The sequence below is a fragment of the Barbus barbus genome (genome assembly GCF_936440315.1).
Source record: "Barbus barbus genome assembly, chromosome: 36".
NCBI classification, from domain to species: Eukaryota; Metazoa; Chordata; class Actinopteri; order Cypriniformes; family Cyprinidae; genus Barbus; species Barbus barbus.
The window spans coordinates 28,072,360-28,216,538 of record NC_136714.1 but is presented as its reverse complement, the minus strand read 5'-3'; the positions used below and the strand labels follow the sequence as shown (position 1 = coordinate 28,216,538).

General features: G+C 37.6%; 3 protein-coding genes across 6 annotated transcripts; 1 reads left to right on the top strand and 2 right to left on the bottom strand.

Annotated features, from left to right (window-relative positions):
• The first annotated feature begins 31,789 nt into the window (after positions 1 to 31,789).
• On the top strand, positions 31,790 to 38,367 carry LOC306856162 (Krueppel-like factor 4). Its single transcript, XM_079395214.1, has 5 exons — positions 31,790 to 31,995; positions 33,355 to 34,159; positions 35,901 to 36,065; positions 36,448 to 36,852; positions 37,627 to 38,367. The coding sequence occupies exons 1-4, from the start codon at positions 31,897 to 31,899 to the stop codon at positions 36,621 to 36,623; spliced, it is 1,245 nt and encodes a 414-aa protein (XP_079251340.1). The 5' UTR covers positions 31,790 to 31,896; the 3' UTR covers positions 36,624 to 36,852; positions 37,627 to 38,367.
• Positions 38,368 to 41,429: 3,062 nt separating this feature from the next.
• On the bottom strand, positions 41,430 to 54,831 carry LOC306856163 (UV excision repair protein RAD23 homolog B-like). Its single transcript, XM_079395215.1, has 10 exons — positions 54,500 to 54,831; positions 51,415 to 51,496; positions 51,082 to 51,161; positions 49,126 to 49,316; positions 47,311 to 47,357; positions 47,091 to 47,218; positions 44,615 to 44,753; positions 44,406 to 44,533; positions 43,392 to 43,547; positions 41,430 to 42,696 (listed from the first exon to the last, which is right to left on the bottom strand). The coding sequence occupies exons 1-10, from the start codon at positions 54,563 to 54,565 to the stop codon at positions 42,583 to 42,585; spliced, it is 1,131 nt and encodes a 376-aa protein (XP_079251341.1). The 5' UTR covers positions 54,566 to 54,831; the 3' UTR covers positions 41,430 to 42,582.
• A 6,467-nt stretch (positions 54,832 to 61,298) lies between these two features.
• LOC306856389 (zinc finger protein 462-like) lies at positions 61,299 to 117,028 on the bottom strand (the record flags this gene model as incomplete). 4 transcript variants are annotated; one of them, XM_079395657.1, is made up of 13 exons in its annotated part: positions 116,495 to 117,028; positions 92,032 to 92,288; positions 86,548 to 91,922; positions 85,334 to 85,471; positions 80,777 to 81,129; positions 78,251 to 78,369; positions 76,841 to 77,050; positions 75,287 to 75,557; positions 73,591 to 73,727; positions 71,022 to 71,245; positions 67,848 to 68,064; positions 66,398 to 66,509; positions 61,299 to 63,868 (listed from the first exon to the last, which is right to left on the bottom strand). In XM_079395657.1, exons 2-13 carry the CDS (start codon positions 92,255 to 92,257, stop codon positions 63,679 to 63,681), a joined length of 7,572 nt encoding a protein of 2,523 aa, XP_079251783.1. In that variant the 5' UTR covers positions 92,258 to 92,288; positions 116,495 to 117,028. The 4 variants fall into 4 exon arrangements, with proteins under 4 accessions (XP_079251783.1, XP_079251785.1, XP_079251784.1 ...); XM_079395659.1 differs by having other exon boundaries at positions 80,777 to 81,126; XM_079395658.1 differs by having other exon boundaries at positions 92,032 to 92,270.
• Between the last annotated feature and the right edge of the window lie 27,151 nt (positions 117,029 to 144,179).

The window sequence follows — 144,179 nt, the reverse complement described above, 5'->3', positions numbered from 1 at the left end:
ACAGCTCAAGATTCAAGATTTTTTATTCGTCACATACACAATTATACAGAGTATAACCAGCAGTGAAATGTAAGTCAAGTCCGCTCCAAGGACAGTGCAATTGTATAGAATACAAATATTAAGAAAAATTAAAGTAGAAAAAAATTTAAAAATAAAATAAAAGATAAGATAAGATAAAAAAATATATAAATATAAATGTGCAGGTCAGTATGTTGTTGACATAAATAGTAATATAACAGGAATGTGCAAAAGAATGTGCAAAAAAGTTGTACAGGGTATTTAAATAGCAGCAATATGAGGTAGAGAAAAATTATGAATAGCTTATAGATATATTGATATTTACATAGAGTCAAGTGATGTTATGACACAGAGTTAAAGTTTAGGAGCCTGATGCTCCTAAGTTTAGGAGCCTCAGCTCGCAGTTATTCCCCACCCCTTCGAATACCTCTGAATGGTGGAGGTGTTGTAACAGGGCACGTCCTGTCATTTCAGTGTGTGCCCCAAACTACCGCTGTGATAGCGGACCCACATACAATAAAGAGCAAATTTCCTCTACTTGTACTCATACATGTCAGTTCTCCCCCTGTTGGCGGCGAACTGCCATCAGTAAAGCCTCTCGTACATGTCTGCTCTCCCCCTTCGGGCAGTCATTATTGAAGGAAAAAACACTCACGAAGGCCAGCTTCCCGCACGGCGAGCTGCCCTCGATGAAGATGTCCACAAATGCCAGTTCTCCCCCTGCGGGCGGCGATATGTCATTTATAAAAATAGAACCTCTCGCCTCCCGGCTGCCGGCTTGGAAAGTCATCCCAGGTGTGTAGAGTTCGGTTCCAAAAAGCATAGAACGAGGTTACTCGCTCTAGTTCGCTCGCAGGTCGCCTGCATTCAGAGGCATGGTGCAGACCTTCGTGAAGGACAACGAATCTCACGTTCTCTGAGCTGAAGTGCACACACTGCTTGCAAAGGGTGCTGTGGAAACGGTCCTCTTAGCGGACAGCGAGTCAGGCTTTTACAGCCGCTACTTTCTCGTTCCCAAAAAATACAGTGGGCTCAGACCGATTCTCGATCTCAGGCTTCTGAATCGAGCCCTCATGCGACGGCCATTCAGAATGTTACATTTTACATTTACATTTATTCATTTAGCTGACGCTTTTATCCAAAGCGACTTACAATTGCTATATATGTCAGAGGTCGCACGCCTCTGGAGCAACTAGGGGTTAAGTGTCTTGCTCAGGGACACATTGGTGTCTCACAGTGGATTCGAACCCGGGTCTCTCACACCAAAGGCATGCGTCTTATCCACTGCGCTATCACCACCCCCTGTGGTGTTAACATTGAAGCAGATCCTCGCGCAAATTCGGCCCGAGGACTGGTTCCTGTCTGTGGATCTGCAAGATGTTTACTTTCACATACAAATAGCACCCCGTCACAGACAGTTCATGAGATTCTTGTTTGAGGGAATGGCCTATCAGTATACATTCCTTCCGTTTGGACTGTCCCTGGCTCCCCACACTTTTAGGATATGCGTAGACGGTTGAAAATCAACCCATCCAAGAGTTTTCTTTTTCCCAGACAATGAGCGTCCTTTCTGGGAACAATCACAGACTCTGTACAAATGCGGGCTTGGGTTACGCCGGAACACTAACTGACTATCCAGCGAGCAGGGGCATCTTTCAAGTTGGGGACCTCGCGTCCCCTCAAAGCATTTCAGAGGATGCTCGGCTGCATGACCGCTGCCTCCTCAGTCATTCCTCCGGGCCTGCAGCATATGAGGCCCCTCTCCAATATTGGCTAAAAGCTAGCGTTCCGTCCCATCCCTGGCGCCTGGGCCGCGCTCATGTCAAGGCTGCCTCGAAGCCTCATGTCAACCCACTGCTGCCTCAATGCTGTGGCCCCTTGGACAACTTCTTGCCTGTTTCAGTTAGGCGTTCAGCTGGGGACGACCTCCAGGAGGAAGGTGGTCATGACAGATGCCTCCAGCTCAGGCTCCTGGACCACCCATGAGCGACGCCTGCATATCAACGGCCTCGAAATGATGGGTGTTTGTCTGGCCCTGAAGACGTTCCTGCCAGCCTTCATGTCCTAGTCCGGTCGGACAACACAACGGTGGTGGCCTACATCAACCACCAAGGCGGCCTCAGGTCACACCCCCTTCACAGGATGACTTGACGTATCCTGCTTTGGGCACAGAAAGAATTCCTCTCATTACGAGCGGTTCATGTGCCGGGCAGACTGAACCAAGGAGCGGATATGTTGTCAAGACACAATGTAGCTCCGGGGGAATGGAGGCTACATCACCAGACAGTTCAGATGATTTGGTCAGTTTTCGGCAAGGCAGAGGTCGACCTCTTCGCCTCTGAAGACAACTATCACTGCCCAACCTATTTCTCAAAGCAGCGGGATGCTCTGGCCCACGACTGGCCCAACACCCGGCTGTATGCATTCCCTCCGATCGCCCTGCTAACCCCAGGTTATCAGGCGGATCAGAGAAACAAAATGCTCTCTCCTTCTCGTGGCCCCCCTCTGGAGGAACCAAGTTTGGTTCCCAGAGATGAGCCAGTTGCTGTCTGCAGCACCGTGGTAAATACCACTGAGGGGAGAGATCTCTCGCAAGCGCAGGGCAAGAATTGGCATACCCAGCCGGAAATGTGGAGACTTCATGTCTGGCCGCTTGACGGGAGTCTGATCGACTCCCAACGAGAGTCACTAATACCATTTTAGAGGCTTGAGCTCCATCCACACGGCACCTCTATGCCCTTAAGTGGTTAGTCTGCTGTTCATCACATAATCAAGATCCGATTTCATGTGACGTGTCCCACGTGCTTATTTTTCTACAAGAGCTGCTGGACAAGGGGCGCACCCCTTCCACTCTCAAGGTCTATATGGCAGCCATTGCGGCGAATCACTCTCCCGAGGCTGGCCGGACTATTGGCAGAAATGAGTTGGTTGTTAAGTTCCTTAGAGGCGCTCAGCGGTTAAATCCTCCTCGCCCTAAGACTGTACTGACCTGGGACATATCTATAATCCTCGCGGCCCTCAAGGGCTCTCCCTTTGAGCCGCTTCAAACAGATGGCTTAAGGACCCTAGTGTCCGTCAAGTGAGTGGGTGACTTGCAAGCTCTGTCTGTCAGTGCTTCCTGTCTTGAGTTCGGACCCAACGACTGTAATGTCGTTCTTCAGCCACGCAGCAGCTATGTACTGAAGGTGCTCACAACTCCGTTCAGAGCCCAGGTAATCTCCCTTCTAGCCCTCCCAGCAATGGACGGTGAGCAGGGGCCTAACTTGCTATGCCCAGTCCGGGCAATGCGAGTGTACTTTGGGTGTTTTAAGTCATTTAGACAGTCAGAACAGCTCTTTGTGTGCTTTGGAGGCCGCTCTAAGGGGTTGCCGGTCACAAAGCAAAGACTACCTCATTGGATAGTAGAGGCTATCGCCCTAGCCTATGCCTTAGCGGGCTTACAGTGCCCTATAGGTGTAAAACAAATATTTTTTTCTTGTTTTAAGCAAAAATGAACAAAATGTTGATTTATTTAAAAAAAAAAAACAAGACATAATATCTTAAGTCATTTTACTTGTAAAGTAAATGCATCTTGATTCAAGAATTTTTAAATATTGATACTAGAAAAAAATACTAAGCAAAAATATTTTTTTTTTTTTGCAGTGTGAAGAATAGAAATGGTGGAGAAGAAGCTGTTTTTCTCTCTAATGAAAATATAATCGAATGCTAAGCTGGCACAGGGTGATTCAAAGAGCTCTCCTCATGCACGATGGGTTATTTGTGTAATGACGCATTGCACAATATTTTGGAGACGAGGTGTCGCAGAGTGCATATCACAGCATTTTTACAGGCTGTCATCATGTGTTCTGAGTTGTGTCAGCGAGCTCTCGTGTTCGTGGTCCTGTCTCCGAGCGTGACGTCTTTGAGCGGGCGGGACTTTGAGGTTACGCACTCTGGCATCTTTCTCTCTCGCTGCACTCAATCTCTCATGTTTTTCTATTCCTCCACCCCAGTCCCTCTCTCTCTGGGCCCTTCTCCAAAATGTAACACTTTGAAGGTTTCCAGCGCAACAGCTTAAACCCCAAATCTCCTGCTCTCACTCTCTCTTGGTGCCAGTGATATACAGTCTCTTTACAGCTACAATGCCAGAAAAGTTGGTTTGGATGAAGCCAAGACCAGTGAGGGCCAGAGGAACTGTGAACACGGGACCCCGAATACACTTCCATAAAACGTTCCTCCAAACCGCTGCGATGATGAGGGAAAATACCGAACATGTCGATGGATTTCATCTGATGCTTTCTTTGCATAGAGTGTTCATATTCCTCACTCGTATTAAACTGAACTCTCGGCCTGAATCATGAGTTCCTGTAAATCAGTCAGATTACATGGTTCTGCTCTGAGATCTGACACATTTGGGACTTGTTCATTTGTCTTGCCTCATCTGCTGGACAACAGAACATCTTGGGGAATGTTTAGCCCAGTTTGATGCCAGACTTCAGTTCATTTGGTTTGTGTTAAAGTAATTTCTTCAAACTCAAATAAAGATGCTGAGGATTGTTCCTGTAAGTGGTATGACCACACTGCAAAAAACTGATTTTCAAGTATCTTGTTTTCTTTTATGCCAAAAATGATTAGGATATTAAATAATGATCATGTTCAAGGAAGATATTTTGTAAATCTCCTACCATAAATGTATCAAAACGTAATTTTTGATTAGTAATATGCATTGCTAAGAACTTCATTTGAACAACTTTAAAGGCGATTTTCTCAATATTTAGATTTTTTTGCGCCCTCAGATTCCAGATTTCCAAATATTTATATCTCAGCCAAATATTGTCACACATCAAAGGAAAGCTTATTTATTCAGCTTTCAGATGATGTATAAATCTCAATTTAAAAAACCTGACCCTTATGACTGGTTTTGTGGTCCAGGGTCACATAAATTTAGTTAGTTTTTGCTTAAAACAAGTAAAAATATCTTCCAATGGGGTAAGAAAAATATTCTTGTTTAGCCTTTGAATTAAGATTATTTTTCTTACCCCACTGGCAGATAATTTAGCATGTTTTAGGCAAAAACGAACAAAATTAGGATATTTGCAGAAAACAAGATAAAATATCTTTAGTCATTTTACTTGTCAAGTAAATGCATTCTGATACAAGAATTCTTAGATATTTATACAAGAAAACAAGAAAATTTTTGCAGTGCAACGATTTACGTAGTCGACTACTAATCGTTCATTTAAACTATTAGTCAACTAGTTGCACATTTATGATGTGAATTGAATGTGTTGTCATATTTATCGCTCTGCACAGGACAGAGGCCATCTCGTGTCTAATATGTGTTCCCCTGACGTTCCAATCAACTAAAGCTAATTTTGATATTGCGTTGCAAGAGAAAGTGAAATTTACCGGCATGTGTGACATGCGTTATACAAATAAACTTGACATGCTTTCATTTCTAACAAGCAGAAACTGTTACATAGAATCTGATTTGCAAATAAAAGGGTATCTGTCCTACAGTGCTTTCTGCTTTACCACTGTAAGGTATGTGAAAATAGTAGTTAAAAGTAGGGTTGGGAATCGAAAATCAATTCCAGAATCGGATACTTGTTGTAAAATTACAATTTCAGTACACCTATCAATTCCTGTGTTTCATCTTTTAAATGTGTGTCTTTGAATCATTCATTCAAGAGATTCATTCAAAAACACTGATTCATCCAGTAATGAATCAAGTAAATCTTGAGAGAGTCATTGAATCATTCCATTCAGAAATTACATCAGATTTTGTTTAGCTGTCTAATATTTTTTCTTCAGAATTTTGAGAGAACTACAACCTCCATTAAAAAATAAAGACTCAATTTATTCAGAATCGTGCCGCTCTATTCTACACACAAACAGCTCTTAATCGAGTTTTATGTAGATGGCTGATTTTTATTCATTTTATTCATGGTATTCAGCAGCAATTAAATGTTTTTCCAAAAGAGACACAAAATAAATATGTTTGATATCTAAATATCTTTTTAACCACATTGGAATCGAAAATGGAAATCAATAAGAATCAGAATCGATAAGCAGAATCTGATTCAGAATTGATCAAATTTATACGATACCCAACCCCAGTGAAAAGTGAATGAAAAGAAGATTCCATGTCCAGTGGAATAACTCCTGGAATATTTATAAACTTATGGGAAGTAAGGTGATGGGATCACAAAACACATGGCTTAAATTTACAGGCTTATGTACCTCTCTACACGGTTTCCACGGTTGCAACATTTATTTGCTAACCTATTATTTATTTTCTAAACAAAGCTTTTTTCTACCAATTGATTCATTAAAATTTGGTTGATTAAGCCTCTTCTCGCTGACTGAAGGTTAGTTGACGAGTATGAACGCAATGCATTGGTTAAAAGTTATTCCTAAAAAATTGACTATTAAACTATTGCCATGACAAATTGAAAGTAGATATCCTATGATAACCTTCAGATGTCTTATCAATCAGCCGCGGCAGACAAACACGAATTGAGTTCTGTATGTGTCCAAATCCAAAGGGACAAACATGAAAACTCCTTCTTTCCCAAGTTGCTGTAGAATGATGATGCAAACATACCGCGGTTCAGAGCCAAATCATACTATAATAAATAATAGAATGTGAAAAGACCCGTGAGGAAAAGACGAGCCAAAGGGAGAACAGCTCGTCCTGAACAAACAGCACGAGTGTGTGTGGTTAGTTTCTGGCTGGCTTTAGTGTCGATGGCGAATGTTAGTGTAATCTCTGCTTTACTCCTGGGAAACTCATCGCTGATGCTGCTGATGGCGAAGCGAGGAGGGAAATTCCATCTCTTTCTCTCTCGCTTGCATTCCTCACAAATATCACTTCGGCCATGTTTCATCACTGACTGCAGGCCCGGATCCCAACATGAATCTGTCCAGGGAGACTATTACAAACAGAGCGCGGGGCCAAAAACAGCGCCACTCGTCGTGGCTCAGATTGTTTGAATTAGCGAGATTACGTCTGCTTTTGCTCGCCGAGTCCCGAGGATGCAGCTGCGCCAGAGTGATGTCACACCGGCATGCCTGCAGTGGTCTCCTGATGACATCACAGGGTGACATCATCAGCGCAGACGGGCGTGGTCTGCTGGAAGGGGTGTGGGCCGCTCATGAAAACACTGCAAGCCGTGGATTTTATTTCAATTAGAAATGTTAGTCAACGTTTCTCAGACTTGCCTTTGACGTCATGGTTCAGCATTGTCATGACATCATCTTCTCATCCTCATTAATTAGACTTTCCAGAGCGATCAAATCAATCACAGCTCAAAAACCAAATCCAGGATTGAAACGGCAGTGAGGTGAATGTGTATTCCAGGTATTATAGACCTCACACAGAATAAATCATACTGAACATAAGACGTTTTTATATCTTATTAAAAAAATGTATATCTTGCACAATGAACAATGAAAACCTTCTATGACATGTTCACACTGTAGATCATGGTGGTAGCAACGCCAAGGTCATGGGTTCAAATCCCAGGGAAAGCAATAACTAATAATTTACAGTTAAATGTACAGTTTTTAGGAAGTTAAAGTGTAAATTGCACTCCTGTAGCTCAAACAGTGGAGCACAGTGATAGCAACGCCAAAGTCATAGGTAAAGGTCAACGTCGATTCCCAGGCAAAGCAAGAACTGATCAAATGTGTAACTTGAATGCAATGTAAGTCCTTTTGGATACAAGCGTCAGCCAAATGCATAAATGTAAACTGACATTCCCAGAATTCCCTGTGTGGCACACTACATTTGATGGGTTTTCACTGAAATAATGGTTTCTTCTTAGACTTTTCTTTTCAGTTACGTACAGTAAAGTTTGTGTTACATCGTCTGTTGTTAAATTAATGTTTATTGCATTACTTCAGGGTGTGTATACACTCACAGGTTCTTTTGGTCTGGACTAAAAAAAGAAAATGATATATTTAGTCCTGATTCGCTTGGCGTTCACGCTGTAATTTTTAAACGCCAGCTTGTGGAAAAGCTACTTGTGATTAACTTTGATTCATCATGTGTTGATAAGATGGCTGTCAGTATATTAAAAAGGCAAAATACAGATTTTAGTCATTTGGTATTCACATTATTTAAAGCGGTCATCGGATGCCCATTTTCCACAAGTTAATATGATTCTTTAGGGTCTTAATGAAAAGTCTATAACTTACTTTGGTTAAAATTTCTCAATGAACAACTTTAAAGGAGATTTTCTCAATATTTAGATTTTTTTGCACCCTCAGATTCCAGATTTTCAAATATTGTCCAATCCTTTGGATATATGAATTATATTTAGGGATGGACCGCTCGCTAAACAAACGGCACACTAGAGCATTACAGCAGATCTGGCGTGACCTTCTCAATCTGCAGGTATGTCAGAGGCCAAATGACTTCCTTTGCTGCGATTTATTGCTTAGGACTTTGTTCAGGTGGAGCGGCTCCAAACTCCCACACAACAGCTGGACAGGTTTTATACAGGTGTATTGATGTGTTGCTTTTTCCCGTTGCCACAGCAACCCCACGGCACTTCTGTTAATCCACTGCTCAAAGCCCAAATATACAATGATTAACAGTCAAGACTTGCTGCTTAAAGGTGTCAGAGTTTTTGTATCCCGGACTGAATATGCACATCTTAAGTAAACCATTTGTTTGTTAAATGCCCAGAAAAGCATTAATCTTTTTAAAACATTAGTTTGATCTGACTCAATCAAAGCCTAACCTCAGATTCTCCGATTCTTCAAACCTGAAATGGACGGCAGGAGTGAGTCATGAGTAAACACTGAATGCAGGAGCGAGACTGATTTCTTCACACAATCGAGCGAACAATGCCGCTGCTGATGGAGGTTCAGAGAAACTGAGGCATGAATTCTGTTCTGTCATTCTTATTGCATCATTCAATAGCACTCCCACACGGAACGACTGGAAATGAGACGCAACGCAAGAGCGAGAAACACACAGCCAACAAATGATCTAATCAACACCGTTTAGTTCAGCGAAAACCATCAGACCGAGGAATGAATTTAAGCACACAGGTGTTACAGAAGTCATCAGATACACCATTTGTTTACCTGCTGGACAATGAAAAAGGTGGAAAAATCCCACAGATGAACACAGAGGAAGGGACTATTTTCACTAGAATCAGTAAAATCCCTGGCAACTACGTATCAACACGTACACGCTCACACTTTCCTCAGACATGTAAAAGTGTATGTTTATCTAACTTAGAATTCAAATTCTGTCATCATTTATTCTCCCTCATGTCATTCCATACCCATAAGAAATCATTTAAGTTGATTTCTGTCCCACTTTGGAAGTCTGTTCACCCAAAAACTTTCAACCTTAAAAACAGTCATAAAGACATTTTACAAATAATCCATGTGGCTCCAGTGGTTTAATCCCAGTTTTATGAAGCAATGCAAATGCATATGTACCAAAAAAAACAAAAACAAAAAATCTACATTTCCGCATAGATATCTGACGCACGTTCAAGAGAACCTCGATGCATGCGTGTCGTTGACCTTCAAGAGCAATAATGCAAATCCTCTTCCATCTCGAACTCTACAGAAACCTTTTTGGAAATAAGTTTGTCTCGGTTTGTGTAAAGTGTCTTGGTCTATTCTTGGAAACGCCATTAGATATCTAAGCTGAAGTGAATGTATTTTGTCAATAAAGACAGATTTTTGACACATACAATGCACATTTGAAACTGGGATTAAACCACTGGACTCATTTTGAAGTTTTGGGTGAACAGTTTTCAATGGAGGTACTGACATCTCTCAGATTTCATTAAAATATCTTCTTTTGTGGTCTGAAGATGAAGGAAAGCTTTACAGGTTTGGAGCAGCTTGAGGGAGAGACAACTTTCATTTTTTGGGTGAACTATCCCTGTAATACTAAGTCAAAATGTAAACTTAAGTAATGAAGGACAGAAACTGTACCTGTTGACCTCGATTTCCACCTGAATCATTATGTGACCATAAAAACTCCCAGTAAAGAGAGACAAACTGCTGACACACACACACACACACACACACACACACACGCTGCAGCTGGGAATATCTGTGAATGGTCCATTTTGCGTAACACGTCACTCACCGACTCGAAACGGCTTGTTTTTTAGGTACTGTGTACAATAAGAAATGAGTTCAATCTTTTTCTAATCTTGACACAAAGAAAAAAGTAAAAAGAAAAGATAACCAGGAACTAATTCCTCTGATGAAGGTTCATTATAACACACAGGGACCCAATGAGAGGCGCTCGGAGCCTGATGCGTGTGTTAAAATCAGAGCCGAGGCTGTTTTATAAATGCTGGGGGACTCAGATGGAGGCACACAGCCCTACAAACCCCTCAGCTTCTTTTATAGGGCTGTAATTTACATTTATGAGCCTGATTTGGTGGTTTTGCACAGTCAGAGAAGGACAGATGAAAAACAGGACTGAACTGAGAAAGACGCTGTTGGAACGAAAGATTTAAGAGAAAATCAAAGCATGTGAGAAGCATAATCTACAGAAACGAAGTCCACTTTAGCGCTGAAATAATGTGATGTTATCACATCCGTTTGTCATCAACATGCAGTAAATTAGTTGCTACATTACTGAATTATTCAGTATGACGCCAAGAGACGTTATTGCACAATCTGTTTGACATACAAAGTGCACGTTGCATGCAAATTGACAGAAAGCTACTTGAAATCAGATCAGACAGTTTCGGCTGAGATAAGACGTCCTGAAATTTAACGTTTAAAAATGTCAATGTTTAATCAAAATATTATAACGAGATCCTCCAGTGAAGATGGCAGACGCTACAGCAGTTTCATTGCCACTTCAATTACATTGATATATTTACACAACATAAATATATAATATATTTCCATATTGCCCAGCCCTAAAACCATTTGATGTTAAAGAATTTAGGCACTGGACATGGCAGTATGACTTTCTTTAAAGATGCTTTAAAGAGGGCTTTCCTTTCTCTTTGTGCATAGATAAGATCCCTGAAGTTGCAAAGACTAAAGTCTGAAAATCAAAGAGATGTTCTTTATAAAAGTTAAGACTATTTCCTGAACCTGAGAGAGTAGCCTACAATGCTGGCTGCTCAAAGACTGTTTCTATAAAGTGGGACAGTTACAACTTTGCAAGAACAGTCTGGCGCTTCTGACTCACATCCTGCAAGTGTTTTCATATTTAAAGAATTTGCCACTGACGATTCAAACGTGAGTTTTGAGCAGTGTGGAGTAGTGCTTGTCGTTTCTCCAATCACAAATGCAGACCTCGTAATGTTTAAGAGACAGTATAAGTCATTATAATCAGTAATTATGTCCCCACTGGATGCAACAAATGCCTCGTTTATAATGGGTTTTATTGTTTTTGTGTCGTCACGCCGGACACGACATCACAATACGGTGAGGGGCGTAACATTTCCGTCTCACGCTTGAGGTATTCAGCCAATCACAACGCACTGGATAGCTGGCCAATCAGAGCACGCCTCGCTTCTCAGAACGATGAGCTTTGTAAAAAAATTGGCACGTTTCAGAAAGTTGGAGCATAGAGGAGCAACAATAATGTACAGTATGTGGAAAATAATGTGTTTTTTAACCTTAAACCGCATAAACACATTGCATTACACCAAATAATGTTCTTTTTAGCAACATCATATGATCCCTTTAAAAACATGTGTATTGTGAATGGTGCTATATAATGACAGTATTATATATTACATTATAATAACACTAAAGTCTGACTTTAATCAGATTTCAAACCACATATAAATTTGATTTGGATCAGGTTTGTAAAAAACGTTTCTCTTTTTTTCTTAGACATCAAAATCCAACAACAACAACACAATCAGATTCTGCTGTCTGACCTTTGATGTCTAGAGCTCTAAACACTCGTAGAGTCGTGCAAACACCGCTGAGCTCTTGAATGAAACACTGTTCCCTGTTCTTATCAGCTCCACCTCACAAATACACATCATTTCATCAGCGATCAAATACAAACAGCCTAATAAGAGACACAGAAGAAACTGAGTCCTGTAGTCACAAAAAGACGAATGTTTCCTAGAAAACAATCAAGAAAAACAGGCAAACAATGGCTGAGGAAGGCAGAGACACTGGCCGTGTTGCTCTCTAGATCATCCAGCACTTCTAGATCTCTGAAACTTTAACAAACAAAAGAATTCAAAGAAGCATTTCTATAAATGTGCTTCAGAAATCTGCTCTGGTCATTATACATCCAGATTATTTATATAAATACAATTCAAAAGATAAAAGTTTAAACTGACCACCATAAACTTAATTCCCTGCAATAGCTGAATCAGTGTATTTAGGCTGCATGATAGGACCATGCACAGCAGGAGTGACCCATATAACACACAGGGTGTGTGCATCGCTGTATTAGATCAGTGTTAAAGGCCTCAGGTGTTCAGGACGGACAGCAGCTTCAGATCCGCTGTCACGGGCGTCAAACGCAACGCTCACTCTGTTTTTCTAGTGAAAGCCATTACAAGCAGCTTCCTAAACAGGGTGGAGGAGAAGTTCAGTGTTTGGGAGTGATTATGAGTGACTGGACAGACAGACAGAGGGAAAATGACAAAAATGACAAAGACAAAGCACAGCCAAAAATTATTTTCTTACTTAGTATTTTTGTTTTGTTTTCTAGTATAAATATCTAAAAATTCTTGAATCAAGATGCATTTACTTTACAAGTAAAATGACTTAATATATTCTCTTGTTTAAAAAAAAAAAAATTGTTCATTTTTGCTTAAAACAAGCAAAAAAAAAATCTGCCAATGGGGCAAGAAAAATATTCTTGTTTAGCCTTTGAATTGAGATTATTTTTCTAACCCCATTGGAAGATATTTTTGCTTGTTTTAAGAAAACAAGCAAATTTAATTCAAGAATATGTTTTAATATTTTTTAGAAAACAAGACTTAATAGCTTAAGTCATTTAATGCATCTTGCTTAAAGGGGTCATATGATGTTGCTAAAAAGAACCTTATTTTGTGTATTTGGTGTAATACAATGTGTTTATGCGGTTTAAGGTTAAAAAACACATTTTCCACATACCGTACATTACTGTTGCTCCTCTACGCTCCATCTTTCTGAAACACGCCGATTTTTACAAAGCTCATCGTTCTGAGAAGCGAGGTGTGCTCTGATTGGCCAGCTATCCAGTGCGTTGTGATTGGCTGAATACCTCAAGCGTGAGACAGAAATGTTACGCCCCTCACCGTATTGTGATGTCGTGTCCCGGTGCGACGACACAAAACCAATAAAGCCCATTATAAACGAGGCATTTGTTGTATCCAGTGGGGACATAATTACTGATTATAATGACTTTATAATCTCTTTATAATAGCTCTCTTTTTATTACCATGTCTGCATTTGTGATTGGAGAAATGAAAAACGACAAGCACTACTCTATACTGCTCAAAACACGTGTTTGAATACTCAGTAGCAGAAACAGGCTGTGAGTCAGAAGCGTCAGACTGTTCTTGCAAAGTTGGATTTGCCCCACTTTATAGAAACAGTCTTTGTGCAGCCAGCATTGTAGGCTACTCCTCCAGGTTCAGGAAACAGTCCTTCATAAACTGCGCTGCACATACTCTAATATTTGGGTTGAACTGTTCTGGAACAGTGTTGTAAATACAACTTAACCACTGATTTCTAGTTGTGTCCTCTTTTGGAAGCTCAAACAAAGTAGTTTCACAACGAAACACAGCGTCTCCAGGACATGACGCCGGCGGCAGCAACAGCATACAGCCAGAATAATAGCTCCGCCTTCTTTCATTGTGTATACATTTGGGTGGTGTTATGCAAATCTCCCCACACCGTGATGTAGACATGTGGGGCGTTTGAATGAGCCGTTTAGGAGGGTGTGGACAACTCTTAACTTTTATAAGGAACATCTCTTTGGTTTTGAGACTTTAGTCTTTGCAACTTCAGGGATCTTATCTATGCATGAACAGCTTGTATCACTCCAAAGAGAACAGAAAACTTGATCAATCATATGACCCCTTTAAAAAATTTAAAAACTAGAGAACAAGACAAAAATACTAAGCAAGAAACAATGTTTTTTGAAGTGAGGCTTTTGCAATTTCTTGTAGTGTCCTGACTAAGCATCACTTTTGGCGTACTTGCATAGATCAAGCTTTTGAGCCAAACAAGCTCAGCTTTATATAAAAAAAAAAATAAAATGACGTATGAGGCAAAAATGTTCACTATAGATGAATATTTACATTTTATATTTATGCATCAAATTTAAAATACATAAAGGAAATCTAGTATTGTTAAAAATACATGCATTTAATTAAAAATGTACTATTTTACACAATGTCATTTTTATCACGTCATCAGTCTTGCATGTTAATGCCAAAATCAAGTGTGAGTGGAGTTTCTCGAGTTTCCTTGTGAAGAGCTCTATTAATGCGGCAGGTGGAGCTGCTCTCAGTGGATGTAAATCAGTCGTTTAAAGGGTTATATGTAGGATGCGGTCTTAGAAGGCAGCTCGATAGGGTTTGGAGCAGATGACGGAGGGCTGAAGTCTTATCAATATATGGTTACTTTTGGAACTATTTCAATAATAAAAGGAAACCAGGTACATGATGATTTTGAGCGTGAAAGAAGATTGGAATGATTTCAATATTTTAATGCTTTTGAGAGAAGTCTCTTCTGCTCATCAATGCTGCATTTATTTGATCAAAAATACAATAAATTACAGTTGAACAATATTCACAGAAAACAGCTATTTTAATTTTTTTTAACTCTATATTCCCGTTATGTTGTATGGCAAAATCTATGGTTTGTCTTTTGTAAGTGAGATTGTTCTCGATGCTTCTGGAGCTGCAGGAGATCAGCGGCAGACAGACGGAGGAACTCCACCTCGGCAGCTTTCACAGAAAAGGCCAGGAGTTCGAGTGAAACAGCGCATTCAGGGCTCATATCTACCGCTTCATGTTCTGAGCCAGTTTCCTTCCTCCAGAAATCAGATCAGAGCCGCTTGGTCTCCACACCCAGCCTCTGGAGACCGGAGCGCTCTGTCCTGTTCTTACATAACGCTCCGGATGGACTCACCCATGCCAGCGCGTCCGGAGAGAGATACTGACATCATCAGCCTGCGCTCGATTCAGTCCGCTATAAAACACCACGGCGTGCTGTTCTCACACAGAACAAGATCTGCAGGAAAACTGCCTCTGCTTCTCAACATGCCGTGTTTATTCTGCTCTCTGTGTGTTTTACTGTTATAAAGCTGTTCTGTCCTACAGATCACAATATAGTGACAACACACACTTTTCCGGTGTCTGTCCCAAGATTTTTTAAAGACTGTAAAGAAAATTGAAGGAATAAATGGAAGGAAACACAATATGTGACCCTGCAGCACAAAACCAGTCATAATGGTCCATTTTTCTAAATTGAGATTTATACATCATCTGAAAGCTGAATAAATAAGCTTTCCATTGATGTATGGTTTGTTAGGATACTAGTAAATACACTAGAAACTACTTTACTACATAAAGGAGCCATAGAAGAACCATTTTTGGTTCTACAAAGAACCATTCAGTCAAAGAACCATCTCTTTCTTACCTTTTTATAATCTGAAGAACTTTCTTTAGCCACAAAGAACCTTTGTGAAACTAAACTTCAGATGTTAAAGGTTCTTTATGGAACCATTTAGACAAAAATGTTCTTCTAATCTATGGCACCATGAAGCAGCTTTAGTTTTAAGAGTGTAGGACGATATTTGAAAATCTAATGATTTTTGTCATAAAAGAGAAATGTATAATTTTGATCCATACAATGTATTGTTGGCTATTGCTACAGATATACCTGTGTTACTCATGACTGCTTTTGTGCCACATATGTCAATATGATCTCTTAATAGGGAGACACAATGAGTTGTTTTAGCGACTTCAACGTCTGAAAATAGAAACAGCTTCAAACTGATCTTTTCCGTGAGCATCTAACTGCCTCATGAAACAAATTCTATTCCTCACTTTTTCTGTTCTCTTACTATCCTTATTCCTTCTTGTCCTAGAAGAAGGAATAAGGATAGTAAGTCTATACTTGTCCTAAACCAATTTAGCTCAACCAATCACCAAGCAATGCTTCATTTTGTTCAGTCTGTGGTGGAAAAACGTCACATTAGCAATTAAAGAAAAACACTTCAGCAAAACATGCTTAGGTCAAAGTGTCTGAATAGTTTTTGATCCCAAATTTTACTTGTAGTCCACTGTATGAAGACTTTTTGTGTATAATACGTCACAGTTGACTTTATTTTGCTCTCCTCACTTATATAAATGAACTATAGTGTCCTGCACAAAAATATCAAAAATTATATCTGGTGTCTGAATATTTTTGGTTTGACTGTATGGCCTACTTCAGGTTCTCATAACCTTCAGAGTTTGTTCTGTGTTCGTTTTTTGGAGAGATATTTCAGACAGATAACAAAACTGAAAGGATTATTTTTTGCATTTCAGTTAGACTGAGTGCATTTTGTGCTTTAAATATGTGTGGTAATGAGGTTTTAATTATGATCTAATTATCTGCCAATAAACACACACGCTCCGCTATCCAGCGTAAACCGTCCTGAACGATAAACAGAGCACGGTAATGATGGAGGAAGATTACGGAGCGACACAGAGCGAGTCTTTGACTGCGACAGCACAGGTAGACTGTTCCTCCGTCACCGTATACTGCGCTCATTAACCATCGCTTATCTGATCATCTCCATTTCCTATTATGAAGACATTATACTCCAGTCCGGCTGGCGGGCAGAGAAACTCAGATAAGCATCAACATTACATTGGTGACAAAACATCTGTGTGTTTGTGTCGGCCTACATGCAGCCGGACTACAGGAAAAACCAGACGGAGGCCATGAGGAAAAAAGACAAATCTACACAAATGATTTCTGTCTCCTGATGGAGTTTGGGTTCCTTGCCACGGTCAACTTTCGGTTTGCTTAGTTGGGGTCTGAAAGACATTCAACTTTCAGAAATGTATTTATATGCATCAAACTGTTTTGGTAAAGTTACTCTAAAAAGTAACTAATTACTAGTTACTAATTACATCTTCAGCAGAGTAGTTATCTTCCTGTACAAATGAAAAGTATTTAATTACTTATTACTTTCTAAATCCTATATCAACCTCGACAAGTTAATGACACAAGGATAGATAGCCCGATCTCACAGCAATTCGTACATATTTTATGAGGTGACTAATTTATACAAATTCATATGATTTTTGCTAAATCGTACATATTTTACGAGTTGGCAATTAGAATGAATTTGTACGAACGACCTACACGTAACCCCGCCCCTAAGCCTACCCGTCACTGGGGTTTTGAGTTAGGTCGTACGGATTCGTATGAGTTAGCCACCTTGTAAAATACGTACGAATTGGTCATGAGATAGCGTTGGGATAGACATGAACGTTTCTTTTAATTCTTTCAAGTAACTACATAAATTATTCAGGTCACACTTTAGATTAGGGTCCAGTTCTCACTATTAGCTATAACTTTTGCCTCAATATACTTCTAATTACTGCTTATTCATTTAAGAATTGGGTAGGATTAAGGATTTAGAATAAGGTCTTGCAGAATGAGACATTAATATGTGCTTTTTAAGTAATAATAAACAGCCAATATAATATGCTAATAACCAACTAGTTAATATTGAGAATTGGACACTAAAGTGTTACTAATATTCTTATTAACTCAAAGTATTTAAAGTGAGAAGGGTACATAAAAAGCATGCATTTTAAGATTAGACTTTAAATTTTGATGTTAAAATCAATACACTGTCAAAAAAAAAAAAAGTTGAGCAAACTTACACGTTTATGACAACCGGCTTCGCCAGATTTTTGAGTTCTCAACTTATTTTTGTAGGAGATTTTTGAGTTCTCTCAACTTTTTGTTGTATAAACTTAAAACAACAAGTTGAGAAAACTCAAAAATCTGCTGAAGCTGGTTGCCTTAAAATTTTAAGCTTGCTCAACTTTTTATTATTATTTTACAGTGTATTGTATATACATGTTCTACAGTCTATACACAGTATTAAGTTCAATTACATAAGAAGTAACTGTAATTAAATTACAGAAAAAAATAAGAGTAATCCCTTACTTTAATTTTTCAAGGGAAATGTAATTAAATTACTTAATAATTAGTTGCACCCAACACTGCACCAAAACTTGATGATGTCTCTATTGTCTTCTGTAGAGCTGAATCTGAACTCCTCCATAGTTTGAGCTTCCAGAATTGATTCTTCCCTTTATCTCTGTGAAGCTGCTTTGAAACGATCTGTATTGTAAAGCATTTTAGAAATAAAGGTGACCTGATATGAAGACAGCAGGAAGACAAATGCACCCCACCGACTTGTAACTCCACTACTTCCAAATATATTTGAAATTAGGCAAAATGAAAGGAGTGCATCATGTTTGAAACAAATTATAAGCAAATCTGACAAAGGAAGAGATGCATGCTTTCATTTTGAACTTGCATCCACTGAGAGACTCAATCAGGTTTCATTTAATTCAACACAGCTTTATATAATATTGATCGTTTCAAAACTGGGATACACAAGAAAAAAAGCAGAATCAAACTCAATTATGAAGACAATTCATATTCTGCTGTAAGCAGCTGTTAAAAGTCAAGTCACCTTTAATTATATAGCACTTTTAACAATACAGATTGTGTCAAAGCAGCTTTACAGTATTAAAAACTGTGTAATAATGCAAAACATTAAACACCTCATTTTTAGTTAAAGTCAGTTCATCATTGATTCAGTGATGTCATCATCCAGCTCAGTTCAGTTCTAATAGTATCTGTGCAATCAAGTCGATAAAAAGTCAATATCTTTAAGTCAATGTTCAATGTTGTTTCAGTTCAATAACAATGTAAAGTTAATCTGTTTTAAAATGAGTTAAATTCAGCTATAAGCTCTCTTTATTCAGCTCATGTTAGTTCAATGTTGATTCAGTTTAGTTCAATATCAGTACTGATGTTGCAAAATGCGATTCAACCAGCGCTGGGGAAAGTTACTTTTAAAAGTTATGCATTACAATGTTGCGTTACTCCATGAAAAAGTAACTAATTTTGTTACTTAGTTACTTTTTATGGAAAGTAATGCATTGTTACTTTAAGTTGGGCTTGCTTATTTGTTGTTTAATAACTTTTTATTAAAATTTTAGCACCTGTAAGTGCTCTTTCACACGAAATGATTTAATTGAGTGAAACTGAAACTTTCCTTTGTACATCAGGATGAATAAGGTCGATGTAAAATGAAAACTCCAAGAATTGTGGATAAAAAAAATATTTACTGTGCCTATGTCTACTGTGAATTGTGTTTTGTCTGTTTGTAAAGAGTGTGCAACAAACATACTGTTCTGCAAGAAAGATTTCAGACTTAAAAGTATGACAATAAAGCTTATATCATATAATCATATCAACTCTCGTTGCTTGTAGTGCACTGTAATGCAGCTCTACAGAAGACAAAAGTGTAATTATTCAGATCAATTAACTTTGTTTGTACTCATCCAATGTTGCCAATGCAGTTAAATCAATAATGTTACTTGTAGGCCACAAACTCCATCAGGAATGAATTGGAGGAAGAGAAAACAATGCAGTGCATCAGTTTCTATAAAAAGTGAAAACTGCTGAATGTGCACAGCGCATTACGTACATAAGATAAACATTAATTTGCCAAATAGTTGGCCAGTAAAAGCAAGCCGTCATGCATTTTTTCTTTGTGCGTCTGTTGTTGTCACTGTGCGTACACACGTGTGTTTGGACACATACCTGCAAGTGTTTGCATACCTGCAGCATTTGAGAGGGAATCCGAGTGTGTACATACCTGTGTGTGTGTGTGTGTGTGTTTACCCTGTGGGTGTGTCAGTGTGTGTAATGACCTGAGCGCTGAGGTTTAGTGTGTCACTAGCAGAACAGGTGACGCAGTTAAAAGCCACAGACCTGAACGCTCTCAGCTGCTATTTTGCAAAAAAAAAAAAAATCTGCATTCATGACAAAGACTTATACAATAAGAGAGATGCTTCTGTGTGACCTTTGATTCATGTAAAGAAACTTTAGCAGTGTTAGTCAAGCATCACTATAGTGCTAGTCATTTTGTGGGCCGCTATAATCGGGAAAATATTCTATAAAATCCTGGTGGGACCCAATACACTGCAAATTTATTTAAAAATAAAATAAAGTATATCCCACAGTATTTTTGTTTTAAACATGCTTAAATCAAGATACATTTACTTGAAGAAGCAAGGTTATATAAGTAACACTTTAGAATAACATTAGTTATGCATTAACTAACATGACCTAACAATCAACAATGCAAACGTTTACAGCATTTATTAACCTTTGTTAATGTTAGTTATTAAAAATATTAATGTTAGTTTACAGTGCATTAACTAATGTTAGCATGCAACTTTTGGTTTTAATAATGTATTAGTAAATGCTTAACTTTTAACTAAGATTAATAAATGCTGTATAAGTATTGTTCATGTTAACTAACATTGGTAACTACTGTTAACAAACGAAACTTTATGGTAAAATGTATTAAACTAGTGCTGTCAAGCGATTACCCGCATCCAAAATAAGTTTTTTTTTACATAATATGTATATTGTGTATATTTATTATATAAATACACACACATGGATGTATACATTTAAGAACATTTTTATGTTTATATATTAAATATATTTATATAATGTATATGAATATAAATATATTAATGTAAATATTTTCAAAATATATATTGTATTTGTGTGTATTTGTATATACATAAATATATACAGTACACTCATATATATTATGTAAACGAAAACTTTTATTTTGGATGCGATTAATCATTTGACAGCACTAATTAAGATTCATTTAGAGATATTAAGACTTACTTAAAATAAAATAAAAAATTCTGGGCCAAAGAAAATAAATAAATAAATAAATTCAGCCAGAAAATTAATCTTGTTTTCCCTTTGAATTATGTTTATTCTTCTTGCCTCACTTAATTTAATTTTATTTTTATTTTTAGAATAAACTAAATTTTGTTTAGGAAACAACACTTAATATCCCAAGTCATTTCCCATCTCGATTAAATGTATGCAAAACAAGATTAAAAAGAAAGTTATTTTTCGCAGTGTTTCGCATTCGAAAATGCAAATACAATACAACAGTATTAATAATGTTAGATCGGAGAGAATAAACGTCCAGAGAAGCTCCTGTAATGGGCATTTGTCACTCGTTGGCTTGATTCGCGTCATCTCTCTGACCTTTGGATGGAAGTCATAAAGAAATGATGCATGAATGAGACGAGAGACTCAGGTAAAGGCATTCCGTGAGTATTGCTCAGGTCATTCCCCGCATGACAAAAACAAGGCTATAAAACGCTCTGCAAAATCCTGATCACTTCACACTGACAGCCATTAAAATCGCTTGAGATCTCCGAGCTCTTGGTCAATCATTCTCACAAATACATAGTTTCCGATTTGCCCAGGGCTTCTCTCTCCATTCACATTATTCCTAACAATGAAGTCCTGTTCTAGTATGAACACATCTATGGAACATTGACTCCATCATACCACAACAGCGTTGGCCAACCGCAGACATGGAAAAAGAAGTCAAAATACAACAACGTTCATTTAATGAGGATGACATTCAGCAAGATCTCATTACACATGTACCAGTCAAACATTTGGACACACGACTGAATTAGTTTCCCATCATCATAAAAATGTTTGATCTTGTTTCAAGGCATGTTATTTAGTGTTAGGGTTAATTCTCATGGAGATGAATATGGATACTGACGGAAAATCATCATCATTGTGCAGAGCTGGAATATAGACAAAGAAGCAGCTCAGAGAGTTTATTTTATGCCACTGCACAATTATCCCACACTTCCATTAGTGTTGCTTCATAATTTGGATGTTTATGATAAAACTTCTCTAAAATGTGGAAAATCATAATAAAAATGCCATAATCATGAATAAGTAGTTGTGTCCAAACATTTGACTGGCGCTGTATATCCCCCATAAATCTTGCAACGGCGTCACAAATACTATACAAGAAAAACATAAAAGACCAAGAAAAACTATGAAAACAAACAAGACACACATTTCTGATTTATGCCAAAAGCATAAATGTGACCCTGGACCACAAAACCAGTCATAAGCGTAATTTTTTATATATTGAGATTTATGCATCATCTAAAGCTGAATAAATAATCTTTCCATTGATGTATGGTTTGTTATGATAGGACAATATTAGAAAATCTGGAATCTGAGGGAGCAAAAAAATCTAAATATTGAGAAAATCTCCTTTAAAGTTGTTCAAATGAAGTTCTTAGCAATGCATATTACTAATCAAAAATGAAGTTTTGATATATTTATGGTAGGAAATTTACTAAATATCTTGATGGAACATGATCTTAATATCCTAATGATTTTTGTCATAAAAGAGAAATGTATAATTTTGATCCATACAATGTATTGTTGGTTATTGCTACAAATATACCTGTGTTACTCATGACTGCTTTTGTGCTGCAGGGACACATATGTCATCTATTGGGTTTTTCAATGGTCTCTGCGCATTATTGTCCCATTTAGTTCCACAGGAGAACAAACCAATGACCAAAAAACTGATGATGAAGCTCCTGAACATGGAGACTTCAAACCCAAGACAATAAACTCAATTGGGAATCTTCACCAATGGATCCGTGACCCATAGAAGGTCCATCACAGTACTGCTATCTCAAAAAGAAAATGTGTTAAATGACAACAAATAGATGTTCAATTAAAGTGTCTTGATTGGACTGCTCTGGAGACAAAAAAAAGGATATGACAAATTTGTTCTGTGCGACAGCGCAACATGCTCTCTCACAGCTGTTTTTATTGCTTGAACAGAGCAGTTCTTTCAGAAGTACTTTTCCCACAACTTTTCTCCACGTTCCTGCCAAACTCTCTTTCCATTCAGAGTTTCACTTAAACTCTTTGGACTGTATTACGGCTGGTTAAGCCAAACCGAAGTCAAGCCCTGCCTCACGTTACTGTCCGGGGTTTACAGGTGGTTCTTCACCGAGATCAGGGCAAATATTCTGTATAAGTTCTCATAGTAGAGTTGGTAAACGGTGATCCCGACAACTTTCTTTCACTGGCACTCAAAAAGCCAGTTCCCAAACCCAGCCTCAAAATGAATAACTAGAAAAAGACCACGTTTCTATTTTTCTCTGAGAGTGTCGGAGGAACACAAACCTACCAGCGCTCCAAAATCTGACAGTAATTATGGACTGGATTCCAGAGCATTAATGACAAACTCCATCTATGTAAATGCATTCTGAAGTTTTGTTCTGGGGTCCGGTACCGAAATATGAAGAGAAATGGTAAAGGCCTTCTTTTTGTAGCTTTTGAAGAGCCTCTCAATCAACTTGTGCAGAACACACTGGAATTAGTGTGTCCTCAATCGTAGTGTGTTAAAAATACATCCAAATATACATGGATGGTTTACTATACTAATTTGAAGTGCAGATCCATGCTAATATTGCTCACAACCCAGATTCAGTCTACAAATGTGAAATGTGAATATACAGTAAACATAGTGTGTAAAACTTTCCCTTATTGCTGCATGCTAAATATGAAGTTTATTCAACTGATGTGGGAATTTTTGACCAAGCTAAATGTGACTAAAAATCAAACTTGAACTAAACTCAGTTTAATATCAAAACACGTTTGAAAAAATACAAATACGAGTTTCATGATGTTATTTTTTAATATGCATTTTGAATTTACTATTATAATTATTATTAATAGTGTATTCAAAAAATAAGTCCTGAAATGTGACATAATTTCCCGTTGTTGTCCATATTCACGGTGAGGTCTTATTTTGCATGGTTAAAAATCTAGTGTGACTTCCCCTGGAAAACGTCTAAAATACACAAGCTGCTCATTTCCAACATACAAAACATCCCAGACACTACATCAAAACAACATGGTAGACATACTGACTGATGCAGAAGACAGTATGAAGAAGGCAATGAAAGCAAGAGCAGTACACAGAAGTGTGACAGAAACGTCTCAGTCACATCATGAACATCGGAAAGTTTGAAACACCCTTGAAAATACAGCATCTACAGCTGGCCAAGCATCATCATCCAACATAAACAGCAGTTTACCAAGCATTACATCATTTGAGTGCAAATAACAGACAATGTGTGGACGCAACGATCTACATCGACGTCAGATTCTAGCAGGGTAGAGTTGGGGGAATCCCAGAGAAAGCGCCTGTCTGAAGACGGGGAGGGGTTTACATTAAGAGCTTACATCTCAAATTCATTTCCAGAGACCCAGCGGTCCCTTAATACCCTGAAAGTTGCACTCGTTTGCACATTATTTCATCACTTTGCTTCTCAGCCATCTGGAGTGAATCCAGAATCAGCCTGCGCTTAGCCATTAGACTCTAATCAAACAGAGCCTCGTCACACGTGAAAACATACGCTCACACAAATCACGCCAAAACATCTCAGTGACTTTAGGAGCGATCACGGAGCAATAGTGTTGTTTATGCACTGTGAGAAAATAAATCTGCACTGTAAAAAAAATCTGTAAACTTTACGGTAAAAAACTGGCAGCTGTGCTTGCCAGAATTTGACCATAAAACAATACGGTAGCAACACTTTAGGGTTTACTTTAATTTTTCATTTACAATTAAAAACCGTATTCCATTAACTGATATAATGTTAATATACCAACCTGTTGAAGTTCTGAGATCTGTTTTGTACCTTTGTAATACACTGATAACCATCAAAATCAGGTGGTGATGAGAGTCACATGATGAACCAAAGACCATCACAAGCAGCTTTTCCACAAGCCGAGACTGCCAATACTAATATATATATTTATATGAAGAGTTAATTTGCAAAAACAGATAACTCTATCTCTAAAATCATGTTTTTTCACTGTGCATTCCAATTAATCTCAATCAAACAACAGTTGGGTTATTTTGATTAGGTTAAAAAAATAACTAAATAACTAAACAAATACAGCTAACTAACACCATGAAAACATGATCACATGATTTTTGAAAATGTTAAAAAACAGAGTTATCCGTTTTGCAAATAAACTCTTCATTTATATCTATATCTATATATGTAGAAGGTGCACAATGTCATTCACACAAACACCATCATGGTGCCACATATGAAACTGAAATATGCAATAAACTATAATTTAGCAACATTAGATGCAACATACAACCCTAATAAACATAACGGATAAGAAAAAACATAACGAAGGGAATTCTGGGAACGAATCAATTTACAGTTTTTCACTGTATTCTTTTTCACTTTCAAAAACTGTATTTTACGTAAAATTACGTGCAATGTCTATTACAGTTTTTCACCGTATTTAGTACGGGAACTTACCGTTAACCATTTAACAGGTTTTTACTGTAGCATTTTCACAGTTTTTCCCCGTTAAAATCACAATCATATTTTACCATTTGGATTTTTCAATAAAGTTCCTGTTTTATGTCAAATAAGACAACAAACACGGACAAATACAAGGTCTACTGAAATCTGGGCTGGAGTTAAACTTCACGGCAGTCCAGGACCCCAGCGACAGGAAACTAGGCCCTTCTCTCACCCAAAACCACAGAAATATTACGTTCACAAAGCACACTTCTCTCCGTCTGATTCACATTCCCTCGCTCTGCCCTGGTCAGCCAGCAGACTCAGACCAAAGCCATGACGTCTGCTCGAGAGTAAGTGTAATGTTTGCTAAAAGCAGAGGAGGAGCAATTTGGAGACTCTTGGACGCAAAAGGAGAAACCAAAATAACCAAATGTTGTTTCGGCCCACACAAAGGGGGATTTCTTTAACATAAACTATAAAAATGGCCAAATTAAATCTCCTCTTTGACTGCTCATCAAGAAGAGCTTAAACCTCCAACATCTGCCCTGAAACAAAAACCTCCAAATGCTTTATAAGCATTTCATCTCTGCTGCTGCTTCTCTTCAGAACTATCATTTGAAAAAATACACTCTTTCAGGTCTCAAGAGACTTAAATACTTCTCAATTATGTTATTTAAACTCAACTAGCTGGCTTGCAAGTTATTTGATAAACCTGCCATTGTTTACAGTGTTGGAGGAAACGCATTACGTGAATTATGTAATCGCATTACTTTTTCAAAGTTACAATAATCTGAGTTACTTTTTCAAATAAGTGAGGCAAGTTACTTTGTTTTCGGTCTGAGGGCGTTTCCTTCAGATCGAGGCTTATTCATTTCACTTTTGGTGTTAAAAGGCCCTTACAGTTGACAAAAATATAACTTTTGGGTTTTTTGTTATTAAAAACAAATAAGCAAGCCCAAAAGTAACAATGCATTACTTTCCATAAAAAGTAACTAAAATATTGTAACGCATTACTATTAAAAGTAACTTTCCCCAACACTGGCTGTATATTATGTATATTGTCGGCTCTTTTTGCTCCTCTTTTGTAAGTCTCTTTGGATAAAAGTGTCTGCTAAACACTTAAATGTACATGTAATGTAACTGTCTGAGATGTTGCCAGTCAAATTCTTTCGTTTTCTTTTAAGATAAATAAATAAAAATATACAGTGGTGGCCAAAATGATTAGAGCACTAGTATTATCAGCAGCTAAAAATGGTTTTAAGTCAGTTATTTCTATCTTTTGCTGTAGAAAATATCAGTTTGCATTTCCAAACATTCATTTAGCCATTAATTGTAATAATCCAGTGAGATGTTAGAGATCTGATCATCATCAGTCTGTCTGGAATGACATGAAGAAACAGAACAAACTGAGACTAAATCCAGAAGAATCTCACTGGATCATTACAATTAATGGCTAAATGAATGTTTGGAAATGTAAACTGATATTTTCTACAGCAAAAGATAGAAATAACTGACTTTTTAGCTGCTGATAATACTAGTGTTTTAATCATTTTGGCCACCAATGTACTGTATATACACAGATTAAATTATAGCAGCTGGGGTCTTTTCTGGGTAACGAGAGAAAATCTCAAATTTTATCTTTATCCTAGACAACGATTAAACAGAGAGAAAATTGTCTATACAGCACATGATAAAAGATCCACTGCATTTGTTTAAGTGTGAATATTATTATTCTCAAAAAACAAAAAGACAAGCATAAACAAGACCGTGACAGTGAATAGAACAGTATATACAGCAAAGGAAATTGTATTTAAATTTAAAACATTCATAAACCCGTGCTGTACCCTTTTTTACCCCAAAAGTACCTTAAAGAAGTACTTTTTGAAAGGGTACCACCTGAGTAACAACAGTTTTTCCTGAGAAGTGTATCTAAGAGAAATCGCCGTCACACACACGCAAGTGCTCAGGCTTATGCTTCGTGTGTGAATGTGTGGGGCAGTTCTGTTTTCCCAGCTTTTTAGAGGTTTCTAATCCTGGAGAAGCCCAGTGACATCACCCCGGTCCACAGTCTGCCCGCTCTCACTGCGTCGCACCCTAACCGTGCTGAAGGGGTTAAATCCACTCGCAGAGACCTGGGCTTCGAGCCTGGATCTCGCCCTCTGTCGTATTTCTGTGACTGGGCCACTGCGTCATGTGACCAGGAAGCGTGGCTCCTGTCCACTTCCTCTGCTGGCTGAAGGGAACATTGTTAGCGAGTGGGAGGCGCTGGGCCGCTCTTACACGCTGGGTTAAAAATAACCAGCATATTTAAGGCCGAGGAGGAATCCCTTCAAACTCAGAGGCGGCGCAGACTGCCTCGCGACAGGAGCTCGCCTGCTCCTTCCTAATTCATTTCCCTCTTTATTTGGCAGATCGGATGAGTTGATGCAACTGTCTAAACTCAGCGTAAACATGCTGTGGAATCTGTATCAAAGAACATGGCGTTTAGCCCACCCTTGCTATTATAATGGCAGAAATTCTGGACATGCATCTTGTTTACTTTTTCAAATATAAAATAAAAACACACACCGCTCTATACATACTGTACACACAGAGTCCATTGTGCTTTGCACTTAAGGAAACTCATCTAATGGCTCTGACTTCTTGTTCTGTTTCTCCTTAAACGGTGTTTATCTTGGCGGCTTTCTTTTAATCTACCATTAAATTGCACTATTCCCAACTCTCAAAGTGTTCACCCGTTTAAATCTCAGTTTGTACAGTTCAATGGCTTCTATAGAATTACACCTGACCTTCGGCTGTGAAGATCTTTATATACCCAAACATTAAACTGACTGAAGCTTTAACAATCCCATCAGCAAGTCAAATACACAAACTGAGAAACTGCCCAGTAAGCACCGAACAAAACCTGTTTAAGACCAGAATCAGATATATGGAAGCATGAGTTGTAGAATGAAAATGAAAGCATACAGTTGACAAAGAACAAATACAGAGCTGATGAATGAAGAGTTTAGACGTTCGAGGAAAAGTTCCTATCTGAAGCATAAATGCATAGAACTGATCCAGACCGAACGATGATTCGTGTAAAACTTATTTTGTTCTGGTAGCAACTGTTCATTCATTGATGATAATTTAACCCACTCACTATAGTATTGTGGAAATTAATCTTTACACTCCACCATATGCAAATTTACTGAAAGAGTCGAGATCACATGTTTATTTAAATATCTAATTTGCATTCTGATTCCTGGATATAGAGAGTCTTTTCCCACAGGTACACGGCAGTAAGACAATCAACGTTTGATTGTAACTCGTAAGTCATCATATCAGAAAGTTAACACACTATGTCAAAGAAATTAAACCTAAAAATTAGTTTTAGCAACAAAAAGTGATGGATATTCCAAACCATTCCTGTTGTTATTGACCCTGGAAAGTGTGGCGTTTGCATAAAAAGTCCTCATATAACCATCAATATGCCATTATAAAATATCAGCTAATTTCTAATTCCATTCTTTTTCGTCACGTTCTTATATTGGGCTTTCAAAAAAAAAGCTACTTAGTTTTACATACAGAAGCTGAGAGTGACATCGTATCTTTGCAAGGAAGGGAAAATAAACAAGATATCTAGATAAAACACACACCTGTTAAAACATCAAGAGTTTCTCTTTACAAAAATAGTTTTTTTTGTCATAAAAACAAAGAATCAAGTATATCTCTATGCTCAGACCGGATAATCAAGATGTCAGTTTTCACTAAATTAAAACATTCTGAACATTACACACAAAAGAATCGAGATGCACTGCAAGAAAACAGCAGCAGATCAACAGACTCATCTATCCAAGCTACATTAATCATCTAATTATAATATAGGAACAAGTAGTGTGGGACAGTCTGAGCGTGAGAATGTGTGTGTGCGTGCATCTGTGTGTTAAAGGGCTACGTTCAGTGTATTCTGTGGCTAAATGACGGCCTGCTGTTGACAGAGCCAAACGAACAAGATCCTGATGTACCAGGATGGTCCCAGAGCTGGTGTTTGCTCACCATACAAAGATGATTGTAGACACTGCGGAGGCAAATCCTCTGATACAGAAACGAGTTTATGCTCTTAATACACAGCACTAACCTAATGGCTCATCACAGCACTAAAAATGTTTTATTAAAACAAAATGATGACTTGATTCAAAATTTAGAGCTGTGAAAAATGATCCAACTTGAACTGTTCATATTGCTTATGAGGAAAAGAAGAGTTAATGGAGCGACAGAAACACACGTGAACACTCCATGAAACTAAATATCAGAATGGCTATGCTTTGTGGCTGTTTTACAAGAGTAAGATATGGAGGCCTGTTTCCGGAATGGAATAATACAAAATTTAAAAGTCAAGTCAGCTTTATTTATATAGCGCTTTTAACAATACAGATTGCGTCAAAGCACTTAACAGTATCAGATTGGAGGATAGAGTGTCAGTAATGTATAATTATAAGATTAAACACTCAGTTTTCAGTTAAAGGCATTTCATTATTGAATTCAGAGATGTCATTGTCCAGCTCAGTTTAGTTTAAATAGTATCTGTGAAATCAAATTGACGATAATCGCTAGAGATTAAGTGTCCCCAACTGAGCAAACCAGGTAATAGTGACTTCTTACTTTTTTCCCCTCCTCGCAATTCTGAGTTAATATCTCACAAGAAAAAAATCAGAGTTGTCAGGTAAGAAGCTGCAATGACCTTTATTGTTTATTCCAGGGCGGAAACAAAAAATAATTGTGAGATGCTAGAATTTTGAGAAAAGAGTTCGAATTTTAAGATGGAAACTTGAAATGGTGAGAAAAAAAGTCAGATTTCTGAGTTTGTATATACACCTATATATGCATGCATATGTACACACAGACATAATATATATACATACATACATGTGTGTGTATATATACACATATATTATATGCACACACATGTATGCATGTGTGCGTATATGTTTATATACACACATACACTATATTGCCAAAAGTATTGGCACCCCCTTCTAATGAACAGGTTTGACTACTTTAGTAATCTCTATGAGTATAAATCTTCATGTTTAAGCATATAATGATATTCTAGGGAATTGTGTGTTTTTAATGTTATAGCAACAGTTTGTACAGAACCCTTTTCTATTGTAACATGACAGTGTCTCTGTGTATAAGACACGGTTCAGAAAGACATGATTGATTGAGTCAGTGTGGAAGAACTGGACTGGTCTGCAGGAAGACAAGTCCTGATCCCAGCTGAACACCTCTGGTGTGACTTTATATGCAGACTTTGAGCCAAAAACTCATCACCAAACACCAATGACTTGTATATGCTTAGTTATTTTAGACACGTCCAAAACTGTTGCAACAGAGATGGAAATACAGTTTTTAAATACATGAAATATGCTTCCATCTTTGTTGCCACAGTTTTGAAAGTGTCTAAAATAACTAAGCATATTGCAAACTGAGAATGCAACGTTATTAAAATAACTCAAAAAACAACACAGAAGTGAACATGCTGACACACAAGTAACGCAGGTGTCTCCAGCAAAAGACTGTAGTAATACTTTTACACGTGATCAGGTGATGAACACCTACTGAATGAATGAATGAGAGGCAAGGCTTTTCATCACAAAGAAATCCTACACATTTCTGCCTGCCTTTGTCCTGTGCCTTAGGTATAAGAAATAATTAGCGTTAATTACAGACACGCCTCAGAGTCAGGACTGTGTGTGGGAGCAGCTCTCGGTTGCGAACACGGTGTTCAAACTCCTCAATAACAGGTGTCGCTGGAAGCACGCGCGCAATAATACTACTTTTGTGCCCCAATACTTCGTGTTCGATAGAAGAGAAAAACAAACCGTGACTTTTCACCCGTGGTTTTCTTACTCGAGCCTGTTGATCCCGGTTGCTAACATGCACATGTTTGTGTGGATACAAAATACCGGCCCGGTGCCAGATTTTTTTGATCCCTCCTCCCTCCTGATGACGTCACGACGAGTATTTTTTTTTTTTTTTTTTTGCGGTTGCCGTGCAACGAGAGGCGTGTCCGGGGTTTAAGAACTAGGCGAGGAAAGCCCTGCGCGCATCTGACGAATCGCTCCAGTCCAGACACCGGAGAGCTCGCGCGGAGATACAGGGAATCCCGAGAGTCGCCGTAACGAAACCGAGCCGAAGCTGGTTTTTATGGCCGGTTCCGTCAGCATGACACGGGGACGCGTTTGATGCGCTCTTTGCGCCGCGCTCGCAGTATTAACGACTATAATAAAGACTCCTATCAAGGATTGACTGGACGCGACTGGAACTCATGAGGTGCGTTTTGCACTTGGAGATTTTCATCACTTTTTATTTTGGCTTTGATGTGTCCGACAGGTTCCCCAGACCAGCGTGACTAAAGGATTATTATTTTATTTTTTTGTTGCGTTTTTTCAACTGCAGGCAGCCACCGAGTGAGTTTGATAGCATGGCACTGAGCGGGACGCTTTTGCCGTCTATTTCCACCTTTGCGAGCGACGCAGATGTGAAGCGCAAGGCAATGACGGGACCTGGAACTGCCAGTTTAGTGAGTATCAAACAGGTGATGATCGGTCACCGACCCGTTACCGCGCACATTCGCCGCTGTTTCAGATTATGTCATCGGCTCGTAGTTATTCCTCCAGCAGCGCTGCCGCGGCAGAGGCGTGAACCGTTCACTATTGTGACCCTGGACCACAAAACCAGTCATAATGGGTCAGTTTTAAATTGAGATTTACGCATCACCTGAAGCTGAATAGATCATCTTTCCATTGATGTATGGTATGTTATGATAGGACAATATTTGTCTGAGATACAAATATTGAAAATCTGGAATCTGAGGGTGCAAAAAAAAAAAAAAATCTAAATATTGAGAAAATCACCTTTAAAGTTGTTCAAGTGAAGTTCTTAGCAATGCATATTACTAATCAATAATGTACAAAAATTACAGAAATTTACTAAATATCTTCATGGAACATGATCTTAATATCCTAATGATTTTTGTCATAAAAGAGAAATGTATAATTTTGATCCATACAATGTATTGTTGTCTATTGCTACAAATATACCTGTGTTACTCATGACTGCTTTTGTGCTGCAGGGTCACATATATCTATCATTCTTTACCATGCACTGATTACAAAATACATCTAGCAGTGTGCACTCTCTTTCAGGCACTAGTTGGAAACATAAAAACAATGCAGCATGACAGGGTCTTTTAATAATTCATATTAGCATCAGAGGCCAAGTTGTATCTAGAAATAATTTGTGTTGAAGACAAGAGCAAGGTCGCATTTTAATTGTAAGTCAACAATAGAAACCACTACAGAAATTCTAATGGTTTCCACAAGAATACCAATACAAGCAATAAACTTTTAACCATTAAAACCATGAAAAAAAAAATGGTTTTCCATAGTGTGTTTTGGCACATATTCCATTAGGATTTAGTGGTTTTAACAAGCCACCAATAGAAGGTCAATAGTCCATTACAGTTTCCATTAAAACCAATACAAGTCCCATTATAACCGGTAAAACCATTACAATTTTTGTGATGTGTCTATTTGAAGAGTTCAGATGCAAAAGCCTCTAAGTGCCATCTGAAAAGTTCATAAAATATGCATTTTTATCAGGTTTAGGTTCCGTAATTTTACTCTAATGGCAATGTATACGTCCTTTTCTATGCAATTAAAGTGAAATAACTGAACCCAACCATAGGAGCCTAATAAAAATGCTCATTTTAGAATAAAATTTCAGACGGCACTTAGAAGCTTTTGCATCTGAACTCTTAATTAAAAAAAAAAAAATTCAGTAGATATTGATCTTGACACTTTTGATGATTATGTCTTTGAGAGACTTACCGTGTCTTGTTCCCTCTTCCCTCTATATGTCTCTGTGTGTTTGGAATAAGAGATGGAATGAGGAGATGTCTTACCTGAAACGCCCCTACATGTCTACAGGTGGGACCTGCATTGACCAGGACGTCCCTTACGCAATGACCAAGAGGGAGCCAGAAGAGCTGGACCAGTTGGACTATGATTTTATCCTGTCGAACAGCATGCTTCAACAACAACAACAACTACAACAACAACTACAACAACAACAACAACAACAGCAGCAGGAGGCTTCAGTGGCCAGCACCTCCAGAACTCTTCCGCCTTCCCCTACCTCTTACTCCTATTCGATGCCCTCTCCTCAGGGCCAAGAGTCCAGCATGTTGTACAACATCCCGGACATCAGCGACGTATCTCCCTCGGGAGGTTTTGTCGCTGAATTGATGAGGCCAGAGCTGGATCCAGCGTATCTTCAGCCCACGAGCCTCCACGGAAAGTTTGTGGTGAAGAGCACCATGGACATGACGGAGTACAGCCAAGGGCTTAGTAAGGGAGACTCAATCTCAGACTCTTCCTCCTTCCTCCTCTCATGTCCTATAAAGCAGGAGCATGAGCCTCCTAGGCCTTGCACCATCACCCGACCGATGGATCTCCATCTGGGGGTGAACTCACGGCCAGGAGTCGGCCAGAGACCTCACGGTTTCAGCACGGCCCGAGGGGCCATGGGGCCCAGTCGCTCTTCCACTTCCTCTCTGTCTCCGGATGAGCATCCTCAAGCTCAGGTCCTGGGGCCCCCTCCGATCTCCCTGGCCCCGGGATATCACCCCTCGCCGGGTTATTCTGGCTTTCCACAGCCTCCCACCCAGTCAATGCAGTACCAAGGTCAGTCACAATCCTTCATTTATGTTATAACTTGCCTTACGTTACCTTTACAGGGGTCATGAACTGCCCGTTTTTATTTTGTACTTTTCTCTGAGGTCCACTTATAATGTTATCAAGATTTTTACATCAAAAAACATAATTTAGAAGTAATAGGCTATTTTCTGTCCTGTTTTAACCCCCCTCATCAGAACGCTCTGTTTGAATAGGCGTGGCAGGTCGTAGACTCGGAAGTAAACGTCCACTGCTATGATTGGCTAATAGTTGTGTGTGTTTGACAGTGTACATTCCTCATAGATGGACACTGCTGTGATTTAGGTCAAAAACACACAAATAAGATTCAAGATTTTTTATTTGTCACATACACAATTATACAGAGTATAACCAGCAGTGAAATGTTTGAATCTTGAAAAGAAAAAAAAAAATCAATACATATCAAACGATGTGTAAGTAGAGACAAAGCAATAGTGATCACGCAATGAAAACAGTAATTCACACTTGTCAAGTCAATATTATTTGTATAGAGCTTTTAACAATGCAAATTGTGTCAAAGCAGCTTTACATCAGCTTGATATAGAGCTGGGTGGCTTTATATCAGCTTTACAGTATTTAGACGGGGAAATAGTTTGTTGAAATAGTGTCATTCTCCTCTGGCCAGCAGAATCAGCAGTTTAAATCTAGGCTAAAGCAGAATCAGAAGTTTAAATCTAGGCTAAAGCAGAATCAGAAGTTTAAATCTAGGCTAAAGCAGAATCAGAAGTTTAAATCTAGGCTAAAGCAGAATCAGAACTTGTATGTTGTGACATTACTGTCGGATCCAATATAGTACGCACAGCATCGTCTTTTAGTTTCAATCTTTCTGAAAATCCTGCGTCGAATTGTGCCCTGTATGTAAATTAATTTGTGGTAAAATGAAGTTAACAAAAGACAGAGTTCTTACTGGCGTGGTCTGGATCTTCATTAAACATTGGGATCAGAAAGGCGGCGACGCAAACACTGTTTTTCCACAACTTGGCACTGCACAGCATCTTGTTGTCTTCAGAGCATCTTTATCGTTTGGTTTCTGCGTTCAGCTGCATTCGCCTCTTTTGTTATTACACTACATGCGTGAATCGGTGGGCGGGGCTAAACAGGCAGTGATGTATAATCGGTGGGCGGGGCTAAACAGGCAGTGATATATAATCATGGATGGGGCTAAACAGGCAGTGATGTATAATCGGTGGGCGGGGCTAAACAGGCAGTGATATATAATCGTGGATGGGGCTAAACAGGCAGTGATATATAATCGTGGATGGGGCTAAACAGGCAGTGCTGTAGAATTGGTGGGCGGGGCTAATCAGGCTGTGATGTATAATCGTGGGCAGGGCTAAACAGGCAGCGATGTATAATCGGTGGGCGGGGCTAAACAGGCAGTGCTGTAGAAGCAGGTGTTGATCTTCTGTGGAGGCGGTGCTTATCCACGCTATTACATCATAGAGTCGTACATTCCACAAGCTGTCGTTTTGGCAGACTGCCTACAATATAAGCTGTCTTTAGACTAACGAGAGTTTTGAGTTCTGAAACTTACAGGATGTTTTTATTGTACAATGACCTCTTACATATCGAAAGATCAAGGGAATTTTAGTTTCTCAGTTTATGACCCCTTTAAAGATGACTTGTAGAGTCATTTGTTGAATTTGTGAACGTAAAGCATTAATTTCTGCCTCAGTGACACTAACGCTACGGGCTCTTTACTCTTCGGCAGAGCTGATTTCTCCAGCCGAGTGTTTGCCTGAAGAGTCCAAGCCCAAGCGGGGTCGGCGCTCCTGGCCGAGGAAGCGGATAGCGACGCACATGTGCGACTACGCAGGCTGTGGCAAAACGTACACCAAGAGCTCCCATCTCAAAGCCCACCACAGGACTCACACAGGTCAGTGTTTGTAGCATGCAATGGCATCTGAGCGGGCCCTTTTTCTGTAGTGTGCATGTGCTTTAATATCAATCTAACACGCCCTAACACAGCACTGCAACTGCCAAGCACATTGTTTGCGAGCGACTAGAGACGTATGAGAGTACAGTTGGCAGGTGGTTTGATCTGCTATTCAGACAGCAGGTTGATACTGATCCCTGTTGAAATAAAACCACAAGCCTGTCCGACTTCCCCTTCTATTCAATCAACGCAGGGATGAGCAACATTTGAATTGTTGTCTCCCTCTCTAACGGCTTTCTCTAATGTGACCAAAGTGTGCTTGATTGTTCTCGTTGGGTCCTCAGGCTGAATTGCTAACTGTTGCGTGTGTCTGCGTGTTTAGGAGAAAAGCCGTATCACTGTGACTGGGAGGGATGTGGCTGGAAATTCGCCCGTTCAGACGAGCTCACGAGGCATTATAGGAAGCACACGGGCCATCGGCCGTTTCAGTGCCAGAAATGCGACAGAGCCTTTTCCCGGTCGGATCATCTCGCGCTGCACATGAAACGGCATCTATAACCGAGACTGGAAGACCCCCCCAAAAAAGTGAAGATACTTGTGGACTAGCAAACCCCGTGTTGCCTTTGAACAAGAGTCAACGAAACTAGCGCTCCACGACAAGCTGTCTTTTCCACAGCATCAGGGTTGGGCCTTTTTTTTTTTGTTTGGTTTATTTTTTTTACGGTGGCCGAGAGAGCTCAAAACACATGCAAATTAAGAAAACATCTTCATCAATTTGACAACACAGGTGCTGCAAATACTCACAACACAAACAAAAACAGAAACGCGCTGCAAATATAAATATTAGTGCTGTCAAACGATTAATCAATGTAAACGCATGTTTACATAATGTGTGTACGGTGTATATTTATTATGTATATATAAATACAAACATATGCATGTATATATTTAAGATGTTATGTTTATATATTAAATATATTTATATTAGTGCTGTCAAATGATTAATCGTGATTAATCGCATCCAAAATAAAAGTTTGTTTTCATAATATATGTGTGCATACGGTGTATATATGAATACACACTCATTCAGTATATATTTTGAAAATATTTCCATGTATATATTTATATTCATATAATTGATATTATATAAAACTATTTTAAATGTATAAACAACATATTTTTCTTAAATATATACATGCATGTGTGTGTATTCATATGTACGAATAAATATACACAGTACACACACTTATATTAAGACTTTATTTTGGATGCGATTAATCGTTTGACAGCACTACAAATAAAATATACATTTATAAAAATGTATATACATGTAAATATTTTCTAAATATATTCTGTATGTGTGTGTATTTATATATACATAATAAATAAACACAGTACACATACATATATTATGTTAACAAAAACTTTTTTATTTTGGATGCGATTAATCATTTGACAGCACTAATAAATATAACATATTTAATTTAAATTTTGTTGAGGTAATTTTGTTGTGGTTTGTGTTGTTTGTGTGTTTTTTTGTTTGTGTTGCGAGTATTTGCAGCACATGTGCTGTCAAACTGATGAAGATGTTTTCTTAATTTGCTGGTGCTTTTTCTATTTGCATGTGCTTTCTGAAGTTGCAGCGCATTGAGCTCTCTCGGCCGCCGTCATTTTTCCCTTTTTGTCGTTGTCTTCCAACATGCTGGCGATTCCCTGTCCGTTTCATGCACACTGGGACAATACTGGAACGTGCGTCTACTTACCGACAAAACTTGGAGATGCCAAGTGCCAAACACAAGACTGGAAATATATGAATATCAGGGATAATAAATGGAAACATTAGAATATATGTATTAAAGAGGCCTTTAATCGACCTACATTCCATCATGCGATCCTCAACACTGATCTGTCTTATGGATGTTTTTTTTATTGCTCTCTCTCAAGCCATTAATTTCAGGTACAGAATAATTTATAAGTGTGTTACAAGATGGTGCTGAGTATAGCCAGGTGTATTCAGTTAGGTACCAAAGATAAAAGTGGATTTTAATTGAAGTCTGCGAGACTCGGGGGCGAACGCGTGACCTCTCCTTGGTGATGGCAATCTAAACTGCACCGTGGTTGCAAGGTGCAATAATTTTGATATGTAAGACGCTCATATTTTTGTATAAGAAACAAAAAATAACTCTGAACAAAGCTTTTTGTTTATAGTCAGATTTGTGTAATATAATCTTAAATTTTGTACATTTGTAAATACTTTTTCATTAAGGTTTTTTATGTATTTTATGTATGAATGCAATCCAGTAATAAAAATAAAAAATGAAATGTGAATCGACTCTTTTTATTCAGTAAACTATGCGTGAATAATGTGTGATTTCATCAATTGTTCTATTAGCTTGCGTGTTTTACAACATGTCCGAACATCTGCATGGATTAAGCTTCATTCAGGCAGGATCAGGTTTTTCTGCAGTCCTAATTTGCTAATTGCCATCTGTTTAGAAGCAGGTGTGATTAAAGACTGTACACTTTCTTATTCATTCCTCTATAGAATGAGTTTCAGTCTGATTTTCTTTCGCTACAAGTGACCTACCTTAATATTTGTCATTGTGCATCAGCGTTAAAAATAATAATACTGCTCAATTAAAAAGCTGATTCACTGGTAAATCATGGTATGAGATTTTAGACATGCTTTCCCAGGCTATAAGTATTTTTTTTTTTTATATAGATTTTTTATAAAAGAAAGTAGAGCAATTATGTTCTCTTAATTTCAACATTTGACTAATGTTTCAACAAGTCAATGGGAATCTCTATATCTAAGTTGTATACCAGTTTTCTGTGCAACAGAGACGTGTGTCCAAGTACAGTGGATATCATTCAAAATGATCTTTATTAGCATGCTTTCAGATTGTTGAAGACAAGCCAAATGTTCCTGTTATCAGTCCCTAACTTGCTGATGTGCTGTTTTTATGACTTAATTAGAGCCACTCTCTCATCAACATGTTGAAGGTTATGATCTGATTAATCAAGGCCAGCTTTAATTTATGAGCATGTGTGCACAGGTATTAAAAACACTATCAACAAAATATGTTTAAATTTACAATAAATGTTTTAATTATATTTTAAACACATTGCACATTCTTTTAATATCTGCCTAGCTGTGCATATATTTGTTGACCCCTGAATGCCGACAGGTAAATGTTATATGAGTGGTGTTATGAATAAATTAATGTATTGGTCTCAATATGCGGTCAACAGCGCCCACTGGAGGATAAACCTTAAACACACACCAATCAGGGCTGACAACTTAGCAATTTTGTTGCTAAATTTAGCAACTTTTCAGACTACCCTAGCAACATTATCTTCCAAAAGCACCTAGCAACAAGTTTAGCTATTTTTAAAATATATTTGGCAACTTTTAGCAGTTTTTGATAAGCGAATCAGATGATAAAAGGCACATTTTCCATCTAAATTACACAAAAAGAGGAAACCAAAGATGCAGTACACACATCACATGTATTACGTTTCATGTTATTTGCAATTGTCCAACTTAATAATAATAATTTAATAATTGTTAATTTATAATACACCTTGTTTGTAGCTTGTACCTGCGATTGTTGATCAGTTAGTAAACTAAGAAAAATATCTAGAAAAATGTTAAAGGTACTAGTAATTTTCCAGGACATATCCATTTTCCATTTTAACCCTGTGACCCAAAAGCACCAAATACAATGCAGCATTTAAAATCCAGGGGAAACAAACAAACAAACAAATCAATACAGAAAGTGGATTGTGCCCTATTCTTACAGATTTGTCTTAGAGTGTAGTATAGTAACTAACCACTTATACACTGCTTCAAACTATAATAGTTCAGAATGTGTAGTTTTTCTAGTTTACTAGCTAATAATAATAAAAAAAAAAAACTTAAATTATCCAAAAAATTTTTTATTCAATATTGTATTAAAAAATACACTTAGGCCTATCTACAGTTAAATATTATATTATGCATTTATTATTTTACTAACAAATCTAAATGAACATATATAAAACAGATTTTTGCTGAGATTTGATGCAGTGACAGAATGTGATTACGAAAAGATATGCATCACACCTGGAAAAAAACTTGAGAAGGCGGCTAAAGCCCGATTCGGAAGGTAATTGTTTCTCATATGGACGTCTGTAACAGTGATCAAACTCATGGATTCAGATGGAGACTCACATCTCCCTGATGGCACATGTTCATCTGTTAAAGATCTCTTGATCTGGAAAGCATCTGCTGTCTACAAACGTCTGGCAGATGTCAGTTTTACATACATTCTAAATCATAAACATCAAGACATCCACTAGACGTCTATTTGACATCTAAGGCAGTCGTGGCCTAATGGATGGAGAGTTGGACTTGTAACCTGAAGGTCGTGGGTTCGAGTCTCAGGTCCGGCAGGGATTGTAGGTGGGGGGAGTGAATAACCAACACTCTCTCCACCCTCAATACCACGACTGAGGTGAGACCCTTGAGCAAGACACCGAACCCACAACTACTCCCCGGGTGTATGTTCACTACTGAGTGTGTGTTCACTACTGAGTGTACACTTGGATGGGTTAAATGCACAAACTCAGAGTATGGGTCACACACCACTTCCCTTTTAAAAGGAAACGTTCTATAGATGTATTGCAGATTAGCAAGCACCCTAAAAATATGTCTTGCAGATGTAAATAGACATCAAATAGAGTCTCTGAGATGTGTGTGTGCTATCAGGACTGGGACAGCATTAAAATCACCAAAATGGTGAAAATCACTTGCATCCCTGAGAAACTAGCGTCTGAATAGAGCTTAATGTAAAGTATGATTTTGGAGAGGCGTTTAAAGTATGAGCTAAATGTATTGCAGACAGTGAATATTGAGAGATATCAAGAACTAGAGGTCTAAATGACCGAATATTTCTTAAATCAATTATTAGCTCGCTAGCGTTTTTCTAGGCCTAGCTAATCAGTAGCGCTCGGTCTGTTTTGGTCTAACATTTTGATTAGAAGTAATATATTTTGACATACCTGTACGTAACGCAAATCTTAACGTCGTTACCGATCACTTTATTTACCTTACCTTAGTAAAAAATGTCTTGATATAACGGATTTGTAGTGAAGGGTCATTTCGCGCCATTCCTGTCAGACTCCCGCGCGCGCGCTAATTTTGGTCATGCGCTGTTTGAACCAGACATTTGCGGGAAAATTTACATACGATTAGCCTAAAAACACAAAAAATCCACAAAATATTACACTCCTAATGCTTACCTGATTAAAGTGACATGGTACCAGTAGCTTTTTTTGTTGTTGTTGTGAAGAAACACATCTAAATGTTTTTTTTTTATTTTTGTCATTTTCTCCTTATAACTTTCTGAATATTGTATATTTGAGGATTTTAAGACATTAAGTGCCTAGCCAGGGTCTTTTAGGTCTGGTGTGAGAACATAACTTATAGCGTCTTTGAACCATACTATAGTAAAGTGTATTAGTATATTATAGTATTTACAACACTGTTAATGAATACTACAGCATACTGTAATATTAACTACAGTCAACTGATAAACTAATACTGTAAACTGTAGTGTATTGTAGTATAATATACCCTATAGTTGTAGAAAACTTACAGAATTGGGTAAAGTCATTTGTTTATATTACCACAGCAACTATAGAATTACCATAAATTAATTCAAGTACTTTACTATAGTATGGTTCAAAAACACTGTAGTATTTACTTTACAATAGTACTTTATCATGTGGTTGTAGATCTATCTCCTCAAGGTACAACAAAAGAACAGATAATCTGTATTTACGTTGAAAACGTTTATTTCCCTGTAAAAATGACATTATAGTGATATTAATGTCAAACTATGGAAGTCATATACATGCTTTTAATGGTTCTTAATGTATAAGGGCTGCATGTGTCAGTATCACTCAGAACACCCTCAGCAAGAGCTCATAAAGAGAGAAACCAATCTATCAGAACTCCATTTGCTTCTTTAAAATCTTTACTGTCATTTAAAACTGCAGTATTTGGGATCCCTATTAATGTCACCTTGAATGAGAGAAAGAGAGCGATAAGAAACAGAAGAAAAACACGGGCCTGAACAGGGACACTGATTAAACCAAATATCCCAATATCATGGAAAACTCATTTCACGACGAGCCCCCTGAACCTGCTAACATGTCCTAACGATGGAGAAAACAATGCTCTTTATTGGTCATAAAAAAAGAACGCATTAAAAACAAACAGGTATCACACAGGCAAGTGTTAGATGAAGCAAAGAGGTTTTTACTGATTTCTGCCCCTGGAAACGAACAATGCTCATCTCCAGACGGACGTGCTCATGTCATCCAGTGTGTAAAATTTAGACCGAATATGACAGCCTGTGTGTTTGTGTGAGAGTGTGTGTGTGTGTATTTGTATAGATTTTCTTCTCAAAAATGATCATTCAAAAAGAAAAAAAAAACAAGGGTGGAAAATGATCGGGGTGCCACTCCTCCTCTAATCATCATCAAAGTTCTGTTGTAAAAGGAAGTTTGCAGCCAAATTTTCATTCTTCTCACAAGCAAAGTAGGCCTGTATAACGAGTCCTTCTGGGAATCCAAGGGCTTTTAGCTGAGGAAGAAACACAGAAAGGTTAGATAAGACCACAGAAAGACTCCTGGTGTCCGTTTGGGGAGAAGACTCGCACACCTTTGATCATTCGCCAGACAGATCCTCCATCTGTATCTCTCTCTAATTAAAGGGCCTCGGTCTAATTAGTTAAACTTGAAATTCAGGCTTTAAAAAGTATCTCAAGGCTCAGACCTCAGAAGTTAGAAAAACTAGAGTTGAGGATGCAGCAGCCTTTCTGGGCTAGTAAGAGCAAATCAACAGCTTGTTGTGGCCATTAATTACTGTGAATAGTTACTGAAGCACACTGCAAGTATTTCTATGCACTCTCCCTGAAACACACACACACACACACACACTCATGTTTTCATGCATTACTTGAACACTCATTACAGTTTTCCCAGTTACAGAGTACTTAAGTCTTAAATTCAGTTTGATCAAATTTAAGCTCATAAACAGTATTAAATATCTTAAATGGTGCAACAAAGGTTATAAAATTGGGAACGGAAGACCAGGAAATGCAATAGAGTATGATTAAGAATGATTTAATTAACTAAATGGCAAAATATGGACATTATACACTATAGGACATAGTATTTAATTTTATATGTGCACGTATTTGATACAGTGAGTTGGCAAATAATATAGCGGCACCTATAATAACTGTTCTTAAACTGAAAATGTGTTAAGCGTTTTACCCTCTCAATAGCTTCTTTCTCCTGCGGTGTGACCTGGATGTAGTTCATTTGCCCGCCTCCTGCCTCGGCCACGCCTCCACCACCGCCTTCTTGCCCCGCCTCCTGCACCGGCTCATTAAGCATCTGGATGAACTGCTCCTGATGGCTGCTGATTTGCTGTGAATCACGAGACAAAGAATAAGAAAGAATAAGTTCTGATCTGCTGAGAGACAGTGAGGATGTCAACAGAAATCACTGCATCACACTTGAAGACGTTCAAGTCAAGAGCACCGTAGGGGTGTGTGATATATCATTGTTTTAACCATGTACAATTTGACAATATTTTTAGTATTTTGCAAAAACCATTCAAAACACCTACAGAGCGCATGCATACATTACATGAAGTCTAGACTAGTGCGTGTGTGCATTTAGAGTGTATTCTTACGCTGCATGATTCAGTCTATTAAAATTACATTTAAAGTATCTATACAACTTTTTATAATTAATATAAAATTATTATTTATGCATTTGTAATTGCAGGTTAAATGCATTCATGTCCTGCATTAAACAGTGTGTAAAAGCATCTAAATGCTACTTCAGATGCAGCTTCTGTGTTTCCTCTGCATTGCAAAGATTGTGTCGATAATGATTTCATTTGCTTGGTAACAGCCCAAATGTCTTATTCTAATTCACTTATTTAAAAATTTGACTCAAAAGATAAAGCACACTTTAAGAAAAAAAAAAAAAAAAAAAAAAAAAAGTTAAAAAATGCCCATAAAATGTAAAAAACAATTTAAACTTATTGGAAGAGATTAATTTCTATCTGACCCCCGCACAGAATATGAAGAATTTCAAAAACTTTAGGAATCAGCCGTCCACGGTAGATACCAGCACAATAACACTCAGCAAAATATCATCTAATTATTATCAAAATCGTCAAAAATATCAAGATATTATTTTTTGTCAATATCACACACCCCTATCAACATATAACGTTCAATGTATAATCGGCGCCACCCAGAAGTGTGTGTGTACCTGCAGGAGCTGCGGGTTCTCTCTGCCGATCTGCTGTAGTAGAGCTGGTAGGAGAGACGGGTTCTGCTGGATGATCTGTCTCATCTGCAGGAACTGCGGCTGGTTCCTCAGGAACTCCAGAGGATTGGCTGCACATACAGGACAGAGTCAGAGAAGTGTGCTGTCACTCAGAACCGTCTGATACATGCGGTATAGCGTGTGTCGCTCACCCCCTGATCCTGTGCTGGGCTGTGACGGGGCGGTGCTGGACAGTGAAGAGAGGCCTGTGGACACAGTAGGAGCGAGGCTTCCCACAGGAGCCACGGGGTCAGCACCTCCCACACTGCCCTCGCCCTCTGCAGGAATACCCTACAATACACACACAACCCTCAGAAGATGCATCCCTAAATCTGCCCTGCCCAAGCATTTGCACTAGGGATGCACCGAAATAAAATTCTTAGCCGAACCCGAACAAAATGAAACACTGGGCCGAACATGGTTTTTCATGTATTTTGACAATTTTTTTTAAAGGAGACATTTTTACAATATGTCTCAGGTGTCCCCAGAATGTGTCTGCTAAGTTTCAGCTCAAAACACCCCACAATTTTGAAAATGCCTATTTTGAGTGGAAGCAGAAACACGCTTTCGTGCATGTCTCTTTAAATTCAAATGAGCTGCTGCTCCCCACCTCTTTTCCAGAATAGAGCTGCGCCATTACAACTCATACCTGCTAAAAAACATCCGTTTTGGTTCTGATTATCACGCTGAAGTCTTGCATTTTAAACCATATTAGTTTAAACTTCTGATATACGCTTGCGAAATCAAAATGGATAGAAATATTAAAGTAAATTAAAGGGCGGTAATATTATAATGAGATGCCTTTGCTACGTCACTAGGAAAGCGAAATCAGACGCACTCGTTTTTTCAGACGCTTGCAGAAAAAGGCTTACCAAAACAAAGTTACTGGATTAATCTTTTTCACGTTTCCTTGGTTGGTAGATGCACCGGGGACCTGATTATAGCACTTAAAACCTGGAAAAGTGTTTTCAGATTTTTACTGTTTTGTCTTGCTTTTCAATGAAAAATCAATTACAAAACAACAATTTTAAAATATTTACTTATCACTGAACATTTTTTTTACATTCTAGCTGACATTATACCAAAGCAGCACAATTTTACTTAATTAATTTGGCCATTTTTGAGAATCAGGCATGTATGTTTTTTACTGGACAAATAAATGCAGTCTTGCTGCGCAGAAGAGACTTCTTTTAAAACATTAGAATGTATTACAGATCCCAATTATGTGTGAATGTTACAATAAATGTATTAGAGCTGTTGTAATTATTATTATCTTTATTATTTTATAGAACAGTAATTTTACAATACTAAAATTTCTGAATGTTTCAGTGAATTTTAAAGAATTATCTCAGTGCTTTTTGTTGACAGATTTATAAATGATGTTTGTCGCACGTATCGCATTGTCACATGCCTTTAAAAAAATCATACAAATGTTCCTGAGCAGCTGACGAGTAACACTGTTTCAGCGCAGATTTTCCTCGTGCTTTGGACTCTGAACCCTGGCTAAAGAGCAGATAGAGTCGCCAGCTCTGTCAGAATACATGCAAGTTGTCCGTGTATTAAAAAAATATAATATTCTGCAGTTTATTTACTAATTAAGGCCATTTCGTGACTTTAATCATCATACAATAACCAGCAACTACCACCCCTTCCTCTTCTCATCGGAGACATGAGATGCAGCGCTAAACAGTCTCTCGTTGTCGGTGCTGGTATATTTATCGATCTCTATTTGATCGCATCACGTCATTGTTAATGACAATTTATTTGGTCTTTTCGCTTCTTATAATTTTGGTTGCCGAACATTCGGTGCATCCCTAATTTGCAGCACAGAAGAACATGACATACTATAGTAAGAAATAAGAGAGTAAGTATAATGAAGCCTAAATAAGAGCACTAAACAATGGTTGCTTTCTGTGGAAGGATCATCACTATGACTGACATTCGTCGATTGATGCATTTTGCAAATTTATTGCAAGACACAACAGGCAAAAATATTGTTTTCTCATACACTGGTCAGTTTTGTCTATTTTGCTTTCATAACATGGTCTTTTTTCAGACTAGTGGAAAGAAAGCATGCAAAATACACACTTAAGCATTTATTTTATTACACTATCTTATTGAGTCTGTAGATTTCAACCCATATCTTGAGTTTTTTCTTTTACAAACACCATACTTTACAGTTTTATTCCTCTCAATATTCTGAAGGTTTGCTCATATTTCGTTCAAACTGATTTATACATGAAAAACATGGTGAAAATGTGCTTGTTTTCTGTCAGTTGACAGCATTGTCTGATTTTTCTGAACTCTAATGTCAACAATATTATTACTTTTGAACCTGGTTTTATTCAACGGCCAGATTTTTGTTCTGGAAATGTTTGTAACCAGATGTATAATTAGACAATACCTCATTTGCATATTTAAACAGCATTTCAGAAAATCTGCAATACAATTTTTAATATACGTTGTCTTAATATACTGTGATTAATCAATTGCTGAAAGTCTAATGATGTCTATTTAGCATTTTAACCTACTAACCTGAGGTGTTTTGCCTTAAATCAGTGTAATGCGCTGATTTAGATGTCAACACAGAAGATTTGTGGTGTTATATTCAGACGGTCAGTCTCTCACCGTGAGCAGGTACTCGACGGCGCGGTCAGGATTGTTGAAACTGGCTCTCAGTGCCGCCACCACTCTGTCTCTCTCGTATCCCATCAGCATGATCTCCATCACCATGTTCTCGTAGGACTGACCCGTCACTGCACACACAAAACACACACAAACTCACTTCATCCCGCAGACATTACTACTGAATTCATAAACTGGAGAATGTGCGAATATGCTAATTTACCCAACGCAGACGTCGCCTCTTCAAATATGTTTGCATTTGGCAAAGAACTGCAAACAGAAGAAAAAACAACAACAACAAGCTTAATATGCAATGGTGGTCACAATATCCTTCTGTGTGTTTATTTGACATACATTTGCCCTAGATTTATTTAGCTCCACTGAAACTAACTGTTTTAGAAGAGACACCAGACCCATCCAGCAACAGCACTCACATCTAATCAACAGTAATGGAGTTTATAGATGGACACTCATTTGTCTGGGTGTGTATTGTGTGTTTTAGAGATGCAACAATAGAGGTAAGCCCACGGTTAAATACATCCTTGCATTTTTTTAAACCAGTTTTCTGTTAGTTTTTGATGGCTTGGCCACATCAGTGTGTTTTTAGCCATTTAAAATGTGATTTAAAACAAATTAACAACAACAACAAAAAAGTGAGGTATTTTTCAACCAAAATAGGATGGATTGGCCATTATGGAGTGCTATAAACATGTAATGTGCGTTTCATTCATACTGGACACCGGAGGGCGCCCTTGCACAGAAACTGCACACATGCATCACAGAAGTAATAGAACTCATGACTCTCCAGTAAATCTCTAATATGGACAAAGGCATTGCTATCGCTTAAAAACAAATAAAACGATATAAATGTTTTGAATGATTAAACAATAAGACAAACACTCGACTGCAGCAATGTATGTGTTCTTCAATGCATCTCAGGTATATTTTATAATTAATTATATTTATAATTTATTGCTAATTGACATAGCCTTTATTACAGTATAGAATATATTTTCTGCCTCATTCTGTGAGTCACATCACAAAAGGAAGTTATTTCAAACACTCAAATGATGTTGTGAAGTAAAAACAAGTTATAATATTCTCTTTTGTTGGACAACAGGTTTAGAATGGCTTGTCATTGCATGTTATTAGAAAGGAAAAATGTTTGCCGTGTGTTGCTTTTTCAAATGCACGCTATAAGCAGGGAGGTGTCGGACACAGAGCACATTCTGAGAGAAATAATTATTTAAACAAAACTGAAAAAATAAAATTCACAAGCGTGTATTGAATAGTGCTGTCTGAGGACATAAATACATGAACAACATCTCCTGAACTGCTCCGAGTCATTCATCAGAATTCATCCTTTTACCGTTTCTTTTGAGTAAAACTAGCGTCATATCATACATACACAAATGTAAAGGTATTTACGAACACCCTTCAAAATAAAAGTTTGGTTTAACTTGAAGACATTGTGCCAGAAATAGATTACTATTGTTTGAATGTACATACTACTACTACTACTAATAAAAAAAACATATTTCTTCCATGTTCTAATTTTATGTTTGCCAAAAAAAAAAAACTTTAAATAATTAAAAGATATATAAATGCAATAGTCTTCATTTGATATCCAGTAAAATTTAAACAAAATAATTTCTGAGGAAAATAAAAACATTTTATAAGGCTATTGTAAAAATAAATTTAAATAAATTCAGCTGTTTTGATGCATTCAAATAATTAGACATGCTAAAATAGAATTTGGTAACAAAATATATGGAGAGAAAAATAAAATAGGGCCCCAAACATGTAATTTTTTAAAAACTTTTAATAAACTGATGTGAAGTTATTCAAGTTTCATGATGACATGCTTTTTGATTAATAAAATAAAATTTAACCATTAAAAAGGTGTCCAGAAATTTTAACTGAAAAAAATGAATTTGGTAAAAAATGAAATGGATTTCTAAGGGCCCTAACTGAACCGTGGATGTCAGACTGAAAGGTTTGGTATTATATTGAGAATTGTGACATCCCTAGAGTTTACCTGACGGGTGTAGAGGAGGGCTCAGCGGCATCGGAGGGTTTCTCCTCGGCGGGTTTGTCCTCTTCAGTCGCGCTCTCAGACGGGCTCTCTGCGGCCGGGGTGGAAGGGGTCGGGGTCGCTGTAGTGCTGGAGGACGCAGCGCTGGCCGCTGTGGCAGCAGATGAAGAGGCCGATGCAGGAGCCGCTTTCGGCTGCAGGAGAAACATCACATTACTCACAACTTCACACTGACATCACATCCACTAACATATCACCTTCTGCATGCACATAACATCTATCCAGAGTCACTGTCACACCAGCACGCAGAGTTAAGCTCATTTACTAGTTATGAATTCAATTGATCAGACATACTTTGATTACTAAAATGGAATTAAACCATTAAAACAGAACCCAGAAAAATACAACAGAAAACAAAGAGCTTGGGAAAATAAAACAGACTTAAGAAAAAAATAAAACTAATTTCACAGGGCCCTAATAATGTCATTTCTGTTGAAATTTGATGTAAAAACGCACAAGTTTAATTACACATTTTCCGATTATTAAAACGGAATTAAACCATTAAAGGTGCCATAGAATGCATTGATACAATATTTGAAATTGTTCTCTGATGTCTACATAGAAGGGATGTGGCTTAGGCAAGGGCAAAGATTCTCCAGAAACAGTTTTACATGGTCATTTACAACCCTAGGATTTCCCCGCAGAATGAAACGGTCTGTTATTGGCTTATGTGGAAGGGTCATAAATAATAATTTTGAGCTCTGCTCTGATTGGCTGTTGCACAGTGAGGCTCATTTCAGTAGTTCACAAGAAGGAAACACAGGGAGGAAAATATATATTTCAATACTTTCTCGCGCAGTTATATCATTGGGTAATTATACTGTAAATAAAATGCGGGCATCAGGGAGCCGCTATTAATATGCTGGGCATTGGAACTGCTTTTGAACGATCACTTTTCAGTTTCGAGATCGCATGTACTCTGTTTATACTACGAAGTGCCAGAACTCACCACACATTTCACAAGATCAGATGCTTGTCATGGTGCTCAGGATCTGTAAATCATTCGCCATCATCCTCAGGCATCTCTCCTTACTCTGTTTATATGGTAAGTGAAATCTTATGTACTGTAATGGAACAGGCTACCGCTAGCAACGAGCTAACCATGTCCCTTTAGTGGCTCGCGTTATTTTAGTAGGACGCGTTATTTGATTTCCGTGCCTTTCTGAATAAAGACACCAACCCATCCCTGCACAGCCTGGAACATTACATTTATTTCCATTATCTACCATTTTCCAACTTCTGATGGTTCGGCTGGCAGCAGACCTAGAACATGGGCGGGTTTATGCAAATGTTGGGGGCGTAACTATTAGTGATCCCGACTGTAACGTAACAGGCAGTGTTATGTTCTGATTCGCCTGTTTTTCAGTGGTCTTTTTTAATCACGAGATTTACACAAGGAGGCGGAAATAATGGTGTTTGAGGTTCACTGTATGTCATTTCCATGCACAGAACTCTTATTATTAAACTATGCCAAGGACCCAAGGTAAAGACAGTTTTCCATTCTATGGCACCTTTAAAACAGAATCCAGAAAAATAACATGCAAAACAAGAAATACATACTTTAGGAAAATATAAAAAACTATTTTATAGGGCCCTAAACATGTAGTTGTCATTATACATGGTTTTTGATTACTAAAATTGAATATAACCATTAAAACAGAACACAGAAAAAATTATTTCATACAACAAGCAATAGTGTATGATGCTTGATTTAGATGAAAAATGGTCTCAATCTCAAAGCAATGACACTTTTCTTTTCACTTTATCCATTTACATAAGTTTTCAAAATTCCTTTTGAATATATTTCAGAATTTTTTAGACGTCAAGAGTCACACGTATCAAACTCTGCAGCAGAGGAGCAATTGCACGCAGGCGGTGATAAGACAGATAATGCCTCACCTTTGCTACCATAACCACCACAAAGTTCTTCTCATCTATCTTGTACTCCTTGAGAGCAGAGTCATCGTTCAGGATTTTGCCTGCAGGGGACAAAATAATTAAAATAAAGGAGCCGTTATTCATCAGCCTGCAGCTCTCGCGTCTGAATCTGACAGCCGTCAGTCATTCATCAACACATGTCAGAATGATGCTCCGCATAACTGTACATTATCACTGCATTTCACATGATAACACAGAATAAGATGACAAATCATGTGCGTCACACAGGTCACATCCTTATCAGCTGGAAACAGATGCCATACAGTCACAGCTTATCGAACGCTGAGGACGAACCTGCATATATCAACTTCTGTCCCGCCACCGGAAAGTTATCTTTTCCCTTTTCATTCTCTATTTTTTCCTTTAAGGCCTTTACCTGTAAAAGACAGAGCAGGAGAAAACAAATCAAAGTCTGATCTGAGAGAGCAAACAAGCACACACACACTCTTCTGCGGTCCGGCTTAGCACTAAAACCAGCTCACGACTGCTGTATCAGATCATGTGACCCTGGAGCACAAAACCAGAAATAAGGGTCTTTTTTTATTGAGATTTATGCATTCATCTGGAAGCTGAATAAATAATCTTTCCCATTGATGTATGATTTGTTAGGATCGGACAATATTTGAAAATCTGGAATATGAGGGAGCAAAAAAATCTAAATATTGAGAAAATCTCCTTTAAAGTTGTTCAAATGAAGTTCTTAGCAATGCATATTACTAATCAAAAATGAAGTTTTGATATATTTATGGTAGGAAATTTACTAAATATCTTCATGGAACATGATCTTAATATCCTAATGATTTTTGTCATAAAAGAGAAATGTATAATTTTGATCCATACAATGTATTGTTGTCTATTTCTACAGATATACCTGTGCTACTGATGACTGCTTTTGTTCAGCGTGTAAATGAGTGTGTAGTAGGACATTAGTTGACATCCCAAACGACAAAACCACTCCAATATCTGATCTGACCATGTGGACCGAAACATTTACAAAACTTCAATATCAATCGGATCTCAAAGCAAATATGGAAGTGGTTTGGACCGGATCTGTTTGCACTCCAAGAAACTACGGACTGGAGCCAGAAATGGAAAGCTGGTCAAACTGTTTGCTGCTTTCCTGAGAAAGAGTATTTCTAAGAATAAACCGTTCCAAAAGGTCTGAAAAAACAGGAAGTGTGGACTAAACCCACCGAGTGTCTTCCTTCCTAAAGGTCTAGCTGACCTTTGACCCATCACTGCTGACACTTCACCTCATCCGAGGAGGATCACGTCTTATTTAACTTATTTATTTGCCCCAGATTATAGAGTTTTTTAATCTGGTTTTTAAGAGTTTTTAAAGTTTAAAGGAATAGTTCACCCAAAAACACACTTCTGTCATCATTTACTCTCCATGAAGTCGCTCCAAACCTGTACGAGTTTCTTTCTTCTGTTAAACACAAATGAAGATATACACTACCAGTCAAACGTTTTTGATTTTTAATGGGTTTTTAATAAAGAAATCTCTTCTACTCCCCAAGTCAGCATTTTTTGATCCAAAATACAGTAAAACTTTTAAATATTATTATAATTTAAAATATCTGTTTTCTATGTGAATATGTGTTAAACTGTAATTTATTTCTGTGATCTGCAGCTGTATTTTCAGCATCATTACTGCAGTCTTCAGTGTCACATGATCTTCAGAAATCATAATAATATACTGATTTACTGATCAACAAACATTTCTGATTATTATTATGTTGAACACAGCCAAGAAGAATTTTTTCAGGTTTCTTTGATGAATATAAAGTTCAGAAGAACAGCATTTATCTGAAATAGAAATATTTTGTAACATTATAAATGCCTTAATCATCACTTTTGATCAATTTAAAGCATCCTTGCTAAATAAAAGTATTAATTTCTATAATTTCTTTCATTAAAAAAAAAAAAAAAAAAAATATATATATATAAACTGACTCCAAGCTTTTGAATGGTGTAGTAGTGTAAAATATTACAAAAGCTTTTTTCAAATACATGCTGATCTTTGGATCATTCTATTCATCAAAGAATCCTGAAAAAAATTATTATTGATGATGATAATAATCAGAAATGTTTGTTGAGCAGTAAATCAGTATATTATTATGATTTCTGAAGATCATGTGACACTGAAGACTGCAGTAATGATGCTGGAAATACAGCTGCAGATCACAGAAATACATTACAGTTTAACACATATTTACATAGAAAACAGTTATTTTAAATAGTAAAAATATTTCACATTATTACTGATTTTGCTGTATTTTGGATCAAATAAATGCAAGCAGAAGAGACTTCTTTTAAAATCTTAGTTCAAAAACCCAGCTGGTAGTGTATGACAAATGTTGGTTTCCGGTCCCCATTGACTTTAATAGCAGGGGGGTAAAAATACTAATGTATGAAAGTCAATGGGGACCAGAAACTGAAAGTTAGGAAAATGCTGTCATTATTTGCTTTCATTTTTGGGTGAAAACCCCTATAATACCCAAAACATCCACCCTAATAGACTAACATGAGTATCATCAGTATCTTTACTAACTACCTGGGAGCAAACACAAAGACGAGCAGCAGATTGAGATAAAGACACATGACTGCAGACAGCAGAAGTAGCTTTGATAACACTCATGTCATTCAGCTGCAGATCTTTAACTGCACATCTAACAGAAAGTTCTCATCTAGAAGACACAGTCAAAGCAGCTCAACTGTCTGTAAACACTGAATTCATCAAAATAAACATCAATCCATCAGCGAAGCTCTTTTATGTGTTCAATTATACAGCTCGGTTATTTCAATCCACGTGTCTGGAAATCACATGAATCATGGAGCAGATACACAGACTCCTCTCTCTCTGTGTGTGTGTTCATATACACCTCTCACACACACACACACACACATATAACACACACACACACACACACACACATATAACACACACACACACACATAACACACGCGTTAAAACCTTTATAACGCCACAGCATGACTTGCTAAAACACATAATTACTCTTTAACTGTCCGTCTGACACGACTGCAAAGTCAGAATGATGGTTAAATGACTATTATGGTGATTTTGGAGTACCTGCGTTACTTTTATGTCTCATTTAGACAACTTTTATCCTGTTTCGGTGAAAGTAAAAACTCATTTTATGAGCAGCTAACATGCTAATGCTAAACCGCTCACAGAACTCCGTAAACAGCGCCAAGCGCAACCAGCAACTAGTCTTTAGAGTTAAGTTAAAGTTACAGCGTAATTACGGTGTATTTGGGTGATTTGACTGGAGTTTTCGTGTGTTTTATTGACATCGCTGACAGAAAGCTGTTAGCCGCTAGCATCGCGCGCTGCCCTCGAGCGCTCGTCTCTCACCGTCTCCTCCGCGTCGATGTCGATCTTAAACGTCTGCTGCTGGAGGGTTTTCAACGTGATCTGCATTTTCGCGTTCTTCCGTGTCGCCGCTGTGGAAACTGACCGAGGGCTGGATCGCTGGCTGCGTTTTTTTCGCCGTGGCTCATCACAGCCTGTCCGCCGCCATTACGCGCATAAACACTCGACGGCAAGTCTCCCTTTTACGCCGCACTGCGCATGCGCCGCGCACCGACGCGTTTGCGTCACTGCAAGCGTGAGCGAGAGGGCTGATGGGAAATTGTGTTTTTGTTGCTATTCCGCGTGTTCCGACCTCTGTATTTATCTATCTGTCTGTCTGTCTGTCTGTCTTATCTTCTTTTTTCTTTATAATGTCATCTAATGTTGCATTTAATTTCATAAGTTTATTGTTTATACTTCCATAAAAAAAAAAGAAAAAGGAAAAAAAAATAATAATCTAACCTGACTAAGGGTTTATACCACATTTCAAAAGCAAATTGTTTAGTAATTTGGTTAAATCATTTGCAAAGTATAGGTAAAATAAATAAATCAATTAAAATACAATTTTCTTTGTACATGCCTTTAAATGGCATTTTTCTGGAACAAACACTAAAAATATAGTTAAAAATACTGGTTCTTTTAACATCCATGGGATCTTTTCATTGGATAAAAGGTTATTAATACTGTAAAATGTTATTAAAATGTGTGTTTTTAAGAACTGTTCATTAAAATGTTTTTTTGGGGAACCAAGAATAGTTTTTCTTTGGCATCACAGCGATAAAAACCTGAATCTGGAAGCTTTATTTTAAAGTGGATGCATGGTCTCATTGGAATGGAACTGGTTCACTGGAATCAACGCTGCATGGGTTAACCTTGTTAACCTCCCAGCTCTTCTCCAAGCAACAGAAACTACATATAAACCGTGAATGATCCGGTGTAGTTGGCACATTCGGTCATCACAACAGGAGTGTTTTGCTGGTTTGAAAGCCTTGCTCTGCAGAGAGTGGAAACACAACAGATGCAGAATCACTGGGAGCCGCAGACGTCATCCGAGCCCAACCCGAGACACCAGCTGCCATCAGACAACACAGACTTAGTTTATTTGGATTTATTTATCCTTTATTTCACCAGGATAGTCCCATCAGTGCTGCCAACTCAGTTTCAGGGGAAGTTGCTAAAGGAAGGTTGATTTGGAGCTAAGGGTTGCTAAATAACATTGTGATGTCATTGCGTAATCACAGTGCAACATTGTGTCACTGCATCGATATATATGTTCATTTAGATTTGCTAGGAAAATATTAAATGCATAATACAATATTAAAATATAGATAGGCCTAAGTATATATTTTTAACATAATATTGAATAAACACATTTTTTAACAACTCAAGTTTTTTTATTAGCTAGTAAACTAGTAAAACTCTGAACTATTATAGTTTGAAGCAGTGTATAAGTGGTTAGTTACTATACTACACTCTAAGACAAACCTGTAAATATAGGGTTATGTTAACATGAAGAAGTTTTCTGTATTTATTGTTTCCCCTGGATTTTAAATGCCGCATTGTATTTTGTGCTTTTGGGTCACAGGGTTAAAATGGAAAATGGATATGTCCTGGAAAATTACTAGTACCTTTAACATTTTTCTAGATATTTTTCTTAGTTTACTAACTGATCAACAATCACAGGTACAAGCTACAAACAAGGTGTATCATAAATGAACAATTATTAAATTATTATTATTAAGTTGGACAATTGCAAATAACAGGAAACGTAATACATGTGATGTGTGTACTGCATCTTTGGTTTCCTCTTTTTGTGTAATTTAGATGGAAAATGTGCCTTTTATCATCTGATTCGCTTATCAAAAACTGCTAAAAGTTGCCAAATATATTTTAAAAATTGCTAAACTTGTTGCTAGGTGCTTTTGGAAGATAATGTTGCTAGGGTAGTCTGAAAAGTTGCTAAATTTAGCAACAAAATTGCTAAGTTGGCAGCACTTAGTCCCATTCAGATGCAAAATCTCTTCTTCCAGGGAGTCCTGGCCAAAAAGGGGGCACAGAAAGTTTCACAATTAAACAAGTTATAAAACTAACAACGTTTAGTTCTGTACTCATGCAATAACAAATCAGACAATTAAAGCAAGTGCATTTCCATTTAAAACATTTTTAAAGAAGGGAGAGATCCTGATATTATAATACTCTGCAGCTCGTTCCATAACGATGCAACAAAAAAAGAGAACGCAGTTTTTCCAAGCTAAAATAATAAAATAAGTTTAACAGTGATCTAGTGTTATAATTGCAGGTATAAAAAGATAAAAGATCACAGATATAATTTGGCATCACTGTGTGGTATGGCGCTTGCAACGCATCCTGCCGCAAGTCAGTTCAGCGAATAGTGAGAGCAGCTGAGAAGATCATTGGTGTCTCTCTCCCCTCCCTTCAGGACATCTACAGCACCCGTCTCACCCGCAAATACAGGTGCCATCAGTTATCTTCTTATGAAGGACTTGCTTGTCATTGAGTCAGTGTTGCTGATGCAAAGTAAGCCCTTCGTTACCAAACACCAAGAAACTAAATTAAGATGCAATTATGAATCATTCGCAAGCTGTTAAACATTAAACTGATGGTTACTTTAAAACTAACCTTCATCTGGGAGATCACAGAGATATGTGAATATTTGATCTGTTAACTGGTTGCATGTCAGATTTATTGCATGACTCGGGCAGAGTAAAGCTTTTGCCATCAAACATGGTTTACTTAATCAATGGAGTCAGTGTAATGGTGAAAGAATAGATCAAATGAGCCAATTCATGGAAGGTTTGCAAAGAAATCTCATGCTCCCTTGTAAAAGTATTTTTAAAATACAAAAATACAGTAGTTTATTTTGATACATGGTGTGGCTGCTGTAATTTGTAGTTTATTTTGATACACTTAAAATGAAGGTATTTGGTATTTTATTTTAAAATACATTTTGATGTATCTTTGCCCAACCCTGTACATTTCAATAAGTTCAATGTATATATATTTTCATATCTGCATGCAATTATAACATGCATAATGATTTTTCATATTGGACACATACGTGTACGCACATATGCATGCATGCTACACATTGACATACACACGATATACATTTTTCACAACATGGTAACACATTGAACTAAATGTGAAATTCTGAAGTAGAAAGACTGAGATTGTATTTTCTTGTAAAATGTACTACAATAGTCTTTGAATAGGAATAGCCTCTCCCTGTACTGTATATTAACTGTATTTTTGTTTTTGTTTTCATTGTATTTGTTTTATATTGTATAAATAAATCCAACTAAACACTGAAGCTTGACATGTTCTGGTGTGTTCATGCATGCTGTTAAATATCCATCTGTCTGTCTGTCTGTCTCTCATCAGACATGTCTTTGCTGTTTAAAGCCGAGCTCTTCTTGGGTCTCGAGGGTCTCCTCCTGCAGAAATACTCGTGTGAAGTTCTGATCCGCTGATCCCTCATGTCTCGCAGATATTTTTTAAAAGATGATGTTATGGCTGTGAAATCAAGCGCTTATAAAAGCAGCTCTGAAACACAAACTCTTCTGTTGGGTCAGACGTGACCTCCTTATTACAGCTCAAACAGACAGTAACAATATTTTCTTGTGTGTATATATATATATATATATATATATATATATATTACACAAAGATAACCCAAGTAAATGCAAAATGCTGTTTTGAAATTTATTAAGTGAAAAAAGCTGTCCAAACCTGCCAGGCACTATGTGAAAAAGTAATTGCCCCCTATTTCTAATAACTGGTTGTGGCAATCAAGTATTTGCGATCACTGGCAACAAGTCTTTCACATCGCTGTGGAGGAATTTTGTCCCACTCTTCTTTGCATAATTGTTTTAATTCAGCCACATTGTAGGGTTATCGAGCATGAATGGACTGTTTAAGGTCATGCCACAGCAACTGAATCGGATGTAAGTCCAAACTTTGACTTGGCCACTCCAAAACCTTAATTTAGTTTTTCTTGAGCCATTCAGAGGTGGACTTGCTGGTGTGTTTGGGATCATTGTCCTGCTGCATAACCCAAGTGTGCTTGAGCTTGAGGACAAACTGATGTCTGGACATTCTCCTTCAGGATTTTCTGATAGAGTGCAGAATTCATGGTTCCATCAATTATGGAAGTCATCCAGGTCCTGAAGCAGCACAGACCATCACACTACCACCACCATGTTTGAATGTTGGTATGATGTTCTTTTTATGAAATGCTGTGTTGGTTTTACACCAGATGTAACGGGACACACACCTTTTAAAAAGTTAAACTTTTGTCTCATTAGTCCACAGGATATTTGCCCAAAAGTCTTGGGGATAATCAGGATATTTTTTGGAAAATGTGAGACGAGTCTGTGTGTTGTTTTTGGTCAGCAGTGGCTTCTGCCTCGGAACTCTCCCATGGATGCCGTTTTGCCCAGTCTCTTTCTTATTGCTGAATCATGAACACTGACCTTAATTGAGGCAAGTGAGGCCTGCAGTTCTTTAGATGTTGTTCTGGGTTCTTTTATGACCTCCTGGATGAGTCGCCGCTGCGCTCTTGGAGTAATTTTGGTAGGCCAGCCACTCCTGGGAAGGTTCACTTACAAGTTTTCTCTATTTGTGGATAATGGCTCTCACAGTGGTTCGCTGGAGTCCCAAAGCCTTAGAAATGGCTTTATAACCCTTTCCAGACTGGTACATGTCAACTATTTTGTTTCTCATCTGTTCTTGGATTTCTTTAGATCGCGGTGTGATGTGTTGCTCTTTAAGCTTGCTTCACTTTGTCAGACAGGTTCTGTTTCTTGATTCAACAGGTCTGGCGGTAATCAGGCCTGGGTTTGACTTGTGAAATATAACACAGCTTTCTAAAATAATGTGTTTAATCACAGCTCTTTCATGATTTAACAGGAGGGGGCAATTAATTTTTCAGCTAGGGCCAGGCAGGTTTGGACAGCTTCTTTCCCTTAATAAATGAAATCACCATTTAAAAAACGGCATTTTGCATTTACTTGGGTTATCATTGTGTAATATTAAAATTTGCTTGATGATCTGAATCTTTTAAGTGTGACAAATATGCAAAACAAAACAGGAAGGGGCAAAAACCTTCATGGCACTGTATATATGTTTAATTCAATTAACAGTGTATATATGTATATACATATATACACACAGTATATACATATGCATGCATGTATGTGTCCAACATCTTCTGCATATCTGAACCCTTTCCAGCATTGACTGTATGATTTTGAAATCCATCTTTTAACACTGAGGGCACAGCTATTACAAAAGGTGAAAACGTACTGATGCTCAAAAACGCAACACAATGCATTAAGAGACGGGGGTTGTAAACTTTTTGAATTGGATTATCAGGGTAAATTTTACTTATTTTGTCTTCTGGGAAACATTTAAGTATTTATGTAGCTTCTTAAGTGCAGTACCAAATGAAAAAAAAAAGATCTTTAAACAAAATAAGAAAAATTGACACATCATCATGTTCAAAAGTTTTCAATATATATATATATATGTATATATACACACACACACACACACACACACAGAGTTAAATTGACACTGTTAAATTATTAATAATAATTAAGGTTATTAATAATTTAACAGTGTTATTAATATTAATATTAGGCCCTAATTATTGTGTGTATATATATATATATATATATATATATATATATATATAATCTATACATTCAGGTCAACATGACTCAAAAGCTCCTGAAAATTCAAAGACATCGCCAAGAAACACAAAATCTTGATGTTATCATACACTCACGAGGAGAAGGACCCATTAAAAGCAGCTCTGAAGGTCAGATGTGTTTCTGACTGCAGGCCACTGCCTCGTGGATTTCATCATCAGCTTGTCATCTTCTTCAGACTGATGGACTGCAGGGAAATGATGTTTCTGGCTTTGTCCTTCACGACCCTGAAGAGCATCTCTAAAGAAGCGTTCGATCAAAACCGCATCAGCCTGAATAAAGCCGAGCCACCCCAGACAGCGGCGGGAGATTTCTGTGCTTTCCGCCGGTCTGCTCTCTGGGTTTATTCCTCTGACCTCACACAGATGGACAACTCATGGAAATGCATTGGTTCAAACTCTGGTATTTCCACACTATTTTCAGCTCATCACACTCTGTCTTTGAACACAAGCGTTTATTTTCTCCAGAACAGCTTCACCGTCGTGAGACGCATTACAAGAACAGCCAGGAGATCTCCTCAGGGATTAGAGATAAAGATGAATGTCAAACGGAGAACTCAATGAAAATATGGCTTAAATCTTTGGGTTTTGGGTACATTTGTTCTCTGTTCTAAGAAATCATCTGGTTGAAAATGTTTCGAAATATCCAGTTTAAATATATGCATCAAGATCTAGGGCATGAAAACAATCTACACTGAAATAAAATGATTTATTGAATTTACTAATTTTTTTTAAGGTAAGTGGTTGCAAACAATTTATTTTACGTGTTTTCTTGTTTGAAAGCAAATCTGCAAAGCAAAGTTTTAAGTCTTAATATATCAATGTGAATAGTGAAAATATGGTTAAATATATATATGTATTTAAAAACCCTGCTTCACTACATAATATTATTAAAAAAAATAATAATAATTTCAATTGTTTTCTTGATGAGCATTTCAGAACAGAGACACCTTCTTAATATTTCTGAGCACAAAGCAATGATTTTAACTCAGAAATGTAAACCATCTCATCACAGACGAGGTGAACTCGAGCCCTAAACAGAAAACAACACAAGCGAGTGTGCTTAGGTTATCTGATAACTTTATTACCAAGTTAAAAAAAGACAATGAATTACAATATTTACAGAATATAGAGAAATCAAACTGTAAACAACCAGTCTAGTCGACATCACGAGCCACCATCAGAAATCATTTCACAGAAGAAAAGGCCAAACGCAGGAGATCTAGTCAAGGTCAGGAGAGAGTTAAAGGGCAACGATAGAAACTAAAGCGCATCTATATACAGATATCCAGTGTGTTACGATAGCGGACGCCATCCACTCTTCAAAGATCATTTCTGATGCTTCTTCAGAAGACCGGCCTACTCCTTATGAAGGACATGAAGGGGTTTGAGGGTACAAAAGAGCTTTTTTCATTCTTAACCAGACAATTTACAACAGCTTTGAACAGTGGAGAGCTAAAAAACAAAAGAAACGTCTTCTATTGATTTGTATTTTTCTTTCTTTCTATTCTTCTCTTTTTTTTTGTTTATCAGAACAACACTTAAAGGAACAGATCCCTTTCTGAAACAGAATCCACAGTTTAAACACTTACCGATGAGGAGCTTCGAGTTTATACACGGCTGCAAAACAGCATGCAGGTTTCCCAGAATGCATCTGGGTCGGCCCTCAGCAATGTCCAGTCATTGCTCGGGAAAGACACTCATATCTCAGGAAAACTTTGGGAAGCGACACTTTTGGTAGCGAGAAGAGGCTTGCTTTGTGTTTTCGTGTGATAATTCAAATGATGGATATTGGTCGAGAGCTTGAAGCGTAAAACATCTGCGTCTATAAGGCTTTGGGGTTTTTGAGCAGCAGCTTCCATCCCGTACAATCTCATCCTTACGGTTCGACGGCTTCGTGGCGTTTCTCCGCAAACGACAGAAGCCTCGGAGTCTCGTTCTGCTCAATTTCCCATTTAAAGGAACAACCCCAGTTAGTTCAAGACCCAGAATCGGTCCTTCAGCAAATCATCTTTAGAGTAAATCACTTCTGCTGCTTGCACTCAAAAAAAATATTTAGGCCTAAATTTAATATTCATGCATTTGAATTGCATATAAAATCTATACAGTTTTAATATAAACAAACTAATTAAATTAATGCGATGCATATTTGTCAGTCATGCATAAATGAAACTTAATAAAATAAACTAATTATTTTACTAATAGTAATAATGAATAATGAATGTGTTTTAAAAACATTTCTTTCACACAATATATATATATATATATATATATATATATATATATATATATATATATAGACACACAATTTTTTTAATAGCATTTTTCAGGTAGTTTTAATTTAGTTTAACCTGATGTACTAAAATTAAGCTAAAACTTTCAACATATTACTATAAAAAATATTTATTTATTTAATATAAAAACTATAATAGTATCTCAATGATACTAAATTAACACCGAGACAGAAATGTGTCCGGTTTCACTTCTGTATGACTGACAAGCATGCGTCACAATAAGTTTATTAGTTTGTTAAAACTTCATTTCAAAAACATTAATCTTACATCCAGGCCTAAATATTATCGTAAGTGTGTTTTGAACCCAGAATACTCCTTTAAACAGACGGTCAGAATCAGCAGCAGACCGGCAGAAACACGTGACTGCGATCCGTCGATGTCCAACACGTCTCTGGACGGCCGTCGTTATTAAAGTGAAGCGGAAGTGCAAGACGAAATCTTCAAAAGTAGTAATTTGCTACGAGTTTTTGGGGCAAGTGTTGATACTCTAAAATCATGTCTAAAAGAATCAAACGATCTAGATAAATAAGATGACAACTATTCCTCAAGGAATTCAGCAACAGGAAGATTAACACAAGGCTAAAATGTAAAAAACAGAAACCGCCAGGCGACGTTCCGAGCGAATCCGAGTGATTCCGAGCGAGAAGCTTCCGGATGGATCATCTCTCGTTAGAAACGGACGTCAATCACGAAACGCCGTCTTCAAGACTATCAGCGTGTGCGATCGCAGCCGCGGAAGACATTCGATTCTTACGTATTGTTCATTACGTATGCTTATTTTAATCAATGTAACAAAAAAAAGTGCATTGAGAAAATGAGGGTTTGGAATTAAAATCTCTGGTTTCCGAACGGAGGGGACTCTCGATTCGATCGGATCTCGACTCGCGGTTTCTTTCACTATTGGTTACCAATATATCAACATCTGTCCTGAGGGACCAAGTCACACTTCGTAGAATTCAGTGTAAGATTCAGCAACTGAACAAACGTGAAACATCAACATCTAGCGATACTCCAAACCGGATCATCACTTCCACAAATCTAGCTTTTTAAACCAAACACTCAAGAAGCAGCCGATGTTGTTCCGCAACAAAACAAACGATGAACAGACAGACGAAACAACGGGACGCGTGACGTTCTCTACAGCTTTCGTTTTGCTCCTAAGGGTCGTTTTTGGTCTCCAGCGTCTTTTTGTCTTCCTCGGTCTGAATCGGACACTTGGATTGGTCAGACTGATCCACAGTGTTACTGGATAGGTCCAGCCCTCTGTCAATCACAGCCGACGGACCAATCAGAGGCAGCGCTGACGAGGGCACAGGACTGCCGTCTTTCTTGCTGCCGTTAACAGTCCTGAAAACACAAAACACGTCTCCTCTTTAACTCTTTCGTTACTGTGGAACACTTTTGTAAGGGTTAAAGCACACAGAGTCTGAAATTCTCGCACGTTAAAAAATAAATACTACCTCACGTTGTGTCAATCACGTTTAAACACTGCCTCTGCAACTTTTATCCGTCATTAAAAAATAATAATTCAGATCAGGTTCGATTTTCTGCGTTTTCGCATCCGATTACAAAAGAAAAAAAAAAATTTCTGACTATTTAAGGACTTAAATTTATGCATTTCTGACTTATTCAAGGACCTTTAACAAATTTTTCCCAGACATGAAAATATCCAAATGATGTGTCATTAGTAACCCTTTGAAATAATCAATAATTATTTAATTGTTTTTTAAAAAGTGTGTGAAAAATTGTGTTTTATGGTCGGTCACAATTGTGGGATATAGTGTGTACTGAATTAACATTTCTGCAGTCATAAAAATTGTTATATATCTCAGCCCAGCTTTTTTAAACTGTTTGATCACATTCTAGGGTTACTATTATGCATAAAAACAAACTTATACAACACTGATAGGAACACTGAGATAAAAGACGAAAAAATACAACCATCAACATATTTCAAAATTGTTACTTTTATGTAACATATTACATTTTTATATTAGTGCTACCAGTATTACATCATCAATATTGTAACTTATTTGTACGATTTGAACTTTTAATTTAGTGCAACATTTTAGTGCAACAACTGCAATTGGATTTATATGTAAACCTAAGTTCACTGTTATCCCAGCGATCACTATTGTAGACCATCAAGATGTTTACTCACTCTATGACCACACTCAACAAAACTGAATATATGTGAATGCATATATTAATACTAGACACCCTAAAGGTAATGTGTACCAAAAATCTTTGTCATATCTTTATGTTAATAAACTTTACTAGCCTTTCGTTTCAGAGCTTTGATGCGGTCATCATCTTCTCAAGGTGCAAACAGGAATTAAACTGCTCTGGGCTGTGTTTCCCAAAAGCATCGTAAGCCTAAGTTGATCATAGAACCATTTATTATCAATGGAGCTACGATCAACTTAAACTTATGATGCTTTTGAGAAACACAGCCCTGGTCATGTGATAACTTGCACTAACCATGTGAAACTGCACATATTTAATTGAGACCGTTTACATCGCCTCAAAGACCATTGCAAAAATAAAAAATATACAGACCTTTATGTGTGCACTTAGCATGTAGGACAATGCACACTGAGCCACCTGTTGTGCCAATTTGTGGTGTGGTTTCTTGGCCCGCCACAGAGTATGTGTAATAGACACCTAAGGCCATGAAATATGACATACTGCCCTAACGAAAGCCACATATAGAACACTTTTTTATAATACCAGTCTTTTTTTATAGACCCTTGAACTTGGCAAATAGGACAATGCACACAGCTGTATTGTGCCATCAGCTCATTTTGAGATGCCGTAGAGGATGTTAAATTGGACATTAGGCCTTGATATTAGAGGCACTACCATAAGGAAAGGCAAATTTTGAGCAAGTAGATCTCTACTAATTATGCATCCATGCTCTCGTTTTTGTCATAGATGGCAGTGATGCACAAAGGAAATAGGTTATAAAAAAGTTTCTCGTGTGCATGCAAAAGTCTGTATTTTATTATTTTTGGTATTTTAGGGGCTCTGTATGTTGTCAGTTCGAGAAAATCAATTTAAAAAAACCCTGAAAAAATTAAAGTATTAACAGCTGACTGTACTATTTGTGACCCTGCAGCACAAAAGCAGTCATGAGTAACACAGGTATATCTGTAGCAATAGACAACAATACATTGTATGGATCAAAATTATACATTTCTCTTTTATGACAAAAATCATTAGGATATTAAGATCATGTTCCATGAAGATATTTTGTACATTTCCTACCGTAAATATATCAAAACTTCATTTTTGATTAGTAATATGCATTGCTAAGAACTTCATTTGAACAACTTTAAAGGAGATTTTCTCAATATTTAGATTTTTTTGCTCCCTCAGATTCCAGATTTTCTAATATTGTCCGATCCTAACAAACCATACATCAATGCAAAGATTATTTATTCAGATTTCAGATGATGTATAAATCTCAGTTTTGAAAAATTGACTCTTATGACTGGTTTTGTGGTCCAGGGTCTCATATTGTGTATTTTGAAGTTTTATTCATGTAACAAACAGTAATAGTCACCACTGATAAGCTATTACTAAATATAATGTAGAAACTTAAATTTTCTGTAAAGCTGCTTTGCAAAAAATTGACCCTTATGAGTGGATTTGTGGTCCTTGGTCACATATACCAAATATAAAGCTGAAAATAATGCTGCATGAACCATTCACGTTAAATATGGTCCGAAAATCTTCTGAGAGGTTTGGAAATGTGAGTCTGGAAAAGTATGGAACCCAAACCTTTTTTGTAGGAACCCAAACCTTTTTTACGGTCACTATTGTGACCAGTGGGATTAAATGGGTCAAGTTTATCACAGAGATCTGGAGACTCACATGCCGTGTCGAAGGACGTGTCGCTCCCATTCGGAGCTGAGCGTGAAGGTGCGGCCGCAGAACTCACACGGATAACGCTTGACACCGCTGCTGCCGGGAGACTCCGCATCCCCTAAAACACCAGAAAACACAACAAAACCGCTCTGACTTTCTGACAGTTCAACAAACAAATGTGCAGGAAACATCCCAAATGGTCAAAAAGACTAAATAAAATGAAATGTCATTTGTGGAAAATCTGCATCTTATCCACAGTACATTGCAGTGTAATTTCAGTATTATTGAGAGAAACTGAAAATGAACCTGAATTTAAAACACATTTTCTGTTCAGTATATATCACGTTTGTTGCAATATGCTAATATTTATGCATATTTAATAAGATAATGCTAATTTGGATATTAAAAAAAAACAGTTAAAGGCTAAACACTACAGGCAAAATCGTTGCTTTCTGCACTGGTTAGTTTGAGATTTTGGACTATTTTGCTTCCGACTAGTAAAAATTAAACATCTAAAATACACATGTAAGTATTTTATTTAAGTATTTTATTGCACTTTATCTATTTGCATCTGTAGATTTAAATTACAATCCTTATCTACCAGTTTTCTTCTCTTAAATACACCAAACAGTTTTATTCCTCTCTATATTTTAAAGGTTTGTTCAAAAAAAGTGTTTGTTTTCTGTCTGTTGACAGTATTTTCAGAAAAAGAGAAATCCAAAAAACTCTCTGGAAAAACCTTTAACTAATTATTCAGATTAATTTTCTGGAAATATATGCACAATTGTCTTTGTATATTTAAACTATATTTCAGGAAGTCTATGATTAATCAAATGGTGAGCGTATGGTGATGTCTTAGTTAAAATTGTTCTCTATTTACCTGTGGTGTATTGACCTCGCTATAAAAAACACTCATAATAATAATCTCTATTTTCTATAGCGCCTTTAAATGATACTTCACAAAGCGCTTTACATAATTCAATTCAATTCAAGTTTATTTGTGATGCAAATTGTTGCAAAGCAGCTTTCCAGAAAATTATTATATATATTTAGTAATAGCTTATCAGTGGTGACTATCACGGTTTATTACATAAATATAATACATCATATAAAAATTAAAAAATAAGCAAAAAAGGAAACATGCATTCAAAACACTTAAAAATATCAATAGTATAAAATTTACATAACAATTCAAGTAAAAGCTACCCTAAAGAAATTAGTTTTAAGGCGAGATTTAAAAATATTAAGATATTTCACCTGCTTTATTTCAACAGGGAAGGGAATACAACAAATATAATACAACAAAAAGGTGTTTTAACATACTGACATTTCAGTTTAGTGACAGGAGGTGAAGCATTACTGCTATTTAAAAAAAATATTTTTTGTAGATGATTAAAGTATTTAGTCTCTACAGAAGCACAGAATGCCTGAATCTGACAAACATGAAGACCGTTACCTGTCACCTCCTTCTGTCTGCTCTCCGGAAGCTTCTCCTCCTCTTCCTCCTCCATCAGCTCTTCCTCCTCCTCCTCCTCCTCTTCGTCTGCCTCCTCTACGGTCTCGTCTTCTCCTCTCTCCTCCTCCTCACTGCTGCTCACGTCCTTCGTCTTGTCCTTCATCAGCTCCAGCTGGTCCAGGTTCACCCGACCCACCAGCTCAAAGTTACGGATCACCTGCAGACGACGGGTTAGACTGAGTAACGGCTCCTTATCTAGCCACAGAAACACCAGACATGACCGAAGACAGGACGGCTGTGACGATAAATCAATGCAGAATCGATTCATCTGCTGTTCAAAACTAAGCTCAGAATCGGCTCGAGAAAGAATCGCAATGCATTCGGAAAATCTCAGAATCGATGATGAATAATTTCTTGATTTGCGAAGCATTGATTTATTTTCCCAGCCTCAACAGATTGCGTCATATAACGCTTTTATCCGTACAAATTGCATTATATAGCGCTTTTAACCATTCAGATTGCGTCATATAGAGCTTTTATCGTACAAATTGCGTCATATAGCAATTTTAACCGAACAAATTATCATATAGCACGGCCAATAGTAGATTGCGTCATATAGAGCGTTCACATAGTGCGTTTAACCATACAAAGTGTGTCATAGCGTTTTTAACCGTACAGAGTGCGTCATATAGCGCTTTTAACCGTACAGAGTGCATCATATAGAGCTTTTAACCCTACAGAGTGCACCATATAGTGTTTTTAACCGTACAAAGTGCGTCATATAGAGCTTTTAACCATACAAAGTGCGTCATAGCGCTTTTAACCCTACAGATTGCATCATATAGCACTTTTAACCTTACAGAGTGCGTCATATAGAGCTTTTAACCCTACAGAGTGCGTCATATAACGCTTTTAACCCTACAGAGTGCGTCATATAGCGCTTTTAACCCTACAGAGTACGTCATATAGCGCTTTTAACCCTACAGAGTGCACCATATAGCGCTTTTAACCCTACAGAGTGCACCATATAGAGCTTTTAACCCTACAGATTGCATCATATAGCGCTTTTAACCCTACAGAGTGCGTCATATAGAGCTTTTAACCCTACAGATTGTATCATATAGCGCTTTTAACCCTACAGAATGCACCATATAGAGCTTTTAACCCTACAGATTGTATCATATAGCGCTTTTAACCCTACAGATTGCATCATATAGCGCTTTTAACCCTACAGATTGCGTCATATAGAGCTTTTAACCCTACAGATTGCGTCATATAGCGCTTTTAACCCTACAGAGTGCGTCATATAGAGCTTTTAACCCTACAGAGTGCGTCATATAGCGCTTTTAACCCTACAGAGTGCGTCATATAGCGCTTTTAACCCTACAGAGTGCGTCATATAGCGCTTTTAACCCTACAGAGTGCGTCATATAGAGCTTTTAACCCTACAGAGTGCGTCATATAGAGCTTTTAACCCTACAGAGTGCGTCATATAGCGCTTTTAACCCTACAGAGTGCGTCATATAGAGCTTTTAACCCTACAGAGTGCGTCATATAGAGCTTTTAACCCTACAGAGTGCGTCATATAGAGCTTTTAACCCTACAGAGTGCGTCATATAGCGCTTTTAACCCTACAGAGTGCGTCATATAGCGCTTTTAACCCTACAGATTGCGTCATATAGCGCTTTTAACCCTACAGATTGCGTCATATAGCGCTTTTAACCCTACAGAGTGCGTCATATAGAGCTTTTAACCCTACAGAGTGCGTCATATAGAGCTTTTAACCCTACAGAGTGCGTCATATAGCGCTTTTAACCCTACAGAGTGCGTCATATAGCGCTTTTAACCCTACAGAGTGCGTCATATAGCGCTTTTAACCCTACAGATTGCATCATATAGCGCTTTTAACCCTACAGATTGCATCATATAGCGCTTTTAACCCTACAGAGTGCGTCATATAGAGCTTTTAACCCTACAGAGTGCGTCATATAGAGCTTTTAACCCTACAGAGTGCGTCATATAGCGCTTTTAACCCTACAGAGTGCGTCATATAGCGCTTTTAACCCTACAGAGTGCGTCATATAGAGCTTTTAACCCTACAGAGTGCGTCATATAGAGCTTTTAACCCTACAGAGTGCGTCATATAGAGCTTTTAACCCTACAGAGTGCGTCATATAGCGCTTTTAACCCTACAGAGTGCGTCATATAGAGCTTTTTTAACCCTACAGAGTGCGTCATATAGCGCTTTTAACCCTACAGAGTGCGTCATATAGCGCTTTTAACCCTACAGAGTGCGTCATATAGAGCTTTTTTAACCCTACAGAGTGCGTCATATAGCGCTTTTAACCCTACAGAGTGCGTCATATAGAGCTTTTTTAACCCTACAGAGTGCATCATATAGCGCTTTTAACCCTACAGAGTGCACCATATAGCTTTTTTAACCCTACAGATTGCATCATATAGCGCTTTTAACCCTACAGAGTGCATCATATAGCGCTTTTAACCCTACAGAGTGCGTCATATAGCGCTTTTAACCCTACAGAGTGCGTCATATAGCGCTTTTAACCCTACAGATTGCATCATATAGCGCTTTTAACCCTACAGAGTGGGTCATATAGCGCTTTTAACCCTACAGATTACATCATATAACGCTTTTAACAATACAGATTGCATCATATAGCGCTTTTAACAATACAGATTGTAGGGCTGCGATGATAAATCGATGCAGAATCAATTCGTGGATCGATTCTGAGATCTTCCGAATGCATCGCGATTCTCTCTGGAATGGATTCTGAGCTTAGATTTTAACAGCAGATGACGCTCTACTCTAGTTTTTATCCGCACACTCAAATGTACAAGAGCACTTGTACATTCGGCTGAGTCTGTAATTTCACCTCGGCTCAGAATGCTTTTATGACGCCAGATTAAATGTAAACACAGCCCACTGTGAAAACCCTTGTAATTGTTTACTTTAGGTTCAAATGTGTTTAAGGATTTGGAAACGAGCAGAGTAGGGCTGTTTCTAAAGCATGCAGCGCCATCTGCTGTTCAAAACTAAGCTCAGAATCGACTCCAGAAAGAATTGCGATGCATTCCGAAAATCTCAGAATCGATGCTGAATCATTTCTTGATTCGCGATGCATCGATTTATTTTCCCAGCCCTAGAAGACAGACCTTGTGCTCCTCATGCAGGTGGATCTCCAGCTCGTGCAGGAGTTTGCTGTCGTAGTAGCAGAGCTGACATTGGTAGGGCTTCAGCTCCTCGTGTTTCTGGATGTGCTGCTGCAGGTTCAGCTCGCTGGAACAGGTGAAGGTGCATTTATGACAGCGGAACACCACGCCTTCCAGATGACGCGACAGCTTTGAGCGAGACACCTCTAGTGGGACCACACGCTCCTCTGAGAACCAAAAAACAACACAATCACAGTCTGATTCACATCACTAATGCATTTTTGAAGTGTGGCCTTAAATGACCAACTGACCTACATTATCTTCACATATTTATGCATATTTAATCATTTGTGTCCCTGCAGCACAAAAGCAGTCATCAGTAACACAGGTATATTTGTAGCAATAACCAACAATACATTGTATGGATCAAAATTATACATTTCTCTTTTATGACAAAAATCATTAGGATATTAAGATCATGTTCCATGAAGATATTTAGTACATTTCCTACTGTAAATATCAAAACTTAATTTTTGATTAGTAATATGCATTGCTAAGAACTTCACTTGGACAACTTTAAAGATGATTTTCTCAATATTATGTTTTTTTTGCTCCCTCAGATTCCAGATTTTCAAATATTGTCCTATCCTAACAAACCATACATCAATGGAAAGCTATTTCCTCAATTTAAAAAAAACTGCCCCTTATGACTGGTTTTGTGGTCCAGGGTCACATATACTGCTAATTTGGATATTTGGAGGAAAAAACGTAGGTAACAACATTGTTTTTTCAAGAACTAGTCAATTTCAAGATTTTGGTCTATTTTTCATATCATGTCTTCTTTCAGACTGCTGGAATGAAAACATCCTAAATAAACAGTTAAGTCTTAATTTTTTTTGCACTTTATCTATTTGCGTCTGTAAATTTAAATTACAAAGCATGTCTTTAAAAGTTTGTTTCTCCACTTCAGCAGCACTTGCATACACTAAACTTTACAGTTTTATTCCTCTCAATATTCTGAAGGGTTTATTCATATATCATTCAAACTGATTTTTACAACATTTTATTCCTCAAACACAGTGAAATATCATTTTTAAACATCCTCAGACGTGATTCATGTCACGTTGATGAGTTTTCGGAGTGTGGCCTCCAACTAACCCACATCTTCAGAAGTCAAAGTCTAAAAATAATGAAACTACGCACCAAAAATCCACCTTATTCTTAATGTAAGAGCGAGCACAGCAGTGTGCCAAGTTTCCAGTGTCACTCGCTTCCAGTTATTTTAGCTGTACAAAACACTGCAAAAAATGATTTTCTTCCTTAGTATTTTTGTCTGTTTTCTAGTATAAATACCTAAACATTCTTGAATCAAGATGCATTTACTTAAGTAAAATGACTAAAGATATTTTGTCTTGTTTTCTGAAAATATCATCCAAATTTTATTAGTTTTTGCCTAAAACAGGCAAAAATATCTGCCAACGGGGTAAAAAAAAAAAATCTTAATTCAAAGGTTAAACAAGATTATTTTTCTTACCCCACTGGCAAATATTTTTACTTGCTTTAAACAAAAACTAACAAAATGTATATAATATTTTCAGAAAACAAGACATAATATCTTAAGTCATTTTACTTGTCAAGTAAATGCATCCTGATTCAAAAATTTTTAGATATTTATGCTAGAAAAGGCAGTGTACGCGTAGTTTCCGACTGATATTTATCATATTTTAATTTATTATCGTTATCATCAGTGGTGTATAAAGTACCTGAAAGCCATCCAAAGTAAAAGTACAGATACCTTACCAGAAAATGACTTTGGTAGAAGTTGAACACACCGTTTAGAATATTACTTGAGTAAAAGTATGTGATATTTATTGTACTTAAGTACGAAAAGTACTTTTTAGATTGTGTTCAGTTTTAACTCTTTCTTCCATTTTGTATTTTTGGGTATGAATAAGAAGCACTTCACCTGGTGCTTAGAAAAAATAAATAAATAGTCAAAATGAGAAATGAAAAGCGCCAGTAGGTGACAGCATGTGACTGTTACTGAGTGAGTCATTGAGATTCAACCGATTTGTTCAAAAAGCTAATTCCTTTAATGAGTAAGCACCATGCATTGTTCAGAGACGCAAAACAGTGCTGGGATCTTTGTTTGGAACTATTTACGTTGGCAAAATTGACCAAAAACAAGCAATATGTCTAAAATGTAAGTCACATTGCAATATAGAAATCCTGGCCAGGATGCATCCGGGAAAAATCCCACGTATGGTCACCCTATTACAACAACACTTACCATATTATCGCAGAAGATATACTGTATATTACAATACACCACTGGTTATCATAAACACACTGGTTTGTTGCTTAAATGGTTTTACAGCAGTTATTTAACAATAGCAACTAATGAATCAAAAGTCTCACATTCACATGAAACAGCCTCCTTCTGCATTAAAAAATAAGGTGGATAGTTACATAAAAAAAAAAAAAAAAGAAGTTGCGTTTTGAAACAAGGAAGATAAAGAGGTGAAATATCTCATGATCAGAATTTCCTCCTCACTTTTTGTCAGTAACTGACCTCTGTGCAGGACGATGTGGTCGATCATGCTGCTCTTGTGTTTGGTGTGGTACAGACAGAAGGGGCAGCGCAGATCTTTGGGCGTCTCCTCCGGGCCGCTGGTGTGACCGCCCTCCACATGCAGCGTGAACGTGGACCTGAGCAACACACCACATCCACAGGCTGATATCTGATATAACATCTGATATTATACATCTACGGTGTTTTCCTGTTACTGTCCAATCTAGAACCATCTTACTCTTGACCAATGTTTCCAAAACATGGGTTGATGAAAAGCTAATAATCCTAAAATTGTCAAATTAAAATAAAATGTCAAAACAAAACAAAAAAATATAAATGCATCGATGAAAAGCTCATTATTAATAATTAAAAATATAAAATCAAAATAAATGTCAAAATAAAAAATATCTTTCTGAAGAAAAGATAAATCATAAAAATATAAAATTAGAATAAACAAATCAAATCGACTTGATTAAAATATAATAATTAAGTTAATTAAAATTAAATTAAATAAAAAAAAAAACAATCAAAATAAAACACTTAAAACAACATATTTAATTAAATTAAAATAAAAACTAATGGAAAAAACTAAATGAAAAGCTAATGATCAAATAATAAAATATTAAAATAATGTTAAAATAACAAATACTAAAAGTAAAATTTTATCGTGTAAAATAAAATGTAAATTAAAAATAGAAACAAAATAAAATGCTTACAACGGATTAAATATTGTATTTTTGTTTTACCTGTGTCATGTAACTATTAACCGACATCAGATAACTGTGAACATGTGAATGTATTGTTAAATTATTGAAATATTAACTTTAAGTAAACATTTCAGTTCAAAGGGGTTCGGCTGATTAAAAACCAAACTCTGGCAATCACTGATAGACCTGTAGTATTTGACATACTGTATTTAAAAATGATAATGTGCAGAAGGTGGTGGATGACTGTTTAGTACTTTAGTAAACCAGTTGCTGGAGTAAATACAGCCTGATATTACTCTTTTAACTGCCTAACCAGACGGCTCATGATAAACACCTGCAGCTGAAACAGCAACGACAGTCACGGGTTCAAATCCCAGGTAAGGCATCAACTCATTATATTTATAGCTTGAATGCAATAGAAGTCGCTCTGAACAAAAGTGTCTGCAAAATGCACGAATGTAAACGTAAATATACGCTTCATATAAGTTTCATATACTGATATACTTCATGTGCTTCTTTATTTCATAAACTTCAGGTTCTTACTACAGTGGGGCAAATAAGTATTTGATGCACTGCTGATTTGTTTGTTAATTCACAGTGCATTAATGTTAACAAACACAACTTGTGATTTTAATAATGCATTAGTAAATGCTGAAATTAACATTAAGATTAATAAATGCTGTAGAAGTATTGTTCTTGCTTCGTTCGTGTTAAATAATGTTGTTAACTAATGAACCTTATTGTAAAGTGTTACCGTATTTACTTATTTATTATTGTAATTTAGCACTTTCTTTAATTGTATGAGTTTTTGTGTTCTTTATTGTTTAGGTGGAGGCTCTAAATAAGCCCTGCACAGTATATGCAATGGATTGCATTTTTTGTTTTGTTTTTTATTGTATTTATTTTATTCTTGCGCAAATAAATAATAAACTAAAACAAAATAAATAAAGACGTCACTGGCTGATATTAGTCTGATGTGTGATTCTTACTTGTAGCAGGTGAAGAAGGAGCAGTCCTTGCATTTGAAGAGCTTCTTTCCTCCGTGCCGGTCGCGGTAATGTCTGCGCAGACTCTGCATGTAGCCGGAGCTGAACTCACAGAACTCGCAGGTGAGGATGGAGTCGGGCCGGGCCTGAGGAGCGGGACCCTCGAGCGGCGGATCAGACGGACTGGAGCAAACATCGGCCTGGACATGAGACGCCAGCTGGAAGTGACTCAACTGCTGCTGAACATCTGCTGGCTCCAGATACCCCGCAGACTCTGAGACGACAGCAGCGAGACAAAGACATCAGCGCCGTTACTGCATCTGCACCTGCTATTAACATCTGCCTCGGCTCATACCGACACACTGAATCATAACATTTATTAACTGTGACTCTGGAGCACAAAACCAGTCATAAGAGTACATTTTTGGAAATTGAGATCCATTGATGTATGGTTTGTTATGATAGGAAAATATTAATTTGATTAATCATTTGATAGCACTAATATTTATATATTTCATACTATATATTTGATTAAAAATACAGAAGAACTGTAATACTGTGAAATATTATTACTCTTTAAAACAGCTGTGAATATGTGTTAAACTGTAATGTATTTCTGTGATCTGCAGCTGTATTTTCAGCATCATTACTGCAGTCTTCAGTGTCACATGATCTTCAGAAATCATAATAATATACTGATTTACTGATCAACAAACATTTCTGATTATTATCAATGTTGCGCTGCACTATATTTTTGTGGAAACCGTGATACGTTTTATTTTTCAGAATTCAGAGATGAATAGAAAGTTCAAAAGAACAGTAATTACTTGAAATAGAAATATTTTATAATATTATAAATGTCCAGACTTTCACTTTTGATCAATAAAATGTGTCCTTGTTCAATAAAAACTAATTAATAAAAAAAATAAAAAATCTTACCGACTTCAAACTTTTGAACGATAGTTTATATAAACAATATTTTTCACTCTTATGCCAATATCAGGAATTTTACTCTAAATGCATGTATAACTGTTGCCAATTATATTCAAAATGTTCAATGCAAGAAGTCAAATACCAAACAAAGCAGTCTGTTTTCACTAAATGAAGAATCATATTTCACATGCATGAGTGTTTTGTTTGTCCTGTTTAACACTGTAAAGCTGCTTTGACACAATCTGTATTGTATAAAGCGCTATAGAAATAACGGTGACTTCTGCATTGACTTCTTCAAGCCCAGTGTTGGGTCTTACTGATGCAATGTTGGTCTTTACTGTCACTTTTCATCAATATAATGCATCCTTGTTAAGCAAAAAAATTAAATAAATAAAAGAAAAAATAAAATCAACATTTGAATGATAGTTTATATAAAAAAACTTTTCTTTACCCTTTTGCCAATATTTGGAATTTTACTCTAAATGCATGTATAATTGTTGCCAATTATAATCAAAATGTTCAATGCAAGAAGTCAAACACTAAACACTAAAGTTTTCACATGCATGTCATGTTCAGCATCAGGGTGCTTCTGCACTGACCTTTAACCCCAGTGTTGGGTCTTACCAGTGCATTGTGGGTCGAGGGCCGCGTTCTGCTGGTCGTGCTGGTTCTGCTGGTCATGTTCAGCGTTGGGCCGTGTGGAGCGCAGCGCGGCTCTGGCTTTGAGTTTGGGCAGCGTGAGCGTCTCTCCGTGCTCCTGCAGCGAGTGCTCCTTCAGCTGGATGATGGTCATGGTGGAGAACGGACACGACATGCACTTATACGTGTGTTCACCTGCAACACAAACACACAACGCCGCATTAAGGCAAACCAGCTCTGCGCAAACATTGACCGTTTTCCTCAATCGCTTTGGCAATTCAATCAAATACACATATATATATCTCAGACAGGAAATGTTTGTGATGTCTGATTAATCGGTCTCCGTCTGTATGATGTCACTCGCTCATGTCCGTTTCATCAGACCTCGCCCTTCTCTTGCTGTGTGCCTTAAACTCCTCAAAAGAGCAGGAGAGAGAGCAAGAGAGGGGGCTGATGGGTAATGGAGAGCGGAACGACAGCGCTCGATTTCTGTCGCTCTGCCCTTCGGTGACTCTCACAGTCCAGCGAGAGAAACACTGTTACCATCAGACGAGTGTGTGAGAGACATCTGCAGCTCAACACACTCTCACACAGACACACACACACACTCGCTCACACACACACACACACACACACACACACACACACACACACACACACACATACAAAACACACACACAGACAAACAAACTCTCTCTCTCTCATACACACGTTTGTTTCTGTGAATTGTGGGGACTTTCCATAGACTTCTATTATATTATTATGACCAAACAATATTTTCTATGCCCTAACCCAACCCTAACCCTTACAGAAAACCGAAAGCATCACTCATCTCGCCCTGTCAGTCATATTCTTTGAGTTTCTCACATTAATGTCTTAAACTCATTTCATTCATCTTGTTAAAGTCACATGTCAGTCGTCTCCAAGAATCTTGAAACCAGTTCAAGCTATACATCCAGACTGAAGCACATTTAATACAGAGATTTGCTTTCTGGGGACAAATATGAACCTAGAAGTGAGTTAAACCTGACAAAACCTTATTTTGTGGTCGTCTTAATTTGTAAAAAGGTTGTTTCTGTTTGGTTTAGGGTTACAGAATCTATAACCAGCCATATATAAAGCAATAGAAGTATGTAATCTCCCCATAGTTAATTATATGTGTGTGTGTGTGAGTGCGTACAGGTTTATATATCCTGGTGGGGACTTAAACCTGAATACACACAGACTCATGGGTACAAAAGCTTATAAATCATACAGAATAAGTTTTTTGAGAAAGTAAAAATACAGAAAGTTTCCTGTAAGGGGTAGGTTTAGGTGTAGGGTTGGTGTAGGGCGATAGTAAATACAGTTATAAAAAGCATTACGCCTATGGCGTGTGTGTGTGTAGTGTCTCACCTGCGTGTGCTTTGTGCAGGTGGCTCTTGAGGCGGCTCAGGTAGGAGGATTTAAAGGGACAGAACTTACAGCAAAAGGGCTTCTGATGTCCGTGGTGTGACTGGACGTGACGGTCCAGACTGGAGAAAAAAGAAAGCGGTCAGACACATATATGGAGGAGAAACAAGCATCTGATCAAAACCAAAAGAGTACATTCACAATGAGCGGCATTCAGTTCTCTACCAAGTAGTTACTGCACCAGGGCTATTTTAGCGTTATTTACATACTAATATAGTATTTATTAATATTCAGAATTAGCTTCTTTTTTTTTTTTTTACATTTTAATTTTAAATGTAGTTTAATTTTTAGTATTTTTAATGCACTTTGGCAATTTTATGTATTTCTTAAAATTCTATTTAACACTATTTTTCATTTCAGTTTGAGTAATTTTAGCACTTCAACTTCAACTTATTTCATTTTAGTTAGTTGCCAAGGCAACATTAATTTATCTTAAGTTTTTAAAAAGTATATTTTTATTTGGAATTTCACATATTTTGGAATTTGTATCTTGGAATACAACCAAGATGGTGCTGCTGATGGCAGGTATTGTGCGTTGCTCTCCAGTGTTTGTACTGTTTTTGTTTGTTTTTCCCGTTTTTTGTTTTTCAAATAAGATCAGTTTTACCAGGGATGAACATTCAGCAGAATACACCACAAAATCTTTTACCGGATTTAGATTTTTCGGACGTTTTGCTGGACATTGTAGTTGGTGTTAAAATTATTTTTAACAGTTTTAGTTAACAATAACAGCACTGTACTGTAGTGCACACGCTCTGATCTTGAGCTCTGGAGCTCATGTGGACAATACAGGTTTGATTTCCTGTTTTCGATCACTTCCTGTCCTCTATTCTCATAAAAACGACAAATAAAATAAATATGTGAAGCATGCACTAACGCTCAGCAGGTGTCACAGGTGTGCTGTCAGCGGACGCTGGTGTTTGCCGTCACCATCAACAAAAGACTTGGAAAGATTCAGGAACCATTCCACAAGGACAGGCAGAAAAAGCGAATCGGTGGAGACACGTCTAATGATAACCCTAAAGATCTGTGAAAGGAACACCTCTCGGCAGAAGATCCCTGCTTTAGTGCTGAGACTCTGACAAAACAGCCGTCTCTGACAGGGATCTTGGGAATCAGTGTTTTTTATCCACAGTTCCCGTGTGGCACATGAATGCGGCAGCTTTCTGGGTCACGGAACATCCAGTGAAGGCAGATTTACTCCAGGGAACCAAACAAAGGTCCTGCGCTTCAGACGAGACTAACTGCTCTGTCAAAATATCTGCCATTCTCACAGGAAGTAAATGAGGAGACGTGACTCAATCTACATCTCACATAAGCTTTTCCCTTAGGATTTTCTGTATTTATCTATTTAACTCTTCTCTCTTTGTTTGATGTAAGAGACAAAGAATTTACGAAGAATGTTTATTATTTTAGTGCTTTAAGGCGAGACATTATAAAACAAAAACAGTTCTTTCATGCATTGGACCATTTTGAAATTTTAGGCTTTTTTTTAGCAGTGGAAATTTCAGTGTTTATTGTTTTTGCACTTTATCTATTTGTGTCAGTAGATTTTAATTCCAACATGTAACTTTAAAAAGTTTTTTCTCCACTTTAGTAACACTTGCATACACCAAAACTTACAATTTCATTCCCATCTATAGTCTGAAGGTTTTTACTGAGGGGTTTGTTCATATATCATTCACAGTGATTTGCAGGACATATTGTTTCTAAAAACATGGTGAAAATGCATATTTTTAAAGGCCTTGGATTTTTTCTCCACTTCAGCAGCACTTAAATGCACCAAAATTTACAATTTTATTCTTCTCTATATTCTGAAGATTTTTAGTGAGAGGTTTGTTCATAAATCTTTCGCTTGATTTATATCACTTGATTTATTTTTATTGCACTTTATAGTAGTATGTAGATTTTATGCCGTCTTCTCAATATGAGTTTGTTTGTCCACCTCAGCAGCACTTACATACACCAAATTTTAGTTTTATTTAAATCTAAATTCTGAAGATGTTTTACTCAAGGGTTTGTTCATATATCATTCACACTGATTTGTAGGACATTTTATTCCTAAAAACATGGTGAAAATGCATGGTGAAAGGCCCTGAGTTTTTTCTCCACTTCAGCAGCACATTCATACACCAAACTTTACAGTTTTATTCCTGTCTATATTCTGAAGGTTTTTACTGAGGGGTTTGTTCATATATCATTCACACTGGTTTTCCTATATATCACAACATTGTATTCCTAAAAACATGGCAAAAATGCATATCTTTAATGGCTGTGAGTTTGTTTCTCCATTTTAGCAGCACTTACAAACACCAAAACTTACAGTTTTACTCCTGTCTATATTATAAAGGTTTGTTCATGCATGATTAGCCTGGTTTTTCATTGCACTTTATCCAAGCATGTAGGTTTTAGGGTGTTTTCTCAAAATTAGTTTCTTTCTACAGGAGCATGTGACGAAGTCTCACTCACTTGTGTCTAAACGGCGAGGCGAACTGACAGTACTGGCAGCTGTATTTGTCGTTTCTGTTGACGAGCGCTACGGCCGTGTGGCTCCTCTCGTGAGAGCGCAGGCCCTGCATGGACATGAACATGCGGTTGCACATGCTGCATGGATGTCCAGGAGCCACTCGCTCCTTCTCCGGCTCCAGCGCTCCAACCATCGGCTCCGTTTCCACGGGCACCGGCTCCTCTGTCTCCATGGCGACGTCAGCCGGTGATGCACCAGTCTCCAATGGGTCAGCATCCATGGCAACCACATCCTCCACGTCGCCGTTGGCGATTCCTTCCACGGGAACAGCAACAGGCATCTCCGCTGCTTCCTGCTGTCAGAGGAAATGGCTGATATTACTCTAAATCTGCAAGACGTTTCGCATTGTGACATTTACATGACAATTTACATTTAGTCATTTAGCAGACGCTTTTATCCAAGGCGACTTACAAATGAGGACAATAGAAGCAATCAGAATCAACAAAAGAGCAATATGCAAGTGTAATAACAAGTCTCAGTTAGCCTAACACAGTACACCTAGCAAGTTTTGTTATTTATTATAAAATAAAGTGAAAACAGAATAGAAAAAGAATAGAGAAGCTAGTGTTAGTTAGTTTTTTAAGAAAACGAGCAGTTAGTAAAAGCAAGTTTTAAAACAAGAGTACTATATTACTGTAATATATATATATATAAACTACTGCATATTAGAATTATTTCTGAAGGATCATAAGACACTGAAGACTGGTGAAATGATGCTAAAAATCCAGCTTTGATCACAGGAATAAATTACATTTTCACATAGAAAACAGCTATTTACATTTTAATATTTCACAATTTTACAGTAGTTTTGATCACATAAGTCAACAACATACTGACCTGTACATTTATATTTATATATTTTTATCTTTTATTTTATTCTCTTATTTTTTCTACTTTTCTTTTTCTTAATATTTGTATACATTATAATTGCACTGTCCTTGGAGCGGACCTGACCTACATTTCCCTGCTGGTTATACCCTGTATAATAGTGTATGTGACAAATCTTTAATAAACGCAGCTTTGGTGAGCAGAAGACACTTCTTTCAAAACCATGTTTACAGTATATAGTTTACATGTATTCTTCATTTTGTGGTGAAAAAACAAATCTAATCATGTTCTTGACATATTTAAGGTTCCTAACCTTTATTAATCCTGATAAATCAGACTGATATATGATATTTCTCTCCGGGTTTGGAGGTGATCATCAGCTCTGGACTGAAGCACAGATGATCCGTGTTTGATTGCAGCCATTAAAGCTCTCTGAGGCTGAGAGCTCTATTGGGACATCCCCTTTTCCTTATTTAGAAATGGCCAAGAGGTTCCTGTGTGTTTCTGAGACATCTGCTGCTTTACAGCCGCAGGAAATTCAGCATCTTCGAGAGAGGACTGACCCTGCACTTCAGACAGATGTAATGCAAACGGATGTAGACACTCCTGCACCGTCAGCCAATCAGAGGCACAAACACAACCAAAGAAATACATTTAGACATTTTCTGAGGAAAAAAAGAGAGTCTTTCTGTGGAAAATGCACCACTGTGATGCAAGAGTGACAGATTCAACCTTTAAAAAGTGATGTCAACTATTATCTTTACAACCCATTCTTGAATCATTATATTGATTAGAATGATATTTAACACAATGTGATTACAAAGATAAAAAATGCACATGAATAACCAAACCAAATGCCCATGATAACTAGACGCCACAACAGTGATGTCATATACTAAACATGTAACATTGCTTACGGATTCAAAACGATGATAAATCAAATAGTGCACAGTACAGTATTCTATGCAGTAGTGAAAGGTTTCCCAAACTGGAATTCAAATTGATGAAAAACTATTAGTTAATTATACAAAATTTCTGTAAAATTAGAGAATTTTGTTTCTAGGACTGATGGCATGCATACCTGGTAACCAGTCTGCATCCATATTAACATTAATGTTTAGTTTAATTTGTAAAAAATATGCTTGTTTAGGTAATTGTATGCATGTTTTCTCTTGAATTATAATTTTTTTTCAATTTTAAAATAAAAATAAATCAATCAAACCGAACACTAAACACTAAAACACTTCATGACGTGAATATTAACCAACGTGCATGCAAATGGGTTTTTAAATTTTAAATAAATTATTGAATTAACTTCTCAGGAGTACTTCACAGATATTTTAGGTCAAAGGGCTTCAGCTGAGGAGAAACCTTGGGAATCCCTGCCTGAGTGTCTCTGTTCAGAGTGTGTGTTCTGTGGCTGTGAGCGCTGCCCCCTAGTGTCCGGTGCGATCCGTCCCGTCTGCTGATCCTCACTGGGCTTCTGTTCAAATCCTCAGGCCTGGTCCTCCCTGCCAGCACTGGCACTCTCCATGGAATACTAACACTAAGGCGCTTCCACGCCTCTCTCCATGCCACACCGTCAAGGCGACCTAACTAGCTTTCTCTTCAGAGAGAGATGGAAGCGTTGCATCGAGAGTCTCAGGATTCTTCTGTGATAAAAAAACTGGACTTGGCCATGTCTAAATGCAGCTCTCTGCAGAAACAATCCACCTTAAACGCTATGGTTAATGAGGAAAGTCCTCATTATGAAAACTATTACACTGTACAAAATGGCACACCTTTCTTCTATGATAAAGATATTGCAACCATGCATTAACTAATTGAAACTAACATTTATGCTCTTTAACCCCTTAACGGTCACCCCCCCCCCCCCCTTTTTTTTTGAAAACAGACTTGAAAGTGCACTATTTAAAGTTAAATTGATATAATTCATGATTGCTTTTGAATACAGACCTAAAGTTTTAAAGAAGACAAGCAGATTATTGCAGAAGTGAAATCATTTAAAAAAAGTTAAGTAAAAAAAAGTTTAAATTTACTGTAAATAAAATGTACGGTATTATTATTATTTTATATTATATCAAATAAATATTTTACAAAATATGTTTTAATCCAAATTTTTAATTGAAGTTGATATAAAAAAAATTGAGGTTACTGTGCAATTTTGTTTAGGCCTTATACCACAAACAGTCACCAGGTGACATTCAAACCCCATTTAATTTTTTTATGCACTTCTCTGTCACAAATGTATAAATTTCTCTCTCACTATTACTCCTATCACAAAATAATCTTGAGACTCAGACCTTTCCGATGATATGTATTTTGTCAAGATTATAAATTTTTTTGATTCTATAAGACCGTAATACATTTGGAATATGACACCTCCCACTAAGGGGGAGGAGCCTGCTAAAATATTTTAATGTACCATTTCTATGGTAACGCAACATCCGATTCAAAAGTTTTCACTGGATGAATTTTGAGATTTCATAATATATATAATAAGCTTAGATAAGCTTTCAAATGATATATAATATATGATGATTACTAAAACATGTGATTGACACAAAAATTCAATTTGTTTCCTTTTTTTCCTAAGGTCAGAGCTCCTGTTATGGTGTATATGGTGTATATAAGAGGTGCGCTCTTGTCATAAATTAATCTATTACTGCTCCTACATAATTTTTAACAACAAACAGTGGTAAAATATATATACTATTTAGGAGTCTTGGACCTTTCCAACGATATATAGTTTGTCATGATTAGATTAGGATTTAATGGTAATATATTGAAGTAAAGTTAGGCGTCCCGTATACGGGACATTGTTTAATTATGCACAGAGATTTCACAAGCTCTGTACTTTTAAAATTTCATTTGTCACACTGCAGGACCATTTTAGATCAGCTACTGAAGATAAAAGTTGATTAAATGAGGATCTGTCTACATTAATATAAATGTTAACCTAAAATCTTCTGAAGTCCATAAACATGTTTTGTGTCAACTACCCTACCTAGAAAGCATTTTAAGGCGTCATGGTGCGCTCCTGACAGAAAGGCTGCTCCAAGAGGTTGGTAGCAATATTGTTGGCTTCTAAATACTAAATTTAGTCCACATTCTAAGACAGCATCACATTCAGAAAAGAGCTTCAGAAATAAGCTTCAGTCTTTATATGCAAAACGTGTAACACAAGGCCGCTAGATTTAATTACATGACCAACGTTCAAGGCTGTCCTCATGAATGCCCACACAAGGAAATAAAACGCTTGAGTTTAAGGAAATGTCATAACACCGCACTCATCCATTTTCCCTGTTTCTTCTGCAATAATCAAGGATTTGCTCTATTTGTCCATTTCATTGTATGTGCAGTCGAACTGTAGTGGTTTAACCATCCAAACAAGTGAACAAGGCACTTGAGTGGAAGGAAAAATGGGTCCAAACGGCCTGTGAATGCACTTGCTATTAGAATAGAGCAGAAGAATAGAGGCCACCTCAGGATAAAAGGTCTGAATTTAGATATTGTGCACAAATCTAATAAGATGCCAAAAACAGATGAGAACACTGAAGGAGACTGAAGAAGAAAACTGTATAAATCTAAGTCACAGATGAAGATTTATCAAGCACCCACGCTTTTTCAAAGCCCTTGATGAAGCATGAAGTAACTATGGACGTTCATACCTTCACATGTCCTTCCTTTGCCTCCCCGTACTGAACATGCTTTCTCAGGTGGTTGCAAATGGCCCGGAGGGTGGGGTGGACCTCCACGCAGAAGTTGCACCTGTAGCCGATGGGAGTCTTATCGGGGGTGCCATCCACCTATAGGAAGAGACAATTAACAACAGAAGATCATTAGATGCAATCTAGTTTTGTTCTATCACTTGCAACTAGAATCAATGAAGCTGAAGATTATTTCGCCAGTTTTGGCTGCTTGCAATGTACTTGTTTGCATATGGTGTTCGAGGTTAAATCCAAATGTAAAAGCTACACTAACACCTAAAACATCATCTTCTGCTGTTATTCTACTTCCTATGTTCCTAAAGCAATCAGATTAATGCTATAGAAAACAGTTTTGAAAGTTAGTCAGGGCCCGCATTTATCAAGCCTCTGAGAATTACTCACAAAAACACTGCTAGGAATTGACTTAAGAGTAAAAAAATTCTTGGCTCAAAGCTGCATTTAAAAGTGAAGTGTAAGTGTCAGTCTTGGAGATGATTCACGACAAGTTGCTGTGCCCCAGACGGGATTTTGGATGACGACAGGCATGGACAATCACAGAATTTTCTTATTTAAGAATATTCTCAGATAAATTCACATTGAATGGTTGTGATGACACTTCGTTTCCTTGCCATAATGTATTTTCTTGAAAATTCTTTAGTGTCAAATTTTTTGTTGAATGTAAAGAGGAGTTTATTTTCAAGAAAATACATTATGGCAAGGAAATGAAGCGTCATCACAACCTTCAATGTTCAATTCCGATGAAAATGCATTGTTGCGTAAAGTTAGTGGTGATATTATGTCCCTCACCAACTTACTGACAAAGATGATGCCTGCTCCGTACAAACTATACCGTTTGAATAGCTGCTCGTCGTCATTTCTAAAACATTCTTTCTCTCTTTAAAGATTTGCGCATGTCTCTGTCTCAGTGCCATCACAAGCCCCTCCTGGCAGCTCCTAACCACTTGAGAGACCTTGTCTTAAATAACTGGGAGAGTAAGAGTGATTCTTAGCTTTAAGAAATTTGATAACTTGCTTTTATACTTAAGTTTGAAAGTAGGAGTAAATTTCATGAATTCTCAAGACTAAAATGGCACTTTGAGAAGCTTGAAAAATACGGGCCTGGGTTAGTCAACTATTATAACCACTTTTACCCATTACAAGGTGTTTAAGCTCACCTTATTCTCTGGTTTGGCTTCTGGTGGCTCTGTTGTCCTCTGCTTGCTTTGAAGCTGTTTTCTTCGTTCCAGCCTCATGGCTCTTTTCTGGAAATCCTCATTGTGGTTTATCAGATGGACGCCGAGTTCGGGAAGTGTCAAGAACTTGATTTCACAGTGGGTGCACTGGTAGAGCTCCATCCCATCTTCCGCAGGGCTCGGAATGGTGACGAAATCCCGCTTGAGCTCCTTGTCGTGGCAGTCGTTGTAATGCATCACCAGCAGCTCTGCCGCGCTAAACGACAGCTTGAAGCATTTCAGGCATTTAAAGGGGAGCCAGTCCACGTCACCTTCAGGTTCCACCTCATCCTTAACTTCAACGACTTCCACCTCCTCCGTAGATGGAGGTTTCTCTGCCTCATTGGAATAGATCACAGTGAAGTAACGGCCCAGTTTGCTGGAGGGCTGCTTCTTGGGAAAGACTCCTGGGTGGCGCTTTATGTAATGAGAAACGATACTCTTCCTGCTGAAAGCCTGGAAGGAGCAGAGTGAACATTTCCTTCGGTCTACCGCAAGCCTTAGCTCTTCACTCATCGCTGGAGACTCTGCCTCTGATGCCAAGGGCACCATCACCTTGTTCGGTTTCTCTCCCACCGTCTTGGATGCTGCCAAGCAATGCGTGTAGTAGGCATCGATGTCGTGCCGTTTCTGGTAGTGTGCAGCAAGGCCTTTGCGAATGGGGTTGGTGTAGGAGCAGAGGGCACATTTAAAGACATTGTTCTTCCCTTCGGGCTGCGCTCTGACATTGTTATGCTTGATACGGTAGTGACGAGCGATACCTTTCCGGGTGGAGCAGAAGTATTTGCACAGCTGACATTTAAACAGTGCGTGCTTGTCGCTCTTTGGGACTTCGGGAAGCGTAAGGTTAAAATCACAGACCTCAGAGACTTCGGTCACACTGCTGCTGCTACATTCAGCGACCAAATCGTCTCTTCTGGTCGGCGACTGCGTGGCAGTTGTTTTGAACATGTCTGCAGCAGATTGGTTATGATATTTCTCATAGTGTATCTTGAGTTTCTCTAAAGTGCCATGTGTGTAAGAGCACATCTTGCAGCGGTAAGCACCGTAGCCCTGCCGCTGGGTTTTAGATCGCTCATCCACCTCGCTAACCAACTCATTTACCCGATCGACATCCTCTGCAAAGTCTTCTGCCGTGACTTTGATGGAAGGATGTCGTTTCTGGTAGTGTGTGAGAACTCCATGGATGCGAGAGTTCACATATGGACAGTGTCTGCACTTGTAAACAGAGCTAGGGTTGATATCTGCTTCCTGAGCGAAGTCAGCAGCTTTCACTTTCATGCCCGGGTGTTTTTTGCCATAGTGGGTCAGAAGCCCATGAAGACTGTTGTACTCAGACAAGCACACGGTGCACTGGTAAGAGTTGTTTGAGATAGATGACGTGGCAGACAGAGAGAGATTAGGCTGTCGCTCGTGTGTTGGGTGGCTGACTTCAACTGCAGCCTCTTCCAGCTGGTTACTGTTGAACGGACTGGACATGGAAACGTGTCCTTTGGGCAGTTGTGGGAGCAGCTTATCAGGTGCTTGGTTTCCCTTGATAATGTCGAGCAGGACAGACTCATCACCTTTGATGGCCCAAGGGTGCACTGCTTGGTAATGGTTAGTAATGTCCCAGATGGAGCACGCCTCAAAGGCACAATCTCTGCATTGGTAATGCTTCGTTTCAGAGTTCCCAGCTTGTCTGCTGGTGGAAGTATCAGGACCAGCCCATAGTTTGCTGGCCATGTAGGTGTAGTCAACGTTGTGCTCAGGATGGCGTCTTTGGTAATGCATGAGCAGCCCGCCTGGTTCAGCGTGGGAATATATGCACCACTCACAGTGATAACCGGCCTCCAACACACCGTCCTGATAAGCCCAGTGTAAGATCGTCATGGCCGTGGCCTTCACAGTAGGATGATCCTTCTTTAAATGCTTCTTCAAGGCATACACATAAGGAGATGTGTATGCACAGTTTCTACACTTCAAAGATCGCAACAACCTGGATTTTTCTGCTTCTTTAGCTACAGTTGCAGTGGACGTGGAACTTCCCGCTTGAATCATCTGCGCTCGTTCTCTCTGACTCCGGACCACAGCCGTGTGTCTACGGACGAGGTCGGCATTGGCTTTCACGTCCCTGTGCTTCTTCTGGTAGTGAATCAAGACCCCCTTCACAGTGCGGTTCCCGTAGTCGCAGTGCTGGCAGAAGAACAGCATTTCAGGTTCCCCTTTGTCGGATGCTCCTTTAGTGTTGGAATTACCTGACCCTTCAATCCCGTTGTTGAATTGCTTCAGAAACTGTTTAGGGGGTGCGATCTGTAACTCATCCATGAGTTTCAGCAGTCCTGGGGTTGGGGGTGCTTGCTTTATGTACTTTGCCGTCACCTTAATCTCTGGATGTCGCTTTTGATAGTGGACCAGAACGCCCACTACAGAGCGGTTGTTGTAGACACAGTGTTTGCAGTAGTAAACATCTTCATCCGGAGCCACAGGCAAGATGACGTTTGAAGACTTGGGGGTGCTCGTCAGGCTGTAGGTTGAATTGTTTGACAACTGTGCTCGGTCAACAGATATGACCCGCATGGTCTTCTGTATGCGGAAGTACGAGGCCTTTTGCTCTGGGTGCTTTTTCTGATAATGAACCAGTACTGAGTGCATGTTGGGACTTGAGAAAGAACAGACATCACAGTCATACACCACCACATTACCACCCAGACCTTCTCGAAAAGATTCAGCCTCAGTGTTTGCTTCTGGCGTTTTGCAGATGCTTTTGAGAGCAGGACTGGATGATGATCTGGACCCAGATGATGTGGAGCTGAAACTCTTCGGCCCAGAATTCAAGATTTCCCTCAGTGTTTGGGACTCAGCAGCACTCTTATGAGGCTGATCGACCATGTAGCTGGAGAAGATCATGGCATTGTTGATCTTCACTGAAGGGTGCATTCTTTGATAATGGGGCATCAGGCTTCGCACATTTGGACTTGTGTAGGAACAGAAACGGCACATGTACACCAGATCTGGCTGGTTAAAGTTCAAAACGTTACTTGCTTCTGGATGGTGTGTCATATAGTGCTGGTGCAGATCATTAAAGTTGTTATATTCGATGAAGCATTCGAGACAACGGAAGACTGCGCTCTGATCCTCTGGGTCCAGGATGTATCTGAAGCTAAACTTGATATAAGGGTGCATCCTCTGGTAGTGTGTGCTGACACTGCGAGCAGACTTGTTTTGGTACTCACAATGTTTGCAGTAGAACAGGTTCCCGGGTTCTTCAGTATTGTATTCAGTGTTGTCTTGATATGTCTCTCTGCTATCCTGACTGTTTTGATCTTGGGCATCTTTAGATTCCAAAGAGGCACTGTAATTGTCTTCATCATCAGAAATGGTTACTTGAACGGGAATGTTTCTTGAGCTGAGTTTGGACTGCAGATTGCGTTTTCTTTTCCCAACGCCACGCTCTGTCTGAACACTTCCAGAATTTCTAGCATGAAGGTGCTGAGTGTTGAAAGTGTAGTGCTGACTTTGAGCATCAGAGGATTCTCTCTCTTTGCTTGTTTCTAAATCGATGTGATTCCCATTTTCCTCCACATCATCATCCATCTCCTCAAGGTTAATCACATCTTCATGCTGTTGGCTTTGACTAATCTTGCTCTGAAGATTGTTTGCAATTTCATCAATCCTTGTCCGTTTTTTGACAGGAGAGAGATCCAAGGGCAAATCGTTGATGGACTTTCTTGCCGTCTTCCCAATAAGATGCTTCTTGGTTGAAAATCCAAGGATTGAGGTCTGAGTTTTCTGAACGAAGCTCGAGGAACTGTAGGTTTCGGATTCAGAATCTTGCTGCTCATTGGATGAGCCCTCTTGACCCGTGACTTGTGTTCCATCACAGTATGAGTGTTTGTGTTGCTGGTGGACACGTAGACCTTTCAGTGTGACCGTGGAGAAATTACACAGTGAGCACCGATGAGGACCCTGCTGTTCCTCAACTGCGTTGGATTTTTTCCCGTTGATTTTAGAGCTGCCGTTTCCTCCGTTCACTGGCTCGGAGTGTTCAGCCGGACCATCTACACTTTCGCTGGTTAAGTCCGTAGTGTCCCGTTCTGAAGACCCACTGTGACATTGTTTGTGCGAGTCAAGTTTTAGTGGGTTGGTGCAAAGAAAGGGGCACTGGTCACATTTATACACCGTAGCTTTGCCAGATAAGTGTATGTTCTCTATGTGACGAGAAATACTACGTCGGTGCATGGTCAAGAAGGAGCAGAAAGGGCACTGGAACCTGTTCATATATCTTTTGAATGGAACTCCTTTAGTTTCCAGCAGGTCATTATCCTCTTCTGACAGAAGTAGCTTAGTAGAATCCTCAGCTGACTCTGTGTAAGACTCTGGATCATCCAAGTCACAGAGTTCATTATCTGAACTGCTTCTGGAATCATTCAGCATGCTGGCATCTAGATCCATGCCAGACCTAGACATATCTGACATGGTGAAAGCCGATCTCTCTGAGAGTATGGAAGATCCTGTGCTGTTGGGTATTTTTGCTGTGAGCTGCGAGTACTGAAAACTTGATATCCCTGAAGTGGCCTTGAGTGATGCATTGCCAGAGGATACTTTGACTGACGAGGCATTCGCGGAGGAACCTTCATTGCTCGCTAGATCGTTCAGGTTCAAATTGGAGGTTGGAGTGCTTCTCCTGGATGAAGCAGAATCAGACTTGCTTGATCCCGCACTTCCGTCCTGTATTTTGGGCTGTTGCAAGGATACCATGATCTTCACCATGTTACGGTGTTTCTTCATCATGTGTTCGGCTAACTGCTGCCTTTGTGAAGTCTGAAATCCACACCACTCACAGTTAAAGCCTCCTCTTGACTGGGGTTTGATCATAGATTCCAGCACATTACGTTCTACATCCTCTGGCGACTCTTCACATTGTTCTTCAACGGAGGAGGCGTCAGAGTCCAAATCCAAAACCTCTGCTCCAGCAGGAGGAGCCGAGTGGCCTGGTAGACCTTCTTTGTGATGCATTTTCTGGTGTTTCAGAATCCGTGCTCTGTGTGGGGATTTATAAGTGCAATACTGGCAGGAAAAGACCGTTCCTACACCATCGTGAGTCGTATCGCTGCAGCTGGCCTGCTTGGAAGTTTTGAGGGATCTCTCATCGCTTGCTTCTCCATGGACCTTCCTGGTGTGTTCACTGAGAAGAGAGCTGGATCTGAAGTACCGCACACAGAACTTGCACTGGAAAAATGGAGTTGACGTTTTGTTTGAAGGTTTTGCTGACTGGTTATGTTTAGCTTTCTTTGAACCGGAGAAGTGCCCAAGGTCTTTGTTAAAGGATTTAATACCTGAAACATGAACAGAGGAAAAAACTATTTCAAACAAATTTCAAACTTCTGATGTAGTTTCATTAACTGCTAATGTGTCATTATTTCTGAATCGCAAATGTTGTTATACCTGCTTCCTTTTTCAACGAGTCGTAATTGTGATTGCTCAAGTCTTCCTCATCCTCTGTTTGGCTGAGGGAGTTTAACGAATTTGACCTGGATCGTCTGGGCGACCCGTCTCCTTCTCCCACTTCTGCGGGCTGCAGGAAGGCAGTGTGGACGTCTTGTATGTGCGCCTTGAGCTCATCGTTCGACTCTGCACGGAAATCACAGCCATCACATTGCAGCACTTCCATCGCTTAGGACTCCCTGGAAAATCAGGGAAACCTGGTTAGAGACAGAAAGAAAATAAAGGGGTAAGAGTACAGAAACACAGGCTGTAAACAAACATTTGGAAAGGAAATTTCACAGCATTGTATTTCACAGGAAGTCGAAAGCAATCTGAAATTCTGACAAGGCAGAATTCAACAGAAGAATCCTTCTTTTTTTGGCGAGTGGTCAGTCTGCTCCAAGAACAATAGCTGAGAAGGGATTATGGGCTGATTTGTTCCATTTTTTTATTACCCCGGGATAAGCCTCAGCTGGAGCACACCAGTGGGCCTTGGTATTTACATCAGCATGTTCCATCAGATTGCATCAAGCCCTTCTGAAATAAGATTGAGTGAATCCGCCGAGGGATGAGGAATGCTCAGGGCTTCAGATGCAGTGCAAACACAAAGGATTATGGGGCGGGCCTTCACTTAGAGGTGGCATTATTATGTCCCGTGACCTAAGAGCACCCGGCAACCATGCCAATCAATGAGCTGAAACAAAGTATGATTCTGTCCCTGATCAATACTTTTTCATTAATACTCGCACAGCTGCCAAAATTAAGCATATACACATGCTTGTCTGTGCACAAATCCCTGCTGTACTTGGGAATATTGCAATATTTCATTAGATTGCACTGAACATTTTCATAAACCAATAAAACGTTTCCATGATAATCTACAAACTGAGCCAGAAATTACAGAGAGTATGTTAGGAACATATGATTTCAATAAAACTAATTCAGCAGTAACCTCATGTAAATCTTTTATCCAAAAATACATATAAAACCACAACTGCCGCTTTTCTCTATAATACCAAGCGACCATGTACAGAAACAGCGAACATGTTTTTCTTTCATCATGGGTCATTCTCAATCTGATCTGTGTGGCAAGGACATGAATATTAGCATGAACACAACAACAGGAATGCATTTAGCAGTCGTACAGCACGGTACCAGCGCTGCAGATCTGAAAGCCATCAACAAAAACCAGAGCAAATCTTCAGCCTTGGTTGGCTTTCTCACCAGGACACATTCTGATTTCTGCAAGAAAAAGCCTCAATGTCAAGGCCAGTGTTATATGGGTTTAGTGCAACGCTACACATTAGAGGAGGCCTTCAATGCCGTAAAAACAAACAAAATAGATTCTACTTGGATCTTAGTCAGTCATTCTAAAGGCACAATAGACCATTTTTACCGGTTGTGAGGATAAATTGATAGTGATTAGACTCTTAATTCACAAAGAAAATGGACGAAAATACTATCAAGGACCTGCAACTGTTATTAAAATAAGAGACACAAATGCATGTGCCTTAAATATGATGCAAAAATCTAAATCCCCTAATAAATTTATCTGTTCCTATTTTGCATGAATATCATTTCATGCAATTCTAAGCAAAAAAATAAAAATAAAAATAGTTTGCTGTCATCAAAAGCTAATAAAGACCCTTTCTACTGATGTAACCAAGGCCATGTAGTTGGTAAAAATAATACTGAAAAATATTAACTGTCTTTTCATGTTGCAATCAAATGCTGATAGATAAAATTAAGGGTTGCACTTGATTTCAATAGTCCACTTTAGATATTATACTAACTAGCTTTCTTAATTCTCATTAGTGTATTAGTAGACTGTTAGGTTAGGGTTAGTTGAATAATGTACTTGCAAAGTTACTTTTAGTCAGTTGAACGACTGTTAGCAGATGTTAAGCAGACAGTCAACTAATACTCTAATGACTGCTAGTTTAATTAAAGTCAACCAAATATCTAAAGTGGACATTCAAATAAAGTGTTACCAAATTAAGCTCCATTCTACATTACTGTTGCTTCACCCACCTGATGAAAATATTAAAACGATGGCAATATCACATGTCTGTCAGTGTTATGCATCAGTGCTTATGGGTTTAATACGCAAGGGTTGAAACCCATCACATTGGCACATGCAATAGTTATACAGACACTAGACTGAAAACAGGTTTCATGGCTGGAATTCCTGATAGATGAGAAGATTTCTTGTCGAGAATAAAGACATCTGAGCTCTCACACCTATGGCTTATCACCTGTGGCCTCAAACCGTAAAAGCAGACACTGGTTTCAACCTTCATTCTCAACAACACTGCCAGTGTGTCCCAGGGCAGGTTTGCCCATTGTCTCTCGAGGTCAAGTTTCAGCTCCACCCTGATGTGTTTCTGAGGAACTCAAAGCAAACTTACACTCGACAGCCATATCTGGACAATCCATAAAGTCTGGTAGAGGAGGAAAACACAAATGCAAAAATAGCAGACATGAAACAACAAATCGCACCTAGCAGTCCGTCCGCCAGTGCATCATACTTCCAGGCTAATGGGGTGAAATTTGTAAAGCTTTCATGTGCTTGGCGTGGCTCTGACAGCCACTGAGCACCACAGATCCTTTGAGCTTCAAGGGCAGCCATTTTAAGAGCAGCGATGTGTGCTGAGGTGTTCAGGCAGAGCGTAACATGGACTCACAGATCTGATCCTCTCGCTGCCACTGGAGAGCAGCTGACAGAAATCTATCTAGCAGATGTAACGCACCCAAAACCTTCAGCCTGCACAGCTCAGCAGAACCACAGAGAAAAAAAACCTTCTGGCGTGCCAGCCTGAGCTCAGCCTGTCATATTTCCAACATCTTGGGATTTAAAAAAAACATATCACATTTTACATGCGGCAGAAGCTTTTACCCAAAGTGATTTACAGAGCATCCAAAGGTGTGCAAGTGGAGCATGTAAAGACTTTGCCACATTAGACGCTTCTCAAAAACACTTGTGGAAACTTCTCCAAGACGTTAGAAGAACCTACCAGCAAACTTTCTTATAAATGGTGCGCAGGTGTATTTGGTGTATTATTACCCAAAGAGATTTACAGAGTATCCAATATCAGCATGATTAATAAATAACTCTGACAAACAGTGGCTGAAGCTTCTCGCAGTACTGTACCTTGGTGACTGGTTGTTCTTCCAAGCATCTTGGAGAAGTTCCCTACTGGCACATAAAGTACATTTAAGACATAAAGAACTGTCTTAAAACAAATGTTTCTGTCAAGCATCTTATGTGCCAAAGACTTCAACGCAGTGTTTAAGAATTGTGAGCTCGACCGGTTTTCATGTGTTGACAGTGTGTGCTAAGTTTTAGCATTAGACCTTGCGTTTTGTTCCCCATTTACTGTAACAATGAGTCACGGCAACATGTTTTTTCCCAGTACTTCAACTCAAAATAATTAAACCCATTTCAACTTAATTTAAGTTATACAAGACTCAACTAGACAAGATGTGTTGAAATGACTTGCACAGCCAATCTGATAATAAGGAGTTCAATTGCTGCTTTAAATGTTCAAGTTGAATAAAGTGAATTTTCCACTTCCCTCATCTTTTTTTTTTTAAACGTGAATGGCCCCTTACATTAATGTCTTAATTTCACTGCTCTCAACACTAAGTTCAAAGACATTTGGTCACCATGACTCTAAACCTGCCTAACTTTATCAGGCTTCCTCAAGACTGACTAGCCTAATCTGGTTGACTGCTGATTGGTTGATTTTGAGCATGGACAGACTCAAGAGTCTCTCATGTCCTCAAAACGAGCTCAGAGGAACTAAAGCTTCACGAGGGGGTCTAAAAATGCAAAGCATGCTTGAACTTCCCTCTTTCAGAGCTCACAAAACATCTGCAGCCTTGGGCTAAGAATGAGGAAGACAAGAGAACGATGGGGAAAAAAGTGGAAGCAGTGAACGCCAGTCAATCCCAACGCAACCAGATTCCAAAGTCTACTGACGCTTGTTAATCACCAACCGGCCGACCTGCCTTCACAGCCTCCTCTATCAGGATCCCAGCACAGCCGCCCCTCTCAAAGACACTCTCTGAATAAGCCAATGTCCTTTTAATGTCGCTCCACCAACTCACACAACATGTTAGTCTCAAATCTTTCCTCTGGAAAAATATTGCAAGTGTTTAACCCTCAAAAAGCATTCAGGCCTGTTTTAACCAAGAACAGATATATAATTTTAAAAAAATGCAGTTTTTAGAAAGAGAACGAAACTTATCAAATGCTTCAAGACCTTCAAAATTCACAGTATATATATATTTTAAAATTTGTACAATTATTTTTTAAGTTACTCTTACCAGGTCCAGCTCATTTTTGACCCGGGTACTTTTTATAATTCACCTTTTCTGCATATCTCACACACTTTTGGGACTGAATTTTATTGATGAACATGCATGTGTGTCTATTGATGAACCACTGCAGCATGGAAAACTGATCACTTTTTTCATCTGAAAGTTTATGCAAAATTAATTTATTTTGGGTGAAAACTTTTCAGAGTAACATTTATATTGTTTTGATGTTGTGTTAGAAATAAATACGCAAGTTTCATAAATTTGGACTGTTTTGAGCACTCATGACTTATAAATTCAATCATTAAATTCCATTCATTACAATGGGGTTAATACCAGTAATTCTTAAAATTATCTGCTATAAATTTCATATAATGAAAGCAAATTCCTTCTCAATATTGAAACAAAATGTATGTATATTTTGTATCATTTTTTTTGGTGTGGTTCATGTCTAATTTCTCAATTAATAAAAGGGGGTAAATGCAAAAATAATATTGTAATATTCAAAACTTTGAAAAAACATTCAGAAGTTGGTGATCAGATACAATACGGGTTTAATTGCAAAAAAATACCGATTTATGACAAACAGACTCAAAATGTGAAAACAGATTTTACAGATGTTGGATGCATTATGAGGGTTAAAAATGAACGAGGACAGCAGCAGAGATAGATATAGTCACTGTTTCCTCAAACACGTTTCTGTCTTTCCACAGTCTGGAGATGATACAGGAACTGAAGATCTGGTTCTTTCACTTCACATCCGTGCAGACGGGTGGAACGGGATCTTCAGTGTGCGGTGTGGAGCATGTGTGTCGTTCTCACTGCAGAACTGCCGGTTATATAAGCTTATGGAACGCGTTATGTAAAACACACGACAGGGTCGATCAACAGATTTCTGCCACATAAACCTCACTGGAGCAGGACCAGAGATGTCAAAACTACTGCTACTTCAGTGGATGCAAAAATAAAATGAAGAGCATAAAGTCAGCAATTTGAGTTAATTTGGGTTTATTTATATTAAAATTTAACTTGACGAAGGAGTGGGTTCAATACAGTCTTCGTTTAGGATCACAGATACTATCAGTTTTTATTAATATTTTCATTATCGTTCATTATTGTGTTTACCTATTGTTAAAATGATGAAAGATAAAATGTTGTTTTAATTTTAGTCCTATTGATCAAAACACAGTGGTTGCTTTCAATTCTAGATGATAAATCTTGTGGAGTTTTCAAATTGCTGAAAACAGTAGCTAATCAGCTCGCTCAACCAATCTGCCATATATATATATATATATATATAATAGATGTTTGCTTAGTGGTGTATATCCAAATCTATGGAAAGAATCCTAATTGAGCAAGCTCTTGGAGAAAATTATTTTTAAACAAATTTTACAATATTTTAGTATCAATGGATTATTTACTAACGCACAACATGGTCACAGACCAGGACACTCCGTCGGTGCTGTCACTGGTCGGTGCTGTCTTATTGACTATACCGCAGCTTTTGATGTTATTGATCTTGACATTCTTGTTGCTAAACTAAATGTTATGGTTTTTCACTCACAGCTCTTGATTGGATTGGAAGTTATCTTTCTAATAGAAAACAGAGAGCGTTTTATAATGGATCTTTCTCGGAGGCTAAAAATATCTACTGTGGTGTACCACAGGGTAGTTGTTTAGGTCCATTATTGTTTTCCATTTTTATAAATGATTTACCATATGTTGTTGATAAGGCAAACACGGTTATGTATGCTGATGATTCTACAATGTTTTCTGTGGCACATACATTAACTGAGCTTCAGGAAAATGTAAGTGATGAGTTGTTAATTACGCAGTGGGTTCAAATTAATAAATTGATTTAAAATTTTGAAAAAAAAACAAATGTAGTGTTTTTAGTAACAAAAATAGTATGACTAAAAGCTTCCAATTTGAATTTATTTATTAACGGGGTGCCAATAAGTTGCTGGGTGTGATGCTTGACAATACGTTGTCCTGGTCCAAACATATAGATAATATAGTAAGTTCTATGGGTAAAGGTATAGCGGTGGCCAGGAAATTCTGCATTTATCCCATCTTCACTTTTAAAAGATATGGTACAGTCATTAGTTTTATCGCATCTCGAGTACTGCCCTATGGTATGGTCAAGTGCTTTGGACAAACACCTAAAACAAAAACCTTCAGATGGTTCAGAACAGAGCAGCCAGGCTAGTGCTTCATTATCAGTTTCGGGCCAATGTTAGTGACAGGCACAAAGTTATTGTAGCTTCCGGTGAATGTTAAATTTAATTTACGATTGTTGGTATATTTTTATAATGTATTCAAGTATCATACTCCTCGTTTTTTCTTTGAAAAGCTAGTTTATGTGGGACTTAGATATGATTATAAAACACGTCAAGTGAGTAGGGATCAACTTTTTTTACCGTGTCCACGAACAAATTTGATGAAAGACTGTACTTTATCAAGGTTCTGTTGTTTGGAATATGGGTCCCATAGATATAAGAAAGAGTAACTGTACATATGTATTTAGCAGAAAATGTGAACCCTTTTCTATTGTAACATGACAGTGTCTCTGTGTATAAGACACGGTTCAGAAAGACATGATTGATTGAGTCAGTGTGGAAGAACTGGACTGGTCTGCAGAAAGACAAGTCCTGATCCCAGCTGAACTCCTCTGGTGTGACTTTATATGCAGACCTTGAGACAAAAACTCATCACCAAACACCAGTGATTTGTACATACACTATATGGACAAAAGTATTGGGACACCCCCTTCTTTAGAACAGAAGAAGGCACTTCCAAAACTGTGGCAACAAAGATGAAAGCATAATTCACGTATTTAAAAACTATATTTCCATCTCTGTTGCAACAGTTTTGAAAGTGTCTAAAATGACTGAACCCATATACAAATCATTGATTATAAGGGTGATTGGTGATGAGTTTTTAATAAGTGACTGACTCTGTTAGAAATCTTATAATGGGCCATGTTTGGATCTTCCAACCAGACAATAATCCAAACACAAACCTCAAAAACAACACAAAAATGGGTCACTGAGCACAAAACCAAGCTTCTGCTGGCCATTCCAGTCCTCTGACCTGAACCCTGTAGAAGATGAGTGAGATGAACTGAAGAGAAGAAGCTGTGAATCTGAAGGATCTGGAGTGATTCTGGATGAAGGAATGGTGTCTGATCTCTCGTCAGGTGTTCTCTAACCTCATCAGGCATTATAGGAGAACATTTAGAGCTGTTAAACTGGCAAATGGAGGTTTCAAAAAGTATTGAATAAAAGGGTGCCGTTAATTGTGGCCAATGTGTATTAGAGAAAAACATTTATTTCATAATGATATTTCCCCCCATTTTAAATTCTTATCCAATGAAAGGTTAGATTTTTTGTGAATTTTTTCACAAAAATGTCTTTGATCATACAGTATTTACCAAGGGTGCTAATAATTCTGACCACGACTGTATGTATGCATGCACGTATGTATATGTGTGTTTATGTTTTATTAATTTTTATTTCAGTTTTTAGTATATAACTAAATTAATATGAGAATTTTTGTTCATGGAATTTTCTTCATTTTTTTTTTTTAAATGGATTTACTTTCAATTTTAGTTTACTAAATAAAATAAAAAATAAAAAAATGAATTCAGTAGCATATTACTAATACACGTATATTATCCCAGAATCAGATTTGTACTGAAAATATACTCTATAAAGGATTGAAGAGCTTCAGAGAAAGGATCTAAGAGACTTTCTGTCTTCTGTGGAACATAAAATAGCTATTTCGAAGAACCAAACAACACTGGACCCTTTGACTTTCATTTCATGGATTTTTATGGTGTTTGTCGTCAATAAAATGAAAGGGGTCCAGTGTCATTAGGTTTTTTTTTATATCTTTTATGTTTCATAGAAGATAAAAACATGTTTGTAACAACATGAGGGTAAATAAATGATGACAGATTGAACATTTTTGGGTGATGTGTTCCTTTAAAGAGCCACTACATACAAATCAACATGTATCAAACATCATCTAAAGGCTTGAACATATAAAGCCCTGAAATCATCTCATCGTGGTAGACTACAGGCCGTTTCCTGAAGAACACTTCCTCAGAAAGCTATTTTGGGTTGAATCAGGAATGGTGCCCTCGTTGAGCACACAAAGGTTACGCAAGCAACCAAAATAACTCTGGACTGAGGGTTTGCACAAACCTACCAAGCATTCTGAAGCTGGAGAACGTTCCAGAACTCCTTCGATCGCACAAAACGCTCGAGATCACGAGAGGCCAGAGAAGAAGAGGAAATGCAGCCAGGTCACAAAACTTCTCATGTTCTCCATTACAGCAGGAGAAACAGCTCTGCAAACCTCTAGTTCCTCAAAGCGCTCGGTCATGTGCCTTCCCTCAAATGAGGAAGAAGTCTCAGATGATTCTCATGATAAAGCTCGGTCCGCGCCAAAGATCTGCCAGATGAGATCAGACACACAACCGTTTCCTGTTCTCACTGGAGTTTCCTGATAAACCGGATTGAAAAAAAAATGCCACGAGTAACACATAACGACGACTCCAACCGATCGCAACTTCACGTCTACAAAAGAGCCTCAAAGAGCTTTTGAGAATCGAAGAATATAAAAGGTTTGGCTTCATAGGCTCTTAAAATGATCTTTCCCAGAAACGTGCACAATACCTCTTCTGCTCACAAGGCTGCATTTATTTAACCAAAAATACTGCAAAATCAGTAAAATTGTGAAATATTATTCTAAATTAAAACAGCTGTTTTCTATGCGAATAAATTGTAAAATGTAATTTATTTGTGATCTGCAGCTGTATTTTCAGCATCATTACTCCAGTCTTCAGTCACATGATCCTCAGAAATCATTCTAATATGATAACATGATTATCATAATTTTGTGTAAACTGTGACAAACTACAAAAGTTTGGGGTGAAATTAAATATTATTTATAACATTGATAATAATCAGAAATGTTTGTTGAGCAGTAAATCAGTATATTATTATGATTTCTGAAGATCATGTGACACTGAAGACTGCAGTAATGATGCTGAAAATACAGCTGCAGATCACAGAAATACATTACAGTTTAACACATATTCACATAGAAAACAGTTATTTTAAATTATAATAATATTTCACAATATTACTAATTTTACTGTATTTTTCATCAAATAAATGCAGCCTTGGTGAGCAGAAGAGACTAAATAAAACAAAAAACATCTCAATTATTCCAAACACTTGAGGTTTTATATTTTCATTTTGTGTTCAAACATAACAATTTGACAAACAAATGCAAAGAATCTAATCTAATACAAGAACGCAGTAAATGTGACTTATCAGACACTCACAAACATGCAAACACAAATAAATCTGAGCGCTTCACATCATTCCTGACGTTCATATCAACAGATGTGAGATCTTCTGGAGTGATGTGCTCATAATCTTCTTCCTGCATCCAAATCATTGGCTTTTATGTTTCAAAGCAAATCCCTTCCAGGAAGCATATGGCAGCAGAAATAGGTCAGCCATTAACAAACCAACATGAAGCTTCTGAGACGCATCCAACACAAGCCGTTCCCAAGAGTCGATTTAAGACTCGCTAACCCCTTCTGCAAAAACACTAGCATTATTCTCCACTCGTCTGTCCATGAGCGAGACAATGACGCTCCCCTGAGAGACTCCATTCTTTATAAAACACATAGTAATGGACTGATATATCAGCAATATCACACGAGAAACAGAAAACAGCACAACTATGATACTGCTTCTATACAACAGCTCCATAAACAAGGAAATATTGAATAACTTACATGTTAGACACATTGAGTTACTTTGTCTCACTCAATGATTCAGTGTTGTTGAATGAATCATATGAATGAACAATTCAATTCGACTCATAATGAATCACTCATTTTATTTTCTGAAAGAATCAGTGCTGAACAAATCATTTCATAATGAGAGCCATTTGTTTTATTTCTCTGAATGAATCCATGTTTTGAATAAAATGGTTAAGGGGATGATCCAATGACTCATTTATAAAAACAGCCAATTGTTTCTTTTCTGAGTGAACACATTGCTTGAATAAATAATTCAATGACTCCCACTTGACAGCCACTTGTTTAGTTTCCAGATTAAGTGTTTTACGAAATTGACAATGATTCAAGGACTCCTTCATAATGACAGTCACTTGTTTCTTTTCTAATTCTTGAATAAATCAGGCCTAATTTGACCCGCAGAAAGAGTTGCTAAACCATTTTTTGCACATTTCTGTATATATATCACAAAGGCAAATAAGAGATACAAAAAATATGCATACACAAATCAATGGGAGGAATCATAACACTCAATATGGCAGCTATAAGATTGAAGAGAAATAAAATAAATAGCTTGACTAACATAAAAATACTGTTTTCAGGGTGATTTGAGCAAATGAAGCTCAATTTATGAGCCCTACAGTGCGATTGTATTGTCCAGGAGTCTGGTCTTTCCTAGAAAGAAAATTCTGATTTTATTTCTTCAAGAAAAGCACAGTCTGGAACAGATTTCTGTGGTCATTTCACAGCTCAATAATCAAAATATCATAGAAATTACAATAGTTATGATCAATTAATAATAATAAAAAAGATCATATAATTGTGTGGTTTTTTTTAAATTGTTGTGGGTTCCATAAATTATTATAATTTATTATTATTATGATGTTTGCAGGTCATGCTGACTTTAATTGGTTTTAATACAATGAAAAACTAAAAATCACACAATTAAAAATAGTAAACGGTGACCAAAAAACAGCAAACAAATCAAAACAAAATGTCTTTACAAAAACAAATTACAAAAGTTAAACAATATGAAAACATTGAATACAACTGTTTTTAACATTCAAACACACTGTAGATTTTTTATTTTTATCTTCTACAGTGTGTTTGATCAGATTTAACATACATTTAACATTTTCTTATTTTATTTAATATTAATTAAAAAACATTTTTTATAAAATAAATTGTTTTTTGCTAAAGTTGATCTTTTTAGCAGTGCATTTGCGTGCGGTTTAAATGTGCAGTAAAGCAGGGCTGTTTCCAGTGAACAGGACACCACAAACCAGGACTGTAATCAGAAAACAGGAGGTCTAGTTACCATACATTCTTCAAAATAAAAGGTTTTTACTGCCATCGATGGTTCCATGAAGAACCTTTAATATCCATGGAATCTTTCTATTGCATAAAAGGTTCTTTATAGTGGACAAAGGTTCTTTAGATCATTAAAATGATCTTCAGACTCATTGTGACCCTGCAGCACAAAAGCAGTCATGAGTAACACAGGTATATCTGTAGCAATAGACAACAATACATTGTATGGATCAAAATTATACATTTCTCTTTTATGACAAAAATCATCAGGATATTAAGATCATGTTCCATGAAGATATTTAGTACATTTCCTACCGTAAATCTCTCAAAATGTCATTTTTGATTAGTAATATGCATTGCTAAGAACTTCATTTGAACAACTTTAAAGGAGATTTTCTCAATATTTAGATTTTTTTGCTCCCTCAGATTCCAGATTTTCTAATAGTTGTATCTCAGACAAATATTGTTCTATCATAAACCATACATCAATGGAAAGATTATTTATTCAGCTTTAGATGATGCATGCATCTCAATTTCAAAATTTATGACTGAATTTGTGGTCCAGGGTCACAATTACAAAAAAATAAAAAAATAAATAAAAGAATGGTTCACTGAAAGGCTCTTTGGGAAGCAAAAATGGTTCTTCTATGGAATCACTGCATAAAAAACACACAAAAAAAACATTTTGGAAGCTTTATAATAACATGAGTGCAGAAACAGACAGCAGGGATCAGTGATGTTCAGCTGAAGCTTCTGAGAAACTCTGGCTGCGGTTGAAGAGTCACCTCGCTTCACTGATCCTGACTGAATTATCTCCTGCATCAACGCTAGCGACTCCATTTCACAGCTGACACTGGTCATCCACCATTTTGTGCTCCTCAAGGCAAGATCTTCCTGACTCTTCAAACCCTGCTGGCCTTTTCTCAAGAGACCAAAGCATGCGTCACACGAGAGCCAACACCTCAACCAGCTTCCTCGTGCTGCGAAAGCAGAACTGACACCAGAGGAAAACACAAATCATGTCTCCTGAAACAAACGTCTCAAAACCTCTGCAACATCTCAATATGGAACTCAATATCTGAGCTGCTGTGACGCATGCGGTCTCATTCAGGTTTGTCTATTTTAGGAGAAACATCTGAGACGTTTGAGTTGATACTGCAATGCCATTAAGACTCGTGCAACATTTGAGCAGTAAAATATCAAGGCCATTTGGTAAACCGTTCCAAACGTCACAAAATAATTCAAGCATTACACACGAAAAAAAAAAATGTTTAAACAATTTTCACTCAAACTGCTAGTACATTTCACAAATAATGACAAAGAAATTACAAGTATTGAATTAAAGAGTAGCATGACTCAAAAATAGTATTTTATTGTAAAGCGGGGAAGTCGTGGCCTAATGGTTAGAGAGTTGGACTTGTAATCCAAAGGTTGTGGGTTCGAGTCTCGGGCCGGCAGGGATTGTAGGTGGGGGGAGTGAATGTCCAGCGCTCTCTCCACCCTCAATACCACGACTGAGGTGCCCTTGAGCAAGACACCGAACCCTCAACTGCTCCCCGGTTCACTGCTGTGTGTGTGTGTGTTCACGGTGTGTGTGTGTGTTCACGCTGTGTGTGTGTGTGTGTGTGTGTGTTCACTGCTGTGTGTGTGTGTGTGTGCACGTTGGATGGGTTAAACGCAGAGCACGAATTCCGAGTATGGGTCACTATACTTGGCAGTATGTCACTTCTTCTTCTAAACCACAATGAGCATCTGATATCTGCTCTGCGGCGTATCAAAGAAATGTCTCGTAATTAAAAAAAAATGCTACATTATTGAAAAAGACATGCTTCATCCTCTCGGAGCTTCAGTAATTGCCGGCCTCAGGCGTGGGAATGCTTTATCTAATGATGATGGATGAAACTCTTGGAGATCCTCCACTCAACAAGGTCACGCTTCCCACAAGCACTTTAACACCAATCTGATCGCCAAAAACGTACAGATATTTCATTTGCGCGCTGGATTATGGTGTGTAACATGTATTCTTCACCCAAAAACAGCATTATTTACTCAAACCCAAAACATCTTAAAAGACGCAAATCTCATTTCTGCATATTAAAGCTTGGTGCGCCATGATTGGTTACGAGAAACACATCCACCAATGGCATGCTGCATCATTTGACGTCAAGCACAAAGTGTCTTTCACATCAAAAATGCAAGAAAACGCATGGGATTTGAGAGCAGTCATCTTTCAAACCTGCATGAGTTTCTTTCTTCTGTTGAACACAAAATATGATATTTTGAAAAATATATCAATTGTTTTTGATCATGCAATGAAGGTCAATGGGGTCCAAAACAACACTGATGGAAATAAAACCACAAAAACACTTTTGAAAATATCTTCTTTTGTGTTCAACAAAGAAAGTAAATCATACAGGTTTGAAGGACATGAGGGAGAATAAATGAATGAGCATTTTTGGGTGAACAATCACCAGGTTTCTGCAGGTTTTATGAAGACAAATTTAAGAATCTCTATAATCTCTAAATGTAAATGTCTTGAGTTACATTAGCAACACTTCAAAGTTTGAAAATACAACTTCCAACTACAGTTATTTTAGTATCCTTGACGAACTATTATAGTTTTGATTTAGATTTTTTATAAATGTCTATTCTTATCTTTCAGTTTCACAGAAAATAAGATTAAAACAGGACAAAGCACAAAAATGTTTTCACAGAAAACAGAACCTGAACAACTGGTCTCCACGTTATGACACTACACTATACTATACTTTACTATACTACACTACGCTTCATTACACTGAACTCCAATACACTATACTTCACTGCAAGACACTACACATTACAATACTATACTACACAATACTTTACACTGCACTGTATTACACTACTCTGCACTATACTATATTGCACCACACTACACAATACTACACTATACTTCAGCACGCCACACTAAACTATACTGCACAATATAACACTACTCTGCACTATACTATACTTCACTGCACCACACCAAACTTTGAGGGTCAAGAGGGCAAGATGCTACAAATAGTGTCATTAAACACAAGTTACTGTACAAACGTTTATGCTTCAGCATCCAATGAGGCCATCAGAGCTTTGGGAGCGACTGTAAGAGGAAAAGAATGAAACGCTCAGGACCAAAACACTGGAAAATAACCAGGAAGCGTTTTCCCTCAGGAAACCTTCAGTTCCAATTCCACTGCTCTCTTTCTGTCTTTGGCCTGATTCGGGCGGTTTTCTCAAGCCAATGAGTGTTACCATCAAACCGCATAGAACATGAAAGCGTGAAGACACGCTCGACCAAAGACAAGAGATGTTCTTCCGTTTGGATCTCCTAATGAAGGACTATTCCCAGCTGAAGCACAACAAGAGCCTGGGAGGTTTTGGACTAGACTAAAACTCAAGCGTTTACTAAAGAAACCACCTCGTTTGAAATGTCCACTCGCATCTGTGCTTGAGTTTAGTCATCTGCAGCACAGAATTAATCTAATCAGCCATACTGCATGATGTCAGAGGACCTGTATGTGTCATTAAAGAACACGTCTGAGAAATGTGTTTGTATTGAAACTAATATGTTTACAGCAAATAATCATCAGTTCATACAAACATAATGAAACATTACTACAACTAACAGTCAGCCATAATTATGGGCTACAGACACTTCAGAACATATCTTGGTGCAGATTTGTGTCTGTTTGTTTACATTGTTTCAGCCAGCTGCTCTGATCCAAAATCACTTATAGACAATATTTTGGGGGTGGAAAAACCTTTATATGGACACAGAGGACTATTTCTGAAACCCACATTTTTTTAAGTGCCAAAATTGACAGTCAGGATATTTATAATGTCACAAAAGACTTCTATTTCACATAAACGCTGTTCTTTTGGAGTTTCTATTCATCTGTGAACCCTAAAAAAATAAAATGCTTCACGGTTTCCACAAAAATATTGGGCAGCATAATTGTTTATAAACATTGATAATAAGAGATGTTTGTTGAGCAGTAAATCAGTATATTATTATGATTTCTGAAGATCATGTGACACTGAAGACTGGAGTAATGATGCTGAAAATACAGCTGCAGATCACAGAAATAAATTACAGTTTAACACATATTCAGACAGAAAACAGATATTTTAAATTATAATAATATTTCATAATTTTACTGCATTTTTGATCACATAAATCAGTCTTGGTGAGCTTCTTAAAAAAAAAAAAAAAACTCACCAACCCCAAACTTTTGAATGTTAGTGTATTTTAGTAATCTCACATTTTGATTGTAAAGATTAGATCTGTAACGCTGGAATCGACCACCACAGCTTTACAAGCAGATCATATTTTCTTCTGTTTGTGTTAAAAATGCAGTACAGTACAGGAAGAACCAGTTACTAACCATTCACTAACCTGAAAGCATAACAGACTGTTGATGATTCTGCATGTCACCTCATGACAATAACAACATCTAAAAAAGTGCATGCCGGCTGACAAATTATACAGTGACCGAGCTTATTGTACACAACACCTGCTTAACATGCACTAAAAGCACTCGTGGACATTCAATTTACCACGCTGTTGATTGTTAATCATTCAAATGTTTGTAAGATTAGATTATGCCAATATCTGTACGTTTCTTAGGAATGACCATCATCCATATAGTTCTGTCTGATAATGCAGTTGCACACAATTATGAAGCTTCTCCTTTAAAACTAGGAGAAGATGCAAGAAAACTCAAGAGTAAGTATAAAGAATACTTTGAATGTTCATGCAAGAAAAACCAGAACATGACCGTGGAGCTGAAGGATCTCAAACAGACAGACTCCAGAAACTCACATCTATAAATAGCAACACAACATGCCAATGTCCCACGTCCCTCTCCAGAGAGTCCATTCGTCTCAGTTTGACTCGACGACACCAAACGCTCTTGGAGCCACACATCAGAAAGACGAGCGATGCATTAATATTAACTCACCGACGAGAGCTTGCTTCCCTCCAACTTCTTCAATATTTAATCAGACTTGGACACTGGCACCTTCCAGCCGAGCGGATCTGCGACAACAACGCCGCTGTTCGCTCTCAAAGGACGCCTTGTCCTGCCTCTGCGCTCTGCCTCTATAGGAACAGAGCCGTCTACAGAACGCTGAATGTTTCCAGACACATCTGCAGATCCTGCAGAAGCACAGAGCCGCAGATACTGCTGGATCATCAGAGAACAGAACACCGACCAACTGCAAACATCCATATCATGACCAAGCTTTTGGACTTGAAGGCCCACCTTCAACTTATACTGTAATATATGACCCTGGAGCACAAAACCAGTCATGAGGGTCAATTTTGTGAAATTGAGATTTATACATCATCTAAAGCTGAATAAATAATCTTTCCATTGATGTATGGTTTGTTATGATTGGACAATATTTGAAAATCTGGAATCTGAGGGAGCAAAAAAAAAAAATCAAGATATTGAGAAAATCACTTTTAAAGTTGTCCAAATGAAGTTCTTAGCAATGCATATTACTAATCAAAAAATAAGTTTTGATGTATTTATGGTAGGAAATTTACTAAATATCTTCATGGAACATGATCTTGTCTGATGACTAGCTACTGATGACTTTTGTGATCTAGGGTCACATATTAACTGATCAGAAATCACTCTAATTTGCTGCTCAACAAACATTTCTGATTATTATTAATGTTGAACACAGTTGTGCTGCATAATATTTTTGTGGAAACTGTGATGCATTTTATTTTTCAGGATTCACAGATGAATAGAAAGTTCAAAAGATAAGCATTTATTTGAAATAGAAATCTACTGTAACATTATAAATACCACTTTTGAGGGATTTCACGTGTCCTTGATGAATAAAAGTATTAATTTCTTATTTTAACGTCAGAAATTATTTGAAATAATATTGTGCAGCACAACTGTGTTCAACATTGATAATAATCAGAAATGTTTGTTGATCAGTAAATCAGTATATTATTATGATTTCTGAAGATCATGTGACTCTGAAGACTGGAGTAATGATGCTGAAAATACAGCTGCAGATCACAGAAATACATTACAGTTTAACACATATTCACAGAGAAAACAGCTGATTTACATTCTAATAATATTTCAGAATTTTACTTAACGCATTTTATCAAATAAATGCAGCCTTGGTGAGCACAAGAGACTTCATTCAAAAACATTTAAAACATCTTAATTACTCTTATATTATTAATATAAATAACATTGTTATTTTAGTTTATATATATCACTTTAGTTCATCCTGTGGACGCTTGGTTGAGAACCACTGTTATAAAACTCCTCTCACCGTCACATAAGACCCAAAGACACAAACGTGTCTGGATGAGCAGGTTTTTACTGGGTGTCATGTAAGTTTCTTCAAACTCTTGAATCATGCCAGATGAGCTCCGTCACCGCTGAGGAGAGAAAAGATCATCTTGTGGTCTCAGAGTCTCAGAATAAACCGCTCCTGAATGGTGCGACAGAGACGGAAATAAAGGTGGCGTTCTGGACGAGATTTCAGACTGATCTGAGGTCAGAGGAACCAGCAGAGACAAAACAATCTGACTAAAGGATCTGCCAGAGGAACGAGGACCGAAAACACTCGTGCAACCAAATACAGTCGCGCAAGAAGCATTTCTGTATTTCCTACACTGTAATCAGATCTTCATCTCAAAACAAAAACAGTGTGAAATCAATGAGGAAAACATGGAAAATATTAAATGCTTTAATGTGTCAAAATGATTTAAAAAAATAATATTCTTATTGATTATTAATTTAAAAATTAGAATGGTAATTTTACACTTGTAACGTAAAATAATAGCATTATTATTAATGTATTACTTCTCTTAAATATTTTTTATTTTACTTATTTTGATAAGCATAACCAGTTATTATATTATTATTATTAGGGGCCAAGCACTGAAGGTAGGCATCTATTGTAACCGTTGGCATTCTTCTTCTTATTCTTCCGCTCTGGAAGTCTGTGGCAGCCCATAGAACCGCTTGCGGGAAAGTTGTCAAATGTGGCACACTGACAGAGGATAGTGTCAATACAAGCACAGAAACTCTCTAGCGCCACCACTTGTCCAAAGTTTCACTCATGTTTATGCTAATAACTTTTGAACCGTAAGCCACAAAATGAAAATTCTTTTTCCCTCTGAATTCATGGCTCAAGCTCGAGTCGAATGGAGTCCATACATCGTAAAGTTTAGTTTTTTCGCTATTTTTAATTGTTTTCGCTATTTTTAATTATTTTAAAATCTCCGATTTTCACCGAAATTGGCTCAGATCATCTACAGACCATGTTGGCAAAACTTTATGGAATTCAAGTTGATTAGTCAAATTGTTCTTGAATAACGCATGAACGAATTCTACGAAAAGCACGCAAAAATGGATCTGAGGCTATATCTCCGCAAGGGTTTGAGGAATTGAGACCAAACTTGGTGTGTGTTATAACAAGCATGACCTGAGGCTATCGGCAGTGTTTCGGCACTGTGACACCTAGTGGTCAGGAGATATGAAAAATGCATATTTTTGCTTTTACGGTTTGGCCGAAAATCATGCCGAGTCAAACCATATCCAATTTTCCCATGTCAGCCATTTTGGGCGTCGGCCATTTTTAATTTTGTAGTAAAATGCTGTATTTTACGAACGCATTGACGTATCGTTACAAAACTTGGTATGGGTCATCAGCACGATGCCCTGAAGGAGCCTGAGAAGTTTAGAGGTAGCGCCACCTAGTGGTAAAATCAAATATTCACATGCTTATAACTTTGGGTGGGGTTGACTTATTTTCACGGGAGTTAACTTTTTAGATGTTAATAGCTTTCTTTGTATTTTGCCTATTGTAATGGCATTAATAGATTCCAGTGATACCAGTGTTGCCATAGTCAGCCAAACTTCCTGTCCGCCATTTTTATTTTCTTTAAAAACATACTTTTTCGAACTCCTCCTAGACCGTTGGTCCGATTTTCACCAAAGTCTAATCATATCATCTTCAGACTATGGATTTCATGTCGATAGACAAAACTGTTTTCGCATAAACCACAGCAACGAATTTGAGGCTTGATGCCAAAATAACACTTGAGGCTGTATCTCTGCAATGCTTTGGCATGTTGACACCAAACTTTGTGTGTGCCATTGTCACCTCACACAGAACACACCACATCCATTTGATAACAGTGCCACCTGTTGGTCAAAAGTGAAACGTAATTCAATAATATTACTAGTAGTTTTAAATGATTTTTCAGCCATTTGGACTACAATAAAAATGCCTTCAACCACTCATTGCTGACGTTGGTCTCATGCTTGCTTCTGTAGTGCTTGGCCCCGTAATTGCTGCTTGCAGCTATATTTATTATTATTATTAAATATTTTAGTCATTAATGTATAGTGTATAAAACAAAAAAGTTTCCACGAATCATGTAGCCTTAATTGTATTATTCTTATTGATATGGATATGAAGATGCATCACCAGACTTGAATATTGGATTCTAGAGAACATATTTACATGCATTCATTTATCAGACAAGTGTTTGCTCGAAATATTCTTCTTCAAACTGTTACCCTTGTGGTATTTCAATTAAACCACACAAAGCATGCAGCACAACTAATTATGGCCCAAACGAGGTTATGTAAATAAACGCAGCACATTTCTAGCGTCCAGCAGAACGTTATATAACGTATGGCTTCTTTAGATAAGAGTGAATGTGTGAGAGACTCCAGAAACCAATGCATCACGTCAAGAAAGCGTCCACTGGACCATTTCAATTGGCTTTTGTGTGTCTCGCTTATTCTCTCTCTGTCAGGCCGCCTGAGGAACAACTCTAAACTCCAGCGCTCCTGTGAGTTTCTGCCTCCTTCAGCGGCCTCATCCGACTGAAAGGTCCATTTTGTAGCTCGGATCACTCGACCATCAAAATGGAAGCCCTTCAGCCATCTGGAACGAGCAGCGTCCTTAAAAACAATCTGAAACGCAGCACGCTTCTCCTGTAGGAAAGCATTTAATCAGCCGTGATCTCACGTGCATCTCTTTACTAAAGCCTGCCATCAGTCAAACATCTCAATATGAGCTTTAAGAGAAGCATCTGAGATGAAGCTGACGTTACGATGGAGCAACAACATCTTCCGCGGAGACATTTGAGATGCTAAAATGCACGGACAATGAGAGCAATTAAGGTGCCCTGAAGAAAGCAGAAGATGGCCTGGAGCCACGGGACGCTTCTCCACATCACTCACTCGCCTTATTAATAACACAAGCAGCCTTTGACATTCAAAATTATTCAAATTAAATCATCACATTACTCCATGCACACAAACATCTGCGACCTGGAAAACCTCCGTGAGATCAGAGTTCAATGCTTTATCTGACTCGCCATTAATTGACATAAAACTAAAAATTGTGACGTGGCTTGGTGTGATTATGCAAACAGCCAAAAAGAGAAGTACTTCTTTGGTTTTCCACCCAAATAAAGGCTCAACGAAAAGAAATTAAGACTACCATTATTAACATAATTAGTAATATTACAGCTGTAATGTACTATAAAACTACTATTAGTTTTAGTTAGATTTTTTCTTAAAAACTCAGTTTACATTGTTTAATAGTTTATTATTTTGAATTAAAAAAAACTATTTAATAGTGCTGTCAAACGATTAAGCGTGATTAATCGCATCCAAAATAACAGTTTGTTTACATAGTGTGTACTGTGTATATTTATTATGTATATATAAAGACACACAGCATATGTTTTGAAAATATTTACATTCATATAATTTATATTATATATAAATATTTAATATATAAACGTAACATTTTACTTAAATATATACAAGCATGTGTACACATAAATATACACTCACATATATACTATGTAAACAAAACTTTTATTTTGGATGCGATTAATCGCTTGACACAGTAATTTAAAATAATGACTACTAGTAATCATCATCATCATCATAAATGATTATTATTGTTATTTTATAGCCACATACCTAATTATAAATCACACACAAAGAAACCACAACAACTGTTATCAGAGGGAAAAAAAATAATAAATCAAAATCGCAATTAGATTTTTATCCCTAAATTCAGCCGTAAAATCAATAATGAAAATAATTGACAAGCAATATGATAAAGGATTTTAGACACCAGTGAAATTTCACAAATCTTAATACCAATATCACAGCAAAAACTAATACTCCTCAAGGCTGCTTAAGACTAGTCAACAGTCATAAAATAACTCGTGTAACACCTAGAATTCAGTTCCACACGCCTAAATATGACTTCCTTTGGTCTTTTATGGGCTCCCAATTTTTCCAACATAAAGAAATAACAAGCAGTTGTTGCACACTGTAAAAAAGTAATTTCATTTTTTTTTATAATCTTGAAAACTAAGTTAAAATAGGTTCAGTTATTCTGATGAGTTAATAATAAAAGCAACTTATTTTTTACAGTGTGTTCATTTAGATTTATATTTGTATTTATAATCGATGCATTTACTATATTTGTTTTTACAGCCTTCTATTCGTACATTATAGAAATGGCAACACTAGGAATGATGCATTTGTGAAACTTTTCTTTTTTTTATCATAATATAGCCTAATCTCATAATGCACGCCTGGAAAATAACACTGCATTCATGACAGTCACGGTTCTAATACAAAGCACTCACTAACAGCAGCTTTGGACGAATATCCTGCTTTAAATGTGGAATAAAGTCAACAGGTACAGCTGTTCTGAACCCTAGTGAGCTTCATGCTGTCTACATAGGGGTCATAATAACAAACTCACCGGAGACTCGGCTCACAGTTCACTTCAGGAGAGTTTGACATTAACCCTAATAAATCAGCACACTAACATTTACATAGGTACAATAATCAATTATGCTTCTCTAAATGCACTGTGAAAACGCTATACTAATACACTCGATGCATTAAATCTCAAACACCGTAAAGAGCAGCGATTTTACAATCTGTGATGATGCAGTCTAGGTAGGCAGCTCACTAGGGGTTGGAACAGCTCATGTTTACACTGTTAACTTCACCCTCATTGGTTTATCATTAAAAATAGATGATGCCTTTGTGTCTATTCATTCGTTTTCGGTGTTCAACATGAGAAAGAGACAATAAAGGACATGCAATGAGCTTCACTGAAAGTCATAAACAGATTTGACGCAAACTTCCGCACATGATCTACAATCATCTACCTGATAAACGGCCAAGAATACTACAACAATACCAATCACTGTTCAGCAAACTCACAGTAAATATTCTCTCTAGTGGACTGGTTTACTGAAAACAAACAAAGTTCACAATCGAAGCACTTCTCCAGCGAGCTGAACAGGCTGGATCTTCATGAAAAGTGGGTCAGCAGTGAGCTTGAACCATGAGCCATCGCCGTGTGCTCAACAGTTGCATAAGACGGCTTTTAGCTTTTCCAGGTCAGACGCTCGACCAGATCATAGTCATTACTGTGAAACCACAGATATATCCCCCCCAAAATGCATCTAAGACTGATTTGGAGGTGGAAGAACTTGGATGAACGAGTTGCAAAGACAAACTAAACCATCATTGCATGCAAATCTTTTAAACACTACATGCTTTTTGTTGCATTCAATCACCAGTGAAAACATTACAAAGAATGATCTCACAGCCTCAATAAACCACAAAGAACCTGCTTAGAAACATCAGACAGCAGCAGGCTCTTAAAAACAGCCAGTAACCTTCATGTGAGAGAACCTGTTTGCCCTGACATGGGAGACGTGCCACCATTTTGAGTTCCTCTGGCCTGCGTCTGTCGCATTGAGTGTGTGTGTGTGTGTGTGTGTGTGTGTGTGTGGGTGTGTGTGTGTGTAGCGCACTGTCTTTGTCAGCGGGATTTCACAGTGGCCAGAGCGATTGCAGAAGGACACACACACTCACACACACAGAGAGAGAGAGCACCAATGGAGAAACAACCGCCTTTCACCAAAAAGCTTTTATGATGTGCAATGCCAAACATGTCACAATCACACATGCATGTCATATTATTAAACCACAGCCAGACAAGTGCACAAACATTCACTCTCACTTCCAAGCAGAAGCTTCAGATCTGCTCCCAAACGACACACAGGTGCATAAAGGGAGGCGCAGCCTACATAAAGAAAAGTTTGGCATTTGCAAGTTCTACAACCTTCAACGTGCAATGCAATGCATGCATCCACTAAAATGAAACTAAACTTAATTTCTGAGCCTGTGAGATCTTCTACAGGACTACGTGAGGAGCGTCTGTAGGCCACTGTAGAACATTACACAAACAGCTAAACTCCAAAAGCCGGTTTACCGCGGCAGAAAATATTACCGCATGGCAAACTTCACGTAGACTCAAGTTAATAGAAAGAAAATAAAAGTGCAAACGCGCGTCCAGCTCCATGCAGTGGCCAGTGGCAGCAGGAGAAAGTCAACCTTTGTTCTCCAGACTCCATTTTCTGGAGGAAGCCTCGGTGTCATTCTACACCTGCGGCGACAAACACCTGGAGCCCGTCGCGGAAAAACAACAAGGCTATTTTCACGCCGCCACATTGTAACACTCTGGTCACGTCACGGGAGCGTAGCGCGCGCGTCTGCACGCGTCGCGTCGCGTCCGTCTGTGACTGACTGACTAATGGACGCGGAGCTCCAAATCCGTGCAATGGCTTCCAGAAAAGCGCCAGTCACATTTCGCGTTTCGCCGCTCGGATGCGCGACGCTCCTTCCAGTGGAGGAAAACACGCGAGGAGACGCTCCAGCGACGCGTCACCGCACGAGCTCCAAGGTGCCCGTTTTTGGAGGATTTGCTCGGTTTGGGTCTGGGAAGCATTAAAAGCGCATTTCCAGGTCATTCCCAAAGCGCCTCTCCACGGATCCCGAGCTCCAGCGCGTTATTATGGAGCGAGGCGAGATGTGGACGATCGTGAAACCGAATACTCACGGCTGGATCCTGGATCTTCTGCGAACTTGTTCCCGGTCTAGAGCAGCAGGATGATCGCCATCTTCCCTCTTGCTTCTGCTGCTTCTCCTCCTCCTTCTCCTTCTTCTTCTTCTTCAGTACGGCAGCTGCAGATGACCTGAGCTCCGGCTGTCTCTGAATAATGAGCAGCCTCAGAGACAAGGAAGACAATCTGCTAAGCAGGCAACACAAAGAAGTTTTGGAGTCTAGCAAGCACCAGAGGGTGCACAAGAGTTTGCGATGAGACAGTGAGACAGGAGGAAGGTCCACAGAGCCTCTCATGACTCCAGCAGTAATGGAGCTCAAACATGGAGCCCCTCACGGCGCTTATGACACGTTATGATGAGCCATAAGATGAGGACGCGTCATTACGCGTGTATCTCCACCGTGCGCTTCATGTGTTCTCCAGCACCATGCAGGAACCTTTTCATTGGGTTTCTCTTGTATGAAGCTCATTAGCCAGAGCAGTATAAACACCACAGTCACGTGATGTTATTTTAGCCTCACCGATTCCAAATAAATTGCATTTTATGAATCTCGTGGAGTGCTTGTGTTTGTAGATTTCATCATTTATTCTGATAACATCTCAGTAATACGTAATAGTAATAACAGTAGTAGTAACAGTAATAACATCTTCACACGTTTGGACATATCTGAGTACAGGGAACGTTCTCACAAAGAGTTATATTAATGTTCATTTATATTAATATTTGATATACATCCTCGAAATGTTGAGAAGACATTAATAGAACAACGTTCTCAGAACGTCCTCGTGATGTTATTGTTACATGTTGAATGTTGAGAAAACGTTCAGAGAGCAACATTATCACAACGTTCTTATGATGTCATTTGTACTTGAAAGTTCTCAATGTTGAGAGAAACTGTTAAAAATAAACGTTCAAACATTTTAGTTTAAATAGTAGAACATTAAAGAAACCGTATAGGAACCTATAAATAACGTTCTTATAAGAAAGCTAAATATTTTAATGTTCTTAGAATATTAAAAATAAATGTTCATATAACGTTATAATTTGGGTGAAAAACTAAAGTTAGTAGAACTTTGTAAGAAAGGTTTTTCTAATCAAGACTAGTAAGCTAGACATTGTTCGTGGAATATTAAAAATAAATGTTCAAATAATGTTATTTGGGGTTAAAAATAAAATTTGTAAACAACATTTTGGGAACCTTTAAATAACGTTCTAATCACGTCAAGAAAACAAGACATTGTAACGTTCTTAGAATATTGAAAGTAAATTTTCAAATAACGTTTTATGTTCAGTGAAAATAAAAAGTTTTTGTAACCTTTAAATAATGCTATAATCATGACAAGAAAACTAGACGTGTCAATGTTTTAAAAACATTTAAAACTGTTCCCACAACGTTTTTAATATCCTAAATCTAAATATATGGTGCAGTTATGGCCACTGAGCAGTTTCCTCCCGTTCCTCTCTATCCACGGCCACTTGACACAATGGTTAATTAGATTTTTAACTGCTCTTTACCACTAATTCATAAATCATAACTGAATGAGCCTGATGACACAGAACACCAATAAACCGTGACAGAATCATAAATCAGTGACATGGAACGTGTTACTTGCGATGTTTTCCATTTTTGCTTTGAATGACATTTAACATAATGTTCAACTCAAATGGTCATGGGTTCGATTCCCAAGGAATGCATGAACTGACTTTTGGATAAAAGCATCTGCCAAATGGAGGAAGAGTGGAGAGACACAGAATCCATGTTGCTTGAAGTCCAGTATGAAGTTTCCACAGTCAGAGATGATTTGGGCTGCATGTCATCTGCTGGTGTTGGTCCACTGTGTTTTCTGAAGTCCACAGTCAACGCAGCCATCTACCAGGAAATGTTAGAGCACTTCATGCTTCCTTCTGCTGACAAGCTTTATGGAGATGCTGATTTCATTTTCCAGCAGGACTTGGCACCTGCCCACACTGCCAAAGGTACCAAAAGCTGGTTCAATGACCATGGTGTTACTGTGCTTGATTGGCCAGCAAACTCGCCTGACCTGAACCCCACAGAGAATCTCTGAGGTATTGTCGAGAGGAAGATGAGAGACACCAGAACCAACAATGCAGATGACCTGAAGGCTGCTATCAAAGCAACCTGGGCTTCCGTTACACCTGAGCAGTGCCACAGGCTGATCACCTCCACGCCACGCCGCATTGAGACAGTAATTCATGCTAAAGGAGACACAACCAAGTATTGAGTGCATAGAAATGAACATACTTTACAGAAGCCTGTCATTTCTGTTTAAAATATCCTTTTTTATTGATCTTATGTAATATTCAAATTTTCTGAGACACTGAATTTTGTGTTTTCATTATCTGTAAGCCACAATCATCCAATTTTCAAGAAATAAAGGCTTGAAATATTTCACTCTATGTGTAATGAATCTATGTAATATATGGGTTTCACTTTCTGAAATGAGTGACATAAAATATTGACCTTTTTCATAATATTTTTAGATGTACCTGTACTGTACAGAAAATCAATTCATCTTGGAGAGAATATAAAATATCACTGTAAAAACACTTTTAATGTGGACGTTTCAACATTCACTCAAATAAGATCTCTCATCTATTCATCAGGTCTTCAGAAAATCTGACCTGAATTCATCAACCATTTTTAAGAGCTAAACAAAGCAACAAGAGTCTGTTCAACAGTCATAAGTATTTCTGTGAAAATAAATAGTTCATAAAATAATATAATAATATATTTTTAATCTGCCAGTCAGACAGTTCTTATTATTTAGAGACCAATTGCTGCATTATTGATGGGAAAGTCTTGGTTAAAATCCGAATAGCACACTACCAAATATTTCCAAAGTTATATAAAATGTGAATTTTGCATCTGTTGCCAAAATGCAACAGGACACAATGCACAGAATATCCCACAATGACAAAAGTTAAAACATTTGCAGACAAAATTCGATTAAAAATGACTGTATTTGTAATGCATCACGATGAGGCCAAGTGACAAAAATGCATCATACTACAGTCTGAAACATCCGTTATTGCTAAATACTATTAAATTAATACAGCAGACCGTATCCAGTGAACACTGTGCAGTTTACAGTGAGCTAGTGTGCTATTCCGAACACAACCCTTGAGATGAAAGAGAACAGAAGATGTTCCTGTTTAGTCTCAGGTGAGCTCTAAATCTTTATTACGTGCCCGACTTCACCGCATCATGTTTCGGGTAAATATTTGGACACAAAGGCAGGTGTAATAGACAGCGGCCTTGCGAGGTGATGACTTACCAAAGTATTTCCCCTCAGGACTCACAGTTGCACCTCATTAAATGTTTCACACGTTTAGCGACGTCTTAGAAGAGCAGCGCAGTCGTTACTGGCCTAAACACCTGAGGAGAGTCAAATAAACTCAATTTAGAGTCAAAGATCAGCATGAAACCACATTTACAACAAGTTTTACCAATGCAGTGAATGGGTGCCGTCAGAACGAGAGTCCAAACAGCTGATAAAAACATCACAATAATCCACACCACTCCAGTCCATCAGTTAACATCTGGAGAAGACAAAAGATTAAACAAATCCAGCATTTTTAACTCAAATACATAGTGTTCATAATCCATAATAACTCTTCCTCCAGTGATAAAGTGTTCTGGTCTGAATCAGGAGAGAAATCTGCACAGATGCCAAAACAGCTCTAAACTAATATGTGGCTGAATTTTGACGTGAGAGACAACAGCAGATGCACTTTTTCACTGGAGGAAGAGTTATTATGGATTATGTACGTCTTGATGCTGGATTAGTTTCATCTTTGGTCTTCTCCAGATGTTAACTGATGGACTGGAGTGGTGTGGATTATTGTGATGTTTTTATCAGCTGTTTGGACTCTCGTTCTGACGGCACCCATTCACTGCAGAGCATCCATTGATGAGACACTGATGCAGAGACACATTTATACAAACCTGATGAAGAAACAAACTCATCCTGATCTCAGATGAACTGAGAGAACATTTTCATTTTTGGCTGAACTATTCCTTTAAGAGAAATCCAAGATTTCATCCAAACAATGCAAAGGCTTTTAGATGTCTGGACTGCTTTTAGACATGATTTAGGCTAATAAGGAAATGCATGATCACACGAGTTAAAATGAGCAATCTAAACCTCTGAAGAACCTTTATTGCTGAAAGGGCTTCAGTGAAGAAGCAGCAGCACCATTGGTTGTAGATGGTTCTCGTGTTCAGAGGAGGCTGATCTGGGATCAGGGTGGGCAGGTTCACGCTGTCTCGACATATGGCCGGCGAGGTAAATCTGATTAATTTGGGAGGACCAGGACAGACTGCACCGGGAAAACCCAGCCAGGTTCTCCTCCAGAGCGGCTAAAAACAGACAAACAGACGTCAAACCCTCAGATGGTCCTGCTGAGGACGGGTGTGCGGATCTCAACAAGACAAAACACAGCACGAGGATCCAAATATACTCGACCGAGCTCCGTCACGGCGGTCACGTGACTCAGACTCGGATCAATTACAGGAGATGCATGCAGAGATGAAACCTCAAGCATGAAACATCTGATCGCACTGGACGAAATTATGCTTTTGAAACTCTAAAAAAACACCGTCCAACCCATTTCAGTTTACTGTATGTCAAAAATAATGATGAGTTTGATTAACATACCATCACAGAGAAATATAAATCATCAGCTTTACCACAAACAAATATCTTCAGGCCATTATGCACTGAAAAATAACCGTAGAACTGTCAAGAATAATAATTATATGTGAACCTGGATCACTGCAGTCATAAGGGTCTTTTTTTTTTTTGGGCTGAATATTCCTTTTCTTTCCATTGATGTATGGTTTGTTATGATAGGACAATATTTGAAAATCTGGAATCTGAGGGAGCAAAAAAATCTAAATATTGAGAAAATCTCCTTTAAAGTTGTTCAAATGAAGTTCTTAGCAATGCATATTACTAATCAAAAATGAAGTTTTGATATATTTACAAAATATCTTCATGGAACATGATCTTTACTTAATATCCCGTTTTGACCCATACAATGTATTGTTGGCTATTGGTACAAATACTGTCCTGCTATGACTGGTTTTGTGCTGCAGGGTCACATATGTGGTGATGATGATGATATAAAGTGAAGTGACATACGGCCAAGTACAGTGACCCATACTCAGAATTTGTGCTCTGCATTTAACCCATCCTAAGTGTGTGTGTGTACGTATGTACCCACAACCTTTGGATTACAAGTCCGACTCTCTAACCATTGGGCCACAACTTCCCCCAATATATGGAAAATATATTATTTTGATGATTATTAACACAAACTTGGAGTATTATTATAAGTAAATTACTGTAATTCATTTTATAATTCCATATATACAGAGATGGGTAGTAACTGATAACGTAATCTGGATTACATAATCAGATTCCAAAACTCAAGTACTCATAATTAGATTATATTACATTTTAAAATGCTCGGAATCACATTACATTTACTTTTTTAAGGATTATTACATGATTACATATTCTTCATACAATGACAGAAATTTATTCATAATTTATTGATTTCTCCTAATTCTTCCTGATTCGGTTTCCTTTCTAAAAAGCCTACCGTGTCTCGTACCATTTAACTTTGAAAAGCTTAATGTTAAAAAACACAAATTATTATTATTATCATTATTATTAACAGAAACTGTGAGCATCGATATGAAGAAATTATTTAACCCCAATTCAATTTATAATTCCATATTTTATTATTATTAATATTATTACAATTATTATTTTTGCAATATGATTTGTTTACATCTTGATATATTATCTTTTTTTTGCCACAGTAATTAATTTAGATCATTTTAATATATTGATAATAATATTAACATGAATTTTATTTTAAGTAATATATTCATTTAATAGTTCATCCAGTGATGACCCTTAGCAGTTTGCTGGTAGAAACCACTGGTCTAAAGGAAGAAATCATCATTTTATTAAACATTTATTGTAATTATTGTATTTTTTATTTTAATTTAAACATTTAATGAAGGATCTTCTGCTGTATGTTGTGAGAAATACAGTTTCAGAGACTCACAGCTCAGAGTAATAGTCAATAGTTTCTACTTTGAAACGGCACGTATTGTGAAAGAGCTACAGAAATACAAACACACACACACACACACACACAGATATCTAGTGACTGGGCTGCAGTCAGACTGAATGCGGCACATCGATGAACATCCGCCTGTCACAGACCAGAGATCAGCTGCAGACACACACTGCATCCCAGCATCCTCGGCTGATGAGATTCTGCAGTGTTACAATATGAGTTATTATTAGGTGCGACTGATGAGAATTAACACGTCTGAATGTATAAAGTGTCACTTCCTCTGTGAACTCTGACACGCTCAAACCATGCAAATGTGATTTCCGATTGCATGCATGAGGCATATTTAAACATCTTTAAATAACGGATTGATGGTGAAGCCGAGCTTCATCCGTCCTGAAGGGGAGGTAATTTCCCTGGAAAGTGCTGAATCCAAATGCTGAATCAACAGAGAAGCGAGGAGAGTATATCCATCAGCATCCGCTGGAGATCACGCTGCAGACGCAGGAGAAAAACAGCTTTAAACATGAAGAATCAAACACATGCATGGCACAGTCACAGAAAACATTTGATTCTTTGAAAAGCATCTGTGTTTAGAACCTCAAAACCTGCAATGAAACAAGAAATACAGACAGATACTAGCAATACTCATAGATGAACACAGATTTAAACTCAGTGACCTCTGACCCCAGCGCTAATAAACCCTTAATGAGGTCATCATCTGTTTCTTACGGAAGCTTGATTCTGCCATGAGATAAAAAATGTACACACAATTCTGAGTTACTTTTCTCAATTCTGAGTTATATCTTGCAATTCTGATTCCTTTTTATTCCACCATGGAATAAATTAAAAAGGAATTCAGAATTGCGAGAGCAAAACAAGTAACCAATTACAAGTAAAACATCAGAATTCTGAGATTTAAACAAAACAAAATGCAAGGAAAAAGTCTGAATTACTAGAAATAAATGTAAGAATTGCGAGACGTAAACCACAATTGCGAGTATAATTATAAGTAAAACATCAACATTCAGAGATATAAACTAAAAATTACAAGAAAAAAAGTCTGAATTACTAGAATAACTTAATCAGAATGCTAACAAAACGCTCTTAGGACATATTTTTGTTGGGTTTTTGCAAATCAGCAGAATTTTAGTTTGGCGTTATCATGAGACTTCAGACCGTTAATTATGATCACTGATGGACGAGAACTTCATCCGTTTACTGAATGGAAGTGTTCTCCTCACAGTGAATCCTGACTGATGAAGAGATACAGTAAAAACACTGTGCGTTTCATCACGGTGTGTTTAAGAGCGACTGGAGGATCCGTAATGGCCTCTTAAAAATGATTTATGATGAAGAATCAACAGGAAGATTAGACGAGCCTCGGGACGGTTTGGTCTTTTGACGACAGGTGATTTTGGAGAGCGACTGGCGCTTTGACAATCTGTGAGACACAAATCAAAAAGAAATTACAAAACCCACAACAAGAGGCTCCCGCTGTGTAATTTGAATGCAATTTCAAATCTTTTCAATGAAAACCACGACTTTGTGCTGGATGTGTTTTGATGTATTTTGACAGAAAGTGAAAGCATCTGTCTGCAAAACCAGACGCATCTCAGAAAGCCATCAAACGTGTGTCCTGACGTCTGATCAATATGAATCTGAGCTGAGAGTGATTATAAGATCTGATTCTCACACATTTCCCTGAGATTTCCAGGACTGGAGCCAAAGGTTCACATCTCCTGACCTTCAGCCGTGAGATCAATGATGGGACAATACCTCATAAAAAATCCAACTTTCCAAAGGTTCTACTAACAAATGTAAAAAGTAGCCTGAACAAAATTATTTTAGTAGAAGTCATTTTAATTTTTGTGTGAATCGAACAAAAATACTAAATAACAATACTAACTAATACTAATACTAATACTAACAAAAGTTGTTTTGCTTACTTTACTTAGATACTCAATTACACTGTAAAAAATTAAAAGTTGAGAAAACCTAAACGTTTGAAGCATGAAAAAATATTACAGTAATTTATAGTAAATACAGTGTTTTTTAACCATACTATAGCAAAATGCTTGAATTAATTTGTTGTGGTAATTCTATAGTTGCTCTGGTAATATAAGAACTATATAATATAAACAAATGACTTTAACCAAGTCTTCCACAACTATTGGGTTAATTATACTACAATACACTACAGTTTACTGCAGTAAAAACTACAGTATACTACAGTTTATCAGTTCAGTTAATACTACAGTATGCTTTAACATTCATTAACAAAGTGTTGTAAATACTATAATATATACAGTATAATACACTGTACTATAGTATGGTTAAAAAAACTGTAGTATTTACAAAAAATTACTATAGTATTTTTTCATGGGGATCAGGAGATTTTTGAGTTTTCTCAACTTTTCTTATTTTATTTGTTCACAACATTTCCAAATGTTCTCCCAACTTTCAAAATTGAGTCATCTAAACAAACAATTTTACATTGAACAATATTGCATTGTTAAAGTTCCCAGCATGCATTGCAGCTTGAAAATATTTTATGTTAATTATTATTAAAATATTATCATTGTTTTACATTTTACTGGGTTAATTTATGCTGCTGTGCATCTCAATGCAACTTCTGGATTCAATACATTTGTCTATCAGCATAAATATTTGCTTTTATGTTTAAGAGGCACATACTGCCCATATTATGTAGTGGGCTTTGAAAATAAACATAAATCTAAAAGAAAGAGGATTGATAAAGAGGATAAGCATTGCTAAATGCTAAATAATCTTTAGTTGTTCTGACAGATCTTTTAAAGTTCAATAGACTTACTTTTAACTGAAGTTGAATGAACTAAAGATGAACTAAAGTTTCATCTTTAAATGAAAAAAATTTTTTCAAAAAAAATAAATAAATAAATAAACAAAAGTTTTTAAGTTGGCAGTTGCTAGTTAAGTTAACTTATCAAGTTGAGTGTAATAAGTTGCCTTAATTTTTTGAGTTAGGTCAATTTTTTTTTTACATTGCTGAAAACAACTGGTGTAAAAAAATAAATTCCACTTAGAAACTAATAGTAAAATTTCTCGAAGGAACAGCAAATAACACATTGAATTGAATGTAAAATTTTGAAGTATTTTCTTGTAAACCATGCTCCAATAATCTTTGTTTATGACTTAAAAAAAAAAATTTATTGCCAAGTACAATTGCATGATCAGAATCATCTGGATTTCTGCATTAATGTCTTCATTCAGTATTTTAAATAAGCAATGAAAGATGAAATCACTTACACTTCATAATGATGGTTTCATCAATACTCTCAATCAACAGAGAAACAGATCAATCTGAGAGTAACAGAGTCTCCATCACCATCTGATTCATATAGAAACACCTGAATGAGATGAATATGATGAACATCAGTTTGAGCAGATATCAGAATCAGAATCAGCTTTATTGGCACATACGGTTTACACATACGAGGAATTTATTTTAGTGACAGTAGCTCACAGTGCAACGGAGAGACAGCAACAGGACACAGATAATAAAAGAATAATATACAAATATCAAAATAGGCAATGTACAAAACAGCAAAAACACAATATATATAATAGACAGTTATGTGTGCACAGGTCTAATATGTGCAAATTTGAAATGAAAAAATTTGATAAATAAAAAAGTAAGCAAGTGTGGTGAATAAATAATAGAGTTGTGTGTTCCACGTTTATTGTTGAGTGTTCATGAGATGGATTGCCTGAGGGAAGAAACTGTTCCTGTGTCTGGTCGTTCTGGTGCTCAGAGCTCTGTAGCGTCGACCAGACGGTAACAGTTCAAAGAGGGAGTGTGCTGGATGTGAGGGGTCCAGAGTGATTTTACCAGCCCTTTTGCTCACTCTGGATGAGTACAGTTCTTGGAGAGTGGGGAGGGTTGTACCAATGATTCGCTCAGCAGTCCGGACTACCCTCCGTAGTCTTCTGAGGTCAGATTTGGTAGCTGAGCTGAACCAGACAGTTATTGAGGTGCAGAGGATGGATTCAATGATGACAGAGTAGAACTGTTTCAGTAAGTCCTGTGGCAGGTTGAACGTCCTCAGCTGGCGAAGAAAGTACAACCTCTGCTGGGTCTTTTTCATAATAGAGTCTATGTGAATGTCCCACTTCAGGTCCTGAGAGATGGTGGTGCCCAGGAATCTGAATGACTCCACTGCAGTCACAGTGCTGTTCATGATGGTGAGTGGGGGGGAGAGCATTTTTCAAACCTACAGTAAAACTCGTTCAGATCGTCTGCCAGGTGTTGATTCTCCAGAGCGCTGGGGGATGGTGTCTTGTAGCTGGTGATATCCTTCATATCTTTCCACACTGAAGCAGGATCACTGGAAGATCATTTGTTCCTTAGCTTGTCAGAATAATTCCTCTTTGCCACTCTGATCTCCTTTTCCAGTGTAATAATGAAATCACTGCAGCACTACATTATGAACTCAAAATGCCTTTCTGAATGTGTTAATTGTGTTGAGAATATTGAACGACTTTTGGAGGAGTGTGGAAAATCAGTTTAGAAAAATGGAGGCATCGGAAACACAAACACTGACATCTTCATCTAAACTACCGCTGACCTCCTCATCCTCTTTCTGAGCACATTTGTAAAACCATAATTGGACAATATGCCAATTCTGTCTGAAGACGCGCGATTCAGAATCAGATCATCAGTAAGACATTCAGTGTCTCTGTGAGCAAGTGATGAGAAAATTATGAATGTCTTTCACTTCACAGATTGCCCTGTGATTTATGAAAGAGAAATCAACATATTCAATTAATTGCAGATTGCCACATGTTTGTGCGGAGCATCTGATCTCAGATCAGTCTGCATGAACCTCACATGGCCAAACACAGAAATTATGGATCCAAATCCAACAATTAGGATGTTTCTCTAATTGTAAGTGCATTGGATAAAGGCATCTGTTAAATGCATAAATGAAAATCAAAATGAATCAGAAGGAATTCAGAATTAAATTCAGATTCCAGGTTCTGGTTAGTACTTTAGAAATAAATGATCTAAATACAAATGCACTGAAAGTAGTATAGTAGTACAGTCTTTTAGTAGGATATGGTCTGGATGTCTTTAAATAAGCTGCTCAGAGACATATTTTATTTAAAAACAGATATACAAGATATACATATTTTTAAATATTTAAAAAGGATATACAAGAAGTGAAATAAAAAGTATTATTGCAATATGAGAATATAGAAATAAAGAGAATAATAAAATACCAATTAACACCATTAACAGAATTAAACATCTTGTTTTAACATTTACTTTTATTTGGTTGGCAGAAGCTTGTATCCAAAACAAACTAACTGGAAAAAATTAAACTGGTTACAATATTTTTTTTTTTAATCCAGAAAATTCCCTTGAATTATGTGACAGTTACTGGATAAAAATAAAAATAAAAAATATATATATATATTATTTAACATCAACAAAACTGAAAATGTTACAAACTTGATACACTGTATGTGGTAATTTTAGCAATGCACTTTAGTCTAAATCTTTTTAAAAAAATAAATCAAATGACCTTAAATAGAATATAATATATATTATAATAATGTTATAAAAATGTATAAAAGTTTTTATAATATAATTTTTTTTAATGTAAATATTATCATATTAAAATATTATTACCATATATTATCATAAATTAAATGACAAAAATCACAACAAAATGACTAAAACCTAAACGAACATGAAAACATAAAAATAAAATCTAATTCAAAATATTACTTAATAATATAGTAGCATATAAATAAATAATGTTTACTTCTGTGCCATAAAGCTGCTGGTGATCTTCTCTCTATCGTTTCTCGTTTGTCTCATCAGAAGTGTGGATCGTTCTCGGAGCTGGGACCTCAGGCACCGCGGCATCATGGGATTGATCCTCTGCGCTGCTGTCGGCTCATAAAGCTGAACTTCAGAGGCCTGAAGCGTCTGAGGGCCGAGAGAGCAATGAAACGCACTCAGATGGATCTGAGGAGACTCCAGAATCCATTACAAACAGCCTCATCGTCCCATATTCATCACACGAGAGAGAAAACACCGTCACGACTGAACGCCAATAACACTACAGCCGTCTGACAATATCTGATCAATGGGGAAGTTGTGGCCTAATGGTTAGAGAGTTGGACTCGTAATCCAAAGGTTGTGGGTTCGAGGCTCGGGCCGGCAGGGATTGTAGGTGGGGGGAGTGAATGTCCAGCGCTCTCTCCACCCTCAATACCACGACTGAGGTGCCCTTGAGCAAGACACCGAACCCCCAACTGCTCCCCGGGCGCCGCAGCATAAATGCTGCCCACTGCTCCGGGTGTGTGTTCACGGTGTGTGTGTGTGTTCACTGCTGTGTGTGTGTGTGCACTGCTCCGGGTGTGTGTTCACGGTGTGTGTGTGTTCACTGCTGTGTGTGTTCACGGTGTGTGTGTGTGTGTTCACTGCTGTGTGTGTGCAGTATGGATGGGTTAAATGCAGAGCACAAATTCCGAGTATGGGTCACTTCACTTAATCACTGAACATACAGTCAAAATCAATCAAACAAAAACCACAGCTGGAAATTTGTTCACTCTCAAATCATCTGAGATCAGGATGAGTGTGTTTCTTCATCAGGTTTGTAGAAATGTGTCTCTGCATCAGTGTCTCAGCAATGGATGCTCTGCAGTGAATGGGTGCCGTCAGAATGAGAGTCCAAACAGCTGATAAAAACATCACAATAATCCACACCACTCCAGTCCATCAGTTAACATCTGGAGAAGACCAAAGATGAAACAAATCCAGCATTAAGACGTTTTAACTCAAATACATAGAGTTCATAATCCATAATAACACTTCCTAGTTAAAAACATCTTAATGCTGGATTTGTTTCAGCTTTTATCTTCTCCAGATGTTAACTGATGGACTGGAGTGGTGTGGATTATTGTGATGTTTTTATCGGACTCTCATTCTGACGGCCCCCATTCACTGCAGAGGAAACATTAATAAAAACCCCCAAAATATTAATTTATGAATTTTTATAATTGATAGTGTCCCTAAATGTCCCATAGTGATGTTTTGTGTTGTTTGGCATTATGCACTACGAATATTATGTACTATGAATTTTCGTCTATTGCTTTGGATGAATGTGAATGTAAATATTTTCTCATTTCTGAGGACAAATGCACCCAAACCGTGACTAATAAACACACACACACTCACACACACACACACACACACGGAGCGGGTCAGAGAAGCAGCGTCTGGCATCTGATGCGCGGCGTGAGAAATGTATGCGTGTGATTGTGGATTCTGGTCGCAGGTTCCTGATGCTGGCAGCTATGCAAATGCAGCAGTGTAGCCGTCAGGAAGCAGATTACTTTCCCTGCATTTACTATTCATATATTTGCAAGGTGACTCACTTCAGACAAAGCAGGTGATCAAGAGAGAGAGAGAGAGAGAGAGAGAGAGGCACATTTGATATGTTCACTGTCAGCAAACCCGCTTTAATCCATTTCACTGTCAGGAGTCTGAAAAAACCAGCAGCAGAACGAGAAACTCTGGAAACAGCATCAGACTGTGAAAGAATCAGAGACATCATCAGATTCATCGTATATTCTGATCACATGACTGATTTAATGAGCTTTAATGACCATCTGTGGAACTGCAGCAGATGCACACAAACACACTGGATCTATCTATCTATCTATCTATCTATCTATCTATCTCTCTATCTATCTATCTATCTATCTATCTATCTATAACTGTCTGTCTGTCTGTCTGTCTATCTATCTATCTATCTATAACTGTCTGTCTGTCTGTCTGTCTATCTATCTATCTTTTTATTTATAAATATTATCTATTTCAAGTTTGTAATTTTATTGCTTCAAATTAAGCATAATTCAGTTAGTTGCCTAGACAACATTTCTAATTTTCTCATTTCTAATGTTTATATTTTATTTCAGCTTTATTTCAATTAACAAACCTGTTTCTGTTCGTTTTAGTTCACAAAAATCAGTTCTCATAAACATGTGCGCACTATAAACTGCATGCTAATAAGAAAATAGTGTGCAAAACAGTATGCAGTTTGAAACCATGATATCACTATGTTTTATGAATCCAGTGCAGTCATCATTACATAAATACATACATTTTTCGTATTCAGTTTTGTGTAAAAATGTATTTTGGACAGAAAGATTCACAAATGAGTCAAAAAATGTTACTGTTCCTTTGGCTTCATGAGTGGAAATAGACGTGAGTGCACTGCATTCAATACGTACACAAAATGACACGATACCTGCTCCGTGTGTAGTATACTGCAAAGAGAAGTGTGCTTGTGTGAGTCTGAAGAGAAATCAGGGTCATTCATGAACATGCGGTGAATGATTGCAGATCAGGATCAAGGACACATTGAGTGTTTAATTCACTGTCGCTCCGCTGACCTCCATAATAATGAAGACTGATGCCGTGAAGGACTCTGATCATCAGCAGAAGATGCTGAGCTTCAGGTCTGCTTCACCTGAACATAAGAGAACACACCGGTTCATGCAGCTCTGCTCAGCTCATTCATTTGCTTTCTTTCTTTCTTTCTTTCTTTCTTTCTTTCTTTCTTTCTTTCTTTCTTTCTTTCTTTCTTTCTTTCACTCACTCACTCACTCACTCACTCACTCACTCACTCAATTAAAGCAACAGTTCATTGACAATGTTACAGTGTAAAAAAATGCTTTTCTTACTTAGATTTTTCTAGGATTTAAAAAAAATTATTGTCTTGTTTTCAATAACAAGACAATAACAATAAATAATCACAAACAGAAAGTAATATTATTTTGCTTACCCCATTGGCAGATTATTTAGCTTGTTCCAAGCAAAAACACTTAATTTTGATTAGTTTTTTCTGAAAACAAGACAATAATTTTTTGAAAATCCTAGAAAGTCTAGAAAATCCTTCTTGATTTAAGAATTTTTAGATATCTGGGCTGGAAACAAGACAAAAAATCAAGAAAAGCATTTTTTTGCAGTGTAAACCTGATAGTCTTTAAAAGTGTAATCTTTTATCTTTCTTGGAGAAAGTCATGTGAATACATGATGAACATTTTAACTTCTGAACTGTCCTTTAAAAGGTAAATCAGCCGTATAAAAACAATAAATTATATCAAATGCCATGTGTTTTTTTTAGTATCACTGAGATTATATTATAGTTTTTATTAATATGAATTAGTTTTTATTTTTTGTTTTCCATTTTAGATTTAGTAATTCTATTTATATTTTATTTAATTCTATTTATTATTTTTAGTCTATTATTATTTTTAAATATGTCTATATATTTGTATTAATTTTATTTAAGTTTTAGTAATTTTAGTAAAAATCAAGTTAAACTCAGAGAAAATGCGAAATGTTGCTTTGGCAACTCGCTGAAATAAAAAAAAAATATATTTTTTTAAATTGAAATAATAATATCTAGGCCCAGTTTCACAGACAGGGTTTAGCTTAAGCCAGGACTAGGCTTTAGTTAAATTAAGGTTTTTAAGCAGCTTCTATTAAAAATGCCTCAGAAGAAAATGTTACAGATGTGCATCTTGAGACACAACAATGGCTCTGACATATTGATATGAGCAAGATATTTTCAGTTGAAACAGCTCAAACATGCATTTTAGTCTGGGACTAGGCCTAAGCCTTGTCTGTGAAACCGGAGGCTAAAGTCTTAATTAAGACTATAAAATAACTGTATTTAATTTTAGTTAACATTTAGTTTATTTCAAGTAAATAATATTTTGCCTATTTTAAGTCTTAAATAAAATGATTTTTATATTATGTTATTTTATTTAATGTAATGCATTGTTTTTATGGTTTTAGTTGATGATAGTAACGACTCTGAGTTTAGTGATCAATGGAGCTCCGAAATTATGATTCACCATGGCAACAGCACCAGACAAAAATACATCAGCATACTTCTGAGTCAATATGTAATTTTAATCCTTAATCACAGTTATAATATCAGAGGTGAAAACAGTAAATTATTGAACTAATATTAATTTTCATGGTATCCCACGGCAGAAAAATAGAAGAACGTGGCAGCAGCTAAAAAATTAATCATAAACACACAATTACAAACATTTGACATTAAATATCATTCAGTGTCTGTTTCAATGCGCAGCTGTCTAACGCTCTTTTCACGTAGTAATTAAATATTCTCTAATCCAACCTGTTACATTTCTTAATTAGAGTAATGAAATTAACAACTGACTTGTACTCGGTGGACAGAAACAAGGTAGAGGGAGAACCTGCACCACTGACAGATGAAGAATTTATAATCCAAAAGGAAAAATGTCATCCTCTGATTCATTTTCAGGAGGTGCGATGATGGGAACATGCTTGTCATCGATGCATCCAACCACACTGGAAATCCTGAAGGAAATTCTGCTTACTTCCAGAGGTCACAGAAAGATGTTATCAAGTGAACGTCATTTATCAGATTAGCCTCATTTAAACCGATTTCTACACCACTGACCTACAGTCCAGAGAAACTCCTCTTTGACAGATTTGTGCAGGAAAAACTTCTCAGAAAGAGCCTGAGAGCAACACACTTTCCTTATCACCCTGCATACAGCGGCCTTATAATGTGCTCTGCATCTCGTTTTAAAATGTTTTAAAGAAAACTACCTTTTTATACCGCTCAATTAAATATGCATGTGAATATGGCCTCCTCGTCTACAGGATCCTGTGTAAACGGAGATGACATTTTTGTCACTTTCACAGTGTCTGCATGAGGAAAATACGTGCAATGAATGAATGTACCTACACTGGAAAAATACTTTTCTTACTTAGAATTTGACAAAAAAATTACAAGGTATTTAGTCTTGTTTCCATGGGGGGAGACTAATTTAAGTGCATTTTTCTTATTTTGCAAATTATCTGGGGAAATAATTAAAAATATTCTTGTTTCCGTTTGCATTAAGATTATTTTTCTTACCCTATGGCGGACAATTTTACATGTTTTACGTTAAATGCACTTGTTTCCCCAACAAGACTAAATATCTTATATAATTTTTCATCTATACTGTAAAAAAAAAAAAAAATTGTTTCAACTTAAAATAATTTGTTACCCCCGCTGACTAAATGTTTTTTTAAGTTTAGTCAACTAAAATATCCAAGTTGTCACTTAACTTAACATTAAGTAACGGAAAATTTAAAGTTGACTAAAGTTAACATTTTTAGTCAGCGAGGTAACAAATTATTTTCATTTGAAACTATTCTTTTTTTTTTACAGTGTATATAAAATGCATCTTAACTAAATAATTTTTAGATATTTGTACTTGAAATAAAACAAAAAATAAATTTTTGCGGCGTGACTGAATGAATGACTGAATGAATGAATGGGGTATTTAAACATCGCTTATGCTTTAAAAAGCGGAGGAGACAGAAAGAAACTCTGGGGTTACTGAAGAAAACCTGCTCCCGAACAGGTAAGGTTCACTCACTGTAAAAAATAGTTAAGAAAACATAAAAAAATAAAATAAAAAGAATAAGGGAACTTGATGCAGTAAGACTTGAGTTCTCTCATCAATAATATGTTAGTTCTTCTCAGTAAAGATACTTTGTTGAGCCAATGTAAATTAGTTTGCTCATGCAATGCTGATTGTCTTATTTTGCTCATAGAAAAATTATTTTCACAGCAATTGAAACTGAATTAATGTCGTTGAGGTAACTTATTTTTTTCTGTTTCTGTTTTTAGGCACACAAACCTCAAGAACAGTGGCAATCAACAAATGTGAAAAAGATGAGCTCTTTGCATCACAGTTCAACAAATAACTAACAATAATGACAAAACAACAAAAGTTTAAATGAAGTCAAAACGATAAACCTATAACAGTAACTGCATAATTGATTCATACTGCAATGCATGCTGGGAACTCACAAAGCCTTGAAATTTCAACAACATGAAATTCTTTGTTCAGATAATTGTGTTTGACTAGTTGGGACAACATTTGGGGTAATTTCGTTGGTCTGGCAAGGGTTTTTATGCAGTTTCAAGAAAATAGCATTTTTTAGTATTTCAGACTCAAAAGGTTTCGTAAACTAGAAAATGCACAGTTGCTGTTTTTGTTACAGTGCAGAGAAGGTTACCACGGTAACTGACTGAGTATAAGTTACCTCTCTTTCAGAAACGGGCTTGACTTACCCTGCTTTCCCGGGACAAACCTCCCATTTTGAAACAGAAAACCAAGAGTTTGCATCATTTCAGGGTAAACATATTCAGAGTTTTCACTTAACCTTCTTTCTGAAACAGGCCTCAAAGTATCTGTGAGCAAAACGTCAGGCAAGAGCTGAAAACATATTAAACTGACCTGAAAAATGAAGGCAAGGAGAAGTTTGTGGTCTAATATGAGGTTTTGAGAGGAAGGACTGTGTGTCAGCAGAATGTGCCTGTCCCAGAGTGCACTGCAGGAACGCTGATGTCAGCACTTCTGCTGAGGACACAGACGCCAATCAACTCTCAGCGAAACAACACGACCTGATATACGGCTTCAGACCAATGTGTGCTTGACCGCCGTCAGGTGGTTAGTTAGTGTTAGTTAAGTCAACCATCACTAGTACTCTAAACACAGTTTTACATGAAACACTCATACATCATAAATCTGTTTAATCAGAGAGAGATCTCTGCTGCTGGAGGATGACAATACAGCAAGAACCGCAGTGGAACGTGATCCAATCAGCTACGACAAAACAAAAACATTATGATGTATTGAAAATATGCCGCTGTATGTGCTGTTAAACATATTATATTCACTGCATCATAGAACTGCGGCAGAAACGTGAAATCTGTGATTGACTCACGTAACGTGATGCAATGCAATCCGTCATTCTGCTTCTACAAAACAAAACAAAAAAGATAACATTCAATATACTTTAGAAGAAAGATACTCGATCAAGTCATGCCATTGATTTTGCATTCCTGTATGGTATGCACGCAACACTGAGGTCAGGGTTCAGTTCCCAAGGAATGCAGGATCAATTGAATGGAATGTAAGATTGAAAAAAAAAAAAGTTCTGCCAAATGCATTTGTTCGCTATTTTATGATATAATGAGTTGATTTTAGTAGTTTGGGTCAGTGCAATTAGAATGATTTCTGAAGATCATGTGACACTGAAGACTGCAGTAATGATGCTGAAAATACAGCTGCAGATCACAGAAATAAATTACATTTTATTCATATAGAAAACAGCTGTTTAAAACTAATATTTCACTGTTTTTACTGTATTTTGATCAAATAAACGCAGCTTGCTGAGCATTGGTTTGAAAGCTAGCATGAAGTGTTTTTCAGTGTCATCCACAGCATCTCCTCAACCAATAATTCAGAACAAGTCATAGAGGAATTGGTTCTTTTTGTAAATGTAATGAGGATTCATTTGTATTTCTTTTCCGAATATGCCCCGAAGAGCTACACCACATATATGACTGTCCTGATGCAATTTGTGCAAACTCTAATCAACATAATGAAGTAAATAATCTCAAAAGAGACACGCTGGAGACTTACTTTTTGGCAATTTATTAAATTTTAATTAATCAGAGGGATGTGCAGGACTGTTTATTGGCAATTTGGCATGCAGTTTTAATGGAAAGAAGCTTAAATCTCTTATAAATGACAGTTTGAGTTTCAAATGCAGCGCTTACATGAGAAAGAGAAGCTGTGAACTCTGACGCAGGTTAATGGAGAGTCTAAGAAGCAGATCTGAAGGTCTGCAGCTCAACTACAACAGGTGGATGATGATGTCGGTTGCAAATGATTTCCTGCTTGACTGTGGCTTGATGAACATGATTGCCTCATATTTCCTGCATTCAATTACACATCAAATGACACAGCTGCAGAATCCTGTCAAATTTCAGTGTGATGAAATGAGTTCAGAAAGCTCTGTTTTGAGAGAGTATCACAGGTGAGATGTGAGGAGCTGTGTCGCTCGCCTCTCGATTCAGGCCTCGTTTCTGTTCGCTTCACAGGTGACGACATTCTGCCAATTAGAGACACTAATTACAGCCGGTGTGTCATCTGAGATTAACATCAGAGCACACACGGCCAGCGACTCCTCTGAAGTGATGGAGAGGATAGAGAAGTGAAGGAAAAGCTTTAAAAGAGAGAACACTGACTGACATCTACATGCTGTAATTGTTCCAGCGGAGCGGCGCTGGACGGACACGGAATGATAAAAACAGACGTCAGCGCTGAAATATTAACTTCTTCACTTAAAACATCATCACACACTGAAAAAGAAAGTTTATCAAGGCAAATAGGCCTTGGAGTCGAGCAGCTAAGCACATGATGAGTGATTCGAGCTTTGCAGGCATTACTACATGTTGCTAGTGGAGCAGAGGCCAGCGGGTAAGTGCTGTGCAGGTTAAACCTCACTCCCCGACCTCAAGTGGCGCTCTAGCGACTGACGCTAGAGGCCGTGGCGTTTAGCCTCCTTGTTAGAGCGCCCGCCTCCCACGCCGGAGGCGAATCTAATATTGCTAGACAGGTGCTAGGATGTTACTAGGCAGTTGCTCTTCTGTTCTAATGTTGTTAGGGTGTTGCTAGGCAGTTGATGTGGTGTTCCAACATTGCTAGACAAGTGCTAGGGTGTTACTAGGCAGTTGCCCTTCTGTTCTAACCTTGTTAGGGTGTTGTTAGGCGGTTGTTGTGGTGTTTTAACATTTCTAGATGGTTGCTAGGGTGTTGCTTGGCAATTGCTCTTGTGTTCCAATGTTGCTAGCGTATTGCTAGGCAGTTGCTGTGGTGTTCTAACATTGCTACTGTAGATGGCTGCTAGGGTGTTGTTAGGCAGTTGCTCTAGTGTTCTAATGTTGCTGGACTGTTGCTAGGCAGTTGCTGTGGTGTTCTAATATTGCTAGACAGGTGCTAGGATGTTACTAGGCAGTTGCTGTTCTGTTCTAATGTTGTTAGGGTGTTGCTAGGTAGTTGCTGTGATGTTCTAACATTGCTAGACAGGTGCTAGGGTGTTACTAGGCAGTTGCTCTTCTGTTCTAATGTTGTTAGGGTGTTGCTAGGCAGTTGCTCTTCTGTTCTAATGTTGTAAGGGTGTTGCTAGGCAGCTGCTGTGGTGTTCTAATATTGCTAGACAGGTGCTAGGATGTTACTAGGCAGTTGCTCTTCTGTTTTAATGTTGTTAGGGTGTTGCTAGGCAGTTGCTGTGGTGTTCTAACATTGCTAGACAGGTGTTAGGATTGTGCAAAGGACTCATCTGGTTCCTGTGGTCTTGTCCCGATGGCTAGATAATGATCTGAGATATCATCGCTCTGCTGCAATATTTCAATGCCACTAACATCAATTCCATATGACAGTATTAAATCTAGAGTATGATTTCGACAATGAGTAGGTCCTGAAACGTGTTGTTTAACACCAATGGAGTTTAGAATGTCTATAAATGCTGATCCCAACAAATCTCTTTCATTATCAACATGGATATTAAAATCACCAGCAATTAGGACTTGATCTTCAGCCAGCACCACCTCAGATAGAAAATCAGCAAATTCTTTAATAAAGTCTGTGTGGTGCCCTGGTGGCCTGTATACAGTAGCCAGTACAAACATCACAGGGGATTTATCATTAACACTTGTTTCTTTGGATAACATTATATGAAGCACCATTACTTCGAACGAATTATACTTGAAACCCGATCTCTGAGAAATACTGAAAATATTGCTATAAATTGTGGCAACACCTCCCCCTTTACCTTTTGGACGCGGTTCAAACTCTCCTTATCACCTCGACGACCTTTGACCTTCAGACCTCCAGCGATCATCAGATGCTCCTCACACACACACACACACACTGATCTCACGTCAGTCGTTCACAGCGCTGATAACACAAATGCCTTATTTGATTTTTATTTTTTTTTTTGCTGTGTATGAATTCACATAAAATCACCACATTGTAAAATCAAAGGGCATTTTTAAATCAAAACTTTTGTTTTTGACTTTTTCCTTGCTTTTGTGCGTTTTTTATTGGCTTTATATATTTGCTGTTGTTTTTCTGTAAGCATTTTGTGAAGGTCCCACTTTTAAAGGTCTAAATAAAATAAATGCATTATTATTATTATTATCATTATTAAAATAGCTGCATTTTTCTGTAAGATCAGGTTTAATGAGATCCATTGATTTCTGTGCTGTGAATTTGGCCTTGCCTATAATTTACCCTTAAAACATACAGAGATAGCACATACAGAAGCATTTGTGAATGAGCAGAGTTTTGTCTTCATGCTTCAGTGAATGATTGTGATGTTTCTGTATCTTCGTAGCACTGCCTGTGAGAAATCCTGAGGAAATTCAGATCCATAATCATTTCATCAGCCGTCATCCCTCATCTTGTGATTTCTGATCCGTCTATGAATATGATGCATGTAGAGAAGTGGTGATACCTTCATGAAGAGACACGTCTGTCCTGGAGACAATCAAGAGCTTCTTTCAGTCAATATTCTGGTAAAGCCGCTCTGAGACACCCGACTGATTCATTCTCAGCGCTGAATACAAAAATCACTGCCATACAGCAAACAACCCACAACATGAATAAACCGATCACGACTTGCGGATCAAAAATTCACTCATGCAAGGGTTGATTCTGACTGTTTGCGTATCGTCTGCTGTCGAACTGTAATAACATTTGAGATCGGCTTGAAATATTTAATCACAAATAAAATGAAAAACTTACCCTTGCAATTACTATCTTGTACATAAATTTGAAAATTTTTGGTTTACATGCAGAAACATTCATTTAAACAACAAATAAAGGGACAATAAAGGCCATCCAAGATCAGGATGAGTGTGTTTGTTCATCAGGTTTGTAGAAATGTGTCTCTGCATCAGTGTCTCAGCAATGGATGCTCTGCAGTGAATGGGTGCCGTCAGAATGAGAGTCCAAACAGCTGATAAAAAATGTGCACCTCCTGTTGTCTCTCACGTCAAAATCCAGCCACATATTTGTTTTGAGCTGTTTTGGCATCTGTGCAAATTTCTCTCCTGATTCAGACCAGAACACTTTTTCACTGGAAGAAAAGTTATTATGGATAATGTATTTGAGTTAAAAACGTCTTAATGCTGGATTTGTTTCAGCTTTTGTCTTCTCCAGATGTTAACTGATGTCAACTGTTAGTGACATCAGCAACAACCTCCAGACGGCAGGAGTGAAGGGATCACAATCTATTGTTCGCAGAAGACTTCATGAACACAAGTACAGAGGCTACACCAGAAGATGCAAACCACTCATTAGCAAGAAGAATAGGAGACGAGCCTCAGAAATTCTGGGACAAGGTTTTATGGACTGATTTTATGGACCAAAGTGATGGAAAGACTAAAGTTTGGAGAAAGAAAGGATCTGCTCATGATCCCAAACATACAAGCTCATCTGAAACACAGTGTACACAGGTGTACATTATAGTACACATTACAGAAGTAATGTAATGGCTTGGGCTTTCATCGCTTCTTCTGGGACAGGCTCATTAATCTTCATTAATGATGTAACACATGATGGCAGCAGCTAAATTAACTCAGAAGTCTACAGAAATATTCTGTCTGACAATTTACAGAAAGATGCAACCAAACTGATTGAGAGATCCTTCATCATGCAGCAAGATTATGACCCAAAACATAGTGCCAAAACAACACAGGAGTTCATCAGGGGCAAGAAGTGGAAGGTTTTAGACTGGCCAAGCCAATCTCTTAAACCCTGTAGAGTATGCATTTGACCTGCTAAAGAAGAGACTGAAGGGAGTAACCCCCCAAAACTGAAAGAGGCTGCGGTGAAAGCCTGGAAAAGCATCACAGAAGAAGAATGCTAAAGTTTGGTGATGTCAATGGGTCACAGGCTTGATGCAGTTATTGAAAGCAAAGGATTTGCAACTAAATATTAAGTCTTTTTCACTTTAATCTGTTAATTCTATCTGTTCCAATACTTTTGGTAACATGAAAAATGGGTGGGTTCAACAAAAGGTGCTATCTTCTAAGTTGTGTATCAGATCCAGATGAAAATACCTGTAAATAAAAGCTGAAATGTTAATCTCTCATCTCTTATTCATCTTTTGACGTCAAACCCAAATGTTTTCAGTCTACAGCAAAAATAAAGGAATTGGCCTTACTGTTCCAATACTTTTGGAGGGCACTGTATTTCCAGCAAACTTTCATTTTTGGCTGAACTATTCCTTTGAGAGTAAGAAAAGATACCATAGTCACCATATCACTATCAGCACTGGCACTAGTGATGACTGACTAGTGAACAGCACTAATTAATTCACTTAAACATATCACATCTCACATCCGTCAGGAGCATCTCATCCTGAAAACACGGAGAACGAGGAAGAAGCTCCGTTCCGCTGGGGAGAAACACGCTTGCCTTCTTACAATGGAAATATGGAGAGCCGTTTGCCATTGGCTGCTGAGTTCTGTGGCCTAAAGCCGCTCTGAATGATGGCCGTGTCTGTTTTTGACAGGTTGGAGATAAGAAAGTGCCCTCAGGTATTAGATGTCATTCCTCCTCGGCGGTTGGAGCCGTTCGACAGACGCGCCGCTGTGAATAGAGGATCTCAGCACAACAAAGCTTTCTGTTCTCATTAAGTCTGAGGAAAGAGCAGAATAACGGAGACACGCGTGTAATCCCGGCTCAATCGCACACCGCCACCGAATTTCAATCGTCCTTAATGACTCAAGTTCACTATGAAGGGCACACATGCGTATTTCAACACAATACAAGCCGTAATTGACGCTTCTCTCATCCACTGCATGCATCTCAGATCTACTGGCTAATCTTGATACAATGCATTCTGGGATTGTCTTCACCGTGATGAACTGATCTGGTCAAAATAATCAGTTGTTTTGCATAATGACTTAACATCAAGTGGCAACCAAAACATTACTAGAATTATTCATTATAGATGTGAATAGGTAAAAATCGGTTCGGTTTCTAAATGTCTTTTGACTTCACTTGAATTTGCTCTCAGCAGCATGTAATTCTCCGTTTTTATCGTCACTGCACGTCAACTTGTAATTACAAATTTATAATTTGTTGATGGTTTTTGAGAATGAGGGTGTCATGCAACCTGACCATGCTGACTGATTTAATTACACTGAAAAAAAGTGATACAATTTTTTTTGTTTTAATGTAAGTGGTTGCAAACTATTTATTTTAGCTACATTTAAATAAAAAAATAAATGTTGAAAGTTAGTCAACTAAATTTGTTTATTTAAATGTAGCTAAAATAAATTGATTGGAACCACTTACATAAAATTTTTTTTTAGTGTAGATGAGTTTGTGAAATACAGTTTAATAGACTCAAGGTATCACGGTGCACACAGCAGGGAGGAACGAGGATGTAACTCAACATAACAGTCTTTACTGAAGACATCAAAGCAGGGCAAGACAAGGCAATGCTGACACAGACAGGAACACCAGGGAGTAACGAGTAGACCAGACCAAATCAAACTGAATAGACAGGACTATAAATACACAGGTAAATCATAGATAACGAGACAAACACAGCTGGACAAAGATTAACTAATAATCACACTAGACGAGGACAGGAAACAAACCAAATATGGACACAAGAGGCGGGAAAACATGACACACACGACAGACGACTGACACAAGGCCAGTGTCATTTTAGTGCCATTTATGTACTATGGGAATTTTAGTTTTTATTAATATTTTGAATTACTTTTTATTTTTATAATTTCAATTTAGCTTTTAATTTTAACATTTTAGTCATTTTGTTGTGTTTTTGTAATTTCTATTATTTTTTTTAAATATATCTGTATAGTTTTTATTGATATTTTGCATTACTTATTTTTATATTTAATTATTTTCTATTTTTATTGTAATTTTAGTTCAAGGTTTAGTAATTTTATTTATTTTATTTGTTGTTTAAATACATGAATAGTTTTTATTAATACTTTAAATGTTCATTCATGTTCATTTTACTCATTTGTAAATGTAGTTTTTATTTTTTATTTTATTTTTTTTAGATTTAGTTATTACTACACAATAATTGGAAATGTTGTCTAGGGAACTAGATGAAATAAAATATATTGTTAACATTTCAATTTATTTTATTTCAAGTACCAAAAATGTTTTTTTTTATGCTTTTCATGTTAGTTTTAGTTAACGATAACTCATGACCTTTGACATCAACAACTAAAGATCTGAGAAGCTTTTTCTCTTCCCTCTCAAAAGTCTGTTTATATGACTGTCCTCACTATTCATCTTGTTTTTCCTCAGAACAGACCTGTGGGATCCATCGGTCTTAGAAGGCTTTCGTTTGGTGAACCCTTGATGGCTTTAAATGCTGTTTGTGTAGGGAACGTCACAGAAGGGTCTTTCTCAGAAAAAAGCCTGTGTGTGTGTGTGTGTGTGTGTTTCCTTGAAGAGCAGGAAACGTCCTCTTCATGTTCTGGTCCAGATACTGAAGGATGCACTGCTGAAATCCATTTAGCTTCTGCTTTGAGATGCTGTGGTGAGTCAGCGCTTTCTTTCCCTCAGGATGAATCATTCATCATGGCCTTCTCACACGGAACCGCTCAATCAGATATAATGTGTGTGTGTGTGTGTGTGTGTGTGTGAGGGACAGGAGCTGGAGGAACAGGAAGTGTACATGAAGTCTGAAGCTGGATGGAAGATAAGACCACTGAAGAAGAGGAGGAAGCGCAGACTTCCTTGATCTGAAGGTCCTCTGAGCCGTTCCTCAGGATACGAGTCTTCAGGAAGAGCATGAGTCTGTTTATAGAGTCCTTATAGTGAGGAGATCAACCTTCATCGTGCATGATCTAAGCAGAGTGCTTAAAATAGATCTGCTGAATAGCCTGCACCTAGAAACCAGCCACAACACCTTAGCAACCGCATAGCAACAGCCTAAAACATTCTGAACTCCCTAACAACTGCCTAAAACACCCTAGCAACCGCATAACAACAGCCTAAAAAATTCACAATACCCCAGTAACTGCATAGCAACAGCCTAAAACACTTATAACACCCTAGTAAACACATAACAGCCTAAAACACTCACAACACCCTAGTAACCGCATAACAACAGCCTAAAACACTCACAACACCCTAGTAACCCCATAGCAACAGTCTAAAACACTCACAACACCCTAGTAACTGCATAGTAACAGCCTAAAACACTCAAATTACCCTAGCAACAACAGCCTAAAACACTCACAACACCCTAGTAACTGCATAGCAACAGTCTAAAACACCCTGAACTCCCTAACAACTGCCTAAAACATCCAAAACACCCTAGCAACCACATAGCAACAGTCTAAAACACTCACAACACCTTAGTAACCGCATAGCAACAGCCTAAAACACCCTGAACTCCATAACAACTGCCTAAAACACTCACAACACCCTAGTAACCGCATAGCAACAGCCTAAAACACTCACAACACCCCAGTAACTGCATAGCAACAGCCTAAAACACTCACAACACCCCAGTAACTGCATAGCAACAGCCTAAACACTCATAACACCCTAGTAAGACCATCGACTCTACCGTGCGACTCCACCGGGCAGGGACA

Bases quoted from the DNA above. Each gene is read 5' to 3' on its own strand.
- LOC306856162 (XM_079395214.1), top strand. From the start codon at position 31,897: ATGGCACTGAGCGGGACGCTTTTGCCGTCTATTTCCACCTTTGCGAGC. The intron at 34,160-35,900 runs GTCAGTCACAAT...ACTCTTCGGCAG, and splicing joins CCAGTCAATGCAGTACCAAG to AGCTGATTTCTCCAGCCGAG. The intron at 36,066-36,447 runs GTCAGTGTTTGT...CTGCGTGTTTAG, and splicing joins CCACCACAGGACTCACACAG to GAGAAAAGCCGTATCACTGT.
- LOC306856163 (XM_079395215.1), bottom strand. From the start codon at position 54,565: ATGCAGATCACGTTGAAAACCCTCCAGCAGCAGACGTTTAAGATCGAC. The intron at 51,497-54,499 runs GTGAGAGACGAG...TGTCTTTTACAG, and splicing joins ACATCGACGCGGAGGAGACG to GTAAAGGCCTTAAAGGAAAA. The intron at 43,548-44,405 runs GTACACACACAC...CGTGATTCACAG, and splicing joins AGAACCCGCAGCTCCTGCAG to CAAATCAGCAGCCATCAGGA.